This window comes from Aplidium turbinatum, chromosome 1 (genome assembly GCF_918807975.1).
Source record: "Aplidium turbinatum chromosome 1, kaAplTurb1.1, whole genome shotgun sequence".
In the NCBI taxonomy this organism is placed as follows: Eukaryota; Metazoa; Chordata; class Ascidiacea; order Aplousobranchia; family Polyclinidae; genus Aplidium; species Aplidium turbinatum.
Genome location: NC_137472.1, coordinates 59268118 through 59390476, shown reverse-complemented (window position 1 = coordinate 59390476; position 122359 = coordinate 59268118). Strand labels below are relative to the sequence as shown.

At 38.9% G+C, this 122359-nt stretch overlaps 6 protein-coding genes across 6 annotated transcripts in view; 4 read left to right on the top strand and 2 right to left on the bottom strand.

Moving 5' to 3' along the window:
- LOC145784693 (uncharacterized) overlaps positions 1–619 on the bottom strand; it is a 2365-nt gene extending 1746 nt beyond the window's left edge. The window contains exons 1-2 of the transcript XR_014291030.1: positions 404–619; positions 81–174 (exon numbers count right to left, since the gene is read on the bottom strand). The gene's annotated coding sequence lies outside the window, so the exon portion shown is untranslated. The remainder of the gene's footprint in view (positions 1–80; positions 175–403) is intronic.
- Positions 1–8131, top strand: part of LOC145777887 (galectin-9-like) — a 15518-nt gene extending 7387 nt beyond the window's left edge. The window contains exons 4-5 of the mRNA XM_082589245.1: positions 1969–2143; positions 7833–8131. Coding sequence (XP_082445371.1) covers positions 1969–2143; positions 7833–7985 — 328 coding nt within the window. The 3' untranslated portion in view covers positions 7986–8131. The remainder of the gene's footprint in view (positions 1–1968; positions 2144–7832) is intronic.
- Positions 8132–15829: 7698 nt separating this feature from the next.
- LOC145784097 (grifin-like) lies at positions 15830–24289 on the top strand. The gene is made up of 6 exons (XM_082595853.1): positions 15830–15882; positions 16106–16157; positions 16433–16456; positions 20796–20878; positions 22607–22775; positions 23617–24289. Exons 2-6 carry the CDS (start codon positions 16155–16157, stop codon positions 23767–23769), a joined length of 432 nt encoding a protein of 143 aa, XP_082451979.1. The 5' UTR covers positions 15830–15882; positions 16106–16154; the 3' UTR covers positions 23770–24289.
- Positions 24290–31778: 7489 nt separating this feature from the next.
- Positions 31779–43503, top strand: LOC145780830 (galectin-5-like). Its single transcript, XM_082592477.1, has 5 exons — positions 31779–31833; positions 32088–32111; positions 33951–34033; positions 34424–34592; positions 42313–43503. The coding sequence occupies exons 1-5, from the start codon at positions 31831–31833 to the stop codon at positions 42463–42465; spliced, it is 432 nt and encodes a 143-aa protein (XP_082448603.1). The 5' UTR covers positions 31779–31830; the 3' UTR covers positions 42466–43503.
- Positions 43504–60255: 16752 nt separating this feature from the next.
- LOC145780952 (grifin-like) lies at positions 60256–78351 on the top strand. Its single transcript, XM_082592635.1, has 5 exons — positions 60256–60303; positions 70592–70615; positions 74160–74242; positions 74646–74811; positions 77788–78351. Exons 1-5 carry the CDS (start codon positions 60301–60303, stop codon positions 77938–77940), a joined length of 429 nt encoding a protein of 142 aa, XP_082448761.1. The 5' UTR covers positions 60256–60300; the 3' UTR covers positions 77941–78351.
- Positions 78352–97011: 18660 nt separating this feature from the next.
- On the bottom strand, positions 97012–113874 carry LOC145776836 (galectin-5-like). The gene is made up of 5 exons (XM_082588060.1): positions 113746–113874; positions 113470–113499; positions 103228–103310; positions 98010–98175; positions 97012–97503 (listed from the first exon to the last, which is right to left on the bottom strand). Exons 1-5 carry the CDS (start codon positions 113746–113748, stop codon positions 97351–97353), a joined length of 435 nt encoding a protein of 144 aa, XP_082444186.1. The 5' UTR covers positions 113749–113874; the 3' UTR covers positions 97012–97350.
- Positions 113875–122359: the final 8485 nt, after the last annotated feature.

Sequence of the window (122359 nt, the reverse complement as noted above, 5' to 3'; positions counted from 1 at the left end):
GGGGATTTTTTCAATTTTTTTTTTAAATTATTGGGTACCGTAGCCTAATTATCATTGCCGTTTTAGGGTTAGGAACTCACCGAATCGGACTCACCGAATAGTAGCAGACCCGTAGCAAATACAATGTACTTCTTCTCGTCAATTCGAGAAGTGTTTGACGAGGAACTGGAAGATCTAAACAGTGCAAGTTAATTGTTTTAGATTATTTTAGAGTAACACCAATGTATTGGTGACAGCAAACAATATAACTCAAACTGCACAAAAACTTCTTATCAATGACATTATTTTAAAGAAAAGATTGAGTCCTTCCGCTTACAGTATGTGTGTGTTTCCAAACATCAGGAAGCATTCATAAAATATCTATGACAGAAAACAGTAGGCCTATCATTGTTTACAAACTTACCCCAGCTTTTCACAACGTTCATTGGTAGACACCTCCGAAAATGTATTAATTCAAAAAATTGGATTGTGCATTTTATTATCTTCAAAAGATATGTCTTCCAAAGCCATTCTTGCTTTTTTGGGAGTGGAAGTAAGGTAATCTGGTGGACTTCGTTTTCTTTCTTGCAAGTTGCGGGTCACACCTACAGATTGTGTTGATACCAGGGCATTTGCCTGAGTTGCTGCAATAAACATATTTCAAATCAAGCAAAGCAACTTTTACAGTACTATTTGGCCTCACTTGGAGTCAACATATTGTGCTGGACTCTGTTAATCCTGACCACACTCTTGTGGTGTTTACAAACTTGATCCATTTCGTTTTATGGTATAATACGATTTTTTTGGAAAATGGAACAAAGAAATTTTATCAGTAGAAAAACCGCCAGATGAACAGTAGTTATATACATTATACAACACACCGATTTGGCATGATGAGTACCGAATTGTAACAGGTTTAGCTTAGTCTACTCATACACAGCACTGGGGAAGCATGCATATTGAGATAGGCCTACTTGATCTAGCCAATACACAATCACATTTAAAAGAATTGAAATACATGAGTAAATACTGAGACTGGTGGGTAGGCCTATTGACCCTATCGTGCACACAGCACAGGATGCAGCACTGACTAATCATGAAGTAAAAAATAAATGCAAATCTCTGCAACCCTGGACTGTCTGAACCTCTTGTAAATACCATCAAAACTATATACAATGGCACTGAAGGAAAATAATGGCATTTGTTTGTTTCCTGCAAACACTGCAAGGTCTAGCCCAAAATGTTTAGGTTAAACGTCCAATTAAAAGTTTAGTGTAGTCTGTAAATGATGTAAGCTAGCACCAAGGCTATAATAAACTAAATCTAAACTTCAATTGTAACTTGGAATAATCTTATCCACTGCTGCAAACGCATACCGCAACTCAAACAAGCAAAATATTTGCCCAGCAGTACGCGTATGACGTCACCCGAGGAAACATTTTATGTCGACATCGCTTCATGCGGCGTGTGTTCGAATTGAAAAATCGATACTTTGTTTCAAGATTGCGTTTGAACAAAAAAGTTTTTTTTTATAAAAACAAGTAAAATGTGTTCTTGAATATCTAGTTTATGCATTACTCTCTGTTTGCTCTTGAAAATGGACTTGCATGGCCCTTTAATCTGTGTGAAATCTTTACGATGAACGTTGGTTAACTTTTTTACTGACTGTGAAAACGTTAATTGTCGAATTGAGAAAATGTATTCTCAAGTTGAACAGTAACAAAATTATACATCATCTCTGATACAACTGTTGTTTCCAGCATTGTAACACTTGCACTTAAAGTGCGTAGTGATCTTACTGGTATTCTTTGCTCGCAGTACCAATTTTTGTTCATGTTATCTGGCTGCGTCTTTATTTTGGGCTTGTGTTCCGTGTGATCTTTTTGCGTAAAATAGCTGAGATGTCGGAAATATGTTCAACATGATCATAAACCTTTGACGCTTCATTAGTATTATTATTTTTGTCGTAAATAAATGTGTTTTATGTAGAGTCTTGGTGGACTTTTTCACCGCTACCGATCGGTGTGCTTTCCATAATTCTATTCGATACAATACCAAGATTATCGTTCGCAATACCCAGAACGCCGATGGGGGATGGAACTACGGTACAGAAGAGAAAGAACTTCCTAACGCATTTCCATTTGCTGGAAATGCCCCATTTATGGTGAGATTTGTTTATATCAAAGTAATATGATAGACCAGTGGTTCTCAACGGGGGCGGTACCGCCCCCCAGGAGGCATTTTGATTTCGCAGGGGGGCGGTATGATTGTCTCGGATTAAGGGGGGGCGTTTTGATTATTAGGGGGCATTCATGTCCTGGGTATGACGTTAAACTGCATCCTCAATATCAGGAGGAGAGGTAGCACCTTACTCCAGGTCTGGGCCCGTTGGCACCGGAACACGTCCCGCTGGTAGTTCTGGACCTCACTTCTGACATTGATGCCCGTGCCAGGCAGGTTGGCGGCGTAGGCGGATGATAGCTACATGCTACAACCGCTACAATGGCAACATCTTTCAAGAAGGAAAACTTAAGTCAAACCCGGGTTGGCCGAACTCGTTAGTTGTCGTGCAGAGGCATCCGGTCATCAAGACCACTCCGGTCTTTAAATGGAGGTTGGAGGTAAGCAAGGGCATGCTCCCTGTAGAAAAACATGCACCAAAAAATCCTAATGATAAGTGGCCTGTCAAAAATAGAATGGCCCCCAGTCCCCGGCAGCCCTTAAATGGGCAGCGGGTGCGAAGAATCTCCGGGTTGTCTGACATTTCTGTTAAAAATTCAGGGATACGACTGGGAAGTCTAAATGTTGGAAGTTTGCGTTGTAGAGGTACTGAGTGAGTGAAGAGCTGAGAATGAGGAAGGTAGATGTTTGCTGTTTACAGGAAGTCCGATGGAGGAACAAAGGAGCCAGGTTTTTGGGTGTCAAAGGAAGGAGATACAAGCTGTGGTGGTCGGGCAATGATATTGGGACCGGAGGAGTTGGGATTTTGGTAAAGGAAGAGCTATATGAAAATGTTGTTGAGGTTCGTAGACAGAGTGACAGAGTAATGGCGATAGTGATGGTGGTCGAGAATGTAGTGATGAGAGTAATTTGTGCTTATGCACCACAAAGTGGAAGATCCGATGCAAAAAAAGAAAGGTTTTATGACGAAATGGCCTATGAATGGAGCACAAGAAGTGATCAGGAAATTGTATTGGGTCTTGGGGACTTTAATGGCCACGTTGGCCAACAAATTGATGGGTTTGAAGGTGTTCATGGAGGGTTTGGCGTGTGAGAAAGAAATCGCGATGGAAGGCGACTACTTGAGTTCTGTGATGAAAATGACCTGTGTGTTGCAAATACCTGGTTTAAGAAAGAGGAAGGAAGAAAAGTGACTTTCAGTGCAGGTGGAAATGAAACCGAAATTGACTTTGGGTTGGTATGCAGGAAAAACAGAAAATTGATCAAAGATGTGAAAGCGATACCATGCGAACTTCAGCATAGGTTGGTGGTTATCGATTTGGACAAGAAAGGTCTGAATAAAACTGTAAATAAAAAAGGGTGATCAAAAGAAAAGTCTGGAAGTTAGAAGATGCCGACACAAGAGAAAGGTTTAAAAGGAGAGTTGAAAGTCTTGTTCACAACGATGTGAATGATGTATGGGGATCCTTCAAGAATGGAGTTCTGCAAGCTTGCGATGAAGTTTGTGGGAAAACAAAAGGCAGGATGGATCGAGGAGATACGTGGTGGTGGAATGAAGATGTGAGGGAAGTAATTGGGGAGAAAAAAGTCGCATACAAGGCTTGGTGCAGAAATAGATCAGAAGAAACTAAGCTCAAGTACAAGCAATTGAAAAATCGGACAAAGAGAATAGTTGCAAAAGCTATGAAGAAAGAAGCTGAGCAGGAATTGACCAAATTAAAAAACAGTCCTAACGAAGTATATAAGTTTATGAAGGTTATGAAGCGGGATGGGAAAGATGTAGATGGTGGACGATGTATTAAAGGAAGGGATGGAAAACTTGGTTTCAGTGAGAAAGATCGTGGAAGAATTTGGAACGAACATATGGAGATGATAATGAACGAGGAAAACGATTGGGATCAAAATGTGGAAGCCGACGTGGTAGCAGGTCCATTAAAGAGAGTTACTCGAGAGGAGGTGACGCAAGCAATGAAGAAAATGAAATCGGGGAAGGCTCCTGGACTATCTGAAGTCACTGTGGAAATGATACGCGCAAGTGGAGAGACAGGACTGAAAGCAATGCAGGAAATCAGTCAACGTGTGTTAGATGGAAAAGGAATGCCAAATGAATGGAAGATGAGTGTGGTGATACCCATCTTCAAGGGAAAGGGTGATGTCATGGATTGTGGGTCATATAGGGGAATAAAACTGTTGGAGCATGCAATGAAGGTAGTGGAAAGGGTGTTGGAGAATAGAATAAGATCTGTGGTGAAGCTGGACGAGATGCAGTGTGGATTTATGCCTGGGAAGGGAACGACAGATGCTATTTTTATTTTGAGAAGGTTGCAAGAGGAATATCGGGACAAGGGTAAGAACTTGTGCATGTGTTTCGTGGACATGGAAAAGGCGTTTGATAGAGTTCCAAGAAGAGTGATGGAATGGGCAATGAGAAAAAAATTAATGCCAGAAGCTCTCGTGCAAGCCGTAATGGGTCTTTACGAAGGTGCAAGGATGAGAGTTCGCGTTGGATCTGCCCTCTCAGACGAGTTTTCGGTGAAGGTCGGTGTACACCAGGGTTCTGTCCTCTCTCCTCTAATCTTTGCCATTGTGATTGATGTGATTACCGAATGTGTAAGAGAAGATTCATTAATGAAGATACTGTACGCCGATGATTTGGTTTTGTTGAGTGACACAATGGAAGATCTGAGAGGGAAATTTGAGAAGTGGAAGGAGTCGTTTGAATGTAAAGGTATGCGTGTGAACATCAAAAAGACAAAGGTCGTAATAAGCGGAACGGAAGTGGAAATCACAATGAGCAAAATTGACCCATGTGGCGTCTGCGGAAGAAGAGTGATGGCAAATTCTGTTACATGTACGAAATGCAAGAAATGGGTGCATGGAAGATGTGCAAAGATGAAGAGAGTGACATGCAGATCTGGAGATTGTTTTGAATGTGAAAGATGCAAGAAGATTGAGGAAGGAATGATTGGTCCTGTTGAAAAGCTGAATGACGAAGTTGAATCAGTAAATGCCTTTTGCTATCTAGGAGATAGATTGAATGCCAGTGGTGGTTGTGAAGCGGCAGTGACTGCAAGAGGAAGGTTTGGTTGGGTGAAATTCAGAGAGTGTCGAGAGTTGTTATGTGGTAGAAGATTTCCGTTGAAAATGAGAGGAAGAATTTATACTAGTTGTGTGAGATCTGCAATGCTGTACGGAAGTAAGACATGGTGCTTACGGGAAAACGAATTGGCGATTTTAAGAAGAACTGAGAGAGCGATGGTGAGAGCAATGTGTGGTGTAAAGCTGATGGACAAAAGGAATACCGAAGAACTTATGAGCTTGCTTGGGTTGAATGAGAGTGTTGATAAGTTGGCAAAAGCGAATGGAGTGAGGTGGTATGGGCATGTTTTGAGAAGGGATGAAGATGATGTTTTGAGAAGAGCGCTGGAGTTGCGAGTGGAGGGTCGTAGAAAACAAGGAAGACCAAAGAAAACATGGAAAAAGCAAGTTGAGGAAGAAAGCAGCAAGGTGGGGTTGACAAGAGAGGACTTGCTAGACAGATCGATGTGGAGGCAGGGTGTGAAGACGATTGCGGCACTTGGAGGTGAATCCGGCCACCCTCGGTAACGGGGACATCACCGGATTAAAACTGGACTACTACATTCTGGTTTAACCCATCTACCGCCTAGCGTAACGATTTCGTCAAAGAGCTCGTATCTTTGTGGTAGCATTTCCTACCTCAGACCTGGTGGAAAAGTAATTCAGCTGTGTTGTTCTGCTACATACCAAACAGAGAAAACCACTTGACATATCCATAAGAGGTGATCTTCGAATGTTTCTCACTGGGTTTACACCGGATATGAAGAAACTGGCACTTTCTCACCAAGCCCAAGGTTCACATAGGCTACCAGTAGACCTAGGCCTATACTGTTTTCATGCTCGCCAATATATTTGCTTTTCATCAAATATAGTTAGTTACTAGTCTCTAAAACCTTTACAGTCTGTTTCACCCTAAAAGGGTGATCATCAAAAGGTCCTTATTGTAATAGAAATGTAATTCTATTTGAATAAGTACCTTCTGATGATCCCTCTTTCAGGGTAAAACAGGCTGTAAGGGTTTTAGAGACTGTAACTAGCCTATATTTGATGTAATTCGCTCTACTTGGCTTTTTACCTGGCATTGAGCACTTTTTGTAGTATTAATAGTATTGTTTTATATTCGCTTTTTGTACTTAATTGTTTTTGTTGGGAGGGCGGTAATAATTTGCCAGTTCATGAAGGGGGCGTTGGGCCAAAAAAGGTTAAGAAACACTGTGATAGACGATAGAGATGCAGCGAACCCAAAATTTTTATCCGCACCGCAACTGAATCATCTATCCGCACACCGCACCGCAATTTATCTGGAACTTTGACACTGCACCGCACCGCACACCGCAAATTACAAAATTTTCAAAAAATATTTTAACGTGTTATTTTTTATAAAGTCAATTGTGACAAAAAGCACCCATGGCATATAGGCCTAACTGGTAACCTACCAGTACAGTTGTGCACTAATTGACTAGGCTAACCAGATCATATTCTCTGATCAGCGATGCATCTATGTAAGTTCTAAGACATCATGCTTTTTCAAATAGAATGTTCCTGGATCCAGTATCAGGACTTTTGAACACTTTTTGTAAGCAGTAATGCAATTTTAATGTCAGTGGCTGTATGACCTACACACACAAGAGTAAAACTTATAGCCTGAACTCACTGGGCTAACTGTTACAGCAACTAATGCGGCAGTTGCGCTAGGCCCATAGCCTAGTAACTGGGAGCTGAGCTTATCAGCTAGGCTATTAACCAAAAACACTCCTACAGCTTCCCTCACAAGACAGCCCCAAAACCCTGCCAACTGCAAGCCATTTGCATAGCTTTCCAGCTTAGGGTTTCCAAAGGGAAAAAAACTGATCCGTGTTTCCAATTTAAATTTGAAGTTTCATAACTGATTTTCTTGAAAAGTTGAAAGTTTACGCGGCAAGCGGCGCGGCGCGGATTTGTCATTTCGACCTTCCACGCGGCGCGGCACGCGGCGAAAAAGTCAAAAGCGGCCGCGTACGCGGCGCGGCTTGCATCACTAATAGACGATCAATGTAATGTTTCGACCAAAAAGAGTTTATTTTGTACAACATTAGTTGCAACTAGGATATGTACTATAGGATTGCATAAAGGACTTCAAATGCGACCAGGTGGAGAGGGACCAATGAAAAAAAATATTGACAATTTAAAGATTTGCTACTGCAATTTAACATGCAATTGTTTAACACTTTGAAAGAAATTAAAATTTTATCTGACTACCCTTGCAGCTGCGAATGCTATTAATCTTTTGTGATGAATCAAAAGAATGTGGCCAGTCTGGTCAAGTAGTAGTCTAATTTGTCTCAATAGCAGTTCACCGGCTACTGCCTAGTGTTTTGTTTATTTTGCAAACTTGGTTTGTTTTGTTTGAATTTTTATCCTGATCCTTGGACCGAGAAAGCCTCTGATAGGTTATTATGGCAGTTGTAGAGGGCTTCAAACACTGATGCAAGCTCGGTTCCCGAGATTGGTATAGTAAAGTTTTCGACTGTCGAAGTGTTGTTGTCTCACAATTACTTAATCCACTCAGTGCAGCTGATCAAGAGATGTTTAAAGCTACATTGTTTCATTTTCAGATCGAGATATCTCTGACAAAAGACAGAGAATCCTTCGAATTTAGAGCAAATGGAGTTCATCAGTTTTATTTCAAGCATCGATTACCAGTGGATGACATCACTTCAGTTAGGTTGTCAGAGGACGCCGACTTTCAACAATTGCTAATCGTTTAAGCGATTCTACAAAAGCATTAGCAAAAGTTACAGTAGGCTAGCCTAGTTTGAGCCTACATGTCTTAAAGCGCTTGTCTTTTGCAATGTTTTTGATTTTACTCAGTCACTGCATTCAACTGGACTTGATGAAATAAATTTAAACGAACAAACAATTTCTCAAATTTATTTAGGTAAATTAAAACAACGCAAGATGGTAGCCTATGATGTGATTGAATCTTTATTCTTGAACTGGGAAAGTCTCCGAAGTCTTGATCCTGAAAGTTTTGTATGTTTGTAAAAAGTTAAAACCCTTGACTCAGGCCGGTCATTGGGATTGACAGAGTGAGGTTTTCCGCTTCTTATTATTGTTTAATAATTGTAGGCTACCCCTTCAACAAGGTGCCGCTCAATGAAAACTGTTTTCGCAGTGCGTTGCTCAACAATCACGTTCCGAGACTTGAACCACAGGGAAGTTTTCCTAGCATCTTTTTGGGGGAACCTTACCTATAACTGTGTCATGAGCAAAGTAGGCTGTAGGTTAGCGGACAGTACAATTAGCGAGTACAGGAAATCTCTCCATTTCACGTAATCTCTGCTCTTCTTTTTGCCATAGAACTTCCATTGCAGCAAGCCATAACTCTAATACTACAATTTCCAAGTTTTAACAGAATTCACAGAATTTCCATTTCCATTGCTTCCAATGTTATCGATCAGAGCTTGCATTAACCGATTACTCTTAAAAAAGCGTAGTTTCTACTTTGAGCTTAGAACTGGTCCAACGGTATAGCCAATGCTTTTAAAGAAACAGTTTTCTTTATTTCCAATACTCAAATCAACAACTTCATCAAACAAATACTTTCCTTATTGAACAGCTTCTGTAGTTGAAAAGGAGAATTAACAGTCCGCGGTGACGATTTGCAACTACAAACGTTATATTCCCATTCTAGAGAGTTTCACTGACGATGGAAATCTTTGGAAAGCACCAGATCCTCTACGAATTTTTTGTTGGTCATTTTGATAAATGGACCTCTGAACATGGCCCGATCAGTTTCGTAATAGTTTTCCTTTCTGTGAGGGTTTTAAAATGTTAATACAATAGCCTACTGGGAAACTATTCCTCAGACCATTTACAGCACCATGTGATGAAGCAACCAAGCGCACACCAATAGCCTATATGACCCACTCCCTTTAACTCGACATCGAGCTCTGTTGCAATGCTGCCCAGTTCCCAATGCAACAACTAATTAGGGGAAAATTTCCCCTCACAAGACGAATTTTAAATAAACATTTTACTCTATAATTAAAGTAACTTGCGTTTTTCTGGTGACTATAGGCTACTAGGTTACCCCTGACGGTATTGATGATACCTAGCTTTTATTATCGACGTTTCGTCTGTCAGCAAGACTGATCGAAATCAAATGATTTTTGCTACTTTATTCATTTCGTCGGTATGTTTTTTTTGTTGAGCCATTGTTGCCAAACAGGTTGTGTTTACCTATTTCAGCCTCTTTGATAAACTCAGTCGTGGCTGTCGTGCTGACTGACGAAACGTTGGTAATAAAAGCTAGGTATCATAACCTAGTAGCCTATATTCACCAGAAAAACGCCAGTTACTTCAATTACCAAATGCCTGGTGAACAGTTTCACATTGTTTTTATTTTACACTCTGTTACAGCATCATTTGACAAAGTTTTACTATTGAAAATGCATTTGGAAGGTTTTTTTCAACATTTCCTGGGGGAGGCCTCTCAGATCCAACTGTCGGTGCTCCACCTTCAATGTCTCCTTGCCAGGTTGACTGACATATGCATTATGCAATAATACTTATTTGCCTTCCTTCAAAATTTTGTGCTGGCTACACCCCTGGGATGAAGTACAGTCGTGTTTGTCCAATTTGCTGATTGCGAATCAAACTTATGCATGGACTATTTTTTTGTTCATTGATGCTGAAAATGAAAGCATTGATGCTTCTGTGTTCTTAGCAGAGAGATTTTCCGATCACCACATACATTCAATGTTTTCCATTTAACATTTCTTTCACCAGAAAGCTCAGAGCATGACAACAGCACAACATGAAACAGATGTAAAATTTAAATAAACGAAAAAACTGTAAAAATTAATAAAGGACTCGGAACGACTTTGACCTGGAGAGCCAACATCTTTAACCGACTTCCAAAAACCGCAAAAAAAAACGAAAATCTTAACACTTTGATCCTCAAAGGAAGGTCTGATCTGACCCCCTCAAATTTTCTTTATTTATTTGAAGCACAGTAATGTCATGTACTTGGTTTTTCTTGACTTTTCCCAAAATTGCAAGACGAATCTGATGATGCAAAGTTTGATAGCAAAGGTTGTGTAGGCTACTTGGTTTGTAAATTCAAGATTATGGTGAATTTTAGCTGTTTTTGGCCTACGTTTGGCAAAGCATGAAATCGATTTATTTTCTCTTACAAGCGATGAGCTTATAATTGCTCCGTGAATCAACACGCGCGAGGAGAGAGACGTATCGCAGAGTTTTCTATTGTTTTGTTTGACCTAAATACAGTGCCGGCAAAAAGTTTAGAAACTTTTGGAAAAAACTTAAAAAGCAGATTAACATGTTTTTTTCTTCATATTTTTAATATAAAAACTTCTACAAACTTTATCACGTATCAAACACCTTCAATACGCACCAAATTGTATCATATGTAGTAGGCTACTAATATTTAGTGTGATAACCTTTGTTTTTGATGACATTATGAATACGGCGAGGCATATAATCTGAAAGGTTTTTGCAGACATTTTCGTCAATTTCCATGCACCAAACCTCTGTAATTAAATCGAGAAAGAAGAATTAAATCGAATTATTACAGAGGTTTGGTGCATGGATATTTGGATATTGACGAAAATGTCTGCAAAAACCTCTCATACTCTATGGGCCGCCGTACTCAAAATGAGATCAAATACAAAGGTTGTCACAATAAATATTAGTACATATGATATAATTTGGTGCGTATTAAAGGTGTTCGATATATGATAAAGTTTGTTGAAGTTTTAATGATTAAAATATGAAAAAAAACACACATTAATCTGCTTTTTAATTTTTTTTCCAAAGTTTCCAAATTTTGTGCCGGCACTGTATGTCCCCAGCTGATGGCTAGATTAGTTCAGTCAGAAAAGCACTTCTTTTTTGGTTGGTTGGTTTTGAATCTTTATTCTCGGACTGACAAAGTCTTGATTGGTTATTCCTGGTAGTTTCGCATACTTTTAGAAGCATTTGACGCAGGGCCGGTTACCGAGATTGGCAGAGTGAAGTTTTCCGATTGTTGAAGTGTTGTTGCTGGGGAATTATTCCATCCATTAGATGCCGCTGAATGGAGAGCAGTCCTGAAATGCGTTGCTCAAGCGCACACTCCGAGAGTCGAACTTGCACCACGTATTCTTGAGCCGGGCGCGTAACCACTGAGCTAACGGGGCGGACTTTTTTATATTGATTCAACGTCTCAAGACGTGAAATCAATAAAAACAGAGAAGATTTTCTGATTGGGTGGACAATAAAACATGTTATTTCTTTTTCACAGCATTACATAGAAAAGTCGCACAATGCCAAAACATTTCTTGTGCTATAGCCTAATATACCAGCCAGTGAGCACGCAGTTGTTCATAAAAAGAATACGTTCTATATTACCTTTTTAGCGACTCGAGAAATAGTTATCCACCACCAAATGATCACATAAAAATTATTGAAAACAGTAGAAGTTTGATCTAACAAATATCCATTGTTGTATACAATACGTTACTGTACGAAAGACATGTAAAACTAAAATAAATCAAAATTCTTTAAAATGAGCAAAAATTGCCGTAAATGTGCCTGATTAGATTTGAAGGCTTTGTGTAGGTATAAAAACTTCCACAAGACGTGTTCTTTATTCATCTATTGGTAGATCAATTACCCAAATTGTATCATTTTATTCAAAATTACATTCTCTTACCAGCAGTGTTTGCAAAACATAAAATGTAGTCTTTTTGCGATCAAAGAAATGGGTGAAGACCAACTTTCAGGTGTTCATCATGTTTTTCGTGCTTGCGTAAAAACATTTAGAACATGCGAATATCCATCCTGGAACTGCAACCAGTGTAGGCTAATTAGCCGTTTTTAGAAATTCAAGGTTGATACTTTGCACCTTTTTTTTTATAGGTGGTAGACAGATACTAAAGTCGATGATCATTTATTTTTTGTCATTGTTACATCAAATTTTCACCACTGGATATAGCTATGAATGGCTTTTGATGTGAAATTATATAGGCTATTTTTCATCAACCTTTATTTTATGTTTATTTTTGTATTTTTATGATCTTATGACATTGATTTTGCTACAAAATTCAATTATTAACAAATACACATTACCTAAATGTTGTAAACACAGTGTGATAGCTTTTCTTACTCCACATGTCAGATTACAAGTATTGCCATAAATATTCAACTACGTTTTATGTGTGCAGGATATGTTTGAATAACAGAAATCTCGCTCTTTTCGTTTCCGTAATTGTGAAATTTTTGCTAAATCGCTTTGAAAAAGAGGTTTCATATTATTGTTATTACATTGACGTAGCCTACTGTACAAGTTTCGATTTCTACATAGCTAATATGATAGACAATAAATAGACAACAAAGTAGGATAATTGGGAATGATTAGTGTTTTTCAACCCAATTACTTTGTTGTCTATCAATTGCCTATGATTGTAAGCCAAAACCACACAAACAAAAAAGTCAATATTTTAGTTACTATTGCTGAGGTATGCTTAGTTCCATAAAAAATAGAAACTATGAGTTTCGGAAAGCATTGGCTTATGAAAAAGAAATGCAATTTTTTTTCAGTTTGATATGGAAAACGATAGAAACTATTGATATCAGACCGATATAATTAGTCATTTTTGCATTGCACGACAATGTAAACCGTCATTGTTTACTGAAAAATTCGGTCATTGTTTACATTGTAACATGATGTAAACAGCGCCAGACTTTCCAAATAGAAAATATTTCTTCTACAATGGGTTCCTTGCATCGAAGATAAAGCACGAATAAGATTCGCACGCAAAGCTATGGCACACACACTCCGCATTGCGTTGGAGCCGGCTCATTGTTTTGCAGCGCTTTGCATAAAATTGGTTTAGCGCGAAGGCGACAAGATAAAGCAAAATAATCGTTTTTGGGTACCTTTGCAAAATATGAAATATCAAGTTAAGCATACAAAATGTCAGAATATTAACTTTTCAAACTGATGAACAAGTGATTTTTCTTCACATTAGTACAAATTCTGTTCAAAAAGAACCAGCAGATCACACGTTACAGATGGTTGAATGTGGTTTAAAAACGTCCCCCCCCCCCCCTTGAGCAGTTAACTTGCGAAAAAAGGTCGAAAAGCAAAGGGAGAATTCACTGCCTCAAATAGACTATTAAGATTGTTATTGTAATAATGGCACAAAAAGGAATTAGAAAAATCTGATTGTGATGTAACAACATGGCTTCCTCTAGGAGTCTAGGGACAGTACACTAAAAGTCGCGTGAAGTAGGCTATGTAGGGCACTGCCAGATTTTTCGAGCAATTTTAAAGTGAAATTTATCCTGTTAAGTAAATAATAAATAAGACTGAATTATAATCGTTCATTAACGTGTTATGCAAACAATGCCACAAAATTATGTTTGGAAATACTTCTTTTATTCTGCGATACTTCTATACTCCGCTTTTGGTGCCCAATATTAGGCCTACTGACGCAAAAATAAGATGTGAATGAAATCAAAATGTTGTTTCAAACAAGCTTCAGTGAAACCATTTCTCCAATACTTTCATAATTACTTCACAAACAGAAACCGAATCTTGGCCATTAAATCTACAAAGATTCAAGTTAATTCAAAGATTAAGTTAATTATTCTGTGGTCTGCTGTAGTTTTTGCAATAGCCTACGCAGAAATAAAGAATGCCATAAAATAATAGGGCGTGGGTGAACCTGAGTCGCCTATAAAACGATGATGTTAAGCTGGCTAAGTAATGATAGCGGTGACGTATCAACGCAGGCAATTGATTACACCAGTGGTTCTCAAACTTTTTTTTATTAAGACGCTTCTGGAAAAGTTTTCTGGACTTGCGACGCACCAGCAAATAAAAGTAAATGAAGAAACTTATGATTAAAGTTTTGTTTATTGATACAACAACAAAAAGAAATGCATATTATTTAATGTGACGTGTGGGCTTTTTAGTTCATTGAATCTTGGGAGAATTTTTGAAATTGCCACTCGCATTTCTCTTTCAGTATTAATTCGTGATCGATATTTGGTTTTATCACCACCAAGGCAGAAAATTTTGCTTCACATAAATACAACGTAGCGAATGGGATAATAAATCGCAGTGCTTTCTTTCACCAAACCTGGATAATCGTCATTCATTGAATCCAAAAATTTGCTGGATTTCTTACGACGAAAGGATTGCGAATCCATTCGTAGTTTGAAAAATTTTCCGGGAAATATTTTGCAAATTTTGACTCGAGCTTGGACAAATGTAAATAAATAAGCATATGCTTCGCCAATTTGAAGGGAAAAAAACGCACTTGCAACCTCAACTCTTCACTGTGTTTTCAAAATGAAATTACACCAAGAAAAATGATGTAGAGCTTTTAATTTTTTTTTTTTGAAGGATAGACATCCAACACTACGTTAGGGTATCAGCAGTGGCAAATATTTAGTTGATTGCGGTGTAATCAGCTAAATGCATGGGACACATGTGTCCCAGCGGTCCTCAAAGGTTTAACCTAATTTTTATAATCTTAAACTGAGTTCAGCCAAGAAACGGAATTATTCTGCGACGCCCTTGGAAAAGTGAAACGACGCACCAGGGCGTCGCGACGCACAGTTTGAGAACTACTGGATTACACGAAAACAACACTGCCACGTAAGCAGTCACCTAGACAAGTACGTCAGGAGTTACAGTTTCGCTTCGCACTTGGTAGACACACTTTTTCGCCTCAGTTAACCAATTGCTGACTAACATAAGCTCTTTTTTACATTGATTCTACAGTTGCAGGCAACGAATCATTACAACAAAAGGTTGATATGCAGAGTGAGTTTTCTTATAAGAAACTTCTGTTTGAAAGATGCGTAGGCAGTTGTATTTGAGAGAAACGAAGTGTGAGATATTTTCTCTACACTGCTTAAGTTTTTTTGAAGTTCACGTGTTTACGAATGGCGATAAATTGATAAATGCCCTTTTTGGCTCCATAGCACCTTTCTCCTGACGATTCATCAGCTGAAATTGATTAACTGAAAAGTGTCTGGTTTGAAACAAGATAGAAAATCATCGAAAATATTGTTTTCGATTTGTTGCTTTTTTATTGTAACTTGGGACTTTCAAAACACGTAAAAATGTATCTTAAATAAGCGCACTTGTACCTGAAATATTATCAGACAGTTTGTAGCCAAATGTTGGGCAAGAGTTCTGTTCATTTGTGAACTTGGTTTGTGACAGCGCTTTTGTCAGCCAGTTCGAACTTATTTAGTAAGTCGAGATTTATAGAATTCGGATAAGCAGCTTCAAAGCTTAGTGTTGTTTGCTTCAGATAAGCTTTGCTTTCTCTTTGCTACTACTTGTCGGTTTGTTGTCATTAGTCGAATCCAATCTGTTTAGGTGGGGGTTGCATAATTCGCCGATATGTGTCTGCGGAGCGGTAGAACAAACAATGCAACACATACTCCACGAATGTTCCATCTTACGACCCCCAAGTGGAATCACTGGTATTCGACAACTGGACCCAACTACCGTATCTTGGCTGCACGAGGAGGCATTGCCAATCTAAGCTACTACAAGTCAAACGAGAGAAGAAGAAGAAGAAGAAGAAAGCTTAGTGTGTTAAAATAAAGCAAGGGATTGTAAAGCTTTCCACAAAGGTGTTCAAATTATACAATTTTCAATAAAAACTCCCTTCAATCAATACGATACTGTAAGCAAAAAATTGAAATATGGAAAAATAAGATTTTCTCACAGAAACTGAACTCCAATGCTGGTTTCTTTCCTTTGTACTTTTGCTTTGACGTGCCTTCAAAGTGATGTAGATTTGACACAGTGCAACTAAACCAAAATTTAATTTGAGTTAAACATTTTTTTATGCAGATTAGTATTTGTACGTGTTTGTGTAGTTAAGACGTGCTTGATCAGAAAAATGGTAAGAAACTTTTCTACTATTTACACTCTCATTTATGTGTGTTTCATTGATGATTTATGAAATATCTGTGTTTCATTTATGAAATATCCTGCGAGGTAATACTGTTGTGCTCTATATTCAAATATTAAAACTAGTTGTAAATATGTAAAATATATTATTATAATGCTCAGCCCTGTTGTGATGTTGTGCCTTGCTTGTCTGCGGTACAAAAAAATCAAACTCTCTACAGAAACTACAAACAATTATGAAGTAATCATAATTTGTTTATTTTTCAGAACCAAAGAGTGATATCTAAACCGGTGAGCGATTTTTTATCAACAAAGTAATCAAAACTACGCCTATGCCACATTGCGTAGTGTTATCAGTGGCGTAGCTAGGGGGGCGGAGGGGGCGGACCGCCCCGGGCGGCACGTCTGGGGGCGGAACTTTCAGACTACAATTTTTTATTTTGATTATAATCTGATAAAAAATGCATTTCATTTTTACATGCTTTTTCCTGAGGGTATAGCTTTGGTAGAGAGGTACTTTTTAAAAACCATAGACAGACAATCGATAACAACTTAATAACATTGAATTGCATAATTCAAAATTAATACAGAAATGAAATAGATACATAATTTCGAACGTTTTCGGCAAAACTTTCTGCCCTCTTCAGGAAAATATCTTAATTCATCTAAACAAAACAATTATTCGTGAAATGTTAATAATAAATGACTGAAATTCAATAAAACTGCACTGACCTGCGTACAAGCAACAACTGACGAACAAACACAAAAGGTGGTAGCAATCTGTCATAATTATGCGGGAGTGTGGTCATGAGACGAGATAGTGAGCGGACAACATAACATAAAATAAACGTAAGCTAATACAAATTCAACAAAAAAGATGCCCCTCCAGCAAATAATTGTTTGTTGAGCCTGGGGTTGTGCTGCTTTATTTGGAGTGCCTCATGAATTTTAGTTTCAAACTCCGATTGACAGTTGCGAATTATTTTGAATGAATCTAATGTAAATTTGATGTTGGAACAAATACTGCAGTCATAAATGTGGTCTTTGATTGCACTGTGCTTATTGATGTCTGTTAAATTTAGGTGTTCCGTTGCTCTTGTTACCAAGTGTCTTGTGGACATACCTATGTATGTTAATGTTCGTGTCGCACGAACAAGTGAATTTGTAGACAATGTTGGAACGAAGAGACTGCGGAACGGGAGATTTCAGCGAAAAATATCTACTGATTTTAAAGGTTTTGTACAGAGGAACAATGTCGATATCAAATTTACACTTAAAGAGTTTAGATAGTTTTTTAGCATATACGAGAGATTCCTTTCCTAGGAAAGGTATGGATATAGAGTTTTGGAAATTTATGACCTGAGGGGGCGGCAAAATCTGAATCCGCCCCGGGCGGCACATTCCGGCACATTCCCTAGCTACGCCACTGAGTGTTATGCATTAAGTGCAATTGGTTATACACATTGGTTATGTCTATCACGTGGCCCATACGCAGCGCAGTTGCAAATCATGTCCCTCAAATTTTCAAATTGGATCATTTTTGACTTTTGAATCTTCAATTAATTCACTTTGGTTTTATTACCGACCATCACAGTGCAAACAATACCTGACAAGATAGCAAATACTTAAGAAGGGTGGAAATATTAGCATATGAAACCAAGCAATGATACTGTATTTAACGTAGCCTAATATGTGTTTTTATATCACGCTATATACATCCCAGGCATGCGTTGCTCTTCAGTGCTTTACAAAGCAGTTATTGTAAGCGCAGCAGAATAGAGGGGAAGAAGATTGCATTATTATACTGAAATATTATACTATTCGTATTGCTGAGCGACTATCAATGAACCGTTTCTAGCACTAGTTGCAACGTTCATCGGATGAAATTGAAAGTAAAAGCAACAACAAACATGATGGTTTATTGCTTCACTGACGTTTCGCGCACCATGACAATGCGCATCCTCAGAGCGAATAACAATACAATACCAATGAACTGCCAGCAATGATGGTTCAGTGATAGAATCCTCTCCTGCCATGCGGAGTTCCTGGTTCGATTCCAGGCCAATGCAATGTATAATAGGTTTGATGGCTGTGCAGTGTGCATATTAAAAATATTAATTTCCAAGCATTGTTTTAGCGATGCATATTTTAAATTATCAATGCATACCACCAGACTCCATTCGTTCATTCTCGGCGCCAACATACCAGTGCCGGATTAACCAAGTGCGGGGCCTGTAGCAGATTGATTTGTACAGATAATGACTGGGAAGCAATTGAATATTTTATAGATTTGATATTTTTTAGTAGCCGCTCTTGCCCCATCGTGTTTCGCAGATAGGTTAGTTTTGATCAACTTCAATTTTGACAATGATCTCTCTCCTGTAAAATTAGTTATCATCATACATAGATAAATGCGTAACAAATTGTCAATGTTAGGTAACGTGGTGTCAGTATTGTTTTCTTTAATCGAAGTGAAATAGTTGAGTTCTGGAGAGGAGCAGTCAATAGCAATGTTCTTTACGAGTTTGGTGTATGCCTTGCTACGTTGCTCCAGCGCAGATGGTAGGTTGTCCGATACTGCAAGGAAAACTTCCACGGGGAATCTGTCTTTAGTTGATATCCATTGCATCTGAAACTGAACGGCCACTGCCTACATTCTTATCGTGCGTTCGAATTTGGACAATTCTTCTTGTGCTTGTTGGTCGGCAATCCGGCACTTGAGTCAGCTTCTGCGCCTCTGATTTAAACTTAGCGAATTGTTGTCTGAAAGTCTGTAGGGTTCCTGCCAAAGAGGCACACAACGCTGAAGCAATGTTGAGATTTTACCGCTTTGTTTGAAGAGAGGCTTAACTTGCCTGGAAGCGATCGGGTAAGCTATTTCAAAAAACTACTAAGATTCCAATTTTGAGCAACTCCATTTTCTCGAAGAATCCATTTGCCTGCTGACGACATTCTGTCTTTTGCACTTGGTCATTTGCAAGTTTCTCCAGTGCCTCCTTTTTGAAAAGAAAAGTTTTTTTAATTACCGTACCTTAATGGCATCAGCTCTTCCCGACCATCGTGTTTCATAAAGCTTCTTTAGCACTCCACCACCTGAACACTCCAGAACGGACCACCGGTGTGTTGAAGCAGCAAAGAATAGCCTGCATAGATATTTTCAACGAAGTCAAAGAACAGAACTGTTTCTGGACACGATTGTGCAGCGCATTCACCAACTAAATTCAACGAATGAGCATAGCATGGAACATACTCGGTAACAGCACCATTTTTTGTGACAAGTGCCTGTAGGCCTACTCCGTTATATTTCCCGCTTATGTTGGACGCGTTGTAATAACTCTGTCCAAGGCAATCGGCAAGATTGATACCCTTCTCACTGGTGTACAGTACAGTCGAATAATCTTTCAAACAACTAGTATCATGGGCTCATGGCACTCGATCAGGCAGTTGCCTCCTGAGGAAATTACTGGTTTTTGCAGTTTACAATAATTAGGAAGGGATAAGACGTTGGGACTAAGTAATTTAATCCTACAACTATAATATTCTCCCATGCCATTCCAGTTTGCAAGCCAAAAATTACTTACCAACTATGTTCGAGTTTTCTTCAAAAAAAAGTGTTTCGCTCAGCAAGCGCGGGGCCTTGTGAACCGCGGGGCCCGTAACAGCTGCTACATCTGCTACTATAGTTAATCCGGCGCTGCAACACACGTCCAATCGGCTTGACACTACAAAGACAGGCGTGAGTGCGCATTAACTGTCTTCGTACGGGTGTCGGACTTTTCCGCTCTATCATGCACCAGAATGGTCTCTTCCTGTAATGTGGTGCCGAGGAACAGACCGCAGATCACATCTTCAACGACTGTACCAACTTCAAGCTACCTAATGGAGTGGAAGGTCTGCGTGTCTTGGATAATGAAACCAAAAACTGGCTGCTCTCTAGTAGCCTTCCAATGTAATTCGAGATTATCGTAAATCTGGGGTGGTAAAAGGATAGAGTATAGACCATTCGCTCCAGTGACTTGGAACCAACTCATACTTAACAATTTTGAGGCAGACAAGCTAACCACTACATCACCGTGCTATACTATACAAGTTTCCAAAATGTAATTAATTGCATACGCTTTTGTTTATACAACGTATAATAACGTATGTTAGTTCTTGTTCAGCATCTGAACATTATGAACAACCGAAATTTATAAAATGAAATAGGCAAGGAAAATAAGAGCCAATCAGAATTCTTCTTCAATTTTCTTGCCTGAACCATGCATCGACGGCATCTGATAAATAATAATCATACCAAGTATTTCTAGGGTTAATGGGTTAATTAACCTGTTAACCTATGGGTTAATGTGTTGTGTAAAAGACATTTGAATTTTTAAGTTAATTGCTTTATATTAGCTTAATATGTTAAATACCATGTCGTTGTTTGGCTATATCTGCTTGTGATTGTGGTAGCCTACAACAAAGCAACCTCTCCACCAAAATTGATAAAAAGGTAGAAGTGACAAAACGATATCACGAGACAACGTATTGAGTAGAGGTACAATGCGAGACAAATGCTTTCAAATTTTGCTTGGAAACCATAGGATTTACATCCACATATTTAACTTAATTATATTGTCCTTTTCTTTAGACTGCAGGCAATCATTACGATATTTCTTTCAAGGAGTATCAAGATAACAGTGTGAAGGTGGTAGGAGTGAATACTGGACCAATGTGAGTGACTTTATTTCTTGATATTTGTAAAATCTTTATGAGGAGGGTTTGTTAACTTTTTTACTGATTTTGAAAATATTTATATTCCAGGCAAGAAAGTGTATTCTCAAGCTGAACAGTAACAACATTATAAATCATCTCTGATATAATTGTTGTTTCAAGCATTGCAACACTTGTACTTAAAGTGCATAGTAATCATACTGGTATTCTTTGCTCGAAGTACCTTTTTATTCATTTTAATTGGCTGCGTCTTTATTTGGGCTTGTATTACTTGTGATCTTTTAAAAAATGCTTGGATGTTGGAAATATGTTCAACGCTTCAGTTCAGTTGTTTTTATTTTAAACCATCACAGCAAAAACAGTTCACGTCGACATAGCAAAGGTAGAGAAAAGGTAGAAGCTACAAAACGGGAACGTTAAAACGTGGTTGTGATCGATGTACTTTATTAAGTTGAAACAAATTTGGCACGTTCGCAAGACATTCAGAAAAATTCAAGATAGAAATGGAAATAAAAAAAATGTTACAAAAAAAAAACAAAAAAAAACAATAGCCCATAATTTATTTTGGCAGCCGATTGTAGCATCGAATAGACAGCGATAGACACGTGTTTCGCCCATGAGGCTGGGCTCATCAGTATCGCACCGTATTCTTGCCACTTGAGTAATCGACCGCCGCTTTACCAGTCAGTTTAACTCTTATCTTTGTGGAAAGAAAGAGCCAACAAAACCAGCAGGTGCCAGGGGTAGGTCAATGTGAAGAAAGGCGTTCTTCCCGGCTATCAGCACAAGGCTGATTACTCACTAGCACAGCGGATAGGCTGTGCTAGTGAGTAATCAGCCTTGTGCTGATAGCCGGGAAGAACGCCTTTCTTCACATTGACCTACCCCTGGCACCTGCTGGTTTTGTTGGCTCTTTCTTTCCACAAAGATAAGAGTTAAACTGACTGGTAAAGCGGCGGTCGATTACTCAAGTGGCAAGAATACGGTGCGATACTGATGAGCCCAGCCTCATGGGCGAAACACGTGTCTATCGCTGTCTATTCGATGCTACAATCGGCTGCCAAAATAACTTAAACGTTTAATTGGAGGTCTCAATGGCTGGCGTGGAAGCTACACCGTTCTGGTTAGCGAAGCGTCACTGCAGCTCGCTGTGCTAGTGAGTAATCAGCCTTGTGCTGATAGCCGGGAAGAACGCCTTTCTTCACATAGCCCATAATATTATAACTTTTGCTGATAGTTTGAAGAATTGTAATTAAACATTTGCTATGAAGATAGATCGGCCATGGTGCGTTATCAAGAGTACAAATGGTCGCGACGGAACACATCTTGATGCGTTTAGCTTATAGCAAAAGAGAGCATGGCAGGCGAAGAAAACCCCACAAAGAAATCCTATCACGGGTAAAGCCATTTCAAGCTCAACGCACCAGGCCTTGCACGACTCACAAAATAGTTACAACTTGGCGACACGAAACAATGACAAAAACAAATAAAACAAACAAGCAAAACTGCGGAACTCCAATTTTATCCAATAAAGTTATGTCTTGAAGATATCAAGCGTGCTTTGATATGAAGTTACGTAGATAAAGCGATAAGTATCAGACCCTAGCCAGCTAAACTCGTCACCTTTTCTCCTATCCAACGTCAGCAAATGTTGAATCAATGCAACATTACTATTATTATTTTTTGTTTATTTTGTTGTAAATAATGTGATAAATGTGTTTTATGCAGAGTCTTGGTTGAGTTACTCACCGCTACCAACCAGATTGCCTTCCATACATCTATTCAATACTATAACAAGACTATCGTTCGCAATGTCTACGATGGGGCATGGAACTACTGTGCAGAAGAGACCGAACTTCCTGGCGATTTTCCATTTGCTAAAAATGGTCCATTTATGGTGAGACTTTATTTACATCAAAGTAATTTGGTAGATGATCAATATAACGTTTCGTTTCGACCAAAAGATTTTATTTTGTACAACCTTAGTTGCAACTAGGATATGTACTATAGGATTACATAAAGGACTTTAAATGCAACCAGGTAGAGTAGGCCGAATGAATAAGAAAATATTGACAATTTCATGATTTGCTACTGCATTTTAACATGCATTTTTAACACTTCGAAACAAATTCAAATTTTATCTGGCTACCATTGCAGCTGCGAATGCTATTAATCTTTTGTGATGAATCAAAATAATGTGGCCAGTCTGGTCAAGTAGCAGTCTAATTTGTCTCATTAGCAGCTCACAGGCTACTGCCTAGCCTAGTGTTTTGTTTACTTTGCAAACTTGGTTTGTTTTGAATTCTTGGTTAGTTTTGAATTCAATATTCGAAATCGCAATACACAACAAGATAACTTGACATCAATTGGACTTGTCGTACATTATTCTTGAATTTATAATTATTAGGCAGTGCATCCTATGGATCCGTAATTGGGCATCTCTCTTGCACCAGCTTGCTGGGCGTGCAGTTGTTCTCTTGGGTTATATTGCCTTTTTCAATATTTTTGGTTTGTTTTGTTTAAATTTTCATCCTTATCCTTGGACTGAGAAAGCCTCTGATAGGTTATTCTTAGCAGTTTTGCATAGTTGTAGAAGCTTTGAAACACTGATGCAAGCTGGATACTGAGATTGGCAAAGTGAAGTTTCTGACTGTCGAAGTATTGTTGTCTCTCAATTCTTTCATCCACTCAGTGCAGCTGATCAAGAGATGTTTAAAGCTGCATTGATTCATTTTCAGATCGAGATATCTCTGACAAAAGACAGAGAATCCTTCGAATTTAGAGCAAATGGAGTTCATCAGTTTTATTTCAAGCATCGATTACCAGTGGAAAACATCACTTCGTTTAGGTTGTCAGATGGTGCCACCTATCAAGAACTGCTGATCGTTTAACCCGTTTCGTCGTATTATTGCTTGCTAGGATATTGGTGAATACCCACGATGCAGCACAATACGCTTTTGTTCAATTTCCTTTTGTGTTTATTACTTTACTTTTTCATCGACTATTGCGGAGAAGTCTCCGGCTGGACTACTGTTTTCTGGTCTAATCGCATTACTCTCAAGTGATTATACCTTTCACCATTGTAAAATTATTCAACTACTAGTTGTTTATTATGAAGAAAAAAATACATCAGTTCACAGAACAGAATAATTTCTAAGCATTTATTTGACACTAAACATAGTACACATAAGTTTAGTTTGGAAATATATCAAACTATTACATTTTCTGACGCTTGTTCTAACATTAGCAGCAACACAAAACCCTATTGTTTCGTTGATTATATGTTACAAAATATGTTTTCGAACACAAAAAAAAATTCTGAAACTGCTTGCAATATTACATTAAAATGACTTCACACTGACTGAACACGCATGATGTGGTTCAAATTTTATACACCGGAAGTAAGCCATCTCAGAAAAAAAACACATTTAGGATGAAATCTTTTTGATCTTGCAGTTGTGGTTATATTGTAGGTGAGTGCAGAAGTTACCTAATATTGTAAAAGAGTACTTTAGGGAATAATGATTTCCGTCAGGCTGCAATCGTTATTGTAGTGTAAATAATGCCTCTATGTTTCTTCACGCGTCATAATTGCGCCTTCCAGACAAAGCGGATAGAGCAGGGGTTCTTAACCGGGGGTAAATTTACCCCCTGGGGGTAAATTTCACCTACCGAGGGGGTAAATTTACTGAATCATAAATTAAAGCAATATTTATTTTTTCAAGTAGGCTAGACTACCAGTTTCATTTCAGCAGCGTGTGTGTGCTACATTTTTACTGTACACAACCTGGTAAAAAAAAGCGCACCGAACATCATTTCTACTCACTGTGCCCTTCATCGACATGCACTGGCAAGTAAAACCCTTCCAGAATATTTGAAAGCAGTATTGAAGCATGTGGTTGAATGCGTTAATTTTATCAGGGCACGTGCTCTTAATCATTGTCTTTTTAAAGTGGTTTGTGATCAGAACGCTCTGTTTGCCTTTATCACACCGAAGTTTGGTGGCTCTCTAGGGGTCTTGTTTTGTCTCGAGTTTACATAACTACATGGGGAAATCGAGATTTTTCTTCGAGAACACAAATCCCCGCTGAGTAAGCACTTTGGCGACAACAAATTTATTGGTGCATTGGCTTATTTGAAAGACATTTTTTCAAGTTTGAACCAGCTCAATATGCAAATGCAAGAAAAAAGTGTTACCATTAGGTATAAAATTCAGGGCTTTCAGACAAAATTAAATTTGTGGAGTAAAAGAGTTTAAAAAGGAATTTACGCAAATTTTCCAACATTTGATGATTGGAAAGTCAGTAGAAGTCGTAACGAGATTTCTGACCTCAAAGTCGAAATATGCCAGCACCTAGCCGCCTTAAAAAACAACTTTGACGGTTACTTCGAAGGTGAAAGGTTTAACAGTAGCCTACTGCTCTTTTAATGACTCATCCCTTCGAAGCCAAGTTAGAAAGTAACTTATTGCTGACGATGATCTTTGCAAAGATGAATTGATTGATCTTCAATGTTCAACAACGCTTTGTTCCTAATTCTTATCATGCAATGGTGACTTTTCCAAGTTTTGGTGTAGATTAGTCGAAGAGTTTCCTACGCTGACTAAGCGTGCATTTGAAGTTATTATATCTTTTTCAACTACTTATCTGTGTGAAGCAGGGTTCTCTTCGTTGTTGACTATTAAAACAAAACATCGATCTCGCTTAGTTCCCGAAGACGACATGCGAGTAGCTCTTTCAACAACTGTTCCAAGAATCTCCAAAACTATTCGTGGCGGAAAGCAAGCACAAAAGTCTCACTGATTGACTGTTGAAATTGCGTGTCAGTTATTAATAAAAGAAAAAAACTTAACATTCTTGTGTGCTTTTATCATAGTTATGTAGGACATTTGAGTAGACATTATTTTTCACAGGACCCCGTCAAGAAAAATCGTGTCTTCGGCAAATAAACAGCTTATTTTTGATATTTGCCAAGGTACAGTAAATCCAAACAAAAAAGGATGTTTTGCATTTTTAGCATGGTTGACTAAGACACGATGACATCACAAGGGGCCACCAAAACGGTGGGGGTAAATTTTACTTTTTTCCTTCGGCAAGGGGTAAACGAGACAAAAAAGGTTAAGAACCTCTGGGATAGAGGAAAGCGAAAAAGGGCCATGAATAGCAGCTGCGATCACGAAAATGACAATTGTCATCTTACGCACAGCAAGAGCGACTGTCCCTACCAAGTAAATAATAAATAAGACTGAATTATAATTGTTCATTAACGCGTTGTGCAAACAATGCCACAAAATTATGTTCGGAAATACTTTTTTTACTCTGCGATACTTCTATACTCCGCTTTTGGTGCCCAATATTACTGACGCAAAAATAAGATGTGAATGAAATCAAAATGTTGTTTCAAACAAGCTTCAGTGACACCATCAATACTTTCACAATTACTTCACAAACAGAAACCGATTCTTGGCCATTAAATTCACAAAGATTCAAGTTAATTCAAAGATTAAGTTAATTATTCTGTGGTCTGCTATAGTTTTTGCAACAGCCTACGCAGAAATAAAGAATGCTATAAAATCATAGGACATGGGTGAACCTTGTGGCCCATAAAATAATGGTGTTATGGTAAGTTGGCTAAATAATGATAGCGATAATAGACATGTCAACGAGGGCAATTGATCACACGAAAACAACACTGCAACTGAACCAACATCCAGTTCAATGTGATAGCAAAAATTGATGTAGCCTAACTAAAAAGAGTGGTTTTCAATTAATTAATTTTTTGATTTTTGCGTGTATACAACCGTTCTTATTACGTGACATTCTATCATTGGTGCAGTCCATCATTGGTGCAGTCCATCATTGGTGCATATTCTTTCATCATTGGCTCATAAACCTCGGTGGCCCATAAAACGATGATGTTGTAGGCTAAGTACTGGTGGCGGTAATAGACATGTCAACGCAGGCAATTGATAGCACGAAAACACTGCCACGTGAGCATGAGCAGTCGCTTAGACACTTACATCAGGAGTTATATTTTTCGCTTCGCACTTGCCAGGCACACTTTTTCGCTTCAGTTAACCAATTGCTAACTAACATGAGCTCTTTTTTTACATTGATTCAAGAGTTGCAGGCTTCGAATCATTACAACAAAGGGTTGATTTGCAGAGTGAGTTGTTTTCTTACAGAAACTCAGAGTTTCTTAAAACGGAAACTCAGAGTTTTTGTAAGAAACCTGTGTTTGAAAGATGCGTAAGCAGTTGTATTTGAGCGAAAGGGAGTGTAAGATATTTTCTCCACACTGCCTGAGTTCTTTGAAATTCACGTGTTTAAGAATGGCGATATATTGATAAATGCCCTCTTTGGCGGCATAGCAGTTTTCTCTTGACGATTGATCAACTGCGATTGATTAATTGGAAAGTTTCTTGGTTTGAAACTACTGTACCCTATATAGAAAATCATCGAAAATGTTGTTTTCGAAATTTTCGAAAAATTACAAACGTTTTTGGCCATACTCATGTTAGTCCTTTTCAAGTAATTAACTGACTGATGTTTTACATAAATTGAAATTACAAAACTGATCTACATACACAGAAATCGAAAAAAGAAACGTAGAGAATGAAAACGGCAAGGCAACATAACATGACGCTTAATTTAATTTTAATTTTATTCAACAAAAACTGGTGTTTTAAACAGTTGTGTAAAGTAGCCTACTGTAAATAAACTTTTTATTCACCTTTTTATTACAGTCTGCTTCACCTGTTAAATCCTCCATACCTCATCAAACATCAAACAATAATCGTTTTTCATCGAGTAAGAAGAAAACGAAGCCCCGTTTATCATCTTTCCCCGCACGTGGAAGAGCTCGTAGCAGACCAGCAAGCGCCAACCGAGGTGCGATTGTTCTACAGTTGTATTAAAAAGTTAACTGCACAGTCTTGGCTTTCAAATTTGCGTAAGTAAAAAAACGCACATAAATGACGCAAAATTACCTGAAAAACTTAAGCAGATAGGAGGCGCCTGCGGCAAACAACTGCCTGTTGAGGCGAGGATTGCAGGATTTTATGAGCAAAGCTTCGTGGATATTAGCATCGAATTCGGGGAAGCATTTACGTACAATTCTAAACGACTCCAGGGCTGGTTGATTGTTTGAATAAGTTTGGCAGTCGAATATATGATCTTTAATGGAACTTTTTTCTATTGAGAGCGGTTAAATCCAAATGCTTCCTCACACTCGTGGCCAAATGTCGTGTAAAACAGTGATTCTCAACGTGGTCCAGGTGGACCACTTGTGGTCCAAAGAGATTTTTAGTGATGTACAGAATCGACATCAATAGTAAAGAAAATATCAGATTAAGACTGAACAAGTTTGTCAAAAATTGTCTTTGAATTTTTCTGTCAGAAAACACATTATTATTGGGCTTAGAAATACACAAAAAGCAAACAAAACAAAGTTTATTTTGTCAAAATTATCTAGGGTCAAACCCCCAGACCTCTTGCTACAATTGCTTCTCTTCCACACCTAAACTTTTCATTGCTTATTCAATCTTGCGAGTTTTGATTTTTTCAAAGATCTGTTGCCTTCCCCCAATTTTTTTCTACATCCATCTACATGCAAGTAGTTTGGTTGAGTATAGTCTACAAATTAGAAGATATTGCTTAAGTATAGCAGAGAACTGACACTAGAGGTCACTGACCTATACGCAATACAATTTCCACAAATGGCCTTCTTGGGGTGTCAGTAAAACAAAGTGGTCCATGGAATTTTATTCTTAAAATAATTGTCCATAGGACAAAAAAGGTTGAGAACCACTGGCGTAAAGTAGACATACCGATGTAGGCTATGTACAGTTCGCGTCATGCGAACAAGTGAACGTACACGACTTTTGAACACATAAAGGAGGGAGTTCTAGATTTACGCTGAAAATAATGTCCAACTTTAAATGTTTTATACACGGGGATAATATTCCTGTTAAATTTCAAGTTAATAAAACTAGACGTATTCTTGACAAAACGTTTAGATTCTTTACCAATAAAAGGGACAGTGAGACAAGTTCAATTCGCGTCACGTTCCTCCGTCTGAGAGTCAGTAGAACTTGAATCCAAAAACCCTTCCAGCACTTTATCAAAAAATCACGAGGGGATAGTTGTCACCATTAAAATAAGAACTTAATCGATTGACTTCATTATTAAAATGATCAGAATTGAAGCAAATATCTCGTGCTCGCTATGTCCAAAAACGTTTGTAATTTTTAGTTTACTATCATGTTATTATATTATGTTTGAAATGAATGCAAAGGCATTTATTAAACAGTGGTTATTTTAATAAATAATTAACGTAGGCCTACTGGTGCTTCTTTTGTGTTAGTATGTATTTATTCAAGACAAGTTTTTTCAACTGGTGGTTTAAAGAAAAATCGTTCATTGTCAACGTAGGGCCTACTACTTAAAATAAAGCAAGGAGTTGTAAAGCTTTCCAGAAAGGTGTTAAAATCAAACAGTTTTGAATATAAACTGCCTTCAATCAATACGATACTGTAAACAAAAAATTAAAATATAGAAAGAGAAGATTTCCTCACAGAAACTGAACTCTAATGCTGGTTATTTTCGTACTTTTGCTTTGATCAGCTTTCGTGCCTCCAAAGTGGTGCAGATTTGACACAGTGCAATTAAACCAAAATTTAATTTGAGTTAAAAAATTTTGTATGCAGATTAGTATTTTATATGTATTCGAAGAAAGAACCACATAAACTTCACTTTACACAAAAAATAAAAATTTTCTGTAAATGATTGAAAATTGCAGAAAAAATTCAAATAGAAACCTAACAATTTTTTTCAAGTTTTGGGAAATACAAGTCTTCCTCTTTCTACAAAAATTAACGCTTATGCAGTTTGGCAAACAAAGACCAGAGTTAAGGTGATTGTAAGAAGGGTGTATGTTTTTAGGGCTCCGGCTCTTTGAAGTGCCCGTGGCAGCTAAAGGGTTCACTTGAACATTAGTTTATCAGTAGCCTAAATGAGATGAGCTGGCAGGTATCCATTTCTACTTAGTTAATGCCACCTTTGTAACAACCCCATATTACCAGCTATACAGGCTACGCAGCCTACGTCACACACAACTTGATGGACTGGTAAACACAACTTGATGTAACTGGATTTGGTAAAGACTATACGTGACATTATATCCAGGCATCTTAGTGCTTCATTAACCAAATAGTGGTTTCTTGAAAATAACGTTGATGCCTCGGAAATGCGTGCGAAGCGTAGCCCAAAAACTATACACATAGTGTCGTTATTTCCCCGGATCACTCTTCATGTGTCGGAGGTTTTGTAAACATAAACACATCGGACCCATTCATGATTCACTCGGAGGATGTCACGTCAGCATCGGATTTAATTGCTTTTGCAGAATGCTAAATTATACAAATTTTCGTAGTTACTTTATTTGATTGGTCAATGAAATGTCTATGTGGACCTATTCGAGTATTTTATTGGCTAGATGAGACATATAAGCGAGTGTTTGCTCGATAGAGTTTAGTTGGGTTTTCATCTTGCCCAGCTCAGGTGCGCGGCAAGAATCGGCATACTGTATGTTTATATGGCTGTCCTAATGTGTCAGACTGTTTCAGCGCATTATAATCAATGCATAATATAACATGTGTTGTGGTCTTGTCCAGATAAGTTAAGGCCAATAATTATAGGACTCACGAACAATTTGGACAATGAACTCGGCTCAAACCCCAATAAATCAACTTAATTAAATTATGTTAATTGAAACTATACAATAATAATTTGAGCGCTGTTGGCGACATAAGGGTGTCATACCTTTATCTGCTTTTTATCCATAACTTAATACTGGGATAGTCTAAAAAAATCATTATCTAAAAGAACAAACTCGTTTCTAGTGTTAGTAATAACTTACAACTTTCATAATGAGAATACCACAGATAGTGATTTTTGTTTTGCATGCAATTTCAAATCTGCATGCCTAGGTGCCATTTGCGCCACAGTGTGGTAAAAAGAGCGATGAATAGGCAAATTGTATTATCATAGCATGCTGTGCTCGCCTCAGCATGCAGGGTTGCCAGGTTCAGCAAAGTTGCCAAATTTTGAAAACGAACAGTTGTTTCGAATATTGAATTTAAGAAATAAGAGAGTGAAGAGGTTCTGCTATTAACATTTTCAACTTCGACGCATATGTTCGTTGTTCCTGAAAGATTTGTGATTTCACCAGAATTGTAAGGCATGCAGTGCATGCCTTGCTTGCATGGAGAATACGCCTCCGGCTTATGCAATAAGCCAATAACCCAGAACAATTCAACGGTTGATTTGCTGTGGGAAGTTATGGGCTCAACATGAATAAAGATAATTAATCAAAGATTTTGCGTAAATATTTTCACCAATAAACCAGACCATGATAAAACGGAAATAAACTTTGATTGAATGCAAAGGTGGTTTTTCAACCGTGGTCATATTAATAAATATAGTATAATTAACTCACCGGTAGTTCTTTTAGTTTAATATGTATTTATTCAAGATAACATTTTTAATTTACGTTTAAAATGAATAAAAATAAGAATGAAAATGTGTAAATTACTTACGCTTCTTAAACTAGTGGCTCAAAGTAAAAAAGTTCATTCTCATCGTACTACTTAAACAAAGATTTTCAGAAAGGTGTTAAAATTAGAGAGTTTTCAATACAAACTCCCTTTAATCAATACGATACTGTAAGCAAAAAATTGAAAAATGGAAAAACAAGTTTTCTTCACAGAAACAGAACTCTAAGGCTGTTTTTTTGTTGTTGTATTTTTGCTTTGTCCAAGCTTTGGTGCCTCCAAATTGATGCAGATTCGATACAGTGCAATTAATTCAAAATTTAATTGGAGTTAAAACTTTTTGCATGCAGATTAGTATTTTATACGTATTTGTGTAGTTAAGACGTGCTTAATCAGAAAAATGGTAAGAAATTATTCTATTGTTTGCACTCTCACAACTTGTTTCATTTATGAAATATCCTGCAGGAATATGTAACAGCTTACCGTTGTTGTCAATAAACAAATGTTAAAACTAGCTGTAAATATGTATAATATATTCTTATATTGCTCAGCCCTGTTGTTATGTTGTGCCCTGCTTGTCTGGGGTGCAAAAAATCAGACTCTCTCCTGATGCTATAAACAATTAGGCTAAGAAGTAACCTTAACTTTTTTTTTCAGAGCCAAAGAGTGATATCTTCACCGGTGAGCGATTGTGTATCAACAAATTAATCAAAACTATGCCACATTATGTAGGCGTAGAGTTATGCTTTGGTGCGATTGGTTAAGCACATTGGTCATAGTTATCACGTGGCCCATACCCTGGGCAGGTGCAAAGCATGTCCTTCAAATTTTCAAATCGGATCATTTTTGACTTTTGAATCTTCAATTAGTTCACTTTGATTTTATTACTGACCATCACAGTGCAAACAATACGTGACAAAATAAAAACTGCCTAAAAAAGGTGGAAATATTAGCATATGAAACCAAGCAATGATACTGCATTTAACATAGCCTAATATGTGTTTTTTGATATAGCGCTATATCCATCCCAGACATGTGTTGCTCTTCAGCGCTTTACAAAGCAGACATTGTAAGTGCAACAGAATAGAGGGCAGCGGAATGCATTATTATACTGAAATATTATACTATTTGTTTTGCTGAGCGACCACCAATGCTCCGCCAGCATTGGTGGTTCAGTGGTAAAATCCTCACCTGCCACGCGGAGTTCCGGCTTCGATTCCAAGCCAATGCAATGTATAGAAGGCTTCATGGCTGTGCAAATTAAAAATATTAATTTCCAAACATTGTTTTAGCGATGCATATTTTAAATTAGCAATGCATACCACCAGACTCCATTCGTTCATTTTTGGTACCAACACACGTCCCATCGGCTTGACCATACAAAGACAGGCGTGGGTGCGCCTTAACCGTCTTCTCACGGGTGTGGGACTTTTCCGCTCTATCATGCACGAGAATGGTTTCTTCCTCTTCCTGTGAATGTAGTGCCGAGGAACAGACCGCACACCACATCATCAACGACTGTACCATCTTCAAGCGACCTAATGAAGTGGAAGGTCTGCGCGTCTTGGATGATGAAGCATACAATTGGCTGCTCTCTAGTAGCCTTCCAGTGTAGTCCGGAAGCATTGTAAATCTTGGGTGGTGAAAGGATATGTCATCAGCTCCAGAGGCTTAGAACGAACCAATGTTAAACAATTTTGAGGCAGACAAACTAACCACTAAGTTACCGTGACAGTAGGCCTATACAAAATTAAATTATAAATTGCAAACGCTTTCGTTTATACAACATTATGTTAGTTCTTGTTCAGTATCTGAACAACCGAAATTCATGAAATGATATACGAACTGCAAACATGGCAAGAAAAATAAGGCACATCAGATGGCGGTTTGATTCTTCTTCAATTGCCTTGCCTGAACCAGGCATCGACGGCATCTGATGAATAATAATAGAAAGTATTCCTATTAATATATATGTTGTATCTTGTATGAATGATTGTTTCTGTCTTGTCGTTAAATTGTTTCAAATGAATTTGTTGTTTACCAGGTGCACGTTTTCAAAAACTTTACATAGTTAAAAAGAGATGTTCCAGTTTTTGCTTTCTTATTATATGGCCCAGAAATTTATACTGTCCTGTAGCGCATACGATGTGCCTTATCTTCTTCGCTATGTTTAGTTATTCTTGTGAATTTCTTATTTCATTTTTTTGGATATCAGTTGTTCAGATGCTCGATAAGGGAATGTTGTGTAACATACGTTTGAAATGTTTAGTGTATTGCTTTATATTAGCTTATGTTAAATACCATGTCGTTGTTTGGTTATATCTGCTTGTGATTGTGGTAGCCTACAACAAAGCAACCTCTACACCAAAGTTGATAAAAATGGTAGAAGTGACAAGACGATATCACGCGACAACGTATTGAGTAGAGGCACAATGCAAGATAAACGCTTTCAAAAATTGCTTGAAAACCATAGAATTTACATCCACACATTTAATTTAATTATGTTGTCCTTTTCTTCAGATTGCAGGCACTCTTTACGATATTTCTTTGAAGAAATATCAAGATACCGGTGTAAAGCTGGTAGGAGTTAATACTGGAGATGTGTAAGTGACTCTATTTCTTAATGTTTGAGAAATCTATGAAGAGGGTTTGTTAACATTTTTTTTATTTTGAAAACGTTTATATTCGAGAGGAGAAAATGTATTCTCAAGCTGAACAGTAATCAAATTATTAATCCTCTGATACAACTGTTGCTTCAAGCATTGCAACACTCGTACTTAAAGTGGGTTGTAATCTTACTGGTATTCTTTGCTCGAAGTACCATTTTTTTACTCATGTTAATTAGCTGCGTCCTTATTTTGGTCTGGCATAATGTGTGATGCTGAGATGTTGGAAATATGTTCAACACGGTCATAAACAATTAACGCTTTATTACTATTATTATTTTTTGTTCTTTTTGTTGTAAATAAATGTGATAAATGTGTTTTATGCAGCGTCTTGGTGGAGTTACTCACCGCCACCGACCAGAGAGCTTTCCATGCATCTATTCGATACCAAGACAAGACTATCGTTCGCAATACCTACGATGGGGGATGGGACAGTCCCGAAGAGACCGAACTTCCTGGTGGCGCATTTCCATTTGCTAAAAATGGCCCATTTATGGTAAGATTTTAATTATATCAAAGTAATTTGCTATGCTATAAAACGTTTCGTTTCGACCAAAACGATTCTATTTTGTACAGCCTTAGCTGCAACTCGGATATTTAGGGGAAGGTCAGGTTAGTTGACTCATTTTTTACTTAAATGCATCTAACTCCAAACAGTTTCTTTCTATCAAGCTGTAACTTTGTAACTGAACTTGTTTCAGTGTGATAATGAGTTTTCAAGCATAATCTTCAGATGCTTCAAAACTGTTACTGAATTGAGACAACTAACCCGATGCTGAGGGTTAATTGACTCACCCTGTGGAATAGTTGACTCATTCTGAACAGGTATATAATAAATGGATATATTGTTGTACAATAGGGTGGCTCGTTTTTGAACTTTTTTTTTAAATTCTCTCGGGGTAGTGGGGAAATGGTGCCAATGAGTGAGAAAACAATCATGACAAAATTTGAGATTTGTAAAAAATTGTCTTCAGCCTCCTCATGGGGCCCAAAAATTGAAAAATGGGGTCAAAAACGCAATTTTTTTCAAAAATATTTTTAGTTTGGGTAGATACAATATTGTTTAGATATATCTAATTAACCTAAGAAAAAAAATTGGAGTCATTTGAACTATTCCTTCAGCTTCCTCACAGCTTCTGAAAACTTTCATTTTGCTGAAAATTTTGCATTTTTGTTTGTGGTTACATAACTACAAACTTCGTCAGTGACGTAAATTCAAATAAAAGACGTCACTTTTTCCTACCAAATTAACCCAATTTCATTAAAAAAATGACGCAACAGCTCAGGGCAGGTCTATAAAGAGTAATACAATGACGTTTCATAGCTGGAAAAATGTCTAACGCAATTATGTATCAAGTAACCACAAACAAAAATGCGAAATTTTCAGCAAAATTGAAATTTTCATAAGCTGTGAGGAAGCTGAAGGAATAGTTCAAATGACTCCAATTTTTTTTCTTAGGCTAATTAGATATATCTAAACAATACTGTATCTACCCAAACTAAAAATATTTTTGAAAAAAAATGCGTTTTTGACCCCATTTTTCAATTTTTGGGCCCCATGAGGAGGCTGAAGACAATTTTTTACAAATCTCAAATTTTGTCATGATTGTTTTCTCACTCATTGGCACCATTTCCCCACTACCCCAAGAGAATTTAAAAAAAAAGTTCAAAAACGAGCCACCCTATTGTACAATAGGGAGGGCCGTCGGAAACAGATTGCTTAGCAACTCGAGTTTCTTAGGAGGTTCGTCGAGTAAATAGCGAAATCGAAAACAATGTTTTAATTGAACGCCAGGAAGACGGCGCACAACCAGGGGCTAGTTTAGCTGATAGAGGCTCGGGACACCCTTAGACCGGGGGGTCCGTGCAAAAAAAATTTTGCGCCTAGGGCGCGAAAAACTTTACAAAATAACTTGAAAGTCACCACACGGTTGCTAATGCCTTTACGCCAAGCTCAGTCGCCACCTTGTGACTAAAATTAACCTTGAAAAAGGAGGCATTTTGCAGAAACTTCAAAGGCTGAGAGAAAATAATGATAATAACACAAAATCACATTTTCCATGTCGAGAGGCCCTTCAAAAGGTTGTCTCAGGGCAAATGCACCCTCTGCCCCCCCTTAAATCCGGGCTTGTGTAAAACACGGTCCAAATAATCAGTAAATCACCCCATTTCATGGATATTACCCCCCACCAGTGGTGACGTTCTCTACAAAAGCGCCCTAGTAAAAAAAATAAAATCATGAAGAATAAGGACACCGGAGATTAAAAGAAGGAAATGGAGCTGCACGAATTGGCGGAAGCAGTGTCGACTAAAAAAGTATCTACGATTTCGCCACAGTGGCGATTATTACGTATGAGGGAGTGATCAAGAAGATCTTGAAGGAATGGGCCATGGTTAAGATGAAGAAAAAAATCCCCACGGCGAGAAAGAAGGCTGAATGGAAAACTTCATTGAATGCCAGTCTTTGCCTCCACACGCTTTTCGACGTCGTTGACGACAAATTGCTGTACTCACCCGAAGTTGATTTCGTTATCGACCAACGTGGAGCACGCATTGGTTTCATTAGAAACGTCGATTGGGAGGCGCAAATCTGAAAAGAAGAGGGACGAGGGAAGGAGCAACTGCTTTCGCGAGAAAACGAGTGAAAGAACGCGAAGAATGTACTCACGACTCGGATGACTACAATACAGAAGAAACTCCTAGAAGGCGCTTCCCTTTTAGAGTGCTCGATCGGCAGAGAAGAACTCGAAGAAGAGCAAGAGTGATGTACTTTCGATCTTCGTACAGTTGCGCGTGAGGTGGAAAGGTATGGAATTCTAAGTCGAGCAGTAGCTGCCCTCGCAACCGCAACATTAATGGACACAAAAGATGATTTCAATCCGACGATGATAGTCGACAAAAACAAGCTCGTTCGTGCACGAAAACTGCTCCGTTTAGAGACGAGTCACTTCGCTTCCAGTTCGCTCGACACAATACTTGAAAGCCTTTACTTTGACGACAGAAAGGATAAAACCCTTAAATTTAATGGCATAACTAGCTATCGTCGAAAATAAATCGAAGCCCACTAGGCAACGAGATGCTGAAATACCCAGGATCTGAATATATCGACCACGTTTCCATTCAAGGGTGCTCAACTGGGAAGACCATTGCCAAAACGATGTTGGCTGCTCTTGAAGTCAAGGGACTAACGTGAAAGGCATTCTGGTCGTTGGATGCGACGGAACTACCCTCAATGCAGGTATGCACACAGGAGCCATCACCACCATTGAGCAACATATTGGAAGTACGGTGCAATGATCGATTTGCCAGTTTCACCTCAATGAACTCCTGCTTCGGCATATCTTCGGCGAGCTGGAAGGGAAATCATCAGGACCGCAAACCTTCAAAGGATTTATCGACCGTGTCGTCGTTAATGATAAGTGCAAAATGGGAGAATTTGCAGTCGTCGAGTTCGAGAAGATAAAATCCAATCTGACAGAAGTCGATGTGATGGAAGTAGTGGCGATCAAAAGTATCTGCTCGATGTGTTGGTCATCGAGGGAAGTCTGCCTCCAGAAAGCATTTGATTCCGTGATCCAGGAAAACAGGGTCATGCACGATGGCTTAATCTCGCTTCAAGGATATGCCGACTTTATATCTCGGAGCCAGAACCAACAGAGGCGCTGATAGAAATGACGACGTACATCGTTAAAGTTTACGCTCCCATCTGGTTTACTACCAAGCAAAACAAGAAGGTCACTTTGCTGCTCGGTCCTTTCTTCGGTTGGTTAAGCTGACTCGCTATCTGACAGGCCAATTAGAAAAGTCGTCGACAGTGGCCTACAATCAAACGCCTTCGCTGCGCATTCGAGAATGTAGTGTTGGCCCTTCTGCATGACGATTCTAAACCAATGCGTAGACTAAATCGGATCCAGAAAGCGAGGAACGAGTACACTGGTGGGATACGTCCCTACGAAATTCCTAAACTAAACTTTGAGTACACAGATTTGACAACAAACTCGTTGCTCCGATGGAACGAGCGGAAACTCACTGAGCCACTAATTCTACACGATTTCAGCATGGAACAGCTCACAGAGCTTTTCGTCGAGACCGATGCTCCTACATCGATTGACAGTTTTCCGTCCGGCACACAAGCAGTTGAGCGCGAAATCAAACCCGTCACCGAAGTATAAGCGATGAAGCCATCGGCCATGACAACAGACATGAACTTTCTGACGCGAACTGCTGCTCGCTCACATCGTTCACGTTTTGACTAAAAAAAAGATTACGTTCTGTGATTGTTTTCGTCGTTTTGCGTATTTTCTATTTTTTAATTATTTAAGTTTTTTTGGAAAAAAAATGCTTTTTTTACTTTTTGGGGTAATATTGACTTTTTTGTGCGACGTCTTCCCGCGCCCCGATCTAAAAAATATTTACAGATTATTTGTTTGTGACCTAAGCCTCCTATCTGAGCCGAGTTGCTAAGTGATTTGACAAAAAAAGTGCATTGACGGCCCTCCCTATTGTACAATTCGCGTGTAGGCATCGAATAAATTATATGTAGCACTTCTATTGTTAAGGGCAGACATAGGCTACTTATAATTACAGTATTGACAAACGAAATCAGCTGTTGTGTGTACAATTAAGATACTTTCAGCTGGTACATCCATTACACTTGATGGAGCTTTTTTCTGCCGGACAGAAGTTGAAACCCTTATAGTAGCAGACAAAACATAGTACGCTGTACTAACGAACTAACATGCATTGCGATTGGTTGCAATTTATAACACATCAACTTATATGTAGATTGTAGACCTAGGCTACTACACTGGTAACACGAAATTTATGTACAGCATTGACAAAAAAGTAAGCTGTCGTGTCTGTGCAGTCAAGATGTGCCCAGCTAGAGCATTCATTGGACGTGCTAGAATTCATCTCAGCAAAGCAACAGAAGCAGCATCCAAAGAAAACGCATTGCACCCATTTTCCTTGGATTTGCTGTTTGCCCAAGTGTCTTCTCAAATGCAGCATAAAAAATCTTTGTCGTATACGTCATCGCTGACGTCACTGTCGGAATCCAGAAGCAACATACGGTCCCAACCAGATTCCTCTGAAGAACTCAGAATCGGAGGATATTTTTGCTCTGTTTCGTGTTTTCTTTGTGTTTAAATTACTTTTTCTTGTTTTCTTTTGGGAGACCTTCGGCTTCTGATTGTTATTGATTTTAGTTTTGTTTCTTTCTCAAGATAGATTTTTCTGGAGTGTCTGTTAAAATTAGTGATCTGCTTTTTTTTCCTTTTTGTTTTCTGTCTGCAGCTTTTGGTAGTGGTAAGATGTCACTGGGTAACTTGTAGGCCGCAAAACGAACAAGCGACTCCAGTGTCTCAACTTCCTCGCATCTTGGCCCTGTGGCAGAAGAGATGCAATCACCAACTTACTCATTTGCTGAACAAAGAGATACTAACACTTTCCTTGTAGAAGTTTCTGAAAAAACGCTTGATGCCACATCCTCACAAGCATCATTCAATTCATCTATGCCTCTTCTGGGAACTGGTTCTTCCGTCAGCTCTGCACGGCTCAAATCCAATTCACTCTGTGACTGAATCTACTGGTGGTCGATCTGTAATGGCAGATGGAGCAATGTCGTCATCCGTAAAAACGTCTGGGCTTAGTGGGCAGATTCCAGTGCTTGGAAAGCCAGATTTGATATTTTTCCGAGTGAACGCAAGCTCAAACACTTGTTTTACGAGTTCAGCAATGCCATAAATGGAAAATGTTGTCGCAAAGTTCTCCCTCATCCAGTTGTCTAGAGCTGAATTATAATACCTTTTAAATGAACCATAGACTGTACGGTCTAGGGGTTGCAACTTGTGCGATGTATGGGGATGGAATGTCACCTTCACGAATCCGTGTTTTCTCCCCATCAACGAAGCCATGAGAGAAACATGTGATGCATGAATGTCCATGATCAAAAGATCAAGATTTTCAATACTGCATTTAGTGAAATAGATGAAGTGCTCAAGATATTTTATAAAGATTTCTTCGTTTATCCATCCACTTTTTGCAGCACATCCAGCAAACCCAGTGGCGCCCCTGCTAGCATAGATTCCTTTGCAATGCGTGCCCTTGGGAAAATAAAGTAAGGTGGACTGTGTTTCCAATTGCATTTATTGTGCCAATCATTGTAACGAGAGTCACGTTTAGTGGAAGTCACGGCACCAACTTGTTTAGCTCCTTTCAAAGCAATCACTTTGAGTGGAGTTTGAGTCGTCAAACATCCTGTCTCATTCATATTGTATAATATGTTTTCTGGTGAAAAGTGATACCTCTCCATGACATCAGAGATATTACTAAGGAAAACACTAACGGTGGTGTGATTAAACGATGTTGTTCGTCCAAGTGTTGTTGCTGCAGGTGATCTTAATGCTAAATTATGGCCCTTTCATGAATGACCACAACCACTCTCTTCCTGCCTTCTTGTTGTCAGATCAGTTTTTGGGAACGGTGACTTGGTTTTGCTCAGCAAATTCGCAAGCTAGAATTTTTACTTTATCTATAGATAGACCATGATGTTGCTTTTCCAAATCAATGTTTCTATTTAATTGCTTATTGGTTCCTTATTAATGTTCCAAATTAATGTCCTAATTAATTGCATTGTTCAGCCAAATTGTTCTCCACTTCATCCGTGAAAATTTTTCTGTAATTTGCATATCCCGTTTTTATTTTGCTTGATGAGTCTTTGGAAACCGTTTTTAAATACCGTCGAAGCGTTGTTTACTTGATTCCAAACTGCTTTGCACTCTCCGTCCAGATGTACCAGCACGCATGGCATTTGTAGCTTGTTCAAACATCCTTTTATAAACAACTCAATGTCCTAAAGTTAAAAGATCTGTACAACTTTGAAATTGCTAAATTTATGTACCAGTTTAGTTTTAATTTATTACCCGGCACTTTTCAAAACTACTTTGAAAAAAGCTACGAAATTCACAACTTTACTACTCGGAACTCGACCAACCTAGATTAATATTATTATCGATACACAACCACTAAACTACTGTACAACGCTCTATAAAATACTCTGGTGCAAAAATTTGAAATAATATATCAGTTGAAATTAGCAAATCCTCCTTCACAACTTTTAAAAGAATGTACAAAAAGAAAATTATTGACTCGTATTAGGCAAATGCTAAATTAACCTACCAATCAGACTTACAATTGTAGGCTAACATAGGCTATTTTTTTTTAATTTCTTATCATCTTTTACAGCTTCACCGTTATTTATTTATTATTATTTCTTTGTCTCAATTATCCAATTATAATTATCATGATATGTTGAGGGTGGCTGCTTGACTTGAAGACCTTGAATGATCACTTCGCAGCCTCCCGCTGCTGTGATGCTACCATCATTTTTATTCGTTTTTTTATTGTAATCTTTTCAACAGTTTTACTGACCATTGTGTTTTGATTTATTGTACATCTTTTCGCAGCGGCCAATAAACAACTATTTATCTTATCTTCTCTTATTGGAATTTCTCCTCTATTAGTTTTGCGTATCTTTTTGAGAAAAGATTAGTGTTTGCGTTCTGCTGAGAAAAGAGCAATCAAAATTATGGAGAATGTGCCTCATACTTACGCATGGCTGGTTAGATATCGGCGGTGAGAACTATTCTGTTGAGTCAACTAACCTGACCTTCCCCTACTATAAAGGATTGCATAAAGGACTTCAAATGCGACCAAGTGGAGTAGGCCCAATGAATAGAAAGTATTTACAATTACCCAAATCAATATTTGCTACTACATTTTTACCTGCAATCTTTTAATATTTTAAAATAAATTGAAATTTTATCTGACTACCCTTGCAGCTGCGAATGCAATTAATCTTTTGTGATGGATCAAAATAATGTGGCAAGTCTGGCCAAATAGCAGCCTAAAGTGTCTTCATAACAGCTCACTGGCTACTGCCTAGTGATTTCCTTATATTGCAAACTTATTTTTGTTTGAATTTGTATCGTTAGCCTGAGAAAGCCTCTGATACGTTATTCCTAGCAGTTCTGAATGCTTGTAGAGGCTTTGAAAAACTGATGCAAGCCCGTTGCTGAGATTGAAATAGTGAAGTTTCTGACTGTCGAAGTGTTGTTGTCTTTCAATTATTTCATCCACTCAGTGCAGCTAATCAAGAAATGTTTAAAGCTACATTGATTCATTTTCATTATTCATTAATTTTTGTTCATTTTCAGATCGAGATATCTCTGACAAAAGACAGAGAATCCTTCGAATTTAGAGCAAATGGAGTTCATCAGTTTTATTTCAAGCATCGATTACCAGTGGACAACATCACTTCAGTTAGGTTATCAGATGGTGCTAACTATCAACAACTGCTAATCGTTTAAGCTCTTCTACAAAACCATTAGGAAAAGCTGCAGTAACCTAGCCTAGTTTGAGCCTACATGTCTACATCGCTTGTTCTTTGCAATGTTTTCGCTTTAACTCAGTCACTGCATTCAACTGGACTTGAGGAAACAAACTGAAACGAACAAACTATTTCTTAAATTTATTTAAGTGAATTAAAACAACGCAAGATGACGTGATGTGATTGAATCTTTATTCTTCAACTAGGAAAATATCCGAAATCTCGCGCAGTTTCGCATACTTGTAAAAATCTTAAACCGTTGATTCACGCCCCGTCACCTGGATTGACAGAGTGAGGTTTTCCGCTTGTTATTGTAGTTTTCATAACAGTGAACTACCCTTCCACAAGGTGCCGCACAACGAAAAATGTCCTCACAGTGCGTTGCTCAAGCGCATGGTCCGAGACATGCACTACAGAGATGTTTTCCTAGCAACGTTTTTGGGGAGCCTTACCTATGACTGTGTTGTTTCGAGCAAAGTATAGGCTAACGGCAGTACAATAAGCGAGTAGGCTACATGAAATCTTGTCTCCATTTCTCGTAATCTCTGCTCTTCTTCTTGCTATGGAACTTCGATTGCAGCAAGACATAACTATAGTACAACAATTTCCAAGTTTTAACAGAATTTTAATTGTTGATGTGCGTCATTCTGTTTCCAATGTTGTCTATCAGAGCTTGAAAACCGATTCCGGTTAAAAGAAGCGTAGGCTTGTTTCTACGTCAAGCTTAAAACTGGTCCAAAGGTAGCTTTTAAAGGAACAGTTGTTTTTTATTCCAATACTCAAGCTAACAACTTCATCAAACAAATACTTTCCTTATTGAACAGCTTCTGTAAGTTGAAAAGGAGAATTAGTTCAACCAAAGCTGGTGGTGTGGGTTTGTACATTAAGGAAACTCTTGAATTTTCAATTTGCAAACAGTTTGATCCAAGCATACCAAACTCTGAAAGTTTGTGAATAAACGTAGAAACGGTAAATAACCACGTAACGATTGGTGTAACTTATCGTCACCCTGTGTACACATTGCAAGATATAGACAACTTTTGCAAAGCTACATCAGATATTTTTCAAATTTTAACTTATATTATAAAAACCCACTTTATGTATTAGGTGATCTTATTATTAATTTGTGCAAATATCAACAAAACATTCGTATCGGAGGTATGCAATATGCTTTTAAGTTTTTCTTGCAAGTGCCTTATTAATCAACCTACTAGATTAACGCCGAACTCTAAAACATTACTTAATCATATTTCTGCGTCGGACATAAACGACTAGGTATTAAGTGGCATCCTTGTGAGTAATCTATCCGCTCATTTTCCTGTATTAGTTATTAGTTTTGAACAGACACCAATAAAAACAATGAATAATGACCAAGTATTTTACGTTCGTGACATGCATTGCATAACTTTAATCGTGAACATCGACGAGTTAGACCACAAACTCAATTATAGTAATAATCGCAACGCTCTGTCAGTGCATGAATGCTTTGATAAATTTGAGAGCATTTTTTCTGAAGTAGTAAACCAGGGGTGGGCAACCTTTTTAACACAAGGTCAAGTTAGGAAAATGTAATGCTTACAGGAGGGCCGCACATCAAATAAACACTAATTCATATTTTCAGCAGTTGAGTTTATCTTATTGAAATTTTGTACAAGAATGTCATCCTCCTGCAGTGAATTCAATTCAAGTTAGATTTCTACAGGCGCAAAACCTATTTCACAGGTACAGGGGAGTGAAAAGACGGTCATATCACTTCTTAAGCTTCGAAATTGTATAAATCGAGATGAAAATAACCTTAATTTAAATAGCCTTATTTGGGAAAAGTAGCTGGAAGAAGATGAAGGGCCGCGCAAAAAATGGAAAAGGGCCGCATACGGCCCGCTAGCCGTATGTTGCCCACCCCTGAAAGTAAACAATCATGCTCCTTATCGAAAAGCTACCCGTAAAGAGAAGCGCGTCAAGCTTAAACGGTAGATCAGTCGTGGACTGTTAAAATCATTTAAAACGAAAAATTCCATATTTAAACGTCCACATAAAAAATTTAAGCATGCATTGCATGAACGATATAAAACTTACCGTAATCTACTTAACCGTACTATCGAGGCCGCTAAACGTAAATATTATCACAACACCCTAAAAAAAACGATTCCAACAAAATATGGAAAAGTATTTGTGAATTATCCAGTATATAAAAGAAAACCAACCACAATGCCCTCTAAAGTAATTGCTACAAATGGCAAACCTCTGACGTTTTCAAAAGATAAAGCAGAGGAATTAACCGTATCTGTCACTGGCGTATCTATCACTGTCACATGCTGGCGAGACCTTATGGTCTCGCCCTCTGCTATTTCAGCAATTTCACATAGAAGCGGTGACGCTAGAAACTTGAGATTTCTTGACTTTTACTTTTTTTTCTTGCCCTAAGTTTTAATCCCGAATATGTTGGTATCGGATAATTGTGAAGTTTACAATAAACCTTTTGTCACAGCCAGTTATGAAATGCAGGAAAAGTTCGGGTTTATTCAATAGTTTGATTGACAGTTTACTATTAGCGTGCGGTTTCATTTTGTGCTTGTCAGTCAAACGCGACGGCGCTAAAATTCCAGGCAGCAAAATCCGTCTTTTTACATTGATTCAACGTCGATTTTGCTGTCTGAGTAGGGAGTCGGTCTCTGACGCAATATGAGTCATTCTTTACTGGCAGACAATAATTAGGAAGGTAATTCGTTATTTGCGCAAATTGCTTTGTAGTGAAAAAAGTGCATGGAATACTGTTTGCACAGAAACGTAAAAACAAGATTGATGAAATTCTGTGTTTAATACAAGAAGACTTTCAAAATGAAATGTCAACTGAAAAATTTGACCAAGAAATGGCGAAAATAGGTCTAAAACCGAGTCTTTATCACCTTTTCTACCTAAAATACACAATCACGAATATATTTTGCGAAATAAATTGATTGAAGTGATAGATAAGGCTTTTGACCAACGGCATACTTTTTCAAGGTGTTATTTGATATAAGCCGACGGAGTAATTAGCAATAAGAGAGACGTAGACGTGATGGTCTCGGCCAGTAACTCTTGCCGCCAAAAGGAAGCAGTGACAGATACGGTTAAACAATTGTTTTGTTAACATTGGACCAAATTTGGCAAAAACACTTAAACAATCAAAATACCAACATGATATAACTTCGCCTCCAGCCAGTGTGAAAAGTTCTCTTTTTCTTCATCCCGCAAGTGCAGATGAAATATATAACTTAATCTCTAATTTGAAAGACAAAAAGTCAAAAAAGAAATTTGACTGTGAAAGCGTCACTGCTGGAGTGTTCCCTGATGCCTTAAAAATTGCTGAGGTTATTCCGGTTTATAAAAAAGTGATCCTCATAATTCCACGAATTACCGACCAATATCACTGCTTTCTCCTTTTAGTAAAATATTTACTACAATTTACACATATCTAGAAAAATTCTACCTTTTGAGTGCTCAACAATTTGGATTCGTAAAAATTCATCCACTGCAATGGCAATAAGCACGCTGTATGACGATCTGCTAAACAATGTGAAACAAAAATTCTATACCTGTTGCATATTTCTTGACTTGTCAAAGGCATTTGGTACAGTTGACCATAACATATGATAAGTAAAGTTCAATATTGCTACGGAATACGTGGCACTGCTCTTGAGCTGATAAAAAGTTTTCTTACCAATATATACCAATATACCAAATTGTATAATTCTGCTTCAAGCTTGTGCAAAATCCTTTGTGCAGTCCCTCAAGGTTCAACATTGGGGACCTCTCCTCTTCCAAATGTATATTGACGATCTTCCTTTAATGCCTAAATTTTCAACTGCGCTTTTTGCGGACGACACATATCTAGCTTTACGTGGTGAAGACTTGGATTCTTTACAAACAGAAAGCAATTCCAAACTAAATTAAATCAATGTGTGGCTACGAAGAAATAAACTTTATTTCAAATTATTCGACAACAAACCACATTTTAATAGACGTACTGTTGAAACTAGTTTCAGGTTGTGCATTAACCAAACAGTGATAGAAAGAACGAAAACAGTTAAGTATTTGGGAATCCATGTGGATGAAAATCTAACCTGGTCGTCACACATTAAACATTTGTCACTGCAGATGGCTCGATATTCTGGAATTTTTTATCGCCTTTGTAACTATGTATTGCAGGAAACATTGTGCATGTTATATTATAGTTTAGTATATAGTCGTGTTTGTAGTGTTTAGCTCTATTCAATAACTCAGATAGTAGTAATTAAAATGGCTTCTGATGGCGACAGCCGTATATATACGCAAACTGTAGGTCACATGTTCTACGGATGAACACACAGGGAGGTAATACTACATCTTCTCTTCAAGAAACTAAAACGTTTAAAAGAAACAACACCAACGTAAAGAGAGGAAGGGCTACATCTTTTATCGAGAAAAAAAATACAACTCCACATATAGTCAAGAAGAAGACTGAGGGAGGAAGGGCTACATCTCCTCTCGATGGAAAGAAACCTCATAAAAAAACAACAACACCGAAACAATTACACGATACTATTGTCAATTATCGGTATAACGATCTGGTGGCTTTATAGTACGACCACTGCGGGTTCTATACAAATCAGAATTGGGCTGATCATGGTCAACATGATCACTGATCAGTTTCTGACTCTGTAACCGGGATTTCGTTCTTTTGGCTTGCCGGTCTTAATATTAACCTGTGACGGTTTAGTCAGCAGCAATGGCCGAGTGGTTAGCGCGTTGGGCTCGCAGTCGAGAGCCTGCATGTTCGACTCCAGCCACGCGCACTTGTTGTTGTTTCTCTGGGCAAGAAACTTTACGATAATTGCCTCTACCCAGTCATCGATTTTCGAGTAATGGGTAGTACCAAATTTAAGTCATAAATAGAGTAGACAACCGGAAACAGACATTGCCGTAGGCTGCAGCGTGGGTCAGGTGTACGTCGGAAGGCGTACACCGATGCATAGCGCTCAAGTCCGCTTTCCCGCAATGCAGGATAAATATAAAACAAAACAAACAAACAAACAAACAATGCTACGAGGAGTTTCGATCATGTAAGAGCGAGGGGATGGAGCTTGTTCAATTATGTGTCCTTCATCCAAATCTGGCTCGATTCAAACACTTGAGCTTAGAGATAGGAGAGGCAGCACCGTTGCTCTACATGTATGTCTCTTATCTTTTGCTGTTGTTTTAGTTCTTTATCACAAAGGAGGAATTGTTTTAAGTAAGGCCACTTTGGATCATATATTTTAGGATCAGCGGGAACAATCGATCGCAGCTTGCGTCCCAGTAATGGTTCACACGGACTGAATCCAGACTGCAGTGGAGTGTTACGAGTGTTACAGTTTTCCGCCAAAGAGTAAAGCGACGTAATAAATTCATCGGCTGTTTCATGAATTTCTTGTTTTCTGAGGTTAAACTTTGCTCGTTCATAGGCTATATGATGTTGCGGTGAGTGTCGAAATAATTCTTAAACTTTGCTATCACCGTGTCATACTTGTTCCTGTTCTCTGCACTTAACCCGAACGTCGCCAAAATATCGTCAGCTTTATCTCCGATCAAATCAGAAAGTTAACTTGTTTTTTCTCAGGCTTGTCACTAAGTGCTGAAGCAATTTTGTATCGTTCAAATCTGCGGCTCCAACCTCGCCATTCTTCTGGCTTATCAAAATTAAACTGGTCTGGAGGTCAGTTCAGTTCAGTTCAGTTGTTTTTATTTCTGACCATCATATCAAAACAATACACGTCAACATAGCAAAGGTCGAGAAAAGGGTAGAAGCGACAAAACGCGAATGTTAAAACGTGCTTGAGACCGAAGTAAGTTATTGATTTGAAAGAAATTTGGCACGGTCGCAACACCTTCAGAAAAATTTAAGATATAAAGGGAAAATAAAAAAATAAAATGTTACAAAAAAAAAAACACAAATAAACAACACATATTTAGGCTATAGCTTTATTAGCCCACATAGCTTTAGCTGATATATTTAAGATTTGTATGGACAGTTGCTATGAAGATCGGCCATGGTGCGTTATCAAGAGTGCTGATGGTCGTAAGGGGAACACGTCTTGATGCGTTTAGCTCATAGCAAAGAAGAGCAAGTCAGGCAAAGAAAACCCCACAAAGAAATCCTACCACGGGCAAAGCCATTTCAAGCGCAACGCACCATAGGCCTTGCACGACTCACAAAATAGATAGGCTGTAACTTGACAACATGAAAACAATGATAAAAACAAATAAAACAAACTAGTAAAAACAACATCATCATCTTGCGGAAATTCAATTATACCCAGGGAAGTTATATCTTGAAGATATCAAGCGTGCTTTGATAAAAGTTGCGTTGATAAGGCGATAATTTTAAGACCCCAGTCAGCTAAACTCGTCACCTCCACACTGATCCAACGTTAGCAAACGTTGAATCAATGCCAGCCATTCTGACACCATGTAGTGTTTAGCTCTATTCAATAACTCAGATACTAGTAACTAAAATGGCTGCTGATGGCGACATCCGTATATATAGGCTACGCAAACTGTTGATCACGTGTTCTACGGATGAACATACAGGAATGAAATACTACAGTGTTCAATACGGTATTACTACCGTATATGCGGTACTGCAAATAAAACGCTACTCAAGGAAGTAGACGTCAGACACAATAATATTATTCGCGCAATCACTAGGGGCGGAATTCAGAAACCAGACTTAAGGCGGCTTAAGTCTGTCTGGACAAAAGTCTGCGTTAAGCGTCGATTTTGCGATTCAGAAAGCAGACTTACGCTTTAGCAAGGCTTATACTCGGCTTAAAAGCCGAAAGATATAAGCCACCTGCGGAGGTGGTTTAAGCCTCTGTTGAAGGAAAAAGTGTTTGATTAATATTGGAGGTATTGAAAGTAGTAGGTTTGTTACAGCATTTTTTTTTAAATAGACCGTCTGGTGCAAAAGCGACGAGACTTTTTTGATAGTTTTTAATGTGAAGCAGGTGTGCCTGTTATCTTAGCTTGGTTGCAGGCAGAGTTTCGGTCTGACAGTTGGCTTGATTGTTGAATAACTAGACTTCTTTCAGACGCTGACAATAGTAGGTTACTAGTATTATTGCTGGTGGTGTAAATTTTGAAATGCCAATTTTGTGTTGTTGAATAACCAGACGCTGACAAGCAGTTTAGTAATACTGCTTGTAACATCACTTTTGCAAACATACAATTGTGATTGGTCATACTTTTTCCTTCGTCTGCAATGCCAGGAAAAAACAAGTCTATTAACTATCTTACATTTGACAGTTTTCAGACTAAAGGGAGTCTATGCGCCCGCCCTTTTAGTCATAAACTGGCAACAGTATTCCTACAATTGTACTATTTTTAACTTTCAAGGCATCAAAAATAACCTGAGTTATCTGATTCTTTCAAATTGATGAATTATTGCAAACGAAAACCATGTGAGTATTGGCATAACGTTGTCTTAACGTTGTTTCAGTGCTTAATAAGTATTACTTGCTTGTGAAGGAAATTTTTGTGCCAGATCTGTTGCGTCATGGATTACAACGGTGGAAAATTCTGTTGCGTCATGGATTACTACGTTAACGAACGACTTACTGATGCAACTACAACGTTTTTATTTCAACGTCACAAAAAACGACTTTTTTCTAGTTGTAGGTTTAAATAGCACAACATTGCATTATTTGTTGATTTAGCATGAATATAGCTCAGCTATACGCAAACACTTCTTCGCGTCAGTTAACTATCGCTAAGATATGAACTACTGCTTTAAATTCAGTGAGCAACTTGATGAGCGAGTTTACTCATGTTTACTGCGCTTTTAGATAAACATAGTTTATACAAATTCCCGTAACCCTTTAATGTAAATTGCATTGTCATTTCTTATTTCAATAAAAATACCAAGAGGATTTAATTACAACGATTCTGAACGCGAACTGCTTATTGACCTCATCAAAGACTTTCCACTGGTGGAAAATAAATAAAAAAATGATAAAAAAGCCTTTCCAAAATAATCAAGCGAAGATTGATTTAACTAAAGTTTTTAGCGCGAACAGCTCTACTGAAAGGACCACCCAGAGAGCAAAACCCGTTGTATTTACATTGATTCAACGTCTGCAGGCGTTGAATCAATGTAAAAATGACGAATCTTGCTGTCTGGGCACAGATCAGCTGAAAAAGTTAGGGTTAGTTAGTCCATCTGAAACATGGCGTTATTGACACAGGTTTTAATTTGATACTTAGGTCACAGTATATTATTGCATATAATTGTATTTTCGTTTTCTCACAAATTTGCAAACCATTGCTTTTAGGCAACTCTTCGATGAAGAGTATGCAAATATTCACATTGAAAGGCCTGTTCGCGATCATGCAGATCCTTTTAATCAACTTAGCGACAAGCAGTTTTGTCAACGTTTCCGTCTTAGCAAAACTGCAACTATGGAACTCTTTGAATTGTTTAAAAATGACGAAACGTTGACAGCCCGATCGCATGCAATACCGCCCATACTGCAGCTATTGATAAGCCTTCGATTTTTTGCAACTGGCCATTTCCAGAGAAGCGATGGCGACTTGGCCGGGGTTAGTCAAAGTTCTGTTTGCAGAATTGTAGCGCGTATTTTTCGGTGCATACCCATTGTCACCCAATAGGATTCCATCAATTTTCCCATTCTCATATTTATCTCGAATGATGCTGTTGTCAAAAATCCACGCATCATGTGTCAATCCTGGCTATGATTGTGCAAGCAAAGTCAAAACTTTCCTATTTAGGCATCAAAAATAACTTGCGTGACCTGATTCTTTCAAATTTATGAATTATTGTAAACGAAAGCCATGTGCATATTGGCATAACGTTGTTTTACGTTGTTTCATTGTTAAATGAGTATTCCTTGCTTGTGAATGAACTTTTTGTGCTAGATCTGTTGCGTCATGGATTACTTGGGATCTACGTTAGTTAACGAACGACTTACTGATGCAACTATAACGTATTTCAACATCATCAAAAAGTGCTTTTTTCTAGTTGTGAGTTTAAAGCACAACATTGCCTTATTTGGTGCTTCAACAGGAATGTAGCTCAGCTTTACAGCCTTCAGTTTCACGCTTCATTACCTCAACCAAAGAGTTGCTATAGCAATTTCTCTTTCGCGCGAAAACAAAGAGGCTTAATATGGTCTTATATAAGTCGCGCGTAAGTCGAGTTTCTGCATCGCAAATAAGCTTCTCGTATAAGCCTGGCCTATATAAGTCTGACTTACACATAACACTGACTTATTTTGAGACGCAAATCTGAATTCCGCTCTAGAAGTCCAATATTCAGTCACGCCACCAACTTATACAAATCTTTAGATATATTACAACAAGAAGATATTTACAAACTCGAAATTGCCAAGTTTATGCATAAAGTTTCCAATAACAATCTACCACCTGCATTGCAAAATCGTTTTATAACACTTGAGAATATTCACTCGCAGAACACTCGACAACTAAATAAAATGAAGTATTTACTTCCACAAATAAACAAATCCGTGGCACACAATCTTTTGGCACATCGAGGTACTAAATTGTGAAGTGAATTAGATGAATGTATAAAAAGCAAACACCTTGCTTTGTTTAAAAACTTTAAAAAATTACCTTGTTAAATTCTTATTGAATATACTTATTCAGTTAAATTATTTGATCTACATGTTTGATCTACATGATCTAACCCTAACCTCTTATTTGTGCAAATTGTGTTCTTATCCCATCTCATATACTATTCTATTATGTTCTATTATATGCTCATGTTTTGCAAGCTGGTCTTGATTCAATTTCTTACGAAACCTCATATGATTTATTTCGATTTCAATGCTACTGTTTAATAGGGAGGGCCGTCGGAAACAGATCGCTTAGCAACTCGAGCTTCTTTGGAGGTTCGTCGAGAAAATGACGAAATCGAAAACCATTTTTTAATTGAACGCCAGGAAGATGGTGCACAACCAGGGGCGAGTTTAGTTGATAGAGGCCCGGGCACTCTTAGATCGGAGGGCCAGTGCAAAAAGTTTTTGGCGCCGATGGCGCGAAAAACTTTACAAGAAAACTTGAAAGTCACCCACATCGTTGCTAATGCCTTTACGCCAAGCTCAGTCGCCACCTTGTGACTAAAAATTAACCTTAAAAGAAAAAGGAGGCATTTTGCAGAAACTTCAAAGGCTGAGAAAAAATAATTATAATAACACAAAATCACATTTTTCCACGTCGGGAGGCCCTTCAAAAGGGGAGCCCGCGGCAACTGCACCTTCTGCCCCCCTAAATCACAACATGGTCCAAACTATAAAGCACAACACGGTCCAACTAATCAGTAAATCGCCCCATTTCAGGGATATTACCCCCCACCAGTGGTGAAGTTCTTCGAAATTGCGCCCTTGTGAAAGAAGAAAATCATGAAGAAAAAGGACACCGGAGATTATAAGAAGGAAATGGAGCTGTGCGAATTGGCGGAAGCAGTGGCCACTAAACAAGTATCTACGATTTCGCCACAGTGGCGATCATAACGCGTGAGGGAGTGATCAAGAAGATTCTGAGGAATGGGCCATGATTAAGGTGAAGAATAAAATCCCCACGTCGAGAAAGACGGCTGAATGGGAAACTTTATTGAAGCCCAGTCTTTGCCTCCACTTGCAGATTGTTTAGCTCAGAACAATTTTATATTGAAATTGGCTTACTTTACTTGTGTGATATCTTCGCCAAACTGAACATTTCTATGCAAGGGCCGAATAAAAATGACATTTCAGATAAAATTGCAGCATTCGTTAAAAAGCTGCTATTGTGGAAGGAAGATATAGCAAACCCGTCTGGAAGCTCTCGATACTTCACTTTCTTGTCCAATTTGCTTGAAAAGAAAAGTATGACGCTGCCTTCAAATTTGTGAAGCATATTTGGGCAACATTTGTCCAAGCTCGAGTCGAAATTTGCAAAATACTTCCCGAAAAATTTATCAAACTACGAATGGATTCGTGATCCTTTCGTCCAACCTACTCCACTGTCTTTTACTGCACAAGAAAAAGAAGCCTACATTGACCTTTCTTGTGACAATTCCCTGAAAAGGATGTTTAATTCAGGAAATCCGGCAAATTTCTGGATTTCAATAAATGACGATTATCTAGCTTTGGTGAAGAAAGCACTACGAATTATTATCTCTTTGTCACGTCCACGTTATATTTGTGTGAAGCAGGATTTTCGGCCTTGGCGGTGATAAAAATCAAATTTCGATCACCAATAAACACTGAAAGAAAAATGCGGGTGGCAATTTCAAAAATTCTCCCAAGATTTAATGAACTTTGTAAAAACAAGCAAGCCCACACGTCACATTAAATAATATGCATTGCTTTTTGTTGTTGTATCAACAAACAAAACTTTAATAATAAGTTTCCTCATTAACTTTTATTTGCTGGTGCGTCGCAAGTCCAGAAAACTTTTCCAGAGGCGTCGCAACAAAAAAAAGTTTGAGAACCACTGTGGTACCCAATATTACTGATGCCAAAATAAGATGTGAAAGAAATCAAAATGTTGTTTCAAACAAGCTTTAGTGACACCGTTTTGCCAATACTTTCATAATTACTTTACAAACAGAAACCGAATCTTGACCAATTCACAAAGATTCAAGTTAATTATTCTGTGGTCTGCTATAGTTTTTGCAACAGCCTACGCAGAAATAAATGCAAAAAAATCATAGGACGTGGGTGAACCTTGGTGGCCCATAAAATGATGCTGTTAAGGTAAGTTGGCTAAATAATGATAGCGGTAATAGACACGTCAACGCAGGCAATTGATCACACGAAAACAACACTGCAACTGAACTAACATCCAGTTCAATGTGATAGCAAAATTTGATGTAGCCAAACTAAAAAGAGTGGTTTTCAATTAATTTATTTTTTGATATTTGCCTGTATATAACTGTTGTTATTACGTAACATTCCATCATTGGTGCAGTCCATCATTGGTGCATATGCTTTCATCATTGGCTCATAAACCTCGGTGACCCATAAAACGATGATGCTGTTGGCTAAGTAATGGTGGCGGTAATAGACATGTCAACGCAGGCAATTGATGGTACGAAAACACTGCCACGTGAGCAGTCGCTTAGACACTTACCTCAGGAGTTACAGTTTTCGCTTCGCACTTGCCAGGCACACTTTTTCGCCTCAGTTAACCAATTGCTGACTAACATGAGCTCTTTTTTTACATTGATTCAACAGTTGCAGGCGTCGAATCATCACAACAAAGGGTTGATTTGCAGAGTGAGTTGTTTTCTTACAGAAATTTGAGTTTCTGTAAGAAACCTGTGTTTGAAAGATGCGTAGGCAGTTGTATTTGAAAGAAAGGGAGTGTAAGATATTTTCTCTACACTGTCTGAGTTCTTTGAAATTCACGTGTTTAAGAATGGTGATATGTTGATAAATGCCCTCTTTGGCGGCATAGCAGCTTTCTCCTGACGATTGATCAACTGCGATTGATTAACTGGAAAGTGTCTTGGTTTGAAACTATATAGAAAATCATCGAAAATATTGTTTTCGAAATTGTCGAAAAATTACAAACGTTTTCGGCCATACTCATGTTAGTCCTTTTCAAGTAACTAACTGACTGATGTTTTACATAAATTGAAATTACAAAACTGATCTACCTACATAGAGATCGAAAAAAGAAACGTAGAGAATGAAAACGGCAAGGCAACATCACATGACGCTTAATTGCGTAATGAAGAATACGCACGTAAATGAAGCAAAATTACCTGAAAACCTTAAGCAGATAGGACTTAGGAGGAGCTTGCAGCAAACAACTGCCTGTTGAGGCGAGGATTGCAAGATTTTATGAGCAAAGCTTCGTGGATATTAGCATCGAATTCGGGGAAACATTTACGTACAATTCTAAACGACTCCAGGGCTGGTTGATTGTTTGAATAAGTTTGGCAGTCAAATATATGATCTTTAATGGAACTTTTTTCTGTTGAGAGCGGTTAAATCCAAATGCTTCCTCACACTCGTGGCCAAATGTCGCGTAAAGCAGTGATTCTCAACGTGGTAAGTGGTCCAAAGAGATTTTTAGTGGTGTACAGAATGGACATCAATAGTAAAGAAAATATCAGATTAAGACTGAACAAGTTTGTCAAAAATTGGCTTTCAATTTTGTGTCAGAAACATCAAACTAAGGCATCACTAGATTTGCAAGTTGTTGCATTGATTCTACAATGCATGCGCATGATCTTTTGCTATAAAATATGTAAACTATATGTCCCCACCGGACCACCTATAGCAGCATGTAGAGAAGCACCTAGTCACGTTTATCGTAGTCACGTGCCTCTCCCCCCAAAATCGTACAAGACATGTAGCCTAAATTTTCCGCGCTTTTGCAGAAATTTTCCACTAACCCAATCCTATCTTATTAACCCCACAGGTGGCATTGAGAACAGTTTCGGCAGTGGAAAACCGTCAACAAATAATTTTCTGAAATCCTTTGTGGCCGTAAAAATAAAAAAATTCAAAACGTCACTCAGCCTCAAGAAAAACCCAACATTCATTTGATGAATTCGGTCAACTACAAGGTGTGCGTCTTGACAAAAAAAAACACATTATAATTGGGCTTAGAAATACACAAAAGCGAACAAAACAAAGTTTATTTTGTCAAAATTATCTAGGGTCCAACTAGGGATTGTAGATCATAGGGATGCGAAACTTCATCCGCTTTTTGCTAATCCGCAACACTAGAAGGGGTACGTTTTTTTCTAATTTACAAAATATTTTACTTTTTATGGGTTATGTAAGAAGAGTTAAGTTGGTTTTAAAGTAATTTAAGGTTTTTAGTTGAAAGCAAGCCTGCATTAAAGCGTAAAAAAAATGTCAAATTTGCAATTGACCCTTCTAATGTTAAAGGAACAACGGAATTTTTTGCTACATCCGCCACTGGTCCCATTCAGCTTGTAGTTGTTTATATCGGGCAAGTAGTTTGGTTGAGTGTAGTCTACAAATTAGAAGATATTAAGTGGCAGAGAATTGACACTAGAGGTCACTGACCTAAACGCAATACAGTTTCCACAAATGGCCTTCCGGGGGGTGTTAGCAAAACAAAGTAGTCCATGGGATTTTTTTCTTTAAAAAAATGGTTCAGGGGACAAAAAAGGTTGAGAACCACTGGCGTAAAGTACTGTAGACATACCGATGTATGTACAGTTCGCGTCATGCGAACAAGTGAACGTACACGACATTTGAACACAAAAAGGAGGAAGTTCTAGATTTACACTGAAAATAATATCCAACTTTGAATGTTTTATACACGGGAATAATATTACTGTTAAATTTCAAGTTAATAAAACTATACGTATTCTTGACAAAACGTTTAGATTCTTTACCAATAAAAGGGACAGTGAGAAAAGTTCTTAATTCGCGTCACGTTCCTCCGTCTGAGAGTCAGTAGAACTTGAATCCAAAAACCTTTCCAGCACTTTATCAAAAAATCACGAAGGGAGAGTTGTTAGCATTAAAATAAGAATGCAATCGATTGATTTATTAATAAAACGATCAAAATTAAAGCAAATGTATCGTGCTCGCTATGGCCAAAAACGTTTGTAATTTTTAGTTTACTTTCATGTTATTACAGTATATTATGTTTAAAATGAATGCAAAGGCATTTATTCAACAGTGGTTATTTTGATAAATAATTAACGTTGGCCTACTGGTACTTCTTTTGGGTTAGAATGTATTTATTCAAGACAAGTTTTTCAATATCTTGAACTAGTGGTTTAAAGAAAAATCGTTCATTGTCAACGTTGGGCCTACTACTTAAAATAAAGCAAGGGATTGTAAAGCTTTCCAGAAAGGTGTTAAAATTAAACAGTTTTCAATACAAACTCCCTTTAATCAATACGATACTGTAAGCAAAAAATTAAAATATAGAAAGAGAAGATTTTCTCTCAGAAAGTGAACTCTAATGCTTGTTGTTTTTCGTTGTACTTTTGCTTTTACCAAACTTTCGTGCCTCCAAAGTGATGCAAATTTGACACAGTGCAATTAAACCAAAATTTAATTTGAGTTAAAAAATTTTTGTATGCAGATTAGTATTTTATACGTATGCGAAGAAAGAACCACATAAATTTCACTTTGCGCACAAAATAAAAATTTTCTGTAAATGATTGAAAATTGCAGAAAAATTTCAAATAGAAACCTAGCAATTTTTTTCAAGTTTTGGAAAATACAAGCCTTCCTCTTTCTACAAAAATTAACACTTATGCAGTTTGGCAAACAAAGACCAGAGTTATGGTGATTGTAAGCAGTGTGTATGTTTTTATGGCTCCGGCTCTTTGAATGGCCCGTGGCAGAGGGTTCACTTGAACATTAGTTTATCAGTAAATTAGATGAGTTGGCAGGTAACCATTTCTACTTAGTTAACCCTTAGAAGGTTGGGCTCCTGGAGTCTTGCTCAGTTTGGAGGGGGGGGCTGTCGATTCTTCTTATGCTTTAGGAGTGATATCTCTGTTATTTTTTAAGGCACGATTGCAAAATTTTGGATTCACTTTGTAAAATTATTTACGCTGAGCATATCCGAAAATTAAAACTATGTGAATTTTAGAACTGCTCATATACGTTAAAAGTTGAGGTGCCTTATGACTGTAATTGTGGCGTTAGTTTACACATTATTTTTTGGTAGAGTAATGAAGAACATGCATTGCAATGTTGTGATTAAAAATTTTTAAATAATTTTACTTACAGCCAATTCTCTTCACGCTGTGGAACAGTTAGGATACACGAGACATGGTCCAAATTAATTACTTTCATCCAGCTGGTGGGAAAATTTTGAACAATAGAATATGAAATATTTCAGAGGATGTGCTGGGAAATGCCTTATATCTCTCAATTTATAACCTTTATTCGCTCAAAATTTCAGCTCAATAGAGGTGAATAAAAGTTAGGAAAAGTCAAGAAATCTCGTGGTCACAGCCTCGGTGGTTTTAGAGATACAATTGTTGATACAAAAAAGTTGAATTGACAGCCTCCCCCCAACCTTCAAAGGGTTAATGCCACCTTTGTAACAAACCCATATTACCAGCTATACAGGCTACACAGCCTACGTCACAACATGATGGACTGGTAAACACAACTTGATGCAACTGGATTTGGTAAAGACTATACGTGACATTATATCCAGGCGTCTTAGTGCTTCATAAACCAGCAAACAGTGGTTTCCTAAAAATAATGTTGATGCCTCGGAAATGCGTGCAAAGCGTAGCCCAAAAACTATACACATAGTGTCGTTATATCCCCGGATCACGTATCGCAGTTTCGCGATATCGTGGTTGAGTTGTTGGTCGTTCTTTATGTGTCGGAGCTTTTGTAAACATAAACATATCGGACCTTTTCATGATTCACTCGGAGTATGTCACGTCAGCATCGGATTTAATTGCTTAATTGCAGAATGCTAAATTATACAAATTTTTGTAGTTACGTTTATTTGATTGGTCAATGAAATGTCTATGTGGACCTATTCGAGTATTTCATTGGCTAGATCAGACATATAAGCAAGTGTTTGCTCGACAGAGGTTAGTTGGGTTTTCATCTTGCCAAGCTCAGGTGCGCGGCAAGCATCGGCATATTATGTTTATATTGCTGTCTCTAAAGTGTCAGACTGTTTCAGTGCATTAGTATATCATCAATGTATAATATAACATGTGTTGTGGTCTTGTCCAGATAAGTTAAGTCCAATAATTAGGATTCGTGAACAATTTGGACAATGAACTCGGCTCAAACCACGAATAAATCAACTTAATTAAATTATGTTAATTAAAACTATACAATGATAATTTGAGCGCTGGCGACAGGTAGGCGACATATGGGTGTCATGCATTTATCTGTTTTTATCCATAACCTAATACTGGGAAAATCTAAAAAAAATTATTATCTAAAGAACAAACTCGTTTCTAGTGTCAGTAATAACTTACAACTTTCATAATGAGAATATCCCCAGCTAGTGATTTTTGTTTTGCATGCGATTTCAAATCCGCATGCCTAGGTACCATTTGCACCACAGTGTGGTAAAAAGAGCGGCGAATGGGCAAATTGTATTATCAACGTATGCTGCGCTTGCCTCAGCATGCAGGGTTGCCAGGTTCAGCAAAGTTGCCAAATTTTGAAAACGAATAGTAGTTTCGAATATTGAAATTCAGAAATAAGAGAGTGAAGAGGTTCTACTGTACTATTAACATTTTCAACTTCTACGCATAAGTTCGTTGTTCCTGAAAGATTTCTGATTTCCCCAGAAGTTTCAGGCATGCAGTGCATGCTTTGCTTGCATGGAGAATACGCCTCTGGCTTATGCAATAAGCCAATAACCAAAAACAATCCAACGGTTGATTTGCTATGGAAAGTTATTAGGCTCAACATGAATAAAAATAAGAATGAAAATGTGTAATTAATTACTTACGATTCTTATACCAGTGGTTCAAAGAAAAAAAGTTCATTCTCATCGTACCACCTAAACAAAGCTTTTTAGAAAGGTGTTAAAATTAGAGAGTTTTCAATACAAACTCCCTTCAATCAATACGATACTGTAAACAAAAAAATGAAATATGGAAAAACAAGTTTTCCTTACAGAAACAGAAGTCTAATGCTGGTCATTTTTCACTGTATTTTTACTTTGACCAAGCTTTGGTGCCTCCAAAGTGATGCAGATTCGATACAGTGCAATTAATTCAAAATTTAATTTGAGTTAAAACTTTTTGCATGCAGATTAATATATTATACATATTTGTGTAGTTAAGACGTGCTTAATCAGAAAAATGGTAAGAAATGATTCTATTATTTACACTCTTACAAGGTGTTCCATTTATGAAATATCCTGCAGGAATATGTAATAGCTTACCGTTATTGTCAATAAACAATTGTTAAAACTAGTTGTAAATATGTCAAATATATTTTTATAATGCTCACTAGGGTGGAGTGAAAGACTTTTTATAAAATATTTATTATCTTGGAGTTGCAAAACTTGCCAATTACTACTAAAAACAATTGTGCAAAATTAGAATGTAATCTGACGACATCTTATTCTGCCACCAGCCACTTGAAAATTTACTATTTCCTTCTACATTAGGGTTGATCAATTTAGTGGAGTGTAAAATTTTTTTCTCATTTTGCTTAGCTTGGGTAGCCAAAACTTGCCATTGGGTTTGGGCAAATAGAGCACTGTGCTAAAATTTATTTCGATCGAACAAATGTTTGATCTGCAACCAGGCCATTACTTATCGACTAAAAACGCAAAAATACAAAAATACATGCAAATGTACAGCTCCTAGCCAATGGCAAATGTAAAGTGACAAATAAGAAGCACGCCCTTGTAATGAAGCAGGAATGTAGCTGGCTTTGGAACGCCCCAAGCGCAGATGGCCATTTGTCAGCCCCCTTCAGCACCAGAGAACTTGCATCGGTCATTAAACAAGTTAAAGCGGGAAAGCACAGGTGCTCGATAATATTCTATAGAATTCTTAAGGCAGTGTGGCCCCAAACGCTTAGCATGGTTGAAAAGCTTCTACTCTGCTTGCCTGACCCTCCACGTCATACGCGCCGAATTTCGGGGGGGGGGCAGCGCCCCCCGTAAATTTATGGTTGAGGGGCAACAAAAATGGCTATTACAAGTGGTGTTTCAAAGATAAAATACTTTGCGAAAGAAATTTAGATCATTTAAACCAGTATTTCTCAACCTTTTGTGGTTCACGACCCCTTTTAGGTGTTTAATACAAACTGCGACCCCCTTCCTGCTCTCTTTTCTATAGATAAGCTATAAAAATTGCCACAAAAATACATTTCAATAACATTTAATTTCAAAACACTGCTGAGTGTCACAACTTTTACTGTTCGGCGTTTCAAAGCGGCCTCATGGCGTTAAAAAAATTCGAAATGCTTGCTGATGTGATTGGACTGCTTTGTTTCTAAATGCCGTTTTAACTTTGATGGCTTCATAAATTCAGCACTGAGTACTACATTGCACAAAACACACTGTGGCTTCTCAATGCTGCTTCTAACTACTGTATGGAAGTAATGCCAAACATTAAATAATCTTCAAAATATTTTTGTTTCTTGTCCATAGTTTTTTGACAAGTAACGTTTTGAGGCTGTTAAACAGGCTGACTCAGTTCATTCGTTCTACTTGAACAAACAATAATAAATTGGCCTACAACCGAGCTATGCGTTCTCTTTCGTAGCAGTGCAACTTGCTACGACCTTGCTACGACATTGCTTGATACAAAGTGATTGCTGCAAATATTTTTCATTTTTCCGGAATTCTTTGCGTCCCCCATGAAAGGACCTTCGCGACCCCCTTGGGGGTCGCGATTCCCAGGTTGACAAACGCTGATTTAAACGGACTTAAAGAATACAGAAAGAGAAAAAACAGCCTACGTTGCTCTTGCCCACAAACAGCAGTTGATCGCATGGATTTCTCTGGAACGTGAATTACTAGTGAGATGCGCACGCTCACAGTCACACACTGCTTATCTTCCTGCGCGCGAGGAGCAACTTCAAAGTCAAAACGCGTGGTAGCGAAAAAGCAAATGCAAGGTTGAATGTTTATTCTCATTTTACGAGTTATCTACTCCGTTAGATTTTTTGTGACTTCAAACTTTATCGAGTTGAAACTACGACACAACAAACAATTACGTAATAAAGCTTAAAGAAAAAATGCATTTTTCAAACTATCATCCGTGTTTTGCTTCAATAAGCACTGTATTGATGCAGGGCCGGATTAAGGCGGGGGCTGATGGGGCTGCAGCCCCAGGCCCACCAAAAAAATAGGCCCACCTATAACAACTTACTAAGAGCAACTGACATGCTTATTATCAGGATCGAAAAAATAAAGGACGAATATCATAGAACGAACGCTAACTGTGTAAACCAGTGGTTCTTAACTCATTTGCCAACAATTAAGCCTTCGTCTGATACACGTTGGGAGGCACACGATATGACGTTATAGGCCTACAAGCGCCAAGAAAAAGTTATCAAGCAGTTTTTCAAGTCTTGAAAGCAATGTCTGATGACAATGACGAACAATCACAGACTAAAGAAACAGCCAAGGGGTTTATCTTGTCAATGGAAAAGCTTGAAACCGTTATTTTAATTGAGTTATGGTCTTGCATAATGGAACGGTTTTATAAAACTAGTCGGGCGCTCCAGGATAGCAAAATTACTTTGAATAAGGCAACAAATCTGCTTCAGGGTCTACATGACTTTGTTCAAAAATTTAGATCCCAATTTCAAAAGCTCAAAGAAAAGGGTAGAGCAGGGCTACTCAACTGGCGGACCGCGGTCTGAATCCGGACCTTCTGGGGGTTGATGGTGGACCTTGAGCTTTTGGAAGAATACCCTCTTTGCCACGTTTCAGGGCTTTTTTAAACATATTTCTACTGGAAGGAAGCAATTTCTACTGTGATTATCCTAATTGCTGGGGTCTTCGACTCCCAACCTCTCCAATACTTCCTCAGAAATGTAATTCGAGTTACATTTTACCTAAGAAAGTGGTTTGATAAAATAGTTTAGCTTTCGTGGTTGCGTGTGAAATAACTTGTTCACCGGACCGCTAAAAATATACAACTTGTCAAACTGGACCTTTGTTAAGATTAATTGAGTAATCCTGGGGGGGAGTATTAAATGGCTATCATCATTATATTGAATGAAGAAATTTCAAGAAGGAAGAGAAGAAAAGTATGCTTGGATAGCAAAGGTGGATCTGAAAACACATCACTTGATCCATCGTGCAGATTCAAAGTAGACTCATATCTGCCAATCATTGACCAAATTGTTTTGTGTATGAAATCCCGCATCGCAGCATACGATCGTCTTCAAATAAGATTTTCGTTTCTGGCGGAATTAAACACCATGTCTAACTGTAAAATTGAAGAGAGTGCTAACACATTGCTTCACTATTATCCAGATGATCTAGATTCTGGAAGAATCACTGCCTGAAGAGATGATTCATTTTTCTGCACTGCTTAAACAACACTATTTTAACAGCAAATGCAGCAAAAAAACTCGAATGTTTAGATTCATCAATGAAAATGAGTTTATGTAGGCTATGCATGTCCTAACGTATTTGTTGTAGGCTACTAAGAATGTATCTTTGTCTGATGATTTCTAATTGTTCAGGTGAGCGCTCATTTTCAGTGCTTAAAAGAGTAAAGAATCAACTGCGTTCATCCATGGACCAGAAAAGATTGCATTCCTTTGCTCTACTCTGCATTGAAAACAAAATTTTGGAAAAAAATAGACACCGATGATGTTATTAACAGCTTTGCTTTGTTTAAATCCAGAAAACATGTCATTTGAATGAGTTTAATATGTAAATACTGTACTTCGGGTATAATTTTTGTTATTTCATTTTAATTCTGATTGGTACAATGAGGGGAATGAAATATAGGCCTCAGATTACCAATAGCCCCAGGTCCATGAAAACCTTAATCCGGCCCTGTATTGATGTATATATAATCTCATTCACTCATCTATATACAGTACAGTTATACACTCCTGCACTACCGTGTAGCCTATGCTCGAGTATATGCCGATCTCGTGTATAAGTCAAGCCCCTACTTTTAAGCTGAAAATCGGTAATATTTCCTTCACCCGTACGTATAAGTCGAATAGCTTATTTCAGACACTACCATTCGATAGTTCATCTAAGGCTAAGCATTGACATACGGCAAGGAAATTTCAAAGCAGATGATAGAGTAACTTATGCTGCTGGAATAGTCACGTAACTATTCACTGCAATATTAAGTAAACCAGCTAAATTAGACGCGCTATTTTCAACAAGGTCTTCCCGCTGTGAGATCAATTATATGATTCAACAGAACGCATTGTTTTGTTCGCAATATGTGAGGATCAAATCAAAAACAGATAGAAGAAAAGGTGTTTAATGATCTTGGTCGCAGATATTGCCTGCATTAACGACGTCTCTTACTGCTATTATCACATAGCTAACCTGACATCTATTGTCCTGGGCATGACGTTAAAAACTGCAACCGGTGGGAAAGGCTCCAGTGTGGGAACTCTGGAGTTATGGGGAATATGGAGTTACCCCTTAGTTTTCCATTACTCCCAGGTCTGCTCTGGCCCGTAGCAGTAGCACCTGTCAGGGCCCCAGCTATGGGTCAAATAACACCACTCCGGCTTGTCACCTTATTCAAACCTGGATGTGTGGCAGACTGTGCGGAAGAAGCTCATCACTGGACATAGCTCAACGGACAGGAAGGCACCATCCAGTATCACAGTTGCAGGACGTGCCCAAGAGCATGACGTGACACGTAGACGTTATGGTCATCCTGCTGCATCTCATGCTTCACCCAATCGTCTTGACCATGTCTTGCCATTGGACCCTGAAACCTGAGACAAGAGAGTGAGGTTGGAGTCCCGCGCAAGCCCTTCCTCACTTTAAACAAAATCACGCGCAAGTCATGATCCTGGATCAAGAAGCCCTGTGGCGATGGAGGAACGGCGAACCAGATGGTGCGGATACACCCAAGCTGTAGCCATGATCCCACACACAGGCGGCTCAGGCCATATGGTCGTTCTCCACTGAATCCGAGCAGCAGTGGAATCCGGCAGCCCCCTGAGCGACCGAGCAGCCCTATCTAGGAATGCTCTGCTCGCCTCCGTAGTCTGAGGACAGGGCTAGAAAAGGTGCTCTAAAAATAGCCTGCTCCATCGTACCCTGGCCAGCCTGCCGCAGCTGGTGGGGATCCCTTCACGCGGTCAAAAAAACAAAAGAAAATTCTATAGTCTCAAAATCGCTTCATGGAATGTCAGAACACTGCTCGATAACCCAAACTCCAACAGACCTGCTCGCAGAACTGCTCTCGTGGCCAGAGAACTAGCCCGCTACAACATCGACATTGCTGCCCTAAGTGAAACTCGCTTTGCTGATTCAGGACATCTGTCTGAAATAGGAGGTGGCTACACCTTCTTTTGGAGTGGCCGCAGCATAAACAAACGCCGAGAGTCTGGTGTTGGATTTGCCATCAAGTCTCTCCATGTGAAGAAACTAACTAAGTTACCTAATGGGGTAAACGACCGTCTAATGTCAATGCAGCTTCCTCTGGGCAAAAACAATGCCACTCTGATTAGTGCTTATGCCCCCACCATGACCAACAATACCGATGCAAAGGAAAAATTCTATGAAGAACTAGACTCTCTTATTGCTTCTATTCCCAAATCGGAGAAGTTATTCATTCTTGGCGATTTCAATGCCCGTGTTGGTTGTGAACACCAGGTCTGGAATGGCATTATTGGAAAACATGGTATAGGAAAGTGCAATAGCAATGGTCTTCTTCTGCTAAAAACCTGTGCCACCCATGGCCTAGCCATCACAAACACTATGTTCCGTCTTCCTACCCGTAACATAACATCATGGATGCACCCCCGCTCTAAACACTGGCATCTCATTGATTATGTCATAACCAGAGCCAAAGACAAACATGACGTACGTGTGACCAAAGCCATGTGTGGTGCTGACTGCTGGACTGATCACCGCTTAATAGTCTCCAACCTATCGCTTCACATCAAGCCCAAGAGAAGACCTCAAGGCCAAACAGTCACAAAACGGCTCAATATCAACCGGCTGAAGTCCCCTGACACTGTGAAGGAGTTTCAATGTGCCCTGAGAAACAATCTCTCAACCACAACCAGTAGTGATAACAACATTGAAAGTCAATGGACCACTCTACGAGACACAGTACACTCCACCGCATCTGAGGTACTAGGCCCCGCAGTCAGAAACCATCAAGACTGGTTTGATGAAAACGATGCAGAGATCATGGAAATGCTGGAAGCCAAGCGACTTCTACTTAGAGATCACCAGCGTAACCCCTTGGATGTTTCCAAGAAAACTGCCTTTACCAATATACGCAGCAAGATTCAAGCCAAGTTGCGAAACATGCAAGACTCTTGGCTCAGTGCTAAAGCGGATGAGATCCAAAGCTATGCAGATAGGCACGACACTAAGCGCTTTTACACCGCCTTAAAAACTGTGTATGGTCCGTCCACCTCTAAACCACGCCCTCTCTTTAACATCGATAGATCAACTCTGCTCACTACCAAGAGCCAAATCTTACAAAGGTGGGCCGAACACTTCCATGACGTTCTCAACCGGCCTTCAGAGATAAACGACGAAGCCATTGATCGCCTCCCTCAGGTAACCACCAATCGTGAACTCGACGCCCTCCCAACAGTTGATGAAGTTCAGAAAGCCATCGACCTCTTACCCTCGGGAAAAGCCCCTGGACCTGACTCTATACCAGCAGAGATCTACAAATCAGGTGGCAAGGGCCTTACTGACAGTCTTACTGAATTATTCCAGTCAATGTGGGTTACAGGTGTACTTCCCCAGGACTTCAAAGATGCATCTATAGTGCACATTTACAAACGCAAGGGAAATCCCCAATTGTGCGACAACCATCGAGGAATCTCCCTCCTGTCAATTGCTGGAAAAATTCTCGCTCGTGTCTTACTGAACCGCCTCTTGAACCATCTCGAGCAAGGCCTCCTCCCTGAAAGCCAGTGTGGATTTCGCCAGGGCCGAGGAACTGTAGATATGATCTTTGCGGCCAGACAGCTTCAAGAAAAGTGCATGGAGCAACACCAAGACCTTTACACTGTCTTTGTCGATTTGACAAAAGCTTTTGATACAGTGAGCAGGGAAGGGTTGTGGAAGATCATGCACAAATACGGATGCCCAAGCACATACATCTCCATTGTAAGACAATTTCATGATGGAATGATGGCCTACGTTGCTGATGACAATGAATTCTCTGAAGCCTTCCCAGTTACAAACGGCGTTAAACAGGGCTGTGTCCTGGCACCTACCTTATTTAGCATGATGTTTTCAGCAATGCTAACAGATGCTTTCAGAGATAAAGACTACAATGGTATTCCAATTCGCTATCGTTGTGACGGAAAACTTTTTAACCTGAGACGCTTCAAAGCACTCACCAAAGTTACCGAAACTGTCATCAAAGAACTTCTGTACGCGGATGACTGTGCCCTGAACGCCTGCTCCAAAAGCGAAATCCAACAACAAATGAATAAGTTCTCCTCTGCTTGCGATAATTTTGGACTAACAATCAGCACTAAGAAAACAGAGGCAATGTATCAACCAGCCCCTGGAAAATCCTATAGCAAACCACTCATCACTGTAAACGACCAGATAATACATGCATGTCAAAGTTTCAAGTATCTCGGTAGTACTCTTTCTAACACAGCCACCATTGACCTGGAAATCAACAACAGAATCGCCAAAGCATCTATCGCCTTCGGTAGATTGAGGTCTAACGTATGGGAGAGGCGGGGAATCAAGCTGCCCACAAAGCTAAAAGTTTACAAAGCAGTTATTCTGACGACCCTTCTGTATGCATGTGAGGCCTCGACTCTTTATAGGAAACACGAAAGGCAGGTGAACCACTTCCACCTCTCCTGCCTCCGAAAGCTCCTCAAGATTCGATGGCAGGACAAAGTCCCAGACACCGAAGTTCTCAGTAAAGCAAACATGCCCAGCACTCTTACCCTCGTAAAAAAGGCACAAATAAGATGGGCTGGCCATGTCCACCGGATGCCGAACCACCGCATTCCTAAACAACTGCTCTACGGAGAACTGACTAACGGCAAACGTCATGTAGGTGGTCAAAGAAAACGCTTTAAGGACACTTTAAAAGCTTCCATGAAAGAATTCGCCATCGACGTAGATTCGTGGGAAGATTTAGCCGCAGAACGACCAACATGGCGCAGTCTTATTTATAAAGGCGCAGAATCAGCTGAGAAACACCGTACGCTATCTGCTGTCAGAAAACGAGAACATCGCAAGGCCCGAGCCTCAAACAACCCTGGCCCTAGCCAACCATCCTTCCAATGTCCATCCTGCAGCAGAAGTTTCACCGCACAGATAGGCCTCATCAGCCATCTCCGCACTCATGTAGCCTACACTGACCAAAGTCAACACTAAAAAAAGAAAAAAGAAACTTGATCTCAGTCTCATTGGCCATCTTCGGAAACGAAGGGCGAACATCATCATCATCATCATCATGCGGTCGCTAAGGTTTGACATCGACTTCAACGATCATGAAATGTTACGTAATAAGGACGATTATATCCTACACACAAAAATAGAAAAATCGATTTCTCAAAACATTCTTATCAAAATCGATTTCTTCTTTCTGCTGTTTTGTCTTGTAAGCTTTGCATATTGCTCAACAAGTACATAAAGTTTAGAATTGACAAGAAATCATTAAATTTGGAAATTAAGTTTGAATCACTGCAAATAAAGGTAGGCTATTCAAAACTTTTACTTCGGCTGACGCCATTTCACACTCCGTAATCTACGTCGGCCATGATTATTCCTCTGGAAAAATGCGTTCATTTTTTAAACTGCCGAGCTGGAGACAACAGCTTGTTCCGTGTATAAGTTGAACCTGCCTTTTTGAGGTGAAAATTACTTGCGAATATCTCGACCTATACTCGAGTAGGCTATTATACGGTATTTGATAAAAGACTATAAAGACTTTCGATAAAAACAAAAGAGAAAACACTTCGCCGTGTTAAAGTGTTGAAGGTAAGTAATTAGCAAAATGAGCGAAACGAGGTTAATAAAACTGATAGCGGGTTTCCACTCTGCTTGAAATCATGATTTGTTGCGTTTCATTTCGATAACTTCACTGTCTTGATCGTTGTTATTCACTTACACGAAAAGGAAACGAAAAGGCTTGTTTTCCAACTGTTCCAATTATGAACTAACAATATCAAAATTTTTACGACTAGGCGTGTACTGCATACGTAAAACTAATCGTTTCAAGCAGCGGTTCTAATAAATTCAGTTTGCGACCTAGGTGTCAATATAGCCAAGACAAAGCTTTAATCAAAGACTATTTTAATTGAATAAAATGCGTTATGGTTATGACGTCATCACCTTTCTCGCCCCCCAATGTTTTTTGAAAATTCGGCGCCTATGCTCCAGGCCATACCTAACATCTGGCGAAAAGCAACTGTAGTGGCACTACTTAAACCAAACAAGCCAGCTGAATATCCCAAGAGCTATCGTCGAATATCACTACGTTGGCCATGATCACAGATGAGAGGCAGATAATCCGTGAGCTTGGACTTAAGCGAATTCAGAAAGCTCGATCAAGCCATCGCGAATAGAGAAGAGTGCAACGATTCTACATTCCGCCCTTAAAGTTTGTTTGACGCCAACGAATACTATGATATAGTTGACTGGCAAGCTCTCGATCTCACCAAGCCTCCTGTAACAAGAAACATGCGCGACAAAGAACTGCGAGACATAATTGCAGCTAAGGCCACTCCGGAACTTTTATTCCATCGATTTCCGTGTTACACACAGGGAGTGGAAAGGTGCGTCAAGTTGGTGACGGAAGCTTCAGCGGTGGTGTGCGGGGTTAATTCGAGAGATGGATTTATACGCTCACGCATTGAATCACGACAAGAAATGCCCAAGTTCGAATCGAAACGTGACTATTTCATCTAAATCGAGAACGTTTGATGCATAGTGTTATTTCAATTGCATTGCAATAAATCTCTATGCTAACGTCAAATTCAAATACGTTTGCATGTATTTTTGTATTTTTGCGTTTTTTAGTCGATAAGTAATGGCCTGGTTGCAGATCAAAACTTTTTTCGATCGAAATGAACTTTTAGCACAGTGCTCTATATATGCTACCCAATGGCAAGTTTTGGCTACCCAAGCTAAGCTAAATGAAAAAAAAAGTTTTATACACCCCTAAATTGATCCACCCTAATGTAGAAGGAAATAGTAAATCTTCAAGTGGATGGTGGCCGATAAAAATTTGTTCGATCGAAATAAACTTTTTAAACAGTGTTCTATACACCCAATGGCAAGTTTTGGCTACCCAAGCTAAGCAAACTGAGGAAAATAGTTTTTTACCCATCTAAATCGACCCACCCAAATGCGAAATCGATCCACCCCTGTTGTGATGTTGTGTCCTGCTTGTCTGTGGTACAAAAAATCAGACTCTCTCCAGAAGCTATAAACAATTTAGAAGTAACCTTAACTTTTTTTTTCAGAGCCAAAGAGTGGTATTTTCACCGGTGAGCGATTGTTTGTCAACAAATTAGGCTAATCAAAAGTATGCCACATTATGTAGCCGTAAGGTTATGCATTGGTGCAATTGGTTAAGCACATTGATTATAGTTATCACGTGGCCCATACGCTGCGCAGTTGCATCTTCAATTAGTTCACTCTGGTTTTATTCCTGACCATCACAGTGCAAACAATACGTGACAAGATAAAAACTGCCTAAGAAAGGGGGAAATATCAGCATATGAAACCAAGCAATGATATTGCATTTAACATAGTCTAACTCTAATATCTGTTTTTGTATAACGTTATATCTATCCCAGACATGTGTTGCTCTTCAGCGCTTTACAAAGCAGACATTGTGAGTGCAACAGAATAGAAGGGCAGCGGAATGCATTAATATACTGAAATATTATACTATTTGTTCTGCTGAGCGACTACCAATGAACCGCCAGCATTGATGGTTCAGTGGTTGAATCCCCGCCTGTCATGCGGAGCTCCAGGTTCGATTCCCGGCCAATGCAATGTGTAGTAGGTGTGATGGTTGTGCAAAATAAAAATATTAATTTCCAAACACTGTTTTAGCGATGCATATTTAAAGCAGTTTGGTTTTGCCATCCTTTCCTTTTGTCGGTATCAAATTCCTGTGTTTACTTTATCGTTCGTTTCATTTTTGTGCCAGCAATGAAAAACAGAATTGAATTAAACTGAGTGCCAAGAAGCAAAATTTTATATAATTTAAAAAAAAATTTTGGTATGATCTGACAGGGTATCGACCTAGTTACATCATCTTGTTTACATTTACAAGCTTACCATCACCTGAAACGTGCAACGTAGACCAGGCATACCAGGACTTTTGCAATGCCATAATAACTCTGGCAAGTCACAATATTCTGTGGCCGTGAAACCAGACCATGCTGGGAATCTAAACAACTTCTCGCACTCAAGCCGCAGAGCTTGAAGCGTCATCAAGACGTCAACAACTTTCCTGGGCGCTCAGCAAACTCTCCTCGCCAGTGTCCTGTTTCTGCAAATGCCAGCAGCGCTTCCCAGCTAGTGCAAAACGGTGTCTACAATATAAGAACCGCAAGGCATCCCGCTTTGTCGCCAAGAAAGTAGCTGCCCTGTGACGGGTAGAAACACCAAAAGAAGAAACAATCTGTAGAGAATTCACTCCAGAGGTGTTCGCCACTGCTCTCCGCCTAGTAAAACTCCACAAGGCTCTTGGATTGGATAAGATCTGCTTTGAGTTTGTGCTCCATGCTGGCCCTGTCCTCAACTTCTGGTTACATAAGTTCTTTTCTTTTTGCCTGCACCACCGCAAATCCCTAAAAATTGGAAAATAATTTTATTAGTTGCAATCTTTAAGCCTCACAAGCCACCAGAGGACCCAAGAAGTTATTGTTTGATATTTCTCCTCTGTGTTCTTTTCAAAATCCTCGAAAGGCAGATCCATACCCGCATCAACCCAATCATTGGCCTGCTCCTTCCAAAAGATCAAGCTGGGTTTCACTGTAGAAAATCCACCGTAGATCAGGTCACACTCTTCGCCAAAAATATCGTCCACCCAGATCAAGATCACGCGGCGCTGGTTCGACTCTCGGGGTGTGCGTTTGAGCAACGCATTTCTGGACTGCTCTCCATTCAGTGGCATCTAGTGAATGGAATAATTCTCCGACAACAACACTTCAACAATCAGAACACTTCACTCTACCAATTTCGTTAACCGGCCTTGCGTCAAGAACCTCTACAAGTATGTGAAACTACTAGGAATTACCTATCAAGGCTTTGTCAGTCCGAGGATACAGATTCAAAAACCAACCATCGAAGATTGCTTTGAGCCAAAAGAAGACTGGACCTATTTTTCTACATTTCACAGCTTCCTGCGACACCACGGCCTTTCTCACAAGTTTCTTTGCCTGCTTCCAGACCGACATATAGTCCATATGATCATGTAACTTGTCAGGAATCGAAGCTTCACCCTCACCATCGGCAACTCAAGGCCAAACAAATTGAGTTGTCTGATAAATTGTGTCTCACAGGGATCAGTCCTGGCTCTACTTCTTTTCAACATCTACAACCACGATCTGCCAACAACGGTCTCCGCAAAATGCGCATATTCGGATGTCCTGACAATTCACCTCTCCACAAACTCGTGGGAAAACCTAGAAGACATATTGAGCCAGGACATAAAAACCCTCTCAGCTTATCTCCAGAAACGGCGACTGAAACTCAGCAAAACCAAAACTATGGAAGCAGATTTACACAACCAGATATACACAACCAGGAAGCAATCGTGAGTTACATGTCCAGAACAATGGAAAATCTCTGTCCTTTTGCCCCAAACCAAAATACCATTGGATGACATTAGACAGATCGCTCACATACCGCCACCATTTGGTGTCACTGCGCAAGAAACTACTATCATGTACTTATTAGCAAGAAACTCATTAGCAGATGTACTGTGCACCGGTTTGGTGCCGCAGTCCTCACTGCCACAACATCGACACCGCCACAAAGAGCGTCCTGCACGCAGTGACCGGATGTTTGTGTTTTGCACGAATTGAACAATCTTCTCGTTCATGCTGACATCCAGCCTGCTAATCTTCGTCGGGAAGAAGCCACTCTGTGTCTCGGTCGACGGGCATTAGAGCCCAACCATCTTTTTCACTCCAAGGTCTGTGGTCCTTCAAACAAACACCCCAGTCGACAAAAATCAACGCTCATTCGTGTCAGCCGATCAATTCCTGATTACCTAAGCTGATGGACAATACATCGTTGTGGCTAATAGGCCGGACCAATAATGAAATTCTGATGGGACGTCAAGTACCACCAGACTCCATTCGTTCATTCTCGATGCTAACACACATCCCATCGGCCTGACTCTACAAAGACAGGCGTGGGTGCGTCTTAACTGTCTTCGAAAGGGTGTCGGACTTTTCTGCTCAATCATCCACTAATGGGAAATGGTATTTTCCTCTTTCTGTGAATACGGTGCAGATGAACAGACCGCAGACCACATCATCAATGACTGTACCATCTTCAAGCTACCTAACGGAGTAGAAGATCTGCTCGTCTTGGATGATGAAACCAAAAACTGGCTGCTCACTGGTAGCCTTCAAGTGTAATTCGAGATTATCGCGAATCTGGAGTGGTGAAACGATAAACTCTCGGTGTCAGAGGCTCCAGAGGCTAAGCACGAACCATGCTTAACGATTTTGATGTAGACAAACTAACCACTAAGTCACCGTGCCAGTATACAAAATTAAACTAAAAATTGAAAACCCTTTCATTTATAAAACAGATGTTAGTCCTTGCCTAGCATCTGAACAACCGAAATTCATGAAATGAAAAAGCAAGGAATATATGCTTGTTGTAGCCTACAACAAAGCAACCTCTTTACCAAAATTGATGAAAATGCTAGAAGAGATAAAACGATATCAACAACGTATTAAGTAGAAGCACAATGCGAGATAAATGCTTTCAAATTTTGCTTGAAAAAACATAGGATTGACATCCACACCTTTAACTTAATTATGTTGGCCTCTTTTTCAGATTGCAGCCAAGGCTTATGACATTTGTTTCAAGAAATATCAAGATACCGGTGTAAAGCTGGTAGGAGTTAATACTGGAGATATGTGAGTGACTTTATTTCTTAATGTTTGTGAAATCTTTACGATGAACGTTGGTTAACTTTTTTACTGATTGTGAAAACGTTAATTGACGAAATGAGAAAATGTAATCTCAAGTTGAACAGTAACAAAATTATAAATCATCTCTAATATAACTTTTGTTTCAAGTATTGCAATACTTGTAGCATACTTGAAGTGCATGGTAATCATACTCGTATTCTTTGCTCAAAATACCAATGTTTTCTCATGTTAATTGGTTGTAGGCTACCTTTATTTTGGGCTTGTATGATCTTTTTGGGGAAAAAAAGCTTGAATGTTGGAAGTATGCAACACGGTCATAAACATTTAACGTTTTATTACTATTATTATTTTTTCTTGTAAATAAATATGATAAATGTGTTTTATGCAGAGTCTTTGTTGAGTTTCTCACTGCTACCGACCAGAGAGCTTTCCATACATCTATTCGATACAATAAAAAGACTGTCATCCGCAATACCTACGATGGGGAATGGAGCAGTGACGAAGAGAAAGAACTTAGTGGCGCATTTCCATTTGCCAAAGATGGCCCATTTATGGTGAGACATTATTTACTGTATATCAAAGTAATTTGGTAGACGATAAATAAAACGTTATGTTTCGACAAAAAAAGATTTTATTTTGTACAGTCTTAGCTTCATCTAGGCCAGGGTATGTGCTATAACAAGGGTCACCAAACTTTTTTCTCTGAGGGCCGGATTGCTGCGAGATTAACAGCTGCGGGCCGGATGCAAATTGCAAAAAGATATACAACTATTTTGAATCTCCATTGACTTGAATTGAGCACAATAAATAACAAAGTCAGCGGTGGAATAGCAAAGTTGTGATGAAAATCGAAAGGTTGCTGGAAAAGTTATCCTCTGCTGTGATACAGTACAGGGCATCGTATTCTTGAAAAAACATTACATCTTTCCAAATTTGACCTAGGCTGTCCCCATTTGTGGTGGCCTAATGATAAAAACAATGACAAAAAAACGATAAAAAACAGTGGTAGTGCAGCTGTTATTTCCACAGCACGTGGCGGGCCGGTTCTGGCCCGCGGGCCGTAGTTTGGTGACCCCTGTGCTATAAGATTGCATGAAGAACTTCAAATGCGACCAGGTGGAGTAGGCCCAATGAATAGAAAATATTGGCAATTAGGCTACCTAGTACCTACATCAAGATTTGCTACAGCATTTTAACATGCAATTTTTTAACACTTTGAAACAAATTGAAATTTTACCTGGCTACCCTTGCAGCTGCGAATGCTATTAATCGGTTGTGATGAATCAAAATAATGTGGAAAGTGTGGTCAAGTAGCAGCCTAATTTGTGCAATCATGGTTAACTAAAGATACGCCTGATTTGTCACATTTTGCAGAAATTTCCAGGTTTTGCTAACTTTTGGCGAATGTTTAAGTAACTTTTTCTAAAAATTATATTTTTACTCTTTGTTTACTGTTTTCCCCAGATGACACAATAGATTTTAACATCCTCACATGTTGAAAAACAAAGAAAAAATGATTTCGAAGATTTTAGTCAGACTGTTTATTTTTTAATAACAGTCTGATTCAGCGTTTTTCAACTAACTTTTTCTCATTTGCTATTGCTTCTCCAAGGTAACAAAAAGCTTCTATATCATTAGGAGACAGCAAAAAGTAAAAAATCTCAAAAAATGTCAGTCAAACACTGTCAGTCAAACATTGAATTGAAGTCAGTCAAAATCAGGCCGCATCTCCATGTGGCCATGTCTCAATAACAGCAGCTCACCGGCTACTGCCTAGTATTTTTTTTATTTTGCAAACTTGGTTTGTTTTAAACCATAAACAAACATAACTCAGCAACAACACTATATTTAACATTATAAAAACAAAAAACAAAAAGCGAACGTTTTCGGCTAGTCATATAGCTCTTTTCAAGCCTATAAGAAAAATTACATTATTAAAAGAAATGCTAAAGAATCATATAGCCTAGTATCACAGCAAAAATATGGTCAAATCTAAACATTTGAGAAACTGCCGCGCTCACACAAAATGATAACTGAGAATTACACAGCACAACGGGGCAAGTATTTCAGAGGTAAAATTAATTGATTGTTCAGACAAGGACTCAGGCATATTACGCAAGAAAGACAGAAGCACAAGAGATAGTGGCACAAAACAAGACGTGATAATTCAATCAAAAAACTGTTAAAAGGTAAGAAGCTCCGCAAGCAAATAATTGCCTGTTGAGCCCTGGGTTTAAAGACTTGATGATCAATGCCTCATGAATCTTGGTGTCGAATTCGGACAAACACTTACGAACAATTTTGAAAGACTGCAATGACGGTTTATTGTTTGAGCACGATTGGCAGTTTCTAATAATATGGTCTTTAATTGCACTGTTTTTATTAAAATTAGCCAATTTCAAATGCTCTCCCACTCACGTCACCAAATGTCGCGTGGTCATACCAATGTATGACGATCTCGCATCATGCGACCAAGTGAACTTATACACGACGTTAGAACATAAGCGGAAAGGAGTTTTGGACTTTAACTGAAAATAATAACCAGCTTTAAATGTTTTATAAACGGGAAAAATCTTAACGTTAAACTTCAATGCAATAAATCTGGACAAACTTGTGGCAAAACGTTTGGATTCCTTGCCAACAAACGGGATTGTTAGAAAGTTTTTGAAATCAGGTTCCTCAACTGGAGACGTAGTGGAAACCGAATTCAAAAACCCTCAAAGAAACTTATTAAAAAACCAAGTCGGATAATGATTAGCACCAAAGTATGAGCGTAATTTAATAATTTCATTATTGAAACAGTCATTGTTCGAGAAAATGTCTCGAGCTCGCGAGATAAGGCGCTTAATCAAAGCAGATTTGTAATTAGACGGACAAACAGCGCTGAAATTAAGGAAAAGATTAGTGTTTGTCGGTTTACGCCAGACCCAAGTATCAAATCCATTACTATTTATCTTCATTTCTACATCCAAAAAAGGTATAGTCTCCGTGGCTTTTTCTACAGTAAAATTTATGTTTTGATGTTGCGTATTGAGTACTTCAAGAAACTGTGAACAAGAATTATCGTTATCAAATATGGCAAAAATGTCGTCAATATAACGTAAGTAAAGCTTGGGAAAAAATTGGGAAGTATTTTCAGAAAAAATCTTATTTTCAAGGTGGGCTAGAAAGAAATTGGCAAGAGTGGGACCCATAGGCGAACCCATAGCCACTCCGTCAATTTGCTTGTACAATTTATCTTTGTATAGAAAATGGTTTGTTTTGTTAATGGTTTGTTTTGTTTGGTTGGCTTCAATTTCTATCCTTATCCTTGGACAGAGAAAGCCACTGATAGGTTATTCCTGGCAGTTTTGCATAGTTGTAGAAGCTTTGAAACACTGATGCAAGCCCGGTTCCCGAGATTGACGCAGTGAAATTTCTGACTGTTGAAGTGTTGCTGTTGTTTTCATCCACTCAGTGCAGTTGATCAAGAGATGTTTAAAGCTACATTTATTCATTTTCATTATTCATTAATTTTTGTTTATTTTCAGATCGAGATATCTCTGACAAAAGACCGAGAATCCTTCGAATTTAGAGCAAATGGAGTTCATCAGTTTTATTTCAAGCATCGATTACCAGTGGATGACATCACTTCAGTTAGGTTGTCACATGGCGCCAACTATCAACAACTGCTAATCGTTTAAGCTATTCTACAAAAACAATACCTGAAGCTGCAGTAGCCTAGTTTAAGCCTATACGTCTTAAAGAGCTTGTCTTTTGCAATATTTTTGTTTTTGCTCAGTCATTGCATTCAACTGGACTTGAGGTAATAAACTGAAACGAACAAACTATTTTTTAAATTTATTTAAGGGAATTAAAACAACGCAAGATGGTATAGTTTGATTGAATCTTTATTCGTGAACTGAGAAAATCTTCAAAATCTTGATTCGGGCAGTTTCGCATACTTGTAAAAATTTTAAACCCTTGACTCAGGCCCGGCAACCGAGTTTGACAAAGTGAGGTTTTCTACTTGTTATTGCAGTTTTAATAACAGTAAACTACACTTTCCACCGTGACCCGACAGTTTATCGAAAGACAATTTATCGAACGACAGTTCATCGAACGACAGTTTATCGAAAGACAGTTTATCGAACGACAATTCATCAAAACGACAGTTTATCGAAACGACAGTTCATCGAAACGACAGTTCATCGAACGACAGTTTATCGAAACGACAGTTCATCGAACGACAATTCATCGAAGGGGCTAGGGGCTAGAGGCTAGGAGTTAGGGGCTAGGGGCTAGAGGTTAAGAGTTAAGGTTAGAATTAGGGGTTAGTGGTTGGGAGTTGGAGTTTAAGGGTTAGGGGTAGGGGTTAAGGGTAGGGTTAGGGGTTGGGGGTTAAGGGGTAGGGTTAAGGTTAGGGGTTAGGGGTTAGTGGTTAGTGGTTAGGAGTTAGGAGTTAGTGGTTAGGAGTTAGGAGTTAGGAGTTAGGAGTTGGAGGTTAAGGGTTAGGGGTAGGGTTACGGTTAGGGGTTAGTGGTTAGTGGTTAGTGGTTAGTGGTTAGGGGTTGGAGGTTAGGGGTTGGGGGTTGGGGGTCGGGGGTTGGGGGTTGGGGGTTAGGGGTTAGGGGTTAGAGGTTAGGGGCTAGGGTTAGGTTTTAGGAGTTAGGTTTTCGATTAACTGTTGTTCCAGGCCCCTAGCCAGCAGGGAGCCAGGGAGGCCTCGCCCCCCTTAAAAACAAATCCGCCCCCCCTGGCAAAATCCAAACATTCAAGAGCAACAGCTACATTTATAATGATTTTGCCCATTTAAATTTTTCGGCCCCCCTTAAAAAAAGTTGGCCCCTCTTGCTCTGCGGTCTGGCTACGGCCCTGTGTCGTTCGATAAATTGTCGTTCGATAAACTGTCGTTCGATGAATTGTCGTTCGATAAACTGTCGTTTCGATAAACTGTTGTTCGATAAACTGTCGTTCGATGAACTGTCGTTCGATAAACTGTCGTAGTACCACTTTCCACAAGTGCCCCTCAATAAAAACTGTCTTCACAGTGCGTTGCTCAAGCGCATGTTCCGAGATTTGAACCACAGGGATGTTTTCTTAGCATCTTTTTTGGAGAGGACCTACCAATAACTGTGTTGTTATGGGCAAAGTATAGGCTGGCGGACAGTACAACTAGCGAGTACGTAAACTTTCCTCTCCATTTCTCGTGATCTCTGCTCTTCTTCTTGCTATGTAACTTCGATTGCAGCAAGACATAACTCCTATACAACAATTTCCAAGTTTTAACAGAATTTTCATTGTTTGGTGTCCGTCATTCCGCTTTCAATGTTGTTGATCACAGCTTGAATTAACCGATTACGGAACCCTTTGAGGACCGTTGGTACATATGTGTACCATGAACTTTTTCCACGATTTCTAATCATTATCTTGTAGTTATCAAAAAGTATTTGTCTCTAAGCGTTTCTTAAATAGATAATCTATTTATAAATAAAAAAAAATTGGAAATTGTGTTTTGTTTTAGCTTTGCTTTAACTGGTTTTGTTTGGTGAATTGGTCAGGGTTTGAAGCGGTAAACTTTGAAAGATCAACAAGACAAGTAAAAAAAAATATATATATATAATTTTTATTCTACATCAATGTTTAGTGATTAATCTGACTTATCCCATCAGTAAAACCATAAAAAGATTAAAAAACATGTTGCTAGACAATGTTAAACTTTTGTGGTACACATATGTACCAAAGGTCCTGAAGGGTAAATTCTATTAGTCTAATGGAGGGATATAGTGATGTGGGAAAAACTTAAAAATTAAGACTGTTGTTGTGAAATTTTAATATAAATAACATGTAATATTTTAGGAATGTATTTTAAATGTACATGCAAAGGTAAATTTAACTGATAGCATTACTTCCGGTTGAAAAATTTCCATAATTTGGCGCAAATTATGTCAATAGGCCTACTGCACAAGCAATTATGATTTGCGTCGTCGTCGCCGTGTGAGCCTCTGAAAATAGTCCCACCTAACCTAATAGCTTTACAGACTTTTTGAAGCTAGTTTTTATTTTGCAGAGTAGCGATGAGCCATGAACGTAGAAGTGTTAGCTGTAGAGTTAGGGTATTCAACAGGTTATAGGAAGTGCTAGTCCAGCCTAGGGCATCTCAAAATCACCTGAACCTTGCATGCAACGGCTAGGCTAGTCAAGACTAAGCTCGATACTAGTAAAATTTGTCTCCAAAGCAATACTATTAGGTTTTTCAAAATACAGCTTAAGAATATCAACTTTTCAACAAGGTTTGAATGCATTTTTTCAAAATTTGGGGTAAAAACATGCTCAGAACGCACCAAATTTAATGTGATTTTTCAAAATTTTCTGGGAGGAGACCCCCCAGACCCTCCGCGAAGTCGTTCGCCTTCGGCGAACTCAGCGGCAGGCTTCGCCCCCCCCCCAACTATTCATTGCAGCCTCACTGCGCACAAACAGCACCAGCCGCCACTGTGCGAAACCATACCAGCAATGATCCTAAACACATTATCCTTAAGGACCAATGGTACACATATGTACCACAGCGTAACTTCTATTTGAAGTAAAAAAAATTTAATTTTTTTTCAAATACCTCTTTAAAGTGATAAACTTGTAGTAAAAATCATCAATATTTCAATAAAACATGTCTCAAAAGTTTATGGTCCTCAAAGGGTTAAAAGAAGCGTATTTTCTACGTCGAGCTTAGAACTGGTCCAGCGGAAGCCAATGCTTTTTTAAAGGAACAGTTTTCTTTGTTTCCAAGACTCAAGTTAACAACTTCATCAAACAAATACTTTCCTTGTTGAACAGCCTTTGTAGTTGAAAAAGAGAATTAACAGTCCGCTTAAAGTGACGATTTGCAATTACTAAGTTTATATTCCCGTTCTAGAGAGTTTCTGACAATTAAACGCACTACCTGCCAATGGCAATCTTTGGAAAGCACCAGGTCTTTCACGAATTTTTTGGTTGTCATTTTGATGCATAGGCCTCTGAACATGGCCCAATCTGTTTCGCAATATTTGTCCTTTCTACGAGTGTTGTAAAATGTTTGAACAATAGCCTTCTGAGAAATTATTCCACAGAGCATTAACAGCACAATATGATGACGAAACCGAACTCACACTGAAGTATTACCCACTCCCTTCACTCGACATTGAACTCTGTTGCAATGCTGCCCAGTTCCCAATGCAACTACGCAGATCTCGAGTTGCTGAGTTACCAAAGCATCAGCAAGAAACAACCTTCTCAGATGTCTAGTTGGGTCGACTTGGGGATCCAAAACCTCAACACTGCGCACTAGTGCCCTAGCGCTTGTGTACAGTGCTGCCGAATATGCTTCTCCACTCTGATGCCGCAGCACACACGCAGGAAAAGTAGATATCGCCCTTAACGACACCATGCGCATAATCACTGGATGCCTGCGTCCAACTCCTACAGACTTACTACCAGTGCTTTCAGGCATCGCCCCACCAAAACTACGCAGAGAGAATTCTACCATACGGCTTGCATTAAAGGCAGAGGTCAATGATCGCCATCTCCTCCACAGTGTAGTCCTTGACGCACAACAGCTCACACGTCAACGCCTGCCTTCCAGGCGCCCTTTTTCTCGACACATTGTGGCGTTTCATGAAGGTCACTTCGACCTGATGAAGTCATGGAGAGATCGCTGGGAAACCATCTCACGGCCCAACCAGTTCCAAGTCACACCAGACACTACGGTAGCACCTGGCTCAGACCTGTCAAGAAAAGAATGGGTAACTCTGAATCGCCTCCGTACTGGTGTTGGTCGCTTCAAGCACAATATGTTTACCAGGGGATTGTGTGACTCACCAGCCTGTATTTGTGGTGACTGTCAAACAGCACATCATAAATCACTGTCCAGTGTTTCGACCTGAAGAACATGTGAATCTCATAGACCCTGATAAGACACTGCTCTGGTTGCAACAATTGGGAGATGTTACCTGAATTGCTGCCTCATAAGCAAGAAGAAGAAGAAGAAGAAGAAGTTACTGTAAATTTTATAAAAAAATGTCTGTAAGTGATAAAATCTGTCTATATAGAGTCTACATTGGAAAGGTCTCAAATTGCTCTGAGGGCCAAATGAATGCTTGTAAATTAACCAGAAGGCGCAATACCTTTTGCATTGTTGAAAGTTAAGCCTGGCTCCCGGCCAATTCCAATTTTTTAACTTCTTCAGACGGTTACTACAGATTTTTTGATCCACACTCTTCTTTCATAGGTATCTCGACTCCACAACCTGGCCCCTGCAACCTAACCTGATGGACCTATACCCCGGGTACATCGCCACTCAAAAACACGTCACTCCCAGCCACCATTGGTGCGGCAGGCCAGTTCTTCGAAATGACTGACCTGGCTATGTTTATTGTTTTTATTTCGCCACGTCAATTATTTGTAGGCCTACCTGTGCTTTGTCTATGCTGATTAAACAGTTTTTTTCCGTTCAACAAACAAAATAACACAGCAAGAACGCAACAACAAAGACAGTAAGAAAGCACCAAGAACTTAAGATGGCAAAAAATAGTAAGGAAAGGGCGGAACCTGTGAACAGGGGTGACCTGTGAACCAGCCCATTTTAAATTAATTATACGGCTCTTTAGTGCCAGTTGTAGATTTGGTTTTGAAACGCTTTATTACGTTTTTCCTGAAAATAAGGTTATTTTTCGAAGTGATTTGTGATCGCCCATAGCGAAAGTGTCTTAGTGCCTGATCCTTTCTATGACTTTAGCATCTTTTCAATAACTTGACAGGAGAGCAGCTGATAATCATATCTATATCTGATAATCATATCTACATAGCTAATATTATAGACAAATAATAGACAACAAAGTAGGCTAATTCGGAACTATTCGTGTTTTTCAACCCAATTACTTTGTTGTCTATCAATTGTCTATGATTGTAAGGCAAAACCACACAAACAAAAAAGTCAATATTTTAGTTACTATTGTTAAGGTATGCTTGGTTCCGTAAAAAATAGAAATTATTAGTTTCGGAAAGCATTGGCTTATGAAAAAGAAATGCAATTTGTGTTTCAGTTTGATATTGAAAACGATCTTCTTCTTCTCTCGTGTTGTCGCTATATGTCAGGGCAACGAGATATAACACAATGAGTGGAAACTCCTCTTTTTGCTCCGTTTTACGTGTCGGCCGTCACGCTTCACTACAGACACTTGCGCAGTAGATTAAACGGACATCACAAGAGTTTTAGATGGGATGTTCCTTCGATTTTATGTGCGTTGAGCTCTACCACTGAGCTATCTCACCGCCTAAGGTGCTTGGCTAATTAGTAATATAGTTTTGTACCATGGGTAAGGTGCTATCCACATCTTAGGCTATTTTCAACCTATTATTTAACATTATGTTATTGTCAGAAGCCTAAAATTAAACTCTAGTGCAGCCCTAAAGTTAACCCAGCCAGGCTACTGTTAGCCTGTCAGCAACTTAATCAATTTTGAAGGACCTGAATTTCTAATAAGCCGTCTAGACTAGCGTCGTAAGTCTTACAATGTTTTTAAAACCTTAGGCTATAGTCTTGCACTGTTGCTAGTTGAATCGTGAAATTATAATAATAATAATAATGATAGCATTTATATCCCGCTCAGATTAATGAATGATTGATATCAGAGCGGCTCTCAATTTAATGTTTAGGTATAGAATAGTAGGTAACAAATAAAACAGTGAAAAGGCAATAATTGATAGGTAGAATCAATCTTGAGAAACTTTGCTATTTTCATCTCTGAAATGTAAATTTCAAAACGTTAATGTTTGTGTATTGAACATAGATGCTGGCAAGAGTATTTAATGGTATACAAATCGTAAATTCGTGCTATTTTTTACGGTAATGTAGGCAAAGTTAAAATATGTATCTTGCCCCGTTTTATGCATCTTGAGTATGTCTCATTTACTGGCTGCTATAGACAATTGCGTTATCTATTTGGCGACTTTATATGAAGTTTTTGGATATCGACCAATAAATACAGACTGAATTAAGACAAGTTTCGTACTTGAAGATAAGACGGAGAGATTGGGATTGGCTCAGTCAACAGCAATCCCACGAGATCACTGGATAAGCATATTAATCATTGAAGGCAGTTTCTGAAATCTGGCAGAACTGTCGTTCGTCGTACCAGACATGATTGAAATAAATGTAAATCACTGTTGATAAGCTACATTGGTTAAACAAGCTATAGCATCGGTATAGAATGAAAATGCCACTATATGTTTGGTTTTTACCTCAGAAACACATCAAACAATTTTCTTGTTTGCTCCACTGCTTCCATACGTTGAAGTTTTCCTTGAAATAAACCTGGGATCACTTCAATTCCATCACAGCTAAACTTGTGAAAAAGTTCGCTCCCATTTGTGGTGGATTCGAATGCACGAATGTAATATTGAAGAGCTGCATCAGTGAAGTTATCAAGTGAACCACCAATTTGTAACTACATCTTCTGTACTGTTGATTCAGACACTAAAAAAATACAAAGTGTGTAATGAATACTACATGTAGTGGCGGATGTCCCGGTAGCACCTTTTGAAAGTGTACCACAATACGTTTCCTAAAAGGAAACTTGTCTACAAATTCCCAAATCAAAGACATCTTAACCAAAATAGAGGATTCAAACCAACGACCTCCAGTCTTCTGGCCAATAGCATACTCTCTACGCCATGTTGGTTGGTCGAAAACTCGATCTTAGCAACTATATTATTACTATCCTTTTCCCTAACCCTCTGATTGGTCCATTTCCTCTATACACCTATGTAATGGTACATTTTCAAAAGATGCGTCCCGGTAGCTTATGTTTCCATTATATATTGGTGTAATGACGCTATTCAGTAGAATCAGGGCTCCTGAGAGGGGGGTCAGGGGGACCAATGCCCCCTCTACAAACGAAAACGCGATATATGATGTCTTAGTTGCAACCTGAAGGGGGTATGGGCCTCCGTTTCAAGAAATTAGGTGCCTCATTTTGCTATTTTGACGTCTGGAATGTGGTCTAACAATTTCCCCTTTTTACGTCGATTCGACGTAGGCAGGTGTTGAATAGATGCAATATTTGCGATATGTTTTAATTTGGCAGACTGGATATGCCTACCACAGCAATTGTTACACACAAGTGGCTGACTGCAGTCAGATTTTAACGTTGATCCGTCGTCGCCAGACGTAGAAACAATGTGTAAATGGACGATTCAGGCTATAAAGTTGTCTTGCCGGTCTACAGGCAGGTAATATGCGGAACTGTAGTACCATACCTTTTCTGGTGTTATTACATGTGTTTCCAGCGTGCTTTGACTTGACATGAAAACGCAATCCCCGTTGGTTTTGTAAGTTTTCTGACATAAGTGACATCTGCAAAAATACCGGATAATATATCCAAACAATTTTATTCAGCTTTCAACTAGGGTTGCCAGATTGGGCGCTTTTACGCCCAATTGGGCTACTTTTGATTTCTCCAGGCGCCAAAAATTCGCGTTGGGCGCGCTTTTTTGGTTGGCGCCCAATTGGGCTACTTTTTTTTTAAAATATAAAATAACTTTTTATGTAAAAATTGTAGTATGTTTAAGATTTTTACCTAATTTTTAGTTATTTTACTGAGGAGCAGCGTTTTTGGAGACCTCGGTCAGGCAAGGTTACCAATTTGGTAGAAAGGTGTCAATTTTCAAAAATGTGCATGTTTAGGGTTTAATATCTGGCAATCCTGGCAACTTACGTGATCCAGGTTTTTATGAAAATGCAGGTGGATATCCAGTTCAGTTTGTTTTTATTTCTAACCATCACAACGAAAAACAATAAACGTCAAACATATGCAGGGGTTTAGAAAAAGGTAGAAGCGACAAAACACGGACGCTATAACGTGCATAATGCCAAAGCAGGACAATCAGTTAGTATGGCATGGTCGCAACACCTTAATAAAGTTTTTACAAATGTAGAAAGATGAGAGAAAAAAGGCTAGTAAAGTTTTTTTTTAACAATTTATATGAGTAAAAAAAAAAACACGAAAAGATACTTTCTACGTTGATCGACCTTGGTGGGTTATCAAAACTGTTGATGGTCTTGAGGGGAACACTTTTGAAGCGTTAGCTCAGTGGTCAGGAACCTTTTTAAGTAAGAGAGCCATGGCATTAAAGCTGCATTTTTGGAAATACATTTTCGTGAGAGCCGTAGGTTATACTGCAATGCCTTAACACTTAATACAATTAACACGTGGTGGCACTGGTGAAGTTTTGAAAGTAGGAACGTGTCTTGGCAAGAGGAGAAAAACAGCGGGGGGGTTTTCCCCACCAGAAAAAAATGAAAAATTACAATTAATTTGGTGCATTCTGAGCGCATTTTCAGCTCTAAATTGTAATGAAAAGTTAAGATAAAACTTTTGCGGTTTGCACTTTAGAAGATTTTTTTTTGCGAGCCAGATGTCGTCTTCAATAGAGCCATAGGTTTCCCACCCCCGCGTTAGCTCATCACGAAAAGAAATTAAACCATTTTTTGTGTTTAGGTACTTGTTTGTAGTTATTTTAACAAACAGTTGAGTGAATGCATATGGTTGCCAATCTGTCTGAAAGATGTAAAGAACTGGAAAAAACACTTATAATTTGGGACTGATGATCAAGCGCTCTGGAAGTATTTTGTATAATAGCCTATCTCTTTGCTTGGGCTCCATTTTGGGCTCCATTTTAGAACCCCCAAAAAAATTGGGCTACTTTTTGCATAAGCTTGGGCTCTTTTTTATATTAACCTCTGGCAACCCTACTTTCAACACACAACTGCACAATTTAATTAGAGGTGCGAGGTCCTTTGAAACGCTTTCTTACCCAAATTCACGTTGCACTGTAGACGCGCTCGTTGAAATGGGAATACTTTGAAATTCTTCATCTTCGATTATTTCCACAAGATACTCGACGGTTAAATTATCAGAACTGTTTTCCATTGCACTGTTATTAAAAGCCAAACTTCTTCTAGCCCTGTTGGTCGTTTACAGTAGCGTAGCCAGGAATTTTGAAAGGGGGGAGCTTTGACCACCCAGCGGCGGGGGGTCTGGCGGGCCTCCCCCAGAAAATTTTGAAAAATTACTTTGAATTTGGTGCATTCTGAGAGCATTTTCAGCAAAAATGTGGGTACGAAATTCCCGTAAAATGGTGCTGTCCGGTAGCATAGCAAAAGGATAAGATTATGTTTTCTTCGGCATTTTTCTGAAATAAAGCTATCCAGCAAACATTGATTGCTGGGCCAGCGTTGGCTATATGCTGGGTATGTTGGCACAAGGCTGGCAATTTTGTCCAACATTTTGCCAACATTGCCAACATTACGCCAACAATTTCAATACTTTTTATTATGCGTTCAAAAAGGTCTTAAAGATTTTATTTCAGGTTTATTTGTTTTAAACTTTAAAAATACTAACACAAACCTCTTTTCATGTGGTATTGCTTCAAAACACAGTTGTGTGGTTGGCTAACATCGGTCAGAAGCATTGCCAGCGTTGTGCCAATTCATAACAATTTCGGCGTTTTCTTTAAAATTATGCAAAGGTATACCATCATTTTGCTACAATTTTACATTTTAATAATAGCCTATCAATGCTGTTATTATTTTCTGATACCATACAAGTATACTATGAATACTTAAGACCAGCGTTGGTCAGAAGGGTAGCCAACAGTTTGCCAACAAAGTAGTTTCATTTTAGTTTGTTTATGCCAAACTGAGCAGAGGTCTAGAAAAAGGCAGGAGCAACCAAACGCGAACGCGATAACGTGCTTGATACTCAAACAGTTTAAACTTTCCATTAGCCCTACACGTTTCCACAAAATAAACAATTGCAACGTCGGCTATATGCTGGATGTGAGGGCACAAGATTGGCAATTATGTCCAACATGTTGCCAACAATACGCCATCAGTTTCAATAACTTATTTCTTATTATGCGTTCAAAAAGGTCTCAAAGATTTTATTTCAGGTTTATTTGTTTTAATCTTTAAAATTACTAACACAAACTTCATTTCATGTGGTATTTCTTCAAAACACAGTTGTGTCGTTGTGTGGTTGGCTAACATCGGTCAGAAGCAATGCCCGCATTGTGCCAATTCATAACAATTTCGGTGTTTTTAAAATTATGCAAATGTATACCATCATTTTGCTACAATTTTACATTTTAATAATAAGCTATCAATGCTGTTATTGTTTTTATAATACCGTACAAGTATAGGCTACTATCAATGTTTAAGGCCAGCGTTGGTCAGAAGTGTAGCCAACGGTTTGCCAACAAAGTAGTTTCATTTCAGTTTGTTTATGCCAAACTGAGCAGAGGTCTAGAAAAAGGCAGGAGCAACAAAACGCAAACGCGATAACGTGCTTGATACCGAAACAGTTTAAAGTTTCCATTTGCCCTACGCGTTTCCACAAAATAAACAATTGCAATGTCGGGTATATGCTGGATGTGAGGGCACAAGATTGGCAATTATGTCCAACATGTTGCCAACAATACGCCATCAATTTTAATAACTTATTTCTTATCATGCGTTCAAAAAGGTCTCAAAGATTTTATTTCAGGTTTATTTGTTTTTATCTTTAAAATTACTAACACAAACCTCTTTTCACGTGGTATTACTTCAAAACACAGTTGTGTGGTTGGCTAACATCGGTCAGAAGCATTGCCCGCATTGCGCCAATTCATAACAATTTCGGTGTTTTCTTTAAAATTATGCAAATGTATACCATGATATTGCTACAATTTTACATTTTTTTAATAGGCTATCAATGCTGTTATTATTTTCTGATACCGTACAAGTATACTATGAATATTTAAGAGCAGGGTTGGTCAGAAGTGTAGCCAACAGTTTGCCAAGTTTGTTTGTGCCAAACGGAGCAGAGGTCTAGAAAAAGGCAGGAGCAACAAAACGCGAACGCGATAACGTGCTTGATACAGAACCAATTTAAAGTTTCCATTCGCCCTACACGTTTCTACAAAATAAACAATTGCAACGTTGGCTACTTCATTTCAGCTTCACTTGATTTATTCTTTGAAAATATTAATAGCCAACAATAAAATGACTCATGTGGTTTAGTGGAAAAACACAGTTTCTTTAGCATACAGTATTCTTGTACCAACAACGCCATGATAAAAATCGTTTGTTCATATTCAATTGCTTTAGATAATTTAGAGCAATAAATGTCTTGTGATTCAGAGGACACTTCCAGAAAGTTTAGGCTTTGGCGCCTCCAATACCCAACTAGCATAATCCGTTCTTTTTACATTGATTCAACGTCTGCAGACGTTGGTAAGGTAACTAACAAGCGATAAACTTAAAAACGTGAATGCTAATTCAAGTTGCCAGGTCTTCATTTTTTTCTTGTGTTCAACAAAAGCTTTTTTAATTTTCAAGTTTAACTACACTAAAATGTGTTGTAATATTTTTGAAAACATTTTTTCAGGACTAACCTCAAAATTTGCGTGCAGTTCAAGAAAACTTAAAACAACTTGTAAGCTTAATCGAATTCACTTGTTGATGTTTGGTAGTGCTCGACACAGCAGCATGATTGTGGTGATCATGTGATCATTGAGTTGCGGCTGCATTGCCGCCGCGCTGCTGACCTGTTTGCAGACGCTGAATCAATGTAAAAAAATCGATTGATGCGCTATCACTTACGGTATTGATTTTGTTCTGAGAGCAGTCTCGCTCTCTGTTTGATTTTGACCACGTGGATGAGATTCTCGTGTCGCCAACAAAGGGGCGTCTTTACTTTAAATGTAGCAAAGCTTGCACAATAGGCCAGCTTCAGGAGCAGTCATGTTGCGTCGAAATCTCTCCTCAATTTCTTGAAGCGAGATTTCACAAAACGATCGCTACTTTTACTTTCAACGATCCGGCGAATCGTTTTTTCTCCTCCCGCGGTGCATAGAACAATACTGCAGGCACAATAATTGTTGTGAAAACTCCATTATGACGTCACTACTTAAACTTTGACTGGGCAATATGACGCGTTGAAGTGAAATAGGCAACAAAGCTTTAGAATGCGGCGATGTGTTATATCAACGTGAGGAGATGCAATTTAGCAGAAGAACTTGTTGTTTTTTTTTATGAAGGAAGACAAAGGCCATGACTTAATCCTTTGCTAAAGGGATTATGACGTCACTCGATTCACTTCGACTGTTCAAACATAGCGGTTGTGCGCAATACACATTACACAATTACGTGGAGAGCCGAGAGCACAATGCTTATGTGAACAGCGCTAAGAGGAATTTTCGCTTCTTGCATCGAAAATATAAAAAATCGAATTCAATCGAGATATTACGGCCGAAAGAAGTTTTAGAAATGATCAAAATGAAACTATAGGAATGACTTACGCCAATGTTTATGAAAACCTGGTAAGTGAATGTCTTTTATTCATTGAACCTGAAATAATTGTGTAAAGTCGTTTTTGTCACTAGGCTACGTTTACACAATTTAAAGAAAGTTATAAAACTCAATTTAGAGAAAGTTATAAAACTCAATGACCAATGGAAAACTTTCATATGAAATATTCTCGTGACAAATTTAGTGCCAGTGCTCCTAGATGAGTGCTAAGAAGAAATCAGCAAAGTAGCAGAGCTTGTGATGTCCTACAACATGTGTATTGTTTTGCTCAATCTTTGATTTTGCTGCTCCGCAATGTTTGCCTGACTACTTGAATGTGTTTGTATTTTTATGTCGTGTGGATAGGTTGTGATGGTTGTAGAGTATTTGAAAATGTAGCTTTCATTGCCGTCAACTGAATAATAATAATAATAACATGTTTTATTTTGCGCCCATTTCGACAACATAGCCTACAGTAGCCTACACTGCGACCTACATACGCAACACAACAGACGACTGGAATCCCAAAATAAACTTTAAACGTTGGCTGTCATTTGTAACAGTCGAAAATTTCTGTAACAAGTGCTGAAGCTTTTTTATATGATGGATGAAACCCCCTGTCATTACATTCGATTTACATTTTGCAGGTGGCAAATTTAAGTCAAGTTGTTGGCAAAAATGCAAGCGATTGTATCAGTGGACTTATTCCAACTATTGTTATCGAACACAACACAGTTCCAGTCATGTCGAGAAAAAAGAAAAAAAAAAAACGTTGTGAAATCTAAGCACTCGTTTGATTGTTTAAAAAAGAATCTGAAAAAGGTTGTTCTAGGTAAGATGTCACTGGGTGACTTGTAGGCCGCAAACCCAACAAGCGACTCCAGTGTCTCAACTTCCTCGCATCTTGGCCCTGTGGCAGAAGAGGTGCAATCACCAACATACTCATTTGCTGAACAAGGAGATACTAACACTTTCCTTGCAGAATTTTCTGAAAAAAGCTTGATGCCACATCCTCACAAGCATCATTCAATTCATCCATGCCTCTTCTGGGAACTGGTTCTTCTGTCAGCTCTGCACGGCTCTAATCCAATTCTGTTGCTGAATCTACTGGTGGTGGATCTGTAATGGCAGAGGGAGCAATATCGTCATCCGCAAAAAACATCTGGGCTTAGTGGGCAGATTTTGGTGTTTGGAAAGCCAGATTTGATATTTTTTGGAGTGAACGCAAGCTCAACTACTTGCTTCACGAGTTGAGCAATGCCCGTTTTCTCTCATCCAGTTGTCTAGAGCTGAATATTAATACCCTTTAAATGGCCCATAGACTGTACGGTCTAAGGTTTGCAGCTTGTGTGATGTATGGGGATGGATTGTCACCATCACGATTCCGTGTTTTCTCCCCATCAACGAAGCCATGAGAGACACATGTGATGCATGATTGTCCATGATCAAAAGAACAAGATTTCCGATACTGCATTTAGTGAAATGGATGAAGTACTCTGTTGAGTGTATTCTGTTGAGTCAACTAACCTGACCTTCTCTTACTATAAAGGATTGCATAAAGGACTTCAAATACGACCAGGTGGAATAGGCCCAATGAATTGAAAGTATTGGCAATTACCTACATCAAGATTTGCTACTGCATGTTTACCTGCAATTTTTAATATTTTAAAACAAATTGAAATTTTATCTAACTACCATTGCAGCTGCGAATGCTTTTAATCTTTTGTGATGAATCAAAATAATGTGGCCATTCTGGTCAAGTAGCAATCTAATTTGTCTCAATAGCAGCTCACAGGCTACAGGCTATTGCTATACTATTTGAATAAGTTTGTACTGATGAAGCCACACTTGTGTGGCGAAAGCTCTGTATTTAAATAAACCGATTCTTTTGATTTGGTTTGTTTTGTTTGAATTTGTATTCATAGACTGAGAAAGCCTCTGATAGGTTATTCTTAACAGTATTGCATGCTTGCAGAGGCTTTGAAACACTGATGTAAGCCCGGTTACCGAGATTGACGCAGTAAAATTTGCGACTGTCGAATTATTGCTGTTGTTTTCATCCACTCAGTGCAGTTGATCAAGAGATGTTTAAAGCTACATTAATTTTTGTTCATTTTCAGATCGAGATATCTCTGACAAAAGACAGAGAATTCTTCTAATTTAGAGCAAATGGAGTTCATCAGTTTTATTTCAGGCATCGCTTACAAGTGGACAACATCACTTCAATTAGGTTGTCAGATGGCGCCAACTATCAAGAACTGCTAATCGTTTAAGCTATTCCACAAAAGCATTAGCTGAAGCTGCAGTAGCCTATTTTGAGCCTACATGTCAGCGCTTGTCTTTGGCAATTTTTTTGATTTTACTCAGTCACTGCATTCAACTGGACTTGAGGAAATAAATTTAAACTAACAACTACTGTATTACTGAAATTTATGTAAGTAAATTAAAACAACGCAAGATGGTATGGCAAGGTTGGTTCTTGGAAATCTCCGAAATTTCGTGCAGTTTTGCATACTTGTAAAAATCTTAAACCCTTGACTTAGGCCAGGTCACCTAGATTGACAGAGTGAGGGTTTCCGCTTGTTATTGCAGTTTTCATAACTGTAAACTACCCTTTCTACAAGGTGCCGCACAATGAAAACTCCCCTCGCAGTGCGTTGCTCAAGTGTATGGTCCGAGACATGAACTACAGGGATGTTTTCTAGCAACGTTTTTGGGGAGCCTTACCTATAACTGTGTTGTTACGAGCAAAGTATAGGCTAACGGCAGTAGCCTACAATAAGCGACGAGTACATGAATTCGTTTCTCCATTTCTCGTAATCTCTGCTCTTCCTCTTGCTATGTAACTTCGAGCCATAACCATAGTACAACAATTTCCAAGTTTTCCAGAATTTTAATTGTTGATGTCCGTCATTCTGTTTCCAATGTTGTCTATCAGAGCTTGAAAACCGATTACGGTTAAAAGAAGCGTAGGCTAGTTTCTACGTCGAGCTTACAACTGGTCCAAAGGTAGCTTTTAAAGGAACAGTTGTCTTTATTTCCAATACTAAAGTTAACAACTCCATCAAACAAACACTTTCCTTATTGAACAGCTTTTATAAGTTGAAAAAGAGAATTAACACTCCGCTTTAAGGTGATGATTTGCAACTACGAACGCTATATTCCAGTTCTAGAGAGTTTCACTGCCGATGGAAATCTTTGGAAAGACCCAGATCTTCTTCGAATTTTTTGGTGGTCATTTTTATAAATGGACCTCTGAACATGGCCCGATCAGTTTCGTAATATTTTTCCTTTCTGTAAGGGTTGTAAAATGTTTATATAAAAGGAATCCTACTGGGCATCTATTCCTCGGACCATTAACAGCACGATGTGATGAAGCAACTAAGCGCACACTAAAATAAACTTCACAGTAATCCAAAAACACGCCGCTTCCAGCGACCGCAGGTGTGTGACAGGCCTGTTCTTTGAACTGTTTGACCTGGCTATGTTTATTGTTTTTAGTTTGCCGTGTCAATTAGGGCATTTGTGGGCCTACCTGTGTGTTGTCAGTGCTGATAAAACAGTTCATTACCGTACCGTTCAATAAACAAAATACCGGTAATACAATGAGAATGCAATAACACAGGTAGAAAGAAAGTACTAAGAACGTAAGATGGCAAAAAATAGAAAGGGAAAGACGGAACCTGTGAACAGGGTGACTTGTCAACTACCCACTTTTAAATTAATTATACGGCTCTTTAGTGTCAATTGTGGACAAACTTAGTTTTGACACGCCTTATTAGGTTTTTTCTGAATATAAGATTTTTCGAAGTGATTTTTTGAACAGAACTGCTGATTTTGACATAATTTTGTAAATTTTTGAGGTCGTACAAAATGTTTTAGTTGTTTAGCTTGATTGATGACTTGATGTTCGGTTATAAGCTGAATGTATGAAGTATGATAAATTCGCATTGAAGACTGAAGCTCAATGTAGACTGAAGCTCAATCCTGAAGCTCAATGTATGATAAATTCGCATTGGTTTTTGACTTTGTTCGGTGAATCTAAAAGTTTAGGTTTTAACCCTATTAGAACCAAGCTAGTTTTGGCAGCTAATGGCCTGACGTGTGGACTTATTCCATCCACACTTGCATTTTCTAATAACTTTTGATATAAAAACGTTACGTTTGAGCAAAAGTATTGACAAAAAGATTAAAATGCTAAGTAGACCCACACACTCTACCAGTTTTTTTCTATTGCTTTTTTTGCCAAAAGTAGTCAATTTTTTTTTTAATTTGTCTGATGTCTCCGTCATAATCTCTTGAAATCGCTAATCTCTTCGTTAAAGGCACGCAGGGTCCAGTTATACAGTCATTATCATTTTGTTCCTTCCTCGTATGGAGGGTTAGATACAATGCGCCATTTTTCTCGACCATGAGCTTTGCGTACTGCACTTTCATAAGTTAATTTTGTCCAATTTGTGATGTTTGTTGTCCAAATCATTATTTATTGGTCTGCCTTGAGCCAATGTCTTTTATGTAATCGATGAAAATTTTATGTATGGACGCACCCGTCCACCCGTCGGTCCGAATAGGGTTAAGCTGGAACAAAAAATAAACAGGTTACATGGTGAGTGACTTGTGAACCTCTCTGTTGGAACGACATGTAAACCGTCTTGCTTTGGATCAACTACACGATCCAAACATCTACACATACTTTGGCTGTGCATTTCATTAGGCTACTATCAACCTTAAAAGGAATTTGGTGGTAAGAACACACATATAACATATCATGTTGTTATATGTGTTCTTAGGCATTAAAATTGATTTGACAAAAGTATAATATTGACTGACATTATTCCATACATACATGTGTGACACAAACATGTCAATATGGAATATTATAATTGCCATCATTAGGCAGATTAACACAAGAAAATTTTTTTACTGAAAATTATTTGTTGTGGTGAATAATTACCATTGCAGGTCTATAGATTTGTTGATAAACAGCCAAAAATTGTCAACTATAATGGTGGTTTATTATTGTCAACATTGCTATTACAAAGAATTCTTTGTCCATATTTTTCATTGTTGTGATTTTGCAACCTTTTTAATTCTGTTAGTGCTATTTTATTTGCTTCTACCAAATTTGTAGCATCTACTTTTTTCATTATTTGTGCATAGCCTATAAACAATAATACAGGAAACTGCCAACATGCAAAAATACTATATTTTTGATTCGCTGGTGACAAATAGAGTTGAATTGCATTCAGTTTTTTGTTTGTTTTAGCCTATTAATATTTTATGAAAGCAGAAAATAAACCGCTATTAAACTATACATAGCCTACCATAGCCTAATATTGTCAGAGAATTTAGTCCGTCACAAATGGTAGTGATCTGTGAGATCTCATATATCCTGTATACTATAGTGTATATTTACACGAATGTGCAATTGCATTGCTCAGTAGTTTACAATACCGGTATCTTTAGTGCTCTTTATGCTGAGTGCAAAGTAGGAAAGCAATTTGTAGTGGTAGACCTTTGGTATAGTTTTAACTTTTAACATTTAAATAAAGAAACCGATCTACTAAAAAGCGAACAAAGATTTCAAAGTTATTCCTCAAAGGTTATAAAACAAGGAAGGTTGTTGAACAAAGTTACCAAGGTCAGGAGCAAAATGGTTGGAATGCAAGGTCAAACTAATCAAAAAATATATAGCCTAGAAATAGACAGTTTAGTTTTCAAAGTGTTTGCTAAACATGAGTTTAGAATCCAAGGTTATTCTAAAAACATAGCCTGTCTAAAAATTCCAGTGGTACACTCTTGGTGTTGGTCAAACCATGGCCACCTAAAAATCCTAAAAAAACCTAAAAAAAAACATCTCCAGGTGGTCATGGTCAAACAAAGTTTATTTTAACACAAGAACCCACTCGGTGCAATTAAATATATCTGGCATTGCTTTAAAAGTCTGGATGCCGCTCTGCACTCCATATTGATGAGTAGGCTAATTTTTGTTTTGGCTTCTCCATTCGAAATATATGACCCTCAAAAGTGTTCTACTTTGATATCATTGTGTGCTGACAGCTAGTGTAGTCTAGGGTTTGATTAGCCTACTTGTGTTATAAGCTTGTTTCTTTTTGTGAAAGTCATTTGTGCAGACGTGGTAAAACTCAACATGTATTGCAATGATCGCATTGACAGAACTGAAGTGATGTCAACTGGATCAGCTGATTGACATCAATGTAGGGGAATAACCTATATTTTCCAAATGACGTAACACTGTACGCATGAAAACCGCAAGTAGTGTAAACGCGAGCTGTTTCAGACAAGACGCACGTAAATTGCAACGCAACATTTACGAGCGGAAAACGCACGTAGTCTAAACCTAGCTTTAGGCGGTGTGTAACTCGATGGTCTGTTGGTCAATAGACTTGTGCGGCAGGGCTCATTTTTTATTTTATATCAAGTTTACGATGCCATCACATTATTACCCGACTTATTCTCACTGTGTTATTGCTTTGGAAAGTGTGCAGGGAATTAAGGAACAGCAGTTATCGCCACCAGCGGTGAAAATACATTTCCTTATTTCAGGCGACCCATAGCCTACACAATACACATCTTTCAAAAATTTTCAATAGATCTAAGTCTAACAGACAAATACAGAAACTCTCAGGTCTTTTTATAGCACAAAGATTCACAAACCAAATCATTTTGTTAATAAAGCTCCAAATAAGATAGCCTACTGTAGGTTTTGCTATTGCTTTTGTAAATCAGCTTAAACGATTAGCAGTTGCTGGTAGTTGGCCCCTCCTGACAATTCAAGTTTATCGATGTCATCCACTGGTAATCGATGCTTGTAATAAAACTGATGTATTCCATTTGCTTTAAATTCGAAGGAGTCTCGGTCTTTTGTCAGAGATATCTCGATCTGAAAATGAATGTAGCTTTAAACATCTCTTGATTAGCTCAACCTAGTGGATAAAATAATTAAGAGACAACAACACTTCGACAGTCGGAAACTTCACTGCGTCAATCTCGGTGACCGGGCTTGCATCAGTGATTCAAAGCTTCTACAACTATGTGAAACTGCTAGGAATAACCTATCAAGATAGTTTTTCTGCCAAAAGTTTAAGATTCAAACCAACCAAACAAAACACACTTTTTTGATTCAGACGAATGGTGTTGAAGTCCTCATAAAACAATGACACACTGACTTTAGCACCATTTGTCATAACACATGACTACTGACTGGGGAACTGTGTTTTGAAAGCAAGTGCAAACCGTTAATACCACAGCGAGCTCGCAGCATCAGGCTAAACCAGGTGGTTAGTATCTACTGTACAGTGTACATTGTGAACTACATAATGTTTTTGGTTGAAATGAAACGTTTTAATTAAAGCCTAGCAAATTACTTTGGTATAATTAAAATCTTACCATAAATGGGCCATCTTTAACAAATGGAAATGGGCCAGGAAGACCCCTTTCTTCAATACCCCATCCCTCATCCCAGGCATTACGGACCATACACTTTTCTTGGTATCGTATACTTATGTAAAAAGCATACTTTCCGGTGGCCGAGGTGTGAAAGTTAATTTTAAACCTGCATAATACACATTTATTTAGAATGCCCGTCGAACAAGAAACAGAGTGGCTTCTTTGCAACGAACCTTAGCCAGCACAAGAATGGAAAGATTGTCTGATGGTGTGGGACGCAAACATCCGGTCACTGTGCACAGAGCGCTGTTTATCCCAGCCAGCAAGCCCATATGGGCCCCATATACTATTTTAATGGGCTTGTGGGCATGTGGGTTTTATGTGGGTTTTTTTGTTTTTGCCATATGCGCCCAATATGGGCTTTCTTGCAGAATGTGTTGCTAAATGACAAGGTGGAATATAAAACTTCCAATCTTCAAATGCGTGATCATATAAATGCATTTTAAGAAATTTAGCCACATAAAATTATTGATCATGGGCTAAGCATGAAATATTGATGGGCTTCCCACTTTGTTTATGGGCAGACCATGGGCTGCCCACTTTGTTTATGGGCAGACCATGGGCTTCCCACATTTTTTATGGGCAGAACATGGGTAGCCCACATTTTTTATGGGCAGATCATGGGCTACCCACATTTTTCATGGGCAGGCCATGGGCTGCCTACATTTTTTATGGGCAGACCATGGGCTGCCCACATTTTTTATGGGCAGACCATGGGCTACCCACATTTTTTATGGGCAGGCCATGGGCTGCCCACATTTTTTATGCGCAGACCATGGACTGCCCACATTTTTTATGGGCAGACCATGGGCTACCCACACAGTGATTCAAAGGTTTGTGGGCAACCCATACTAATATGATATAGGCTACACCTCGATCAGCATTTGTCTAGACTTTGAGATTTTTTAGTTGTCTCAAACGACTTTTGTTGATCTTTTAAACAAACACAAAATGAAATTGAACAAGCAAAATTACTGGAGGCACCTTGCTATGCATTGCGCAAAGCTCACTGCTTGCAGTTGGAGCACTTTGGCAAGGTTAGCAGTAGTACTATTTTTTGTGCTTACGTACCACAAATAGGAAAATGTCACATGGAGCTATATACCTACTCGTGCGTTGTTGATCAAAATAAACATCGTGTGCACTGTCTGCCAGTTGACGCTCTTGGCTTACGCCGATTTTTACTGGGGGCACCTTGCTATGCATTGCACAAAGTTCACTGATTGCAGTTTGGCATCTGTCTGCAGTTATATACCTTATGTACATATGGGCAGCCTGTATTAGATTTATGGGTTACATATGGGCAGCCCATATTAGATTTGTGGGTTGAGTGTGAGCAACCCATAAATGAATATGGGCAGCCTATATGGGGGCAATGTGATGCCCGCGGACACAATGTGTATGGGTCCCATATGGGCATCTCACATGGGGCCCGTACATCAGCCCATATGGGTCCCCATGTGGGGCCCATATAGGCTTGCTGGCTGGGATGGCAGTGTCGATGTTGTGGCAGTAAGCACTGTGGCACTAAACAATTGCACAGTACTCTGTTGAAGAGTAGACAAGAGCTGAGGCTGCAATACGTAAAGTGTCAGCTTTCACGCCCCAGCTGAAGCCTACCATAAGCTTGAGTAGCACAGCGCGCGATGCCAGTTTTTTTTCTCAGTGACACCAAAATGGTAGCTGTATGTGAGCGATCTGTCAAATGTCACTCTAAGATTTTTTGGTTGAGAACAGAAGGACAGAGATTTTCCATTGTTATAGACATGTATCTCAAGTTCAGCTTCCCGATTGTATAGTTGGAAAGCTGCTGTCACAGTTTTGGTTTCGCTGAGTTTCAGTGGCCAATGCTGGAGATAAGCAGAAAGGGTTTTTATGTCCAGGCTCAAGGTGTCTTCTAGGTTTTCTCACGAGTTTGTGGAGTGAAGAATTGCCAGGTCATCTGCTATGAGAATTTTACAGAAACCGTGGTTGGCAGGTGGTGAGTGTAGATGTATAAAAGAAGTAGAGCCAGGACCGATGCCTGTGAGAAACCATTTTTCAAAGCAATCCTCGATGTTGGGTCAAGAGTGTGACTTGATCTACGGTGGATTTTTCGCACCGGAACCCAGATTGCTCTTTTGGATCAAGCGGGTCGATTATTTGGTTGACGCCGGCATAGATCAGTCTTTCGAGGATTTTGAGAGGAACACAGAAGAGGAATCTCGGACGATAACTCCTTGGGTCTTCTAATGGCTTGTAAGGCTTAGGGATCGCAACTATTAAAGCACTTCTCCACATTTTAATGATTGTAAGGCGGTGCAAGCAGGAAGAAATAAATTTACGTATATTTAATAAACAATAATAATGCAAATAACTAAAAATAATTAATGATATTATTAAAGCGTTAAACCTCTGTCAACCACGAAAAAAATGGCGTTGTGAACCAATAGAGTCTGTCAGGCTCTATGCAACTATGCTGCAATTTAGGTGATCTATGCTTGCACTTCATGCAGATAAGATGGGACATTGAACACTTAAACAGTTACTTTTTGTTAGGCCTACTTATAGCATAAGCTTTCAAAAATACAGCCTAAATGCATACTTGTTCAGTTGGTAACCAATGGTTTTTGTATTACTTTTATGATTAAATAAAATGTTTTTGAAACTGAAAATACTTTTTCAGCTAATTTAGTCACAAATATTATCAAAAAATATGGATAATGAGTTAGGATAAACGAAAGAAATAAACTTGTAGGGAACGCTGCTGGTTAGCGACATCTTTTATTTACTTAATAAGATTACCATAACAAAGGCTTTATAAAACATAGCTAAACATAAACATAAAGTAAGCATGTAAACTCTTCACAACCCTCACAACTAACTGAAAAGTGGACAAAGAGAAAAGTGAACGAAGAGCTTCGCGAATCACGCCAGAAGCTAACACGACGACTGTGCACAGAACACGCAAGACCAATTAAACACAACCAATCAGAAGAGAGAATCAAGAGTTTTACAATATTCTCCCAAAACGTGTGGGAATGGATTAAAAAGAATAAGAGGCACCACTTAGCGTGACTAGATGTGAAAAGGTATTTTACTTGTTTTAGGCAACCTATACACATCTTTTGAAAATTACCAATGGGTCTAGACCAGGGGTTCCCAACCTGTGGTACGCGTACCACTCGTGGTACGCGAAGGTTTTTTAGGTGGTACGCGATAGCTTCCGTTTTTTTCACAACTTTATATTTTGTTTATCTGGTTTTGTTTACAAAAAAAAAAATCTCGTAGCCTATTCTTATTGTTCCGCAACTATTCTTGTTGTTTCGTATCATTACGATCTTCAAAATACAGCTCATGTCAACAATTAGGAACACAGTTACTTTGAAAGGCTGTCAACGCTGTGGGACAGTGGGCGTTAATTATGTCAAATGATTGCTCTTGATATATATCATCTACTGTTTTATAGCTTAAGCTACAAATAGCGTTGAATGATGCTAGTTGTAAGCTAAAAATAGATTGGAATAAAATGTTCAATAACGGTTACAAGGAATGTTCTCCAATAAACTTCTGGCTCAGTATTCTCCAATAAACTTCTGGCTCAGCATGGCCTCTTAATATTCAAGGCTAGCTTCCCATGCTGTTCCGCAGTTACTGATTTTTCCTTCCTCGTGGGAATGCGAGCAGGAATTTTCAGTCACGATGAACATCAAGTCAAAAAATCGAAACCGACTAGGTGCGCCCGGAAATGACTTTTGATGCGTTGTTAGCAAATTTTCACAGCGCATCGACCAATTGGTGGACAGTAAACAAAAATCTCATTAAACTTAGTTGTGGCACTTTAATGTTATTTTAGTAGGCCAATACTATTCTTCTGAATAAAATATGCTTCGATCAAATTAGTTGTTCTGCAAGAAGTGATACGCTTAGTAGTACAAACCGTCCAAGTGGTACGAGATTGTAAAAAGGTTGGGAACCCCTGGTCTAGACTGACAGAAAGATATCTTAGATTTAATTTCGACGATGACGTCATGGTGACGTCATAAAAGTCATGATGATGTCATTCTAAAATTTTAAACTTGCACAATAACTATCTATTTAGGGCAAGAGATTAGCTCATTGCTCTATAAGACAAGACAGTAATTCGTCATCGTTTGTACCATCAGCCTGCAATGCAATAGCTACTCTGGCAGCGGTTTGATTGTCTGACATCAAAAGATGATCAGCTGTGGTCAGTGGCGTACGCAGGGGGTCATTGGCTATGCCCCCTCCTTTAAAATACGTTGATTTTTTAGTGTTGTTGTGATTGTGTAGTCCAATCATGTTAGTGTTGAAGAGTGGTCTTGGATAGCGGGACCGTATTAACCGTTTCTCCTACCTCTGGAAGGGTGGCACGGTTGTTTAGGGGCCCACTCATTTCAATTTGTTTAATGTTCTTTTTATGGCTAATTAAAATGAAAAAAATATTGTAAATGTTGCTACAGAAGCTGGATATTATAGGTTAAATTATGCAAGGCCATATTTACCGCTTCCAAAACCCCAGTTAGTGGGACTACATCTCTGTTTAGTGGCCTACCCTTATTCATATTTAGTTGTTGCAGCTTTTTCGGCATTTTAATGCAAACAATATTACTATATATAATATACTGCTATAAAAACTCGACATTTTATAGGTAAGGTATTGCAAACGATAGTCTTTTCATTGAATCAAATAGATGCATGGAAAGCTCTCTGGTCGTTAGGTGTGAGAAAGTCAAGTGTAACTCTGCATAAAACATATTTATCATATTTATTTACAACATAAAACTAATAATTGTAATAATTAAAGCGTTAAATGTTTATGACCGTGCTTAACTTACTTCCAACATGTAAGCTTTTTTTTCGCAAAAAGATCACACGTAATACAAGTCCAAAATAAAGGTGCAGCCAATACGCATGAGTAAAAAAATTAGTAGCCTACTTTGAGCAAAGAATACCAGTATGATTACTATGCACTTTAAGTACAAATGTTGCAATGTTTAAAACAACAGTTGCATCAGAGATGATTTAAAAGGTTGTTACTGTTCAACTTGAGAATACATTTTCTCATTTCGTCAATTAACACTTTCACAATTAGTAAAAAAGTTAACCAACGTTCATCATAAAGATTTCACAAACATTAAGAAATACAGTCACTCACACATCTCCAGTATTAACTCCTGTCAACTTCAAACCGGTATCTGCATGCTTCTTGAAAGAAATTTTGTAAAGTTTTCCTGCAATCTGAAGAAAAGAACAACATAATTAAGTAAAAGGTGTGGATGTAAATCCTATGGTTTTTCAAGTAAAATTTTAACGCATTCATCTCGCATTGTGCCTCTACTCAATAAGCTGTCACGTAACATCGTTTTGTCACTTCTACCATTTTTATCAATTTTGGTGGATAGGTTGCTTTGTTGTAGGCTACCAGAAGCAGATATAACCAAAAAGCAACATGGTAGTTAACATACCGTAAGCTAATATAAAGCAATAAACTAAAAAATTCAAATTTCTTTTATACAACATGTTAACTCTTATCAAGCATATCAACAACTGATATCTAAAAAAATGAAATAAGAAATGCACAAGAATAACTACTGTAAACATAGCGAAGAAAATAAGGCACGTCATATTTGAACAAAACCAGATCTATGTTAAGAATATTTAAACCCGACAGTATAAATTTCTGGGTCATATAAGAAAGCAAAAACTGAAACATCTAGTAAAGTTTTTGGAAACGGGCACCTGGTAAACAACAACAAATTCATTTGAAACAATTTAACAAAACAGAAACAATCATTCATACAACATATATATTAATAGGAATACTTGGTCTGCTTATTATTCATCAGATGCCGTCGATGCCTGGTTCAGGCAAGGCAATTGAAGAAGAATCAAACCGCCATCTGATGTGCCTTATTTTCCTTGCCTATTTACATCTCATGAATTTCGGTTGTTCAGATGCTGGACAAGGGCTATACATACGTTGTATAAACAAAAGCGTTTGCAATTTTTAGTTTAATTTTTGTATACTGGCACAGTGACTTAGTAGTTAGTTTGTCTGCATCAAAATCGTTAAGCATGGGTTCGTTCCAAGCCTCTGGAACGGATGGTCTATCCCAGGGGTCGGCAACCTTTCTTCAGTCGCGGGCCAAAACAAAACTGCGCAGATGTCAACGGGCCGTACAAGTTTTCCATTTGCACTTCCGTTTTCTTTACTTTTCATAATATTGTTAAAATTGGCGTTCTTATCAGAGTATCTCCATATTTAGCTACTATAGGCTTATATAGATTAATATAAAGAAAATTAGTAACAATTGGTAACGAAAAACACCAAGTACTTTATTTATTGACAGCACAACATTAATGTGATATTTGATGTTGTTTCCTGCTAGAAAGTTTCTGAAGGTCAGGTGATAGGTTGGATGAGGCAAGAATCATAACATCTTGCAAGTGGTCATCAGTAAGTTGTGTTCTCAACTTGCCGTTAAATATACGGTTAATTGACTATTACTAACGCAACTCATGTAGCCTGCAACTAGCATGCAGTAAATAGGCTAATATAACCGGACTTCAAGGTGAAACTGCCAAGTACCTTGATGCTACCTTCTGCAAGCTTAAGCTAAATTTTGCCCCAAACCTAGTTTACTATAACAAAGCGACCCGTCATCGATAGGTCGCGGGTACAAAGGCGCTTTGTGATAATTTCCTATGCTTGGTGGATTCTAACAAGCAGCAAATTCTTCAAAGACAAGAATCACTTGTTGAAAAAAACGGAAAAATGGAACTGGGAGTAAATTATAACTCTAAAAAATAAAGTAATTTAAAAGTCTGGACCGGCTGTCACTAAAAAGGCCAATTCCTGCTTCCTAAGCTACACATATTTCTAAATTATCAACCTTCAAACAAACTAATTCTTAAAACTTCAAATCTATCAAACTATCTGTCAGGCCTGCAACGTCGCTCTCTCTAAAATGCAGTTCGCAGAGAAAGAATATCAAGGAAATTCAAAATGGCGACAATGCCCTAACTAAGCATTGTTGCGGCATAAGTACACAGGCTACGTGATTACAAGTGAGCGTTACGGATAAATATGGAAAAGTAAAAATTGCGAAAGTTTTACATAACATTGAGTAATCTTAATTCTGTTATGTAAAACCAAATGGCAGCATAAAATAATGGGATGTTCGTTTTGGCCCGCCAACTACAATTTGCAAAAATGCTGCGGGCCGGATAATTTTGCTTGGCGGGCCGGATCCGGCCCGCGGGCCGTAGGTTGCCGACCCCTGGTCTATCCTTTTACCACCCCAGATTCGCGATGATCTCAAATTACACAATGGAAAGCTACTATAAGAGTGAGCAGCCAGTTTTTGGTTTCATCATCCACGACGCGCAAATGTTCCACTCCATTAGGTATCTTGAAGATGGTACAGTCGTTGATGATGTGGTCTGCGGTCAGTTCCTCGGCACCACATTCACAGGAAAAGGAAGATTGCCTACCATTCCGGTGCATGATTGAGCGGAAAAGTCCGACACCCATGCGAAGACGGTTAAGACGCATCAACGTCTGTCTTTGTAGCGTCAGGCCGATGGGACGTGTGTTGGCGCCGAAAATGAAATAATGGAGTCTGGTGGTACTTGATTTCTATTCAGAGTTTCATTTATGGTCCGCCTAATTAGCCGCAAAGATATGCCGTCCATCAACTTCGTTAATCAGGAATTGAGCGGCTGACACAAATAAGTGTCTTGACTTTTGTCGACAAGAATGTTCGTTTGAAGGATCACAGACCTTTGAGTGAATAAGATGTTTGGGGTCCAATGCCAATCCACCGAGATACAGAGTGGCTTCTTCTCGACGACGCTCAGCAGGCTGGATGCCAGCAAGAATGGGAAGATTGTCCAATGGTGTGAGACGCAGGCATCCGGTCACTATGTGCAGGACGCTGTTTGTTGCAGTGTCAATGTTGTGGCAGTAAGCACTGCGGCACCAAACAGTTGCACAGTAAATCTACTGAGGAATAGACAAGCGCTACGGCTGCTATACGCAAAGTGTCAACCCTCGCCCTCCAGCAAGAGCCTACCAGGCGCAGCGCGTGATGTCAATTTGTAGTGCAGTGACACCAAATGGTGGCGGAATGTGAGCGATTTGTCAAATGTTACCCAAAGGTATTTTGGTTCGGGGCAGAAAGACAGAGATATTCCATTGTTGTGTACATGTACGTGGACACCCACGATCTGGTTGGCAGGTCGTGGGTGTAGATGTTGAAAAGAAGTGAAGCCAAGACATCCCCTTGGGACACCATTTATCAGACGACTCAATCTGTTTCGCAATGAGTTTCCCAGTGGTGAGGGTGAAGCTTCGATTCCTGACAAGTGTCATGATCGGTTATGCGTCTATTCAAAGCCGATAATTCAAAGTGGTAAATTCAAAGCCGATAATTCAAAGATAACAATTCAAAGCGGTCGATTGAAAGCCGATAATTCAAAGACGACAATTCCAAGCGGTCAATTGAAAGCCGACAATTGAAAGCCGGCAGTTCAAAGTTGACGATAATTAATCCGCTTGATTGGAAAAGTCAATAATTGAAATTAATTAATCTTATTGTGATGTGATAAGAGTGCGAGCTCGTACTGTACTTAAAAGTCCATCGTTTTGCAATGCTGAAGTTAGTCAGAAGTCGAACAAGGAGTAGTATAGATGTTTCTTTCACGAAAACGGAAAGAGGAAGGCATAAAGCATGCCTTGGCGGCTACTGCTATAATCACGACAGGGATAGTAAGCTTGGTGAGGGGTTAAGCTTCTGGTTGTGTGAAGAGTATTGGAAGGAAAATAAGTGCAAAGCAAGAATGCATGTCTGCAATGAAAAGGCAGTGAAATTTATTGGAGAACATAACCACGCTCCAAATGGTCAGCGTAAGCAGGTTTTGGACGTTTGTGCCCAGGTTAAGTTGCAAGCAGCAACGTCTTACGCTACAACTCAGCAAATCATTACGGCGGCAACAGCAGATTTGCATCCAAATGCAGCAGCTCAAATTCCTGAGAAACGTGTTTTGAAACGCAGCATTCAGCGAGCCAGAAGGCAAGTACAAAATATTCCTGTGGAGCGGTCAAATGCTGAAGAACTGGTAATTCCATTAGAATTCAAGAAATTGGATGATGATAGGCTACTGTGTTTCTGCTTTATGATTCTGGGCCTGGAAATGATCGCATATGCATCTTCAGTACCCAGCGTAACCTTGAACTTCTCTCTCAGAGTCAAAGCTATTTCTCTGATGGAACGTTTAGCACAGCTCCAAGCCATCTCTTTCAACAGCTATATACTATCCATGCTATTGAATAAGGCACAATTGTACCTCTTGTTTATGCTCTTCTTCCGAACAAAGCTGCTCAAACCTATTGTTGACTTTTGCAGGCTATAAAAAACCTTCGACCTCAAATAAATCCAATGTCCTGGATGACAGACTTTGAGAAGGCTGCAATCAATGCCATTCAAGACAATTTTCCCACAACTTCACTGACGGGCTGCTTTTACCATTTACAGCAATGTGTTTGGCGTAAAATACAGCAATTTGGATTGGTAGCAGCTTATAAAGAAGATGATGGAAAGTTTGCAATGAGTGCACGGAGCCTGGCAGCACTAGCTTTTGTACCAGAACAAGACGTTGAGAACGCATTACAAGCCCTAGTGATAGATGAAGAATTTGATCACCGAATTCAACCTGAAGCTGATTACTTTGAGGACACTTGGATTGGTCGACTAACTCGCCACGGGCATCGAAGACCTGCTGTGTTCCCAAATGAACTTTGGAATGTTTATCAGCGCACTTTGCGTGGAGAGCATCGTACCAACAATAGCATTGAAGGGTGGCATAGACGTTTTCAATCAACTGTCGGTTGCTTTCGTCCGTCCATCTTTCGCTGCATCAACGCTCTTAAGAAAGAGCAAAAACATAACGAAGTCCTAATGGAATGTCTTGTGGCAGGCCACAATCCTCCATCTCGAAAAAGGAAATATGAACAACTAAATGAACGGATCCTTCGCATTGTGCAACAGTATGATGCTCGAACAACGGCTCAGTAGTCAGTATCTGCGTGGAATTGCTCACAACTTTGGCATGTAGTTTTCTTGCGAACTATTTTCTGTTAGAATTGCCGGCTTTTGGTATGTAATTAAATTGAAACTGTTTTCTTATGAACTATTTTAGGTTTGAATTGTCGACTTTTCTCTGTTTTGTTTTTTTGTCGTTAATCTCAGCTTTGAATTATCGGCTTTTAACCCATTAATGCCCTCGCGTCCTTACAAGGACGTGAAAAGTGGGTATTTTAGATTCCGAATTGCTTTCTTCAGATTGCTAATTATTTTCAAATTTTTTTTTCTTTGGTTAGAATACCATTATAGCTATAGAAACAGCGCAAGAGCGTTTTCATAAAGAAGCTTTAGTGTTCACTAGGCAACGTTCAATGTGGACCTTTTGTGAAATATGGAGCCAGCACATGATACACAAACTGTGACCTGCAAAATCGAGGTATGTAAAATTGTTTTTAATCAACTTTATGTTTTGATAAATCTATTAATATGTACGTCTATAGCTATGTGCCCAAAGCGAAATATTTTATTTTTCTCTTATTATTTTTTCTGAATATAAGTTAGAAGTTAGGTGAGTCCTTGTAGGGACGCTTGGGCACTGGCGCGGACGCTTTGTGCTAACTGTAGACATATAAGCAGGTTCGCCTAATGCTATAGGATTTCGTATGTTTTCATTTTTGGTGCAAAAACGAACGTTATTTGTAACGGTTTGATGTTCAATTTGCAAAACTGGACGTTTTAGTTCGAGTAGTAGGTTAGGTCATCACTTTCGTACGCGTACAGTGGTGCTTTAGAATCTAGGAGTAGGCGCTTTCACTGTTTTTGTACTGTAAATTGAGGTCTTGTTATAAATATTCATGTATCTTTAATTTATCTTTATTTTTAAAAGTTCATGTATAATTAAATTTTTGTACTTTTTATAGGAAAATTCGCTTCACTGTTCAAGAAATTTGAAAGAGGCCCACCCAAGGAGCCCACAGATACTGTAATTTATTCCTCCTGATGAATTCGGCAACGTGAGCGATGAGGACAGTGCAAATGAAGATGAGGGTGTCAAAAACGTTATCAATGTCGGGAAAGGAATCCTGAACCAGAAAGGCGAATTATTAGTGATTCAACATAATGAAGATACTCAGGACATGGATTTTGTTGAAAATAAGAAGAGGCCTACATTTGACAACGATGAGACAGAGCCACTACCGGGACCATCCAAAGCCAACCCATTGCGTTGGAACCCAAGAAGAAACGTAAAGAAAGTACTGGCAACACAAGAAAATGGGTCAACGCCCGTTGCGTTACATGACCTGGAAGAAGAACTATCGTACAACAAGCCTGCCAAGAGAAAGTTTACAGAATTACCCAAACTAATTGGAAAAGTCACACTTGTAACTAAAAAAAAGAAGGACCGTCCATGAAAAACTGAGTCTCCTAACTCATCATCCAGTAAAGAAGAGTTAACAGAGGAAAAGATACCACCTGTACGCATCAGAAACAAAGATAGGATCCAGTCTACAGCAAAATCAACTGAGGAAAAAAATCCTCCTTATCCTGAAGCTTAGAAGCCATGATAATTTACCCATTGATCCTGATAATATGAAAACGCCGTATGATGTTATGAAACTCTTCATCTCTGACTGATGATTTTGTGAACAAAGTAGTGAGAGAGACCCAGAGGTATGCAGCACAACAAAACCAATTGGCATTCCAGTGAAAGGTAGTTAATTCCTTAATAAGAGCAAGTCATGCAATTATGTTTATGACAGGATACATCACCCCTTTCACACGCAGGATGTATTGAGAGAGGAGAGATGATACAAGCAATGTGATGGCAAGAAGAGCTATGTCAATGAATATTTTTGATGAAGTAATGCGCTATAGCCATTTTTCCAACTTAAATCACTCTAAAGACGACTCATTTTGAAAAATTACCCTTCTTTTTGAGACTTTGAATGAGATAGCAGCCAAATTTGTAGAAAAAAAATGAGTGCGTAGCTGTAGACGAATCAGTGATCCGTTATTTTGGCCCCCCACCCTCTCAAGTAAATCATAAAGGGCAAACCAACAAGATTCGGGTTTAAAATTTGGTCTATGTGCATTGTGCACTCTCCATGGAGAGCTAATCTACTGTGTCCCTACGCTAGAGCAAAAACAAACATCTTCAAGTATGGATTGAGTCAGGGGGCCTGACGTTGTTTATGGCCTGATGAAAAGTGCTCGACTGATTCCTGGTTCGAAGGTTGTGTGCGACAATCTTTTCAGGAGCCTGGATTTCATAGATCATCTGTCTAAGAAAGGGATAAGTATTTTGGGGATAATGAGGTGAAATCGAATAAACAATCTATCTTTACCATCAAAGAAAGAGACCGATAATATGAAGAAGGGAGATATGAAGCAACTTTACTGGAGATAATCGAACCATTGTTGTTGGAAAGATTCTTGAACACGGTACTGTCTTTCAGTTATAGTAGGTAGGCCTAATCATTTTATCAAATTTTAAATACTCTCGTGATGCAGTAATGAAACTGGACGTGGATCAGCCTTACTTACTCAAGATCTACAATAACAACATGGTAGGTGTGGACCTGTTGGACAATCTCAGTTCCTGTTATTCCATCCGTTCAAGAAACCGCAACTGGTACAGGGGTGTGTACAATTGGATTCGAAATATCAGTATGGTGCAAGCTTGGAGGTTTTATAGAAAAAATTGGTGCAATCACAGAAGAAAGAGAGATACGGAAAAAATTAGCCTCCTTGACTTTATCCGATCATATTGTGTAGAAATGACAATTATGATCAATGGCAACAAGACATTTTCTCTCTTACCATCGACACATGCACTTGTCAACCGTGAAGAGATCAAAAAGGACCAGGGCAATAACCTGATCATCAAGACGGACAAATAAGGTGTCTGCAAACACTGTCACAAATGAACGTCAATATACAGATGCCGTCGATGTTATGTTCGACTGCACCCAGATTGCTTCGAAATGATTATAACTGAAAGGAATTTGTAATATTATCTGTTTAGATCGAGTTTCGTTTGTTCGTTTCTCAATAAATCTAATGAAAAAGCGATGTATTTTTATTAGAAATTCATTTTTAATGCATCTCAGGGCAGCAGTATTGCTTTTTGTGACTTCAAAAATTCCATTACCGGAAAGTGCTAATTTCTTTTATTTTACATCAAGCCTTCGTACGAATGCCCAAGCGCCCATATAGGGACGTACCATTTTCTGCATTCCTGGTACAGATATCAGAAAAATTTCTTTTGAATATTCATATCTAACCCATAAGGACCTTACATGAAACTTTTTGTAAAAATATTCCGACTAGAACGATGACCGGGCACTAATGGGTTAATTGACGGCTTTGAATTTTCGTCTTTGAATCGTCGTCTTTGAATCAACCGCTTTGAATTTTCTTCTTTGAATCATCAGCTTTGAATGAACGGCTTTGAATTTTCGGCTTTGAATTGTCTGCTTTAAATTGTCGTGCTACCGTCATGATCAAATGGACCATATGTCGGTCTAAAAGCAGGCGAAGCAGCTTGTAAGTAAGGCCGCGGTGTCGTAGGCAGCTGTTAAATCTAGAAAAACAACTCCGGTCTTTATTTGGCTGAAAGCAATCTTCAATGTCTTTAGTGAAGCGTGTGACCCGATCTACAGTGGATTTTCTACGGCGGAACCAAGTTTGCTCTTTTGGAAGGAGCTAGTCGATGATTGGGTATATGCGGGCATAGATCAGCCGTTTGAGGATTTTGAAAATAAAACAGAGGAGGGATATTAAGCAATAATTCCTTGGGTCCGCTGTGCAACTAATAAAACTCTTCTCCAACTTTTAGGGATTGTGAGGTGGTGCAAGGAGAAGGGAATTTACGTAACCAGAACTTGAGGGCAGGGCTAGCACGGAGCACAAACTCAAGGCAGATCCGGTGCAGGAGGCTTGTGTGGTTTCACTAGGCGGAGGGCGGTGGTGAACTCCTCTGGAGTGAAATCTTCACAGATTTTTTCTTCTTGTGGTATTTCCACTCGCCACAGGGAAGATACTTCTTTGGCGACAAGACGGGATGGCTTGCCATCCTTTATCTTGTAGACCCCGTAGTGCACTAGCTGGGGAGCGATGGCATCTGCAGAAACGGGGCACTGGCGTCTGGCGAGGGGAGTTTGCTGAGCGCCCAGTGAGGTTGTTGATGATGTCTCATGCTTTGCGGTTTGAGTGTGAGAAGTCGATAGCTTGGAAGGCTTCGTTCCATCGCTCAAGCTTCTTTGCGTGCAACCGCTCAAGTAATTTTGTGGTGGCGGTGTTGAAAGCAGTACCAGGTGTGGCATTTTGGTAGAAGCCATAGGGTGTCTCACATTCAGAGTCCCAGCATGGTGTATAGTTGGTTTGACGGCCATATAGTATTGTGGCTTTTGCCACAGTTATTATGGCATTGCAAATGTACTGGTAGGTCTCGTCTACGTTGCACGTTTCAGGTGATGGTAAGCATGTAAATGATGACTAAATGATGTAACAAGTTTGATACCCTGTCGGGTCATAGGCTACCAAAGACTTTTTAAAAGTGATACAGAATCTTGCTTCTTGGTACTCAATTCAATTCAATTTTGTTTTTCATTGCTGGCACGAAAATGAAAAGAACGATAAAGTAAACACAGGAATTTGGCACCAACAAAAAGGAAAAGATGGCAAAACCAAAAGGTTTAAAATATGCATTGCTAAAACAGTGTTTAGAAATTAATATTTTTAATTTGCACAGCCATCACACCTACTACACATTGCATTGGCAGGGAATCGAACCCGGAATTTCTCATGACAGGCGAAGATTCTACCACTGAACCACCAATGCTGTCGGTTCTGTGGTAGTCGCTTAGCAAAACGAATAGCATAATATTTCAGTATAATAATTCATTCAACCCCCTTTATTCTGCTGCATTTACTATGTCTACTCTGTAAAGCGCTGAAAAGCAACGCATGTCTGGGATGGATACAGCGCTACATAAAAACACATATTAGGCTATGTTAAATGCAGTGCCATTGCTTGGTTTCATATGCTAACATTTCCACCTTCTTTAGGCATTTGTTATCTTGTCACGTATTGTTTGCACTGTGATGGTCACTAATAAAATCAAAGTAAACTAATGAAGTTTCAAAGTCAAAAATGATCCAATTTGGAAATTTGAGGGACATGATTTGCAACTGCGCCGTGTATGGGTCACGTGATCACCATAACCAACGTGCACAACCAATCGCACTAATGCATAACCCTACACAATGTGGCATAGTTTTGATTAATTTGTTGATAAACAATCGCTCACCGGTGAAGATTCCACTCTTTGGTTTTCAGCCTGAAAAAAAGATTATTATGGTTACTTCTTATTTGTTTATTACTTCCGGAGGGAGTTTAATTTTTTGTACCACAGACAAGCAAGGCACAGCATCACAATACGGCTTAGCATTATAAGAGTATATTTTACATATTTACAACTAGTTTTAAAATTTGTTTATTGAGCATAACAGTATTACATAATCCCGCAGGATATTTCATAAATGAAACACATTGAGAGAGTGTAAATAATAGAAAAATTTCTTACCATTTTTCTGATTAAGCACGTCTTAACTACACAAATATGTACAAAATACTAATCTGCATGCAAAAATTTTAACGCAAATTAACTTTTGGATTACTTGCACTATGTCAAATCTTCATTACTTTGGAGGCACCAAAGTTTGGTCAAAGCAAAAGTACAACAAAAAAGAACCAGCATTAGAGTTCAGTTTCTGCGATAAAAACTTATTTTTCTTTTTTTTTTATATTTTAAATTTTTTGCTTACAGTATTGTATTACTTAAGGGCAGCTTGGATTGAAAACTGTATAATTTTAACACCTTTCTAGAAAGCTTTGTAATTCCTTGCTTTTGTTCCTACGTTGAAAATAAGCTTTTTTCTTTGAATCACTGGTGAAGCGTATGTAATTATTTACACATTTTCTTTTTTATATTAATTCATGCTAAGCCTACATTTAAAAATTTACCTTGAATAAATACATATTAAAATAAAAGAACTACCGGTATGTTAGTGATGTTTATTAATATGACCATTGTTGAAAAACCGCCTTGGCATTCAATTCAAAGTTTATTTCCTTTTTATCATAGTCTGATTTTAGAGGTGAAAATATTTACACAAAGTCTTTCAGTATCTTTATTCATGTTAAGCCCATAACTTCCCACAGAAAATCAACCATTCATTTGTTGTCTGGGTTATTGCAAACTTCTAGACAAAAAAATTATGGCGTGCAAACTTTGAAACTAGAAAAACGGGTTTGCTTGTTAACGGTCAACAAGAATCTTAAATAACAGAAGAGAAGAATGAGCAGAAAAGAGAGTGAAAAGTATGAATCATGAAGAATCGAATCTTGTACGCACTACTGCACTTTTTGCTAAAAAAATAATTGTAAAAAACGAATGTTTTCTGAAAGTTGGTTTATCAATCAAAAGCCTCATTTAAGATGTAATGAATCGCAATGAGGCATCTCTTTTCCTGCTATGTGCTTATTTGACGTTTTTAAATTGGTTTCAAGCTGATTGTAAACTGTGCAGTATAGTGCGTGCAGAACTGCGCAGAACCGTTCATTCTCTGCTCTTTCTTTTCTGCTCTTATATAAGTTTCTTGTACATTGTTAAATATCAAACCCGTTTTTTCCAGTTTCAAAGTTTTGCACACATAATACGAACGTTAAAAACATCATGTCCGGTAAAAAAGAATCCACCGAATATGCTCCTTATGAGCTTTCTTGTATCTTCGAACTATCTTATTTTTAGAATTCCTTTGTCTTCTACTGATGCAAGGTTAAATATCGTATTATATTCACACAAATGCAAACTGCACACAGTCAGTCTTGTTTTCAAACTTAGTTTAACATAGGCTACGTTGATTCATCGCTATTTTTCGTTATTTCAGCTTGTACGCGGACAAGTACCGCAAAACATAAGCAGGCCAGGTTGGGATGACGTGCAAGTCCGACTTACACGAGCCTCGGAATACCTACAGGGAAGCTGACTGAAAGCAGTGGACAAACGAAAATAGAAGCAGAGCAGCTCCTGCAGCAGATGCAAACGAAAAAGTTCATTTTCATACTTGTGTCTTTTGCAAACTGTTTGAAAACAGCGATTTTGCCACCAAGGGCCTGCGGAGCTCAACACTTTATGTGACAGACCGTATATCACTGATTGAAACAATGAAAGCTACATAGGCCTATGCAACTTTCCGCGAGGATTCTAGGGGTGACTTTGGTGGCGTGCTCAAACTGACAGAAGAACTGATGGTAAAACATGAGATAACTAACTGGGACGTGCTTGCTGGGAATAACGTCGGCTGCCTAGAGCAATGAGGATTTAAGGGCGCTGTGGAACTGTATTCTTGATAGGAAGATAACGGAGTTAAACTGCCGCTTTATGGACGACACTGTGGTTATTTTTATTATATAAGTGTATATAAGGATGAGGATTAGCGGTGGTTTAAAATGTTAATTAGCTGTCTAATGATATTCTGTCTGTCTAACAGATATTCTAACTAATTTGACCATCTGACTCTATTGACCATTTCCACACAATTATTACTCGAATTATAATCTTTAGTAATCAGAAGGTGTTCGTATAATATTGTTGGTCTAACGAGGCCATAACAAAATTGAATTTAAACATTACGGGATAGTGAAACATTATCACGAAATTATTACATAAAAGTACACAATCAATTTGATGTTTTATAAGCGGAGCTGAACTGGTCTGACTGTCGCCAAATGCGAACCAATCATTTTATTGTCTGTTCCCTTTTTCCTATTTACTTCGGGAGCAGGTTGCATGGAAAATTACAAAATCTTTAGGACATAATATTAGCTTAAACTAGTTCACTATAGCAGTGGCGTAGCTAGGGAATGTGCCGGAATGTGCCGCCCGGGGCGGATTCAGATTTTGCCGCCCCTTCAAGAAAAAGCAAGTGAAAATGAAATGCGTTTTTTTATCAGATCATAATCAAAATAAAAAATCGTAGTCTGAAAGTGCCGGCCCCAGACGTGCTGCCCGGGGCGGTCCGCCCTCCCCCCCCCCGCCCCCCTAGCTACGCCATTGCACTATAGTTGAAGAAATGGAAACTGATCTGACGCAATAGCCTAATGGATCGCGATAGCACGTATGGATTACTGAGAGCAGCGGCCCTCTTTCGCACTTGGATCTGCCACTTTTGGCGAAAAAAACATTCTAAATGGTCCGTGTGCACTGCTGTATGGCATTGAGATCGCAGATGCTGAACATAATTGTTCATTCAATAAATCAGACGGTAAATGGATTGGGAAAACTTTCCTACATTAATGGAAGTAGGCCTACTGGACAGCTGCCCTGCTGAGATTTTCCCGAATATGAACAGTGTTTTAAGGACCATCATGACACTGCTTTCCAAGTCCTGCAGCGTTGAAAGACTTTTCTCCGCAACAAACAGGATCCAAACGCGCTTGAGATCATCCATGCTGACTGGCCGCTTTAACAACTTGACACTTCTGTCTTTAGAAAGGCAACTCATTGCAGTTCGAATTATAATGACATAATCAACTTTTTTAACTCGAAACCTAGGAGACTCCGCCTTGTGTAGAAGCTCCGGTAGGTGGTAGGCCTAACACTAAGTTTTTGTATGCTGGCCCGCCGTGGCATTATTGGTGAAGACCCACCAACATATTTCCTAGGCCCACCCATAAATTACGTTCTGAATCCGCCACTGCTCTTACAAAACGCTATGTACGACAACTATTTGTTGGGCTGGCTTATTGGCAGTTACTCAGCAATCAAAATCCGTCGTTTTCACTTCAAATCATTCCGTTTTTATATTGATTCAACAAAACAACTACGGATTTTGTTTGCTGAGTAAACTGGTAAGATTTTGGTCTTCCATTCTCTTAAAGTTTGTTTCTGCTTGTTTGATCAGCTGATGTACTCACTCGTTTGTCTTTGCAGACTTACGTGGACATGAGAAGCAAAGCTCAAGGTGAATCTATGTTACGACTTCCGAAGTGTTGTATTTCCAGACGTTTAATATAAAATAAGCAATCATAATTGTAGCGATAGCCAACCAAGTGAGAAAACCACTTACCTCTTGTACTTACTAATAATAATAATAATGTTATGGTTTTATTTATTGTCGCTCTACAACAGCTAAGGTCTTTTAGCGACAGGGCTCATTTTTAATTTGTATCAGGTTTACGATGTTATCACATTATTACCCGATTCATTTTCACTGCGCTATGCAGGATAGAACACAATCGGTACCGTTTTTAAAGTCTTCGGTTTGACCCGACCTGGAATCAATCTCAGATCTACCAGCACCAGAGCCGAAGGCGAAACCACTCGGCCACTAAGCTGGTTCTTGTACTTACTAATTCATTGTATAAAAGCAACGCAATATATAGTAAGAAAAAAACGCAAAACAATCAACTCAGGAACGTGGTACAGAACGCTTAATTGATTACACGCTCAGTGCGGTGGTAATCAATTCCAGCGTCTGTACCAGAAAACGCTGAATGTAATCATGTAGTGAAGCAGGTCACAAGTTACATAATATCAACGTAAATGACGACTATAACACCTCCCCGATAATTTTATACACAAACATAAAAAATGAACAAGACACCGAATTAAACAATCAAACTCAAAGTCCGAAACGGGCCGGAGGTCTGCGGCGACGGCTCGACCTTCGTGGGTTGTGTGGCCCGAATTTCAGTACAGTCGGTGTGTCGTCCGAATCCGTTCGAGCTGAGGTGGAGACAGCGGAGGAGTCGACTGTTGGTGCAGGAGTTTCTCCCTGCTCCTGGTCCTCCGATGATGCATAGCGAGGTTGCAGTTGGTCCATATGTCGCCTCCACGTCGGACCATGTGGCAGCAGATGTACCAGGAAGATTCTGCTACCCTGTCGCTTAATCACCTCGGCTGGAACCCAACGAGGATCCTGACTCCGTCGTGGAGTGAATGATAGCACGTAACAGGGATCTCCCGGTTTGAAATGCCGTTTTGTACCTTCGGAGGCGTCCGTGTTGTGAGGGCTTTGTCGGGGTACCACTTGAGACGATGTGGGGAGAAGCGTGTCGATCTTGGTTCGAATCTGACGATTGTTGAGTAATTGGCTTGGAGAGTAGCCACTCCGAGTGGGCGTGCGTCGATATTGCTGTAGGAATTCCAAGACGGCTTGTTTCGGGGGCAGGGAAGATTTGCGAAGTTCTTGCTTGAACGTACGTACGAGGCGCTCCGCCGCTCCATTGGTTTCCGGATGGTAAGGGGCACCCGTGATGTGCACCATACCCCTCTCCTTACAGAAAGTTTGAAATTCTGTGGATTTAAAAGTGTTAGCATTATCGGTAACTATAGTATGGGGATAGCCGAAATGAGCAAAATCTTCTTCTAGCAGGTTGATAGTAACTGTTGAAGATAAGGAAGTAGTAGCATGAATACATGGGTATTTAGAAAAAGCATCAATGCTGAGTAACCAATGGTAACCCATGAATTCTAGCGCATGATCTATGTGTAAGCGACTCCACGGTGCTTCTGGAACCGTCCATGTTTAGACCTGGATTTAGATTGCGGTTGATATTCGCCACAGGTACTGCACTTGTGACAAAGTTCCGTTATGTCTCGGTCAATGTTTGGCCAGTAAACAAATGTTCTTGCCAACTGCTTCATTCTCTCAATGCCAAAATGTCCTTCATGAAGCAATTGAAGGACGGAAGGACGAAGTTTTGACGGGATGACCACTCTGGTACCGTAAAGTAGACATCCGTAACAAGTAGAAAGAGAGTCTGCGTACTTACGAAACGGTTCGACCGGGTCTTGTGGAGAAGACTTGGCCGGCCATCCTTCATGAATGAAACGCATTACCGTGGAAATTATAGGATCTTTGGAAGATTCTTTACGTAGTGAGGCAGCATTTGGGGTCTGGACCTGCAAATCCAGAGCATCGATAGCGCAGACGATGTCAATGTCATCCGCACTTTCCTCTTCATCGAAGACTTTATCTCCTCCTGCTGGTAAGCGACTCAAAGCATCAGCGTTTTGATGATCCTTCGTCTTCCTGTACTCAATAGTGTAGGTAAATTGCGACAAAAAAGTGCCCAACGAGCCAAACGATTTGTTGCCAAAGAAGGTGTCGATTTGGTCGGGCCAAAAAGACTAAGCAATGGTTTATGATCTGTGACCAAAATGAATGATCTACCAAAAAGATATTGATAGAATTTCTTTAGCGCAAAAATTATCGACAAAGCCTCTTTCTGAATTTGATTATAGTTTCTCTGAGAGGCTGTTAATACTTTTGAAACGTTTGCTATAGGCCGTTCTGTGCCATCTGGGTAGCGGTGAAACAAAGTAGCACCGATGCCCACACTAGAAGCATCACATGCGATACCTACCGGAAGTGACGCATTGAAATGTGTAAGAACCTCATCAGTAGAAAGATAATGCTTAAGCTGAACAAAAGAGTTTTCCTCTTGTTTTCCCCATCTCCAAGGAATGTCCTTTTTCGTGAGATGGTATAGTGGTTCTGCTACTGTGGAAGCCTTCAACGGTAGAAACTTCGAATAAAATTGTAAGGAACCTAAAAACGAATGAAGAGAAGATACGTCAGTGGGGGCAGACATCTCAAGTATGGCGTTTACCTTAGGACCTTTGGAGATGCCCTGCCGGGACAAAATGTGTCCGAGGTACTCTACCTGAGGTTGTGCAAACTTACACTTGTCTTTTCTACATCTCAGGCCTTTTGAGTGAAGTCGATCGAGGAGCCGTCTAAGATTCTGGAGATGCTCCTCAGCAGTAGTGCCACTGACAAGAATGTCGTCTAGGTAGACTGCGACCCCTGGAAGGTCGGCTGTAAGGTCGTCCATGATCTTCTGAAAATAACCTGGAGCAGAAGATATGCCAAAAGGTAAAACATTTTGTAAAAGTACGCCACGGTGAGTGCTTAATGCGAGGCGTTTTCGACTGTCAGGACCAAGTCGAATCTGATTGTAGGCATCAGCCAAGTCTATCTTGCTGAAACCATACCCACCACCCAACTTTTGCATTAAGTCTTCTGGTAAGGGTAACGGGTGACGATGGGTCTCCAGGGAAGGGTTCACCGTGACTGAATAATCGCCACATATGTGTAACTTGGCCTTCTCTTCTAAAGAGTTTGAAGGCTTACGGACTGGAACAACCGGTGTGCCCCAATCGCAAAACTGAACTGGTGTCCATACACCACGTGCAATTCCCGACTCATAGGCTTGTGCTAAGTCCTCCTTTAGCGCGAAAGGTACAGGCCTAGGTTTGAGAAAAACAGGTTTAGCATCAGACTTAAAATCTATGTCTAGTTCATAATCTCGTAAGCACTCGAGTTCAGGCTTAAAAACATCTTTGAACTCGTCACATAAGAGGGAGCATGCTTTCTCCAGACTCTTATCAGGCTTGTCGCACGACTGGATACTCTGTAAAATAGAATAATTAGACAGAAGGAATTTATCGATAGAAATTCCTAAAGACGAGATTGCATCACGACCTAGCAAGTTTAGTCCTTTGACTGTCGTGACTACAAAAGGAATATTATCTGACCTTCCCGTGGAAGGACAAGTTACCTGGGCCGTGAAAGAACCCGTGATTGGTACTAGATGCTTGGTAGCAGATTGAAACTGCGACACTGGTGCTTGCAAGTGAGGTGTGCCTACCCGAGTCCAGACGTCGCTGGAAAGGAAATTTCCATTTGTAGCAGTGTCCAGTTCTAAGTGTGTGGTTACCGAATTAACGGAGATCGGTACTTCCAACTTTGAATTTCGAGGTTTTCTGCAAGAACTAGAGAGCATGTTAATTTCCTCGATACAATTTACCTTAGAAGGTTTGAACTGTCTAGCTTTCTTTTGACAAACACTCTGTGAGTGTTCCGTAATATTGCAGAAATGGCAGGTGGCTTTCCTAAACCTACAGTCATTGGCGTTGTGGTTGGAATTACCACAGCGATAGCATTCTTTATTTTTAGAAGTAAAGAAAGTACCTGTAAGTTGCCTAGTTTTTGGAGGTTTGCTGATGGTCCTTACTTTCGCAACTGGTGCTGGTGGAGTGCCGTAAACAGTTTTTTTGGCCACCTTGGCTGCCTCTTCGGTTTCTGATGCAACCTCCACAGCACGTTTGAAAGTAAGTTCATCAGCTCTGATTTTGAATAACGCCTTAAGCACCGCCTCGTTACCTATTGAACAAATAAAACGAGTACGTAAAGATTCGTCCAATGGATTTGAAATGGACGAGAAGTCACAGGTGGCAGCTGCTTGGCGTATGCGGACGGCTAGTTCTTGAGCTGTTTCACCGGGCTTGCGCTTCATTTCGCTCCAGAAACGGAATCGCTACCTCACGATGAAGCGTTTTGGGTCGAATTGTTGAGCCATGTAATTTGTAATTTCCGTCATGATGAGATCGTTGACTTCTTTTGGGTTTGTTTCCTGCTGTTGTATTGTTGTTGGTTGTGGTCTTGAAGTTTGGGCTCGCATTTCTTGTAGTTGTTCTAGGTGGCGCTTTTCTTGTTCTTGTTGGTGAAGTTCTTGTTTGGCGAGTTGTTGGTTGGCATTTGATTGGATGAGTTGAATTTGATCTTGATGACGTTGTTCTTGCTTGGCAATTTGTTGTTGCAGGACTTCAATCAGTTTCTCCATATTTTCTAAACTCTTCTTGAAATTCTGTAAAAGAATCCTGCCGACGACGCCAGTTTAATGTCTGTTGTATTTCCAGACGTTTTATATAAAATAAGCAATAATAATTGTAGCGATAGCCAACCAAGTGAGAAAACCATTTACCTCTTGTACTTACTAATTCAGTGTATAAAAGCAACCCAATATATAGTAAGAAAGAAACGCAAAACAATCAACTCAGGAACGTGGTACAGAACGCTTAATTGATTACACGCGCAGTGCGGTGGTAATCAATTCCAGCGTCTGTACCAGAAAACGCTGAATGTAATCATGTAGTGAGGCAGGTCACAAGTTACATAATATCAACGTAAATGACGACTATAACACGAAGTTTACCGAAGAGGAACTTGACTTAATTTCGGGAACGTCAGATTACTTGAAATAAATAAAGTATTGGCGTCCATTGGAAGTTTTTTATGAAATAGAAAAATTTAACTGAGCTTTGCTAAACCAGTGTGTTTCGTCTG

Coding starts and splice junctions, on each gene's coding strand:
- LOC145784097 (XM_082595853.1), top strand. Junction 16,457..20,795: donor AAAGAGTGATATCTAAACCG/GTGAGCGATTTT, acceptor CCTTTTCTTTAG/ACTGCAGGCAATCATTACGA. Junction 22,776..23,616: donor CTAAAAATGGTCCATTTATG/GTGAGACTTTAT, acceptor ATTCATTTTCAG/ATCGAGATATCTCTGACAAA.
- LOC145780830 (XM_082592477.1), top strand. Junction 34,034..34,423: donor GGAGTTAATACTGGAGATGT/GTAAGTGACTCT, acceptor TGTTTTATGCAG/CGTCTTGGTGGAGTTACTCA. Junction 34,593..42,312: donor CTAAAAATGGCCCATTTATG/GTAAGATTTTAA, acceptor GTTCATTTTCAG/ATCGAGATATCTCTGACAAA.
- LOC145780952 (XM_082592635.1), top strand. Junction 70,616..74,159: donor AAAGAGTGGTATTTTCACCG/GTGAGCGATTGT, acceptor CCTCTTTTTCAG/ATTGCAGCCAAGGCTTATGA. Junction 74,243..74,645: donor GGAGTTAATACTGGAGATAT/GTGAGTGACTTT, acceptor TGTTTTATGCAG/AGTCTTTGTTGAGTTTCTCA.
- LOC145776836 (XM_082588060.1), bottom strand. Junction 98,176..103,227: donor GGAGTTAATACTGGAGATGT/GTGAGTGACTGT, acceptor TGTATTATGCAG/GTTTAAAATTAACTTTCACA. Junction 97,504..98,009: donor TTAAAGATGGCCCATTTATG/GTAAGATTTTAA, acceptor ATTCATTTTCAG/ATCGAGATATCTCTGACAAA.